We start from the raw sequence: 144,179 nt of genomic DNA on the forward strand, positions 1-144,179 counted from the left end.
TAACAAATAGAAACTATAGTGTAAGCAAGCCCAAAAAAAGTAACATAATATTCTCAAACCAAAAAAAATAAGAAACTTAATATTCTTTTATTCTTTAGTTGATTTACTCTTTTTACTATAATTGCTTTTTATATTTCTTATTATGATTAATTAGTTTAATTTTAAAAAAATAATGTGTAGACAAATATTTTTTTTTATCAAGATTTAGGGTTTAAAGAGTATGAAACACAGATATGAACACATACACAATACGTGACAAATAGACATTAATTTCAACTTTTTATTAGACATAATGGCACAATATATATTTATATATAGGGTAAAGTATATTTTTTGTCCTTGAAGTTCGACAAAAGTTTTAAAAATATCTCTAAGTTTTATTTTGTTTCAATTTTATCTCAAAAGTTTTCGATTTGCATCAAATATACTCTTGACGGCTAATTTTTCAAAGAATTTAAGATCGATTCAATAACAATTTCATAAGAACAACCCATTAACACAAGCAAATCAAGCATAATTTTCATGCATTATTGTTAGATTGGTCTTAAACTTTTTGAAAATTTAGCCATCAAAGATATATTTAATACAAATAAAAAACTTTTAGAACAAAATTAAAACAAAATAAAATTTAGGAATATTTTTTAAACTTTTGGCAAAATTCAGAAACTTTATTCTTATATAAAATATTTATAATTATATAAAATATTTTATATTTTTTATATCAATAATTAATAATATATGTTATTTTTAAATTTCTTTTAAGAATATAAACCTAGAATAAAATTAAATACATTAATATATAATTGTATTTGGGTGTAAAAATATCTTTATTTTTTATTAAAAAATAATTACATACATAAACTCATATATTAGATAACAAAAATATTATTTATATATTAAAATTAATTATTAAAATTATTTATTATGTATTTATATATAAATATATATTATTTAATTTATTTTTAATATATATTTTATATTTTAACATATATTTTATATTAATAATTAATTTTAATAATTAATTTTAATAATTAAATAAATATCAATTACGTATTGTGCCTAAAATATATTAGATACTTAAATTAAACAACTTAATAAAATATCCATACTTGATAGGTTGAGACAGTAAATAATGCAAAAGATGAAAATAATTCAATCTTGTATACCATTAAAGAAAACTCGTTCTAAAATTCACTGGGATATTATAATTAATAATTTTAAATTTATAAAATATCATGGAAAAAATATAAAGGACCAAAATTTAAAATATATTCTAAGTTTGACATATATACATATTATTACATAATTATATTAAACATACAGTAAAATTAACTGTTAGTATAAATATATTAAAATATAATATATATTAAAAATTAAAATATACATATTTATATATAATATATTATAATTAAAATATAAAATATATATTAAAATTACGTTAAATAACTAATATATTTATATATAAATATATAGTGCTAATTTTTAATATATAAATAATATTTTTTATTTAATTAACTTATGTCTAAAAACACATATTAAGAATAAAATAATAATTTTTTTATTTTTAATATATTCAATATGTTAAAAATATAAAAAAAAATCAATAATTTTTAGTTAAATTTTTTTATGATATTTTTGAAATATATCCTTAAAATATAGGTTAATAATTTCTCTTTTAATTTAGCTAATATATACTCTTAGAATATATGATAAAATTATTGTTAATAAAAAAATTTTATTTTTAATAAATATATTAAAAATTTAATTTTTTTGTATTTCAAATAATTTTTTTATAAATTTATGATACAAAATAGATCATTTTTATATATACGTATAGTTTAAACCACCTGTAATTAAATTTCTGGCCCCTCCGCTAAATATATCCCTCCCGTCAATCACCCATTCCCACCAGTCCACCACGGAATAAATTATTTTATGAGCACTGTATAAGGATTAAATGCACAAAAAATGATGACTTTCGGTATTAATTCGACCCAGTGAAATACATGTGTATCGTGAAAATATGGAAACCAGCTTATAAATTGAGCTGTCACTTAGAATGGTGTTCCAGAAATTGAGGTCACACGTGGACGTACGAAGATTACGTGGAATGATGTTGATGAATGAGAGTCACTTTCATGGATAATTGGATAGAGATGCGAGAAACCACTATAAGACAACCATTAACGCTCCATATAGTGTTGCCCAATAGTTTCGTGACACCTCCCAAACACTATAAAAAGCGGCATAAAAGGACATGTGACGCATTCATGACATACATATATACATGCATCCTAAGTAAATTCATAAATTATATTAAGTATATATTAAAAATTAATTATTTAATAACATGCATATTAAAATATAAAATATATATTAAAAATAAATTAAATAATATATTTATACATGTAATAACTGATTTAATAGTTATTTTGTACGTTAAGATAATTTTTTTTAGAGGAATGCTAGAGAGCAGGAACTTTTGTGATTTGTAGCCATTAAATAGTCATTAATGATAGTTTTAATGGTATGAGATTTCATTCAATAACTTACTTTTTTTGCTGATTATATGCTGGTCAGAATTTAACAAAGTTGCTGGCCCGTAGACTTTTTTTTTTTTTTAGTAAAGTATCATTTTTGTCCCCAACGTTTGGGACAAATTCTATTTGTGTTCCTAACGTTTAAATTATCCTATTTGTATCCCTAACATTTGTAAAAGTGATTTAATGTTATCCTGCCGTCAAGTACACATCATGGGTGCTTTAGTTTGAGTTTTAAAAATCTCTTCTTGAAGTTAGAATACAAATGTCTAGGATAAAATCAATGATCTACTCCAAAAAATAGTTCATCAAATGTTGAAACTAATTCCTATAACATTTACATAATTCATTTTTTTAGGGATATAATTGAATCTAAACACAAATAGTGGGTATAATATTAAATTCGAACACATCCAAGTGAGACCTAATTGAGAATGAACACATCTAAATTAAAATAATTGAAAAATATAATCTGCTTTATTAGTATAATTGATAATAGAATAACATTAAATCACTTTTATAAACATTAAGAATACAAATAGTACGATTTAAATATTAAGAACACAAATATAACTTACTCCAAACATTAAAGACAAAAAAGATACTTTTCTCAATTTTTTTTTTATTCACGCATACATAATACATTGACTTCATGTTTCCTATTTTTGGAGCGACCAACATCTAGACAACTCAATATTTTATTAGATTTGCTCCAATTATATCACCATTTCTGCTTTCCTTAAATTAAAATATCCTCCACAGAGCTACATATATGGGAAAGATCGAAAACTGACTAGTTGAAATTTTTCCAAAGATGGAAAAAAGTGAGCGATTTGTTATTCCTTCTGTTTCCACCGGAAGTAACAATAGGATCTCCGTGCCAAAGGCAAAGTTTCTTGGTAGTAAAAATTGTATAAAATATATATTAAAAATAAATTAATATATGTATATTTATAGATAAATATATAACAATTGATGGTGACGTATACATACATAATTTGTTTTTCATTAAATCAGGATGAGTTGGCGAAGAAGTGCACAAAATATACCGATGTTTTCCAGTATAAATGAACAAAAACAAAGCAGAGTTTAAAAGATCGCGTGAATTCAGTTTGACGTTATTCGGCATTCTGATTTTGGAAACACCGAAAGGAGAATTGATGATGGGATGGGACACTACTGCTTCAATTGCAGAGGTGCTGGCCATGTGGCTTCATTCTATAACAACTATCTGCATGCCATAGTTGGAGATTCCATTTCACTACTCACCAATTCTTCTTATGGGGGCAAGGGCAATGCATTGTATTCATGTATACATAGAAAGAGAAAGGTATCACGTTACTTAACGTTAACATGTCAATTCCATTCCCACCAGGATTATCACTTTGAACGCGTGGAAACCTTCAAATTAATTCCGCTATTTCCTATGTTATCTTGCTTTTTATTATTTTTTAAAAACTACTTTAATTTGACCTCTTTATACATGGGAATATATTTTACACTGCCATGAAATTTATTGAGCTCTGGACATATATAGTCGTGTAGCTGTATTAATGGAGTTTAGGGCGGTTTAGAATGGTTGGTAGAGTTTGTTGAGACACACTTGAAGGGTGGATTAGAAGGGTTATAGCTAAAGACACCAAATTGTGCGGGGCCCAAGGCTGCATAAAAGGTGAAAGAAAATCGCAGGAAATTAGGACACATCCAATTACTTACATTGGGAAGGTGGCATAATGAAAGCAATTTTTTCATAATACTTCAGCAAGTGTACATGAGATCATTACATTACAACAAGTGGTGTAGTGTTGAACTACAGGTTGTTCATGTAGAAACCACATTATATAACATCATCACTTAATCTTAGGAGATGAGGTTATTACTATAATTTATTAAAAGAACTCAATTAAATTTTGTTTGACGTTGATTATAAGGTTCATATCATTCAACTAAAGGACATGACCAAAATATGGTGTTTACTATGACTGCTAAATAATCATTAATCTTTAGTTATTAATCTTAATTAATATTATAAATTTTACAATATAATTTATATATTAAATTTTAAATATAATGAATTATATTAAAATATTTAATTACTTAAAGAACACTAACACTTTCATGATTAAAAAAAAAGACCAATTATATTACGTGTATATTAAAATCAGTCATTAGTACAAATATACCTTAAAAATAAATTAAATTACATATATATTTATATACAAATACATTAGTGATTAATTTTAATATACAAATAGTATTTTTGAAAAAACAAACTACTAAAGATGATCTACTTGAATAATATTTGAAGATAAGACTAAATAATTAATATTTAAAAAAATAATTGTTTTTATTTTTTTGGCATCATTATTTGAAGGTGCTCTTACCTTTTAAATTCAATTTTTTTATGAATATCTCTTTTAGTTTAAAACTATTTATATTTATTTATTTATCATAAATTTAATATAATTGAAAATGTGACAAAAAAATTTAACTAAAATTAGGATAAAAATAATCTTGTAATATGAAAGAATCAAGCAATTAAATATACTCAATAAAATATCAAGCAAAATATTAGTAATTAGTATAGACACAAAAAGTTCAGATCTTTAATATTAAAAAAATACTCCAACGTGGAGAGAATGAGTAACGATTGAAAGAGAAGAGAGCATAAAAGATACCACATTAAAGAAGAAGAAAAAAAAAATTACGTTATTAATAAAAAATTATATTATTATCTTTTTAAATATAATTTTTAGTCTTTTTCTTTGAATAGATTTATTTTTTTTATTTTGTTTTATTTAATAAAAATAAAGACAATTTACGCAAATAAAATAAATGAACAAAACCTTTATGTAAATACAACATTGGCAATTTCCAGACGCAAATGCAACAAACATAACTGTATATAATCCGCTACACCTTGTAGCGAAACTCAATTGCACGTAATCCGCTACAGGTTATCGCGGATTATGTTGAGGCTGTGTTACTCATAAATGGTACAAGACTCATAATTCGCTACACCCTCTAGCGAATTATGAAAAATGTGAAAAATCGGATTGGCTTATGTTTAAAAAAATTACACTTTCTAAAACTGGATTTGTTTTGCATAGAATAAAGGACATTTTAAGCCATTTTTTATAGAAAGAAACTTAGGAAGAGAAGTAGTTAAAAAAAAGGAGAAATAGTTCAAGGCAGTTTGGAGTTTAGACTAATAGATTATACACGAAAGTTTTTGACGAAGATGGTAAAGAACGAACATAGATAATTATAACACATTTAATTAGGGGTGGTAAGGTAGGTCGGCTCGAGTTTATCCTTTTTGTCTCGTTTAGGCTCGTATTATAAATGGGACGGACTATTTCATCCCACCAACTAAAATTAATTTAAAATACTAATCTGTTCTATTTTATGGTGGATTGGTAGGCTGATGAATTAGCCCACTTGAAAAAAATTTTAAATAAAATTTATTAAAATTAATAAAAAAATAATAATAAAAAATTAAATATAAATAAAAAATAGTCAAATTATAATATAATTTTTAAATATTTTTTTATTAATTTTTAACTTCAATAAAATTATTTAAAATAATATTTATCAATAGAACCATGTTTAATAACTAAAAAAAATATTTAAAAATTATATAATTATTAATTTTGTAATAATAATTACTCTTTTATTTATAAAAACATAAAATAAAATAAAAAATTTTAGTCCGACGGCCGATTCGTTCCCGCCAAAACCAGTAAATTTGACAGTCTTTTTTATTTGATGAGTTTTAAATCCTAACTCGACTCTCTCCTTTTTTTTAACGAGTTTAGCGAGTCAGTCCAACAAATTTAATCTGTTTTACCACCTCTGCATCTAATTACATACATTGAGAAGGTGACCTAATAATTTTTTTGGGAGGACTGGTATTAATGTGAAAGGACAATAAAAATATTAGTATTATTCAGTATGCTGATTTTTTTATTCATCATATGTCAAAATATACAGATAAGATACAAAAATTAAATAACAGTTTTAATTATGTGAAATTATTGCCACCAAATAAAGCACCATTTTTTATCAATTTCAGATTTATGCATCAGATATAATTTGTTGGTTTTGGATTGGATTAAAATTTTTCAATAAAATTCTGATGGTAATATTATTTTTTAACAGTAAAATAGAAATAAAATAAAAAATATTATTTTGCTGTAAAGAGTTCCATAATAACCAACTGCTCAACCAAAAAGATATAAAAGATAATAATCTCTAAATTTTGAATTCTCACTTTAGAGGGTAAAGTGTGATCTCTCACCATTTATTTTATAGGTGGGACCAAGAATAAATATGAGAGAGAAACTATTTAAGGGTAAAAGATCATACTTTACCTTCTAAAGTGAAATTCAAAATTTAGAGAATCCAAATCCAAAGAAAAAATATGGTTAAAACGACACAATAAAACTTATAAAACTAAATAAAGTGGGTTTCCCTATAATATCTTATTCCACAGGAGTAGAAAACTATCAATGAAATGCCTTCTGAGAATCACAATAATTTGCAAGTTTTCATCTTTAATAGCAAACACTCTTGCAGTGTTAATGAATTTCTAGGTGTTGTGGAGCATTACCTCGATGTTGAGGTTTCCTTTTATGATCCGCATCATAAGCCCATCAAAATAAATACTACAGGTTGGCAGGCTCATCGATGTAGCCAACAGACAAGCCGAGGTGGCCAAGTGATAGGGAGAAGAGGTTGAATACGGCACCTTATAGCCTCAATAATGGGGCGCAAGGAGAGGGTGGTGAGTTTGCAACTAAAAAATGTTTGGTACATTTGATATAAAATTTTATTTTTAATCAAACTTTAAGGAGTGATAACTTGGAGTTCGAATTCTCAATTTTAAATCAGTGTACATAAAATTAATATGAGCAAGCAGCGTCGTGTTTAATCCTATTCATGGTGAGAAATCATAACTATGGTAAATAACATCATCACCTAATATCAGAAGATGATATTTTTTAATTTTAATTATAATAGTTTTATATCCTTTAACTAACGATATGTCTGAAATTGCTAAGTAATAATTAATCTTAAATCATTAATCTTAACTAATATTACAAATTTCATAATATAATTCAAATATTATAGGTTAAATATAAAAATCATATTAAAGTTTTACATTATTTGAAGATAATTATTTATTGGCAGTTACTTAATTAAATATAATAAAAAATACTTTTTAGAATCACTAATTTTATTATTAGAAATGACTATTTAAATTAAAATAATTTTTATTTGAATAATATTTTAAAAAATATTCAAAAGCTAAGTTTTGACGAAACAATTTTCTTTTTTTTTTCATTGGTCAATTTTGTTTTATGCATCTTAAGTTTATTATTATTTGATTTGTATTTATTTATTTTTCACAAATTTGATATAATTTAGTACAAAAAAAATTAAATTATATATAAGTTAGCAATTGAAAATTTGACAGAAAATTTATGTTAGAATTAGGATAAAATGTGACCTTACAACGTGAAAGAACTACAGAATTAAATGTACTCATTGTATATATCAAAAAATTAATTAGTAATCAGTAGACAATTATATAGAAAGAATTGAAGAAAAGTACTTGCATATGGTATGGGAATGGGTATTGATTGAAAAAGAGAATAAAAAATAAAATTAAAAAGAACTAGATTGAGTGATGATCACCGCTGGGTACGAAGACTTAGAAGTAACAATTATGACGACAAAAGAAAGTAAGATCAACAAAGACAAAAATAGAGATCAAGAGATAAAAATCTACAAGAAGAGGATGAGAAGGTGACAATAAAAACCCTATCTGCATTCTTTGTTTTTGGTGGGAGATAGAATGTTTGTGGTGGTGATGTTAGTGACATATTGCAGAATAGTAGCAGTAACAATATGGTCATGAATAAAGGTGTAATTTAAATTGTGAAATAAAATTTGAAAATAGAAAAGAATTATCTTATGTTAAAAAAAATTACTGTTTAAAGTTTGAGAAATCGTAATTAAATCTATGAAAAAGACAGACAAAACATTCAAACACTTGCAGCTCGTATTTTTGTTTTTATAATGCTATTTCAGATCAAAACTTTAAAACCTGTTATATTCTGATATTGAAGATATACTGACAGATATATACACCAGAATGACAGATGACCTAAACATATAATACTCTGACATTGAATACACATTAGCAGATGCGAATGCATATATAGCATTGTTATTGAAGATATATTGACAGATGTATAGTATTAGCTATATTCTGAGCTCCCTGAGGATGTATTGGCAAATATGTAGACCAATAAAACAGGCGACCTTAAACATGTTATATTCTGACATTCAAGATAAATTGACAGATGTATAACGTTGCTAATTGGAGAATTCCAGATTTACTGACTGATATATGCACCAATAATAACAGTGCAGAATTAGTATTTGTCCGTTTCATAGATGTGATATGCAGATAGAATTGCACCCTTAAGGTAAGTTTACAAAAATAAATTAGAGATTTAAGTATTCTTTATATATATTTTATTTATGATTTATTTTTAATATATTAATTTATTCACGAGTTTTTATCATTTTTTATGTATTAAAGATTAAGATAACAGAAAAGAAATGAAATAAACCAATAGGTGATTGTTTTAGGTAATATTGACTTCTATCCAATAAAAATACAAGTTTTGAGAAGAAGAATGCTATGCATTTAGAGCATTACTACAGAATTATAAAACAGTGGATAATGTTAATTATTTAATGTTTATGTTTTGTTAGTACACAAAATTTTGGAACATCTAAAATATTTTCTTTATGTTTTGAGTACTCTTTGCTTTATAAATATATATATTTTTTTTACTTTTAATGTTTTTGTTTTATTTAATTTTATTCTTAACATTTTTTATTTATATCAAAAAACTATTTTAAAAAAAATTAATTGTCACTAACATTAACATTTACATAAAGTAAACGTCTAAATAATTTTGATATAAATTAAAAAATATTAAAAAAATATTAAGTAGAACTAAGTGTTAGAAGTATTTTTGATAAAATCGCAAACGTTATAAATAAAAAATACTATTTTCTATATATATATATATATATATATATATATATATATATGTTGAAATTTAGATCACATTTATAATTTTTATTATTCACTCTATATAATACATTAATTATATAATGTACATAAATTTTTCAAGAACAAAATTCAAAATTAGAGTATTAAATTAGGGTAATGAACTAATGATATTAGTCAAATTAGGAGTCTCTTTCAATAAATATTTTTTTATAGTTTAAACTTTAATGGACTCCCAAATATTATGCTTTATCCTCTCTTGGCTCTCAGCACCTCAACAAATAACCAGAAGTAACAAATGATAACAAATCATCACAAACAAATTCCAATTAAAAAAAAAAAAATAGACCCAACAATAGATGTATTAACAAAATTAATTGAAGCTTTTTTTTGTCATGAGGCTCAATAATTCTTTAAATCTTTATAATTTTTTAATATTTTAATTAAATTTTTAAAGTTTAAAATTTTTAATTTAAATTTTATATTGAATAAAAGTTTTGAATCAAGTCTCTGTTAAATAATTTTTTAAAAAAAATATTTTTAAAATATTTCATTTCTCTTTAACGAGAACTATTGATAGAGATAGGTCTAATTAATTTATCCAAGACAAATGCCAAATTGTAAACTTTTAAATTTGAGAAACTTATTTAAAAAATTAATAAAATTACATAAACCTATGAAATAATTAAACATATTCATCATTTTATGAAGAGGTTCAACTAAAATATAGTTAATTCTCAAAATGAAATGATCTGAATCATTAGATTATTATTTTACTAAATGACTTTTTGTCCAGTTATTATTCTAGCTAGGGGTGTGCATTAGTCGGGTGAAACCGGGTTTGATGTGACCAGATCCGGCCCAAAATATATATCGGGCCTATTTATTAGACTCGAACCCGACTCTAGACCCGATGAAAACCTATACACTTTCGGGCCACGATACATTATATTACCTTATACCTTCTTGTAAGTTAGCATGTAAAAATATCCAAATTTTCAACACTCCAACAATTATTTGACATGGTAAAATTAATAAGAACTAACTCTTCTCTAAAGTTAAAGTATAACCATAATCAATACTAATATTGCCTAATAACACCAAATATTTAAATCAATACAAATAACATAAGATTATGCATTAGTCTAAAGTCTTATGCATTTTAAACATAAAACATTAACTTATAGTCTTATATATAATGACTAATAACACAAAATATTAAGGTTTACAATACTTAAAGTTCACATAATAATAGCCATCATCCATCACTAATAACACAAAATATTAATTGTGTATGATGACCGGGCCAATTTCGGGTGACTCGAGCTATGACCCGGACCCGACCCGAAATAATGACCGGGTCTACTTTTGAGAGCTATACCCGACCCTAAACTCGATGAAATCACATCAAATTAACCCCTAAAGTGTTCGGGAGAAAACTTTTTTAAAAGTTACAAGTTTTTACCTTTTTTTTTCCCTTAAAACTATATAATGAATTAGTCTATTTTCCATGTCCCACCACTCATAAAAGTAATTTCGGTAGCTTTTTCTAACAATGCCGTTAAAGAACCGGTCCCAAGAGAAGACATCGTCCATACTACATTGGTCCTATACCTATAATTGGCATGAATTTTTTATTTTTTAATGTCAATACAAAGAATTATGAATTAATTGTGAAAACAGTACTACGTAAATGTCCTGAAATATATTATTGTGAGTCTAATTAATTCTTTTGTAGATATATCATATTAAATATTAAGTGTCACCGGAATATACATATTACTTTCACATACCACAAAGTAATTTAATAGTTAATTGCTTCTAGTAATAATTATTATTTATATTCACAATTAGATACATAAAGAATAATAAAATTGATAATATATTTTTTTATTTTTATGTGGACAAAGAATTGTGCTTGAGTAGAGTATGATAAATGAATTTAAAATTAGTATAACTAATTAAAAATTTTAAAAATTTAAGATTTATAAATAAAAATAAGATACAATTGTCTAACTAACTTGATTTATTTTTTAAAATTTTAAAGATAAAAATAGCTCACATAGTCACTTTTATGTTTTTAAGAATTAACGTACTCTATAAAAATTTATGACATATCAAATATTGACATGATATGTTAATTAGTCGTTGGAAAAGTATAGGTAGACAATAAGAATACTAAACAATGTGAACAATAGATATATCGGATGTTCAATTTAATAGGTATGCAGATGATTATATTCATTATTTTTAATTGGATGGTTATTTGTTTGGATTTGATTTACTCATGCACAGTTATCAATGGTTGAATGTTCAATTCACTAGATGTGCATGATTATTCTAATGTTAAGGTTTAGGAGGTAATTTAGGGGTGGAGTATTTTTTTATTTTATTAAGTCAATTTTAGATCTCATTGTTCATATTGTTTATAAAAATCATTGTCTACCTAACAAAACTGTTAATCATTTTATAACATGTCATTTATAACACGTGACATGTAAGATGACATTTCATATAATAGTTTAAAAATGAATAATTTGACTTACGGTGATATCTTATAAAGATTAATTCGAAGTATTTAATCTTTGGATGATTAATTTGATGTTCATGTAATATTTTTGAAATTATTTAACTATTAGTAGGAGAATTATTACATGTTAAGTGACATGTAAAATTATATTTATTTCAATATATACAAAATTATGGATCTTATCATTTACCTTTTATTTTTTTAAATAAATAATTTGTTTAATTAATTAATTATATATATATATATATATATATATATATTTTGTTAAAATAAAATAAAATAATTCTGTATAAAACTTAGGTATATCTATTATCATCTATATAATGAAAATTGAGACAAATTTGATGTACATTTTTTTCTAAAATATATATCTTTTATAAAGCTTTTTAATTTAACTTTAAGGTATTTATTATACTACCATCTAAATTAATCTTAATTATTTATTATTTTACAGATTTGATAAATAAAAATAAACTAATAAATACTGTTATACCCATCATGATTCAAGTTTGTGTCACTATTGTGCTTAAATATAGTAATTGACAAGGCATCATATACTAACATGTAATAGCCAAAGAAATAGTCGTACTAACTAAGATTTTATGTATTTACTTGAAAATGGTTATTTTTTAACATGTAATTATATTCTGATCCGTCACTTTATAGTTTGGTCATTATTGTGCATTATGAATTATAACTCAATTTTTTTTACTTTCATTTTAAGTTTGTAATGGACAATCTTAATAATTATTATTCTGACTTAATGACCAACGGTCATAACATCAATTCTATTCATCAATCCTATGCTTATAAAGACACCAATTTCTATATCTCAGAAAAAAAAACTACACAATAAATTTTATTTCATGTCTAACATTTTATATTTATAGAATTATTATATACTTCTTAAATACTTACTGAGAGTACTTTTTACAGGTACCCACTCTCGTTCTTCTTGCCAAAATATACATTCTTTAGAGATAAAAAAACAAGTTCAATTTTCTTTAAGGTGAGATATATCTCTAAAATTCATCTACACAGGAATATGATCATCTCCAATTACGGTTGAATTCAAAAAGTTGAAACACAAGACTATACTTAGGTATATATTGTTGTGTTGTTTTCATGAAGACATTTAAATCAAGCTTCATAATAATACTTTCGCTTTTATTAGTACTACATTTGATATCGGACTAGCTGTTAATTATAATATATTTGCATGAACAAAAAAAAATAGAAAACAGAAAAAAGAAAGGAATAAGTAATAACACAAGTACATTTATTAATTGCCGAAGAACTGACGTACAACATATTTATTCAAGTGCTAAAATAAAAAAAACACACTTTTATTCAAGTGATGGAGTGGGAACTCAATTATATACAGCACTTCTCAGAAATTCCAACTCTATGCACTCATTTTTATTCATTTTTATTCATCTCCCTGATTGCTCCTCTAACAACCTTTCTCAGAAACGAAAAGAGCTGTGTAATTTGTGTCCAACATCAGGGTGCGAGTGTGCCACCACGGAGAACAAAAAAACAAAGAAGAAGACAAAACAAACAACACAAGAGAAAGGGAGAGAGAGAGACTAATAACTTAGTAGGGCACTGACTCCCACTGGAAAGGCTCTGCGAGCTGGAAAGCCGAGTCGAGTTGGTCGGCTTCGTTCACAAGCCAACGCGTCGAGTAATCAAATTCACTTCCTCGACCACCGTGATCCAAGTCAATTATCAGGTCAGGGAGGTCCGTAAACATGTCATCCTCCTTGTCCATCGATGAATTCGGCGATTCTTCATTGTCCTTAGGGTGGGAGGAAGAGGACGAGGAGGACGACGAGGACGCCGCGGACACGATTGGGCTGGGATTGGCTACGGCTTCATGGCTTGGAAAGTAATCCAATGCGGCTGCCTTGGCAGCGGCGGCTTGTATGTCCTTAGGGGAATTGGTCGGCGGACGTGGAAGGTGCGGGCCGAGTTCGGGGAAGTTAAGGATAGCAGCGCGGCCTTTGATTGCTAGAGCCGCGGCGTCGTGGGCTCGAGCCGCCATTTCAGCAGTGGCGTAAGTTCCGAGCCAGATTCTGTTCCTCTTCTTGGGCTCTCTAATTTCAGAGACCCATTTGCCCCATTGGCGCATGCGTACTCCGCGGTATCCACTAGCAGCGACCCTCTTTTTGGCGGGTGGTTTGGGTGGTGGAGGTGAAGATTGATCGGGGGAAGATGAGGAAGCAGCAGAGTTGACAATGATGGGAGAGACAAGGGGTTTTTGCGGCTCCACGTCCATGGAAATGGAAGTGAAAAGCAAAGATGGAAGGGGAAGGAAACTTGGTGAGTAAAGAGGTTCAAACTTGAAAGACCTTTGGGATGAAGTTTTCAGCTATGCTATCAATTCTTTTTATAATATTAACAAAATGAAAAAGACAAATATTTCTCCTGTGTGTCTCAAAATTAGTAGCAGTAAATTTTATTCTCTCCTATATTATAACATATAGTAGTAATTCTAATTGTACATGCATGAACATAAACAATAATTTTTTTGTATATTTTTTATTTAAATATAGAGTGTCCTATTTAAATTTAACTCTAGATAATTGATTTATTGTATTATTTCTATTCTCATGCGACTTTAAAATTTGAGAAATGCATACTAGTTTTAGACTATATATAATACTTGTTCCAAAACAATTTTATCCAAATTTAGACTTTGTTTTAAAGGGAGATTGAAATTGAAAGATAAAAATTGAGAAATAAAAATAAAAAATTGAAACTAAATTAAATTTTTATATTATATTTAATGTAAAATATATAAAATTACATTATGTCTTAATATCTTATTTGGTTTAAGATAAATATAGAAATAAAATAAAAATATTTATTAAAATATCTTTAGTTTTTTAAAAAATATTATTAAAATTTAATTAGTCTCTGTTTTAAAAAAATCAGTCTCTTGTGTTTTTACTTTTTAGAAGTATTGAAGGAACTGAAATTTTGTGTCTTAAAATTAAAATTTTAGTCATTCTCTAATTACCAAATACAATACTAAATTTCAGTTTCTTAATTTCAATTGATATGTGTTTTGTCGATTTTTAGCAAATCGATAGTGGTTCGATATCTAATGGTCTGAGAGCGAAACCTACTCCTCTCTGTGAGTACCAGTTTTCTTAAAGTGCATCAAAGACCTCTCTATCAAACAGAAACTTAAGAAAATCTAAAAAACATAAATAAAAGATTTTGAAAATAAATTAACTAAATTTAAAATAAATTGTATTGAATTTAATTAAAAAAAAGTAAAATACCTTCGATTACATCAAAGGGCTTTTGACATGGAAATAAAAATACTGAAAAGTAAAATCGACGAAAAAAATAAATGTTACTTAAAAGATAAATCTACAAGAAGTCAAGTATTTTCTGAGTGTGCTTGGAGATTATGTCATTTGAGTTATTACTCATTGGCAAACTAAAATTATCTTATCTAAGTGTACATTTATAATTTTATTGTAATATTCTTAATCATATACTTATTATATATAATATTATCCAATTATGTCAGTGATAATTAATAAATATAAAATAAAATAATTTTAGATTAATTTACATAGATTTTTATTTTTTCCTAACTATTTTTGTTACTTTATTTTACGAATGGACAAAATAAATTTATTATATAAGTATGCATGAGAGAAAGAAAAAATTACTCTCTATAGTCTTTGAAAACTACTGAAACAATTCCGAAAAGAAAAAGAAAGGGTCCAGCTGGAAAAGAGAGAAAACAGTTGTAATCTAATAATTTATGAATATTTTGAAAAAAAAAAAGATTTAAGCACATTTATTGGTTTTATTATTCAAAAAGATAAAAAAAAATTTGAAGGTTTAATTAAAGTGATTATCCACATAAAATATTTTTATACAAAGACGACAACTAAGAATTAGTTTAATATATTTAACTAAATTATTTAATTAAATATACTTTTAAATACGAAAAATTAATTATTAAATTAGTTAGCTATTATATATTTTTATGAGTTATGTTACACATAAAAAAATTTTTAGCTTACAAATCTTATAAATTGAGCCAAGTATAATAAAAACTACATTCATCCACTGGAGCGTGATAACATGCGCCTCACTCAACCGTTTTCAAAGCGCGCTCTTACTCACCATTATGGAAGATATTTCTTTTTCTTCACGTTCCTCCTTCTCCTCCTCCTCTTGTAACAACCCAGACCACCCGCTAGCACGATATTGTCCGCTTTAGTACACAAGGTCTCACGGTTTTGCCTTTCTTCTTCTTCTTCTCCTTCTTTTTTGTGTTTCTCCTTCTTTTTCTTCGCGTGTTTCATTTTCGTCGTTGTTTCTTTATTTCTGTTGTTGCTGCATTTTTCCTCCTCTTCTTTCTATTAATTTTGTAACATTATGTATTTTTTTTCTTTGTTTGATTTTTTCTCCCAAGAAGAATTATAAGAAAACAAAATAAGAAGATGAGGAAGAAAAAGCAGTAGAAGATGAAGAGGAGGAAGATGAAGAGTTTTGAATTATGCAGAACTTATCAGAATAAAAATACACCTAAAAATTCTTAAAATACACCCAAATATCTTTGTGTTACACCCAAATTGTTACAAATACAGAAAAATATTTTCTCTAATGCTACGTTCTTTTCTTCTTCTTTTTTCCTTATTTCTTTCTTTCTTTTAGTTAAATGAATGTAAGTTCATCATCTTCCAAGTAATTCTGCAGTATTATGTGTTTCTTCTTCTTTTTTGATTATTTTTTTTTGTTTTTATTCTTGTTAAAAGAGTAAAATAAGAAAAAACTTGAGAAAGTAAAATAAAAAGGAAAAGATGAATAAAAAAAAAAGAAGAAGAAGAGGTGATGATGATAAAAAAAGAAGAAAAAACAGTAGAAGATGAAAAGGAGGAAGAAGAAGAGTTTTGAATTATGCAGAACTTATCAGAATAAAAATACACCCAAAAATTCTTAAAATACACACAAATTTACTACAAATACAGGAAAATATTTGCTCTAATGCTGCATTTTTTTCTTCTTCTTCTTTTTCCTTATTTCTTTCTTTTTTTTAGTTAAATGAATGTAAGTTCATCCTCTTCCAAGTAATTCTGTAGCATTATGTGTTTCTTCTTCTTTGTTTGATTTTTTTGTTTTTATTCTTGTTAAGAGAGTAAAACAAGAAGAAACTTGAGAAGGTAAAATAAAAAGAAAAAGATGAATAAGAAAAAAAAGAAGAAGAAGATGGTGATGATGATAAAAAAAAGAAGAAATAGTAAAAGATGAGAAGGAGAAAGAGAAAGAGTTTTGAATTATGCAGAACTTATTAGAATAAAAATACACCAAAAAATTCTTAAAATACATCCAAATATCTTCGTGCTACACCTAAATTTGCTGCAGAAAAATATTTTCTCTAATGCTATATTTTTTCTTCTAAATTGAACCACACCTTAGCCACTTGTTGGATTCAAAACAATAATTAATTTCGTTTTGGTTCAATTGACAATATGAACCTGAATTATTTATTATCTTCAACAACGAGATAACTGATGATGAAAGAGAAAAAGAAAAAGAAAATAGGAGAAGAAATTTCAATAAAAAAAAAAGAAGAAGAGGAGGAAGAGGTGGTGTTGATGACGACGATAACGAGAAAGAAAAATTACGAAGAAGAAGAAGAAGAAGAAGAGACACAGAAAAAAAAGAAGAAGAAAAAAAAGAGGCACGGAGAAAGAAGAGGAAGAGACACAGAAAAAAACGTGAAAGTGCGTAAATATAAATAACTTGTATGACTTGTATGAAAAAATGCTTGTACGTGGAGAATAACTCTATTTTTATATAAATGTATGCCTATTGTTTAACTCATTTTAAAATATATTTTATATTTTAATATGTATTTTATATAGATAATTAATTTAGTCACTAATTTTTTATGTACAGTATAATTCTTGTTTAACATAAAAAGTATCTATATCTTATCTATTATATTAAAATTTCTTTTCTCAGTTTCATGACGTCCATCCAACAGGATTAATATTAGTTCCTCATCATGAGTTAGAACATAAGTGGCATTTTTTAGGTATCACAATAATTGTAGTTTACTTGAAGGAGCAAGTGTATGTGATAGGCGCGTCACTCCGTCCCCATTGCCAATTGAAAGTACAAAAAGGGGAAAAAGATAAAATTAATTAAGGAAAATGAATATGGACCGCTAAGGTCATTTTATATTGAGTTTCAGAATGTGTTGTTTTTGTTACAAGTAGGGATATTTAATTAATTTCTAGTTAGAACAAACTTTGGTGGACCAATGTTGATTGTTGATATATTATATTTATATATACATCTTCAAATCATAGCTTTAATTAATGTCGTTTTTGTGGAGGCAAGATCTTCTTCCATTACAATAATAAGGAATTCATGAGTGTTTGATCAAAGCGTGCGTTTATTATTAGTTTACTCGTTTCTTTGATTTGGGGTAAAATATTATATTGAATGTAATAGACATTATTAGACAATGTGTGGCCCATGAAGATCAATGAAGTTTTGGTACTTCAACTGCCACTATGTTCAAAATCTGCTATGCGGACCCATGATCACTAATGCCTGATGCTTATAATTATCCACCGCAATTAATCATCATTCTTGGCATCTTATATTTGATTATCCTCGTGAATTTCAAGGAATCCGTGAAAGATGAGGACTCAACCAGTGACTACTGTTCGCATCTAGAAAGGTTGATGAGTCAGTGGAGTTGCTTGGTTACCGCTAGCTCTAACTTAATTAGGAAGGGCAATACCACCCGAATTCGCAGGTATCCATCCTGTTTCTACCCGCTTCGAGCGGGTAATTATCCGCCTATATTGGGACGGGTTTTTAGCAGAACAGGTTCTTGAGAGGAGCGGGGTGGGGTCGAGTTTAGGTAATACCTGCTCCTACCCGTTCCGCTATATATATAATATATATAATTTTAATATATAATATATATAATATATGTAAAATAATTAGTAAATGATTAATAATATTGTATCATATTTAAATTTTTACTTTAATTTATATTATGTATGTGATGATGGTTATATAAATTTTTAAATTTAATTTTATTTATTGAATTTTAATAATTATAGGGGCGGGTTAGGGTTCAACGTTTTACTACTCGCGGGTAGAAGTGGGTTAGGTTCTATGCGGGTTATTGTACGGCAGGGAGGGGTCGGGTAGAACAAAAACCCGCCCCATTGTCACCCCTAAACTTAACTTGGTGATAATTCAATAAGTTTATAAATATTATTTGAGTCTAAATTTAAATTTATGTATTAAATAAGGGAGCCACTTAGATAAAGATATCAAAAACGTCTTTTTTTAAAGATATTTTTTAAAAATTAAAATTTAACACATATAATTAATTAAATTGTATTATTTTTATTAAAATTAGACCACACAAATCACTTTAACAAAAAAATTAATGAATTAAATTTTAAACTGGTATAAATTAATATTTTTTATAAAAAATTATTACAATATCTCTATTATAAAACACAACTAATATATATATATATTTTTGAAAACTTTAAATTCTAACCCTATAACGATAGAGAAGAAAAGGGCTAGAATTTAGAATTCTCAAAATTAATATATAAGAGTATTTTAGTCATTTTATATAATAGGAGTATTGTAGTCATTTTTTATAAAAAAATAATATTAATGTAGACAGATTTAAAATTTGATTCATTATTTTTCGATCAAATTAATTTGTCTGACCTAATTTTGACAAAAATAATATCATTTAAGTAATTATATGTGTTAAATTTTAATTATTAAAAAATATCTTTAAAAAATATCTCCATGAGACAAGCTCTTAGTTGCATCCAATTTGATTTATCATTCTTTCTTCTTTAAGATTTTTCTTGTTTTTCGACCACGCATCGTTGAATGAATACTTTCAGTATAGTGTTTTTGAGAAATCCCACCTTTTATTATGCTGTCCTACTTTTAGATATCTTTGTATTTCGTTTTTCAATAATTAATGAAATATAACCTACTATCTTTAGAAAAAAAAAATTGACTTAACTCAGTTTAATTCGACTTACTTTCGCATTTAATAGGCTAATACAATGGAGATATGTTTTCTGTAATTATTTTTGAATAATGTTATATGATTAATAAATATTATTACTTTTTTTTAATATTTGGCTATTAATAATTTATATTTATATTTATAGATATTTTACACATAATAAATATATAATTTATACCTATATTTATTTAAATTTTACACATAAATTAATATAATTTATACTTAAATTTTTTAGTGTTTGTACACATAAATTAATAAAATTTATTTATTAAAAATAATTTAATATTTATACTAACAGAAATATTAAAAGTTACTGATTTCAAGAGTTTCTCTTATTTTATTTATACTTTGAATAAAACCATAATTGACTTTTATTCCCACCTTGCAAAGTTTTAAATGAAGTATCAGTCTCTTTATAATATTTTTTTCTTCAAAATTGAAATATCTAATAGATGATAAATGTGTCGAATATTATAAGATATAATAATAGATATGCAAAATAATTCTTATAAGAAATCAGTAGTTTACCCACGTATCATTACTCAAATATCATATTCTCTCCGATTATGCCAAGTTGCAACACATTAAAACAATCATTTATTTATTTATTTGTGTAGGTTATTGTCAATCTTAGAGAAAATTCCACTCTATTAAAATGACACTCTCTTTTTCTCTATTTTATAAATATACATTTTTCTCTTTTCTAAATTTTAAAAAATCTCCTCTTTAGTCTATTTTAAATTTTTTGTGTTAACTAATGTTAACTTTATCCATTTTAAAAAAAATTATTTTTTTAAAAAATACCATTAACAAAAATTTTATTTTTTATCATTAAATTTTACTTACCAAAATATCTTTTAATAAATTATTCTTTTATTGGTTAAATTATATTTCAAAAAAAATTTAATAATTATATTATTTTTTCTAAAATACCCTTCAATAATTTTCGTTAACAATTTTTTTATATTTTACTATTAATTTTTCGATATCTATATATATTATTTTAACATTAAATAAAAAATTTTAGTAAGATTATTTTTTAATATAAATATATATTAATTGCTATACATATTAACAGTGGTAAGATTTTTTTATTTAATGTTAAAATAATATATATTGGTATAAAAAATTAATAGTAAATATAAAAATAATTGTTAATAAAATTTTTAGTAAAATCACAATTTAATAATTAAAAAATTATTGAAGGGTAGATATTTTAGAAAAAAATAATTTTATTATTAATTTTTTTGAAAATATTTTAGTAAAAATACAATTTAATCAATAAAAGAATAATTTATTAAATGATATTTTGGTAAGTAAAATTTAATGATAAAAAATAAAATTTTTGTTTAATGGATATTTTTTCAAAAAATAATTTATTTTTTCTTAAAAAATGGAAAAAAGTTAACAATAGTTAACATAAAAAATTTAAAATGGATTAAAGAGGAGGTTTTTTAAAAGTTAGAAAAGAGGTAAATGTACATTTATAAAATAGAAGAAAAGAAAGTATCATTTTAACATCTCACATGAGAGGAGAATGTCATTTTCTCTCAATCTTATAACAAAATCCGTTGGGATTGTGTGGAGTAGGCAGAGACACAAAGACAAAGCGTTGTGATATGCAAATCTAGGTCGTTTTTTTTATCCTGAATTAGATGTGCACTAATAAGGTAGCAAAAATTTGGTACAAACTTTTCAAATAATATTGTAACTACATAATGTCAAAATCAAAGATAACGGTAGCAAAATGTTCTGGATAATTTCGAAAGTGGATCATCTCCAGTGAAAAAAAACTGAATGGTGTGTAATGTTTAATCTAACCATTCATTATTCTCTTTTTTATTTATTTATGGTTCCACTTATAGAATCAAAGGTAAGAGATAAATGTTAAAAAAACTGAAGAGGATCCATTCCCGATAATTTCTAATAGAACAGTAGTAGTAAGCAATTTTACTCCAACAATTAATGGCTCTATCTCTTTTGTTCAACTTTTTCCCAAAATGAAGACTCCAACATGTTAGTGAAAATTTATTTACATATAGTTGAATATTTAATTGAGAAATTGCTGCATAAATTAGTTGGCAAGCTATAGATAGGTGCATTTTAATTTGTTAGGGGTAGCCCTACATTTTTAATGAACCCCTTTCGTCATATCATATCGTCTCTACCCCTATATGGAACACGGTTCTTTTCAAATATCGCTCATCGCTCTCACAACTACAATAATACACGCTACAATTTAAATCATTTTAGCGACTGCACCCTTGTACTATTACAACACGAGGGAAAAATGTTATTACATATACTCCTTTTTTTTTATTTAAAAACAAAAAAAGAAATATGGAAACAATCATCACATTATTATAATTTATTAAAAAATTACACGAATAGGAAAAAATATATAGTAGTTATTCAAAATTCTGTAGAAATGACTATTATACACATTTCCCTGAATCCGTCCAAAGTGAGTTGACATGAGAGTCCAATTTCTAATAATTAACAGAATTATGGTCCTAATCAATAGTCATGCTATGTTATTCCAAAGGGAAATTATAAGGTACAGATATTAATGTACAGATATTCTATTTTAATCATAAATATAAGGACACGTAATTTTTCTTTAGTGCAATGAGAAGTAGTTTGACAAAGTATTAAATGGCTCAAAGTTTTACACGAGCCAATTATCATTGCTAGCTTGTAGACTTACACATAACATAATAATCATAGTACTTAAATAACATTAAATAGTACTTGAGAGCCAACAAATCATTGCCATGCTATTTGTTATATTAAAATTTTTTGCTTTGATATAACTTAAATAATTGTTTTAAAGATTATTTTTGAGGAAAAAAAATATTTGTTTTATCTCAGGATTTAACAAAAAATTTAGTTTTTTATCTTCATAAGATAAATAAATTCAAATATTCAATTTTAATTTAAATATTTTAAATAATTTTAATTTTCTTATTTAAATATGCATAGCATATTTTTGTCATACATTTAACAAATACTAAATTTATGTCATGGTAAAAAAAATTACAAAAAAGTATGAGTTTTTATGCCAATAGTGATAATAAAAAATTAATTAAAATTATAATCTATATCTAGAGATGAAAACACAAAAATCAATGTTATAATTTTTAAGTGATATTTGAATGTATAATTTTATTTGGCACAAAATTATTAATTAAATATTTATTATGAAAATAATAATTTTTTTGAAATAATATGGCTTCATTTTGTAATGATCAATTATGTTTATATTTTTTAATAGTTGAATTGCTCCTTTAGTATTAATCAATATTAAAGGAGATAAATATTTTTTGGTTGAAACTTATAGTTAACAGTGCATTGTAAATGATATTTTTTTATAAAATAGTGTTACAAAATGTTATTTTTTCAAGTATTCTCAAACTAAATAATTATTCAAATCACTAAAAGATTTAAGAATATTAGATATTATTATTGCGTCAAGTCTTCTCAAACTAAGCTTGATCACTAAAATTGGTTTGTTTACAAAGACAGGACATAGAAATAGGGACACAGAGACATAAAATTATATTTGACAGATAAGATATGGACAGAAGTAATGTGTCTAAAGATAATGAATTAGTGTATTTTGTGTTCATCCTAACAGAAAAAACACGAAGACACTTACAATGGACACAACTTATTTTTTATTTTTTTTATTATTTTTATTAATTTTTTATAATTATATTTTTTATTATTATATTTTTTGTCTCAAAATTTTTTTAATGAAAAAAATGAGAATAAATTAAATTTTATAATTTGTTATAGTTTATCATCAAATAGAATACAACACAAAAATTTGTGTTTCTGTCATTTATGTCTTATTCTCAATATCTTGTATTATCCTATTTTTAGAAACAAATGCAGCCTAATAGACCAAGTATAAAAGTTCAATAATTTTATCTATGAACTACACATACAAAATCCAAAATTTAACTTCAAGACATTATCAAATGTAACAATTTATAAAAATTGTGTTTAGTAATCAAAAGAATTCAAAAAAAAATCATAAAAGTGTGTTGTTCAAAAAATATTCTAATTAAATATTTATCATTTTAGTTCTAATATTTTATTCTTTATTTTATAAAATCTCTTCTAATTTCATAAGAGAATTTTCTTAGTTATTTTAAAAATATTTCAATTTGTGATTCTTTTGACTAAAATAATTGACATGGTATTTTAGTGTTTTAAAACTTCAATTCAAATTTCTAATTTATAATTCAATAAAAAATCATGATATTTTTGTCTTTTTAAATTAAAATTTAATACACTGATAGTGTAAAATATTTTATATAGTCGTTCAATTACATTCTTTCTTTTTAATGACCATTCATACTATTAATATGAAACGTAGTTATTTTATTTGGCATATCATTATATAATTGGATACATGTGTAAAATTATTTTATAATGACAGTATCAAAATAAAATTATTTAAATTTATGCTAAATGACGTTTTAATCTCCTAAAACAAACTCTATCTTTATTTTAGTATTCTTAAAAGTTGAATTTTATAATTTCTAATATAATTAAATAACCTTAATTTTAAAAGGTTAATTTTAATGTTTGTAAGATTAATCTTAAAATATTATTTTAATTATTTTAGAATTAAATAAAAAGTTATTTTAATATTTTTAAAGTTAAATTTAAATTCATAATTGCTAATATAATAAATCAACCTCAGTTAATTATATAAGGATTATTTAGTATTTTTTAAATTAATGCTTAAAAGGATATCTTAGTCCTTTAAAAATAAACTAAAAGGTATTTTAGTTTTTTAAAATCAATCTTCAAAAATTGTTTTGTTCTTTTAAAAATTAATTATAAAATTATTTTAATCTTTTTAAAAATTAAAATTTAAAATTTTTATAGATATATTTTTGAAATAATGTGTTTGATGTATGTGGTATTTTCATATTGCCTGTTTCTTGTATTAATTTTTCAACTAATTTTTTTCTATTTTCATTTAAATCTTATATAAGAGAAAACAAAATTTTTACAATTTTAACTTGTATTTGCAATTAAATATATTCTAAAAAGTGAAAAAAATTAATTATTTTTAACATATTCTTTTATCTTTTTTTTTTCCTAGTTTAATAAACTTGCTTTACATTATTATTGTTTTCTGCTTCTAATCCAACTTTATATTTTTTTTCCATTTTCTTAATCAAATCTAAAATTTATACCCCGAATCCAAGGGCCACTTGCTATATGTCTATATTGGAGCCAAATCAAATAGATGCTAACTCAAAGACCTAGATGAAGAATAGCCAAGCCAGCCAAAAAACATTCAATACATATGTAATAAAATAAGATTAAAAAATAGAATATCTGTAAATGTTGATCTGTACCGTAGTGCGACCCTATTCCAAATTGTTGTTATCGAATCATTTAGTTAAACATAATAATTATATACACGCACTTAGGAAACCAAAGCAAGTGAGATACACATAAACGATAACAATTATTGGTGATTGTTCGTACTTTGTAGCATTGCTGGATTAATGGATTATATTAGATTTAAGATCCCAAGATGATGTGACAGAGAGCCACCATAACATTGTTATTTAATTATTTTTGTGGTTGCATGATTGCCTTAGATTCGTTTATTAGCTTTAATTAACTATAGTCCGTTGGACTTTGCACACGTGATTGTTTTGGAAAATCAGTCATTAAGCAACTTTCATAATCCATGCGCCTATAAGGTTGCGTTTGTTTTCGAAGACACGACATAAAAACATGAATAACAAATGATTAAAATATATTTAGAGATAGAGATATAGACATAAAATATATTGTCTTTAAGACATTATTTTATATTTTTATGTCTACTTTTTTACGAAGAACAATAATGGATACGGTATTAAAAAAAGATGGACACAGACTTTTTTATTAAAATTTTTTCTTTTTCTATTCGTAGATATTTTTTATTATTTTACTATTATCTCTTCTTATTTTTTCTAATTTTAACTTATTCTCTACATCATAGTTCTTCTTTCTCTGCGTTCTTTTTTTCAGATACTTTCTTTTTTTTTTAGAATTTTTTACTTGACTGGATAATTAATTTATTCCTTTTTATCGTTTATTCTCTTCTCTATGACATGCTTTATTAATGGAGACTTAATTCACTTTTCTACTTTATGTTACTTTATTTATTTTTAATTTTGTTACTTTAATAACATTTTTATCTTATTAGTTTATAGACCAATTCTTGTAATTTTCTGTATTCCTACATACTCTTATTTTTTATTAAATTAATTTGTACTTGATGTAAAAAATTTGGAATCACATAGTTATTTTAGTCATTTCGCATAATATTTTAGTTTTGTCCATGTCTATCCAAATATAATACAGGACATTACATTAGTGTCTTGTCCATTGTATCTAAACACAATACACAAAAAATAATTTTTAGTGTCTCTATTCTATTGTCTCTATCTTAATGTCATGTCATGTCTTGTCTCCAGCCTAAGGCCCCAAAACTCTCATATGACCTTTTGCTTTTCATGGTCATTAAATAAATTCTCCAAATTTAATTTTTCCATTGATAACATCAAATATAATTTTTTTTTAAATTCAATTATCTTGTAATTTCCTGTAGTACATGTCTTGTGTAGAGACTCCATACTTGTTAGTAAGATATTTTTTTTATTATTATCAACTTTAACCTAAGATGAAAGAATGGATTTCCAAAATTTGACAAAGAATTCATCAAGGTAGTCCATAACCAAAAGCATTCTCCTTCTAATCAACAATTATGATTGTTATGTTCCTCACACCTCTCTTTATTTATCCTTCCGTGCAAGTTTATTAATTCACTCTTTAAAACACAATTAAAGTAGATAGAATTTACTAGGTGTAAATTAACAAAACAGGTATTAATAAATCATCTAAAGCCTAGCATTACGAAGCTGTTGCTTAAGCATTGGTTGAACATACTCATGGAAGCCATCAGGAACGATTGATTCATTCAAAGGATCCTTCCATGCCTCCTCATACAACTTCGGATACACATTTCCGTCGTATCGACCAAGAACCGAACCGAGGTAGTGATCAGTGTAGTTAAATGCATCAACAAGCGCAATCGCATTAGGCCGAACCTAATCATATGCATATAATCACACTATTAGTCTTCAGTCTTCACATTAATCACATATTATTATAAAATTATGATATCAGATGTTGAAATTGTTTTTGGACAAACCTGGGAATATAAGGACCTCAATTGGTCATTGGCAAGTGATCCTTGTTTTGGAGTGATGCAGCCAGCAGAGAGAAATTCACCCAAATGCTTGTGAAGAAGAAACAGAGCATAAACCCCACAAAGAAATTGTAATTGCTGTTTCACACCCTTTCCAGGTATATCTTGTTGCAACTTCTCAAGGAATCTGAATCAAAGAGTTTGATCAAGCTTTAGACTGATTCAAGCAGATCATAGTTTCAAGTACAGAAATCTAATATCTTGAATAAACAATTAAGATATTGATTAATAATAGACTATTATGTTTTGAGTTAGGATCAAATAGCAACGTTGTTGATTTTTGAAAAAATTACACAAACAAAAAGTTATTCAACAGTGCAACATTTATTTAAATTGACACCGATGTCATTTAATGCTAACACATTATGTTTTCCAATAGAATATCATGGAACTCACTGTTTACCGAGGCAATCTAATGTAGTATATATCTAGAGATGCAATAAAGAAGTCAAACAAGTCTAACAATTAGCAGCTATTAACAATTAATTAACAGAGAAAATCTGGAAGAAGCTCACTTGGAAACAACAATTAATTGGCAATGAGCCACTGCTGCCTCAGCGAGATCAGCTGAGAGTGCTTGGAAACCTGTTGTGAAAAAAGATTATTAGCACTAATCATAATAATATTTAAGCATGTTCCGCGAGTTGCAAACTATCCCAACGAATGCCCTTAAAAGAACTTTGGTATATCCTGGGGAGTTTTTTTGGTTATTGTTTAAATGATAATATCTTGAAGTGGTAATGGCTTTGGTTAATTCTTTAGGACTTAAAATTAATTGATATATATATATATATATATATATATATATATATGTGTGTGTGTGTGTGTGTGTGGGTCCAGATTGAACTTGTTATTTATTAAATCTGTCATCTTATCGATAGTTACTTTTCTTTTCTTTTGTGAAGCTACACAAGAAATGGAAAATTTAAGCAGAGCTCCATAGTCAAGCTTAGTTGAAGAATTTGAATCATTTACCGTCTTCAGGATTGGTGAACTTGCTAAGGTTTTGAGCACAAGCAACAGACAACCAAGCAGCCCTAGCTTCAAATGCTTTCAGCACAACATTAGGCTCCAACCAATCCTCGGCTACATCGAGTAAAAGTAAGTATACATAACAAAGTTACAACAGAACAATGACAGACAAATTTTATGTTAACTGAAACCATACATGAAGGTTACATGTTTAAAGTTTACAAATGTTCAAAATTAACTATGGTGGTAGAGTTCAGTACCTCTCTGAACATCAGAACGATACTGCAACAGTTTTTCGACTTGACCCAAATAAGCTGTAGTACCAGTGGGCTTATTACCAGAGTCCAGCTGAGAAACAGTCTTCATAAGATGCCTTGCCACCTACATGAGATTTTTCTTGAAGTTATCAGTACAACCCCGAGATCAATACTGGTAAACGTCCTAAACCAGACAAGACTTAAGCCACAGTTGTCATACAGAAATATGAATCCTTTTAACATATTGTAAAAGACTTGTATATAATGCATAAGATGACAATAAAAAACATAACGAAAAAAGATATTTAACAAACCTGTAAAAGCAGCACATAATTATCTCCTTCATATGTGCATGCAGGAGCATAGACTGCAAATAACTCAGGGAGACCACTGCTATTAAGGTAACCATGGCCGCCACATAGCTTGCGACATTCTTCAATTCCATCCTGCAAATTAAGCGAACTGGCCTTCATTACCACTTAAAAAAATTCAGCATTGCAAAATGAAATGCATATATTAGGAAACAATAGAAGCATATTATCTAAACACTAACATCAGAAACATTTGCATCATTTACATGCAGAAGACACGGCAAATCAAGTCAGTTATCCAACATACAAATTATATGCCTGAAGAACTGAGATAGTAACTCTACATACAATTCATATTAATATTTTGGCATTGATGCTCAATCATATCCCTCACATAAATGCCTTCACAGTATGAACATATCTTAAACAACAAAGAAAACAGATATGGATAGAGAGGAGAAAAGGGAGGAGACCTATAAGGATAATAGATCATCATTTTAGAAATTTATCAGCAACACTTAAGGAATCTGACTAAATGACAACACAGCATATGGAGAGGGGAAAAAATAATGAAGAAACTGGATGAAACAATAACAAAATCATATTTAATAAAGTAGTAGCCAATACAAAGAGTAACCAACAAAAAATGACATACAGCAGTAGCTGAAGTAGTCAAGGATTTCAACCCTGCTGTGCATGCATGAGCTTCAGCCAGTGTTGAAAAGTCGTTGACTTGCAATCTTTGCGTCACATCAGTATAAAGCCAATTCAACCACTCCCCAACAAATCTGAATGCATAAGCAGAAGCTAGCAAAGGGAATAGCCTAGCCTGCTGTGTCTTGTAATCAATCACCTAAATGTAAAGGACAAAAAAGGAAGACAAAATTAAGCATAAAGGATCCAACTAATCAAATTCTACTTTTGATAAAACATTAGACTGAAATACACATTTCTGTATCACATAACGCATGCACAATATGAGGATGAATACTCTCTAGATTCCCATCAAATTACATAGAACAGATATGTCAGTAATAAACAAGACTAGCTGAAAGGGAGAAACTACATTAGTCAAAAGCAACTTAACATTGAAGTAAATTAACTTATATAGTTTGTATAATTTAATTTGGATAGTCTCCATTTCCGCCTTGCATAATTTATATATGAAAAAGTATATTAATAAATATTTCATTAGCATTCCTTAAAAAGGAATTTGCCAACAAGCAAAAGCCATGCTTCAATGGAGTGTTTTAAATCTTACCTGTGTTTCAATACCTCCATTCTGTGACCCAAATTGTCTTCGTACTGCACTATATCTTGTAGCAATGCAAACTGCTCGTGACAAAGCAATGGATGCATCAGTTACAATAGTTTTCCTCACATAGACCATGGTACCATAAACTAATTGTCTTGGAACACTTGAGTGCACAAATTTTCCTTCTCTTGTAACCTGTGAAAACCTGAGATTGAAAAGAAAAAGTTAGGAGTCATCACATGAATTTATTGACAGAAACTGCAAGGCAACACTACCATTTAAAACAATTGAGAAAAGTCAGGTATTTTCTATCCCCAATGATCTCAACAAGGAATCATATTTTCAACTTTAAAACAGGATAAAGACAACCCTTTTTACTGTTTCTATTTTATGTTTCTCAAATGTTATTCTTATCTAGTAGCCATTTTAAATAATAATCTTGAAGGGAAAATGTTGATATAACATTGCCCATGAATTGATTGTTGAGGTATTTAATCTGGACCAGTTTCCTTCTCACTGGAACTAAAAGCTCTTTTTAAATCTGCTTCCTGGTTAGAGAAATGAAAGGGGCTAAAAGATGCTTTATATTCAAAGACAAAATATAAGTTCTTATATCGTTCAGTGAACACAATAGCCAAAAGTTTTTCCTAGGTTGATGTTACTGTTGTCCAAGTTACATTGAGTTCCCATCTTGTGGTTTGAACCAACTTCAATGAGCTTCCTTCGGGGGTTTAAAGTTCTATTAGTTTCATGCTACAGATCATTCATGTGCTATTAGTATAGTACATCACAGTTTGTAGCTTTGTACACCATGGATAAAATAAAAGTACCTCATTAACATTTGGTTCCTTGGAATTCGCACATTGTCAAATCTAAGAACCCCATTATCCATGCTGTTATAAGCTCCACTTCCAAATTTCATTCCAATATCACCAACAGTTATACCTGGAAGGGGTGAATGGTCATCCAAGCTCCGCAGCTGGACAATGAAACCTTCAAATTGAACAGAGTTAATTAATTGATGTTCGAATCACTGGAATTCTAGATGATTAAACAATCGAAATTACCATGCACTCCGTGCTCTTTTCCATTAGTTATCAGACGGGCATAAACAACAGCATGTGTGGATATTTTACCCAATCCACCAGGCCACCACTGTTTAAATCAGCATCAATGAAGTGATAATCATATCCAAATGCCTTTAACAAAAAGCACATACAATATGCATTGGAAAAAAGCTAAAAAACATTTTTTTCCTCATTGTATTTGTTGATGTAACATTGTAAGATTCTATAATTTGAATCACTAAAGACTCTCACAAGTAATGATTCATATAACTTACTTTGCTGGAAGTTAATGTGGGGCTATGAATAACAAATTCGTCGGTTTTGGGATCAAAAGTTGCAGTTGTCTCAAGCCCTTGAACATTGGATCCATGACCAAGTTCTGTTTGTGCATAGCAACCAATTATTTGCATCTTATAAGCCAAAGGCAACCATTTCTGCTGCTGCTCATCAGTGCCTGATCCTTTGATAGCAGGCACAAACATTCCCTGCAAAAAGAATTTCAATAACAAAACTTTAGTAGAAGCACAATATGCTTTGATCTTACAACACACACTGTATTCCTTTGAAATCCATAACTTCAGAACTGCACACTAGTACTACTCATGAGTAAATTTTCTAACAATGCAAGCACAAGAAGAAACTGAAGTATACCCAATGAAGATCCGTAAAGGCAGGTTGGTCCACAAAGAACCTCAGCTTATAAGCTTCCTCCTCTGGAGAAATACAAATTTTAATTCTTTTAGCAAATATAAGAAACCGAGAATGCAGAACAGAGCAATAACAGAGGTCTCACCAGTAAGACGAAGGTCGTTAATTCTTTTCCAAGCATGAGCTGCTTTCCTCAAAGTGTTCTTAAACAACTCCTTTCTACCAAGCATGGTTCTATCATCCTTTCTAAACACCTACAAATCACAATCAGAACCATCATCATTCAGTAAACTCCAACAATTTCTAACAAAAATTGAAGACATAGATAGGGTGAAATAATTACAGGATCGCTGGCAACGAGGCGAGAAATCCGGTCAGATAGGTCAAACGCGTGGCGGGAACCCGCCCAAACGATCTTCATCTGTTCGACATCGAAGTCTGCTTTGTTTCTCTCGTCAGCCAAGTGGTCAACGCCTTCCATTTTCTCACACCTGATCCCTTTGGTTTCAACTCTGAACTTTCAAGTATGAAGAAGGTGTTTTTCCAAACGTTGTTGATTAATGACTGTTTTTCCAAAGCTACAATGGTGAGGACCGGCCTCTATAGTGGATATCCTCTTTCTCTTATGCCACCATTATTCTATTCTTTAGTGCCATTTTTTGAATGTGAATAATACTAGTCTACTTTAGTCAATTAATTCCCACGTTTTATTAATGTTTGCCATTACTTTTCTGTCAACTATGAAGAATGTTCACTTGATTCGATCCCACCGTCCTAATAGTACCAAAAAATTGGTTTTTAAATATATTAAATTTATAAAAAGAAGTTTAAATAACAAAAAATGTTATGAACTTATCAGAATTTATTATTTTTTATTATTATTTAGTTATTAACTTAATTTTTTAGTCTAATTTTTTTAGTCTAATAATTTAAAAATATATTTTATCTTATATTTTTAAATATTGATAAATGATAACTAAGTGATGGTTTAAAATAATAAATTTTGAGATCTTCTAGCATTTCTCTTAAATAATTACCAAGCCATACATACGCTTTTAACTTTTTAAGAAATCTATAACAAATTATAAATCTATTTAAACCAAAAATCTAATACCAAGTTAGGTATCATTGTTAGCTTTTTGCCTTTTTGTATAAACTATTCAAGTTTGAAAGCAGCAACCCTTCAAGTGAGCATTAGTAACAGTTCATCCATCAAGTTCTGGACTTTGATATCATCCTTCAATTCTAGAGCTGTGGTCATAGTTGTTCAGTTAGCTTTTAGCCGATAATGCTCATATAATTTTGTCTGTATAGTTTGATTTGTTTAGCGTATAAAGTATATTGAAGTCACCCATCATTCCATATGCATGCTTAGCTCTCGCCGTCCACATTTTATAACAAATATATATTTGTGATTATTAGATGCTGTCAGATAAATACTTCTATGGTTCTATGGTGTAGTGGTTAGCACTCTGGACTTTGAATCCAGCGACCTGGGTTCGACTCCCGGTAGGACCTAGTTTTTTCATTATTTTGTCCCCAAATAAAAAAACTTCACTTCAAGAGGCCGGGTCTTAAACTCTTAATATACTCTCTATTATTTGTTGGCTATGCCTAAAACTATTTGTCTGACCTATTAAAAAGATTAAAAATTAATATTTATTTTTAAAATATAAAAATAAATAATTATTAAATACTTAAAATTTATTATCAAAAAATAAGTTTAGCAAAAATTATACACCAAATTGTAGACAATATAGAATTCATCTTATTTGTTTTTACTTGGCCTATGCATATAACATTTTTTCCTTTTTTCTGGTATCCTAAGACCTAACTAAAAGTATCATGCATGTAGAGACACGTGTTTAAAAACCATGCACGGCCGTGAATTCCCAGAGTTTAGTTTAGCAATGCAAACTCTTTATCTCACACGTATATAGGTCCATCATCAATAAAATGAACATCACCCATACTATCTAGAATAATTATCAGATAGCAGAGATAATAAACATCTCATATCATAAAATCACTCATTCTTGACCTTTCAGAATTAGAGTTCTGATACTATATCATGAAACCACTCATCCAAAAACTCAACCCAACATTAAAAGGTAACACTAATGATTATATCTTTAATACTAAATAAACTTCCGTTGTACACATTGTACAAAATTTTTATTAACTCCCTATATTTTCTGATACGGTATATTCCATTCTATACCGGCAAGATAATGAAAACTAAGAGACTACATTTGTCCCCTAACAATATTAGATTACACTCCCACTTGGTGACGGAACAGAGTTACAGTCAACCAAACATTACACCCTTGAATCCTAGGTAATGGTACATCTGTAGCTCTTCTTTGTCTTTCATAAAATACTTCATTCTCTTAATGTAATGAATAAGCATCGATTTATCCATTGAATTAATTGGTCCATATTTGTTCAAAGTGCAGTGCCTAATTATTGCCTAATTATTGCTTAATTATTCATACTCATGCAGTTGATTTTCTTTTTCGTCCCACTCAACTCAGGTAGAAGATAAACGAAGTGAGGCAAAGCATGGAAAACTTGCTACCTAGCAGTTACTTGTTTGCTAAATAAAAGGGGAAGCACAACCTAATAGATTGTTATTCTGCACAATCAACTTTACAATACATGAAATGACCCTGGTAAATGAAATGACTGAACAAACAAACAAAGTCTAGACCCAAGTAATAATTCCTAAATGCTACTGCTGCTGCCTACCAACATTGAAACAAACTAAATTAACCACTGTAAATAGGGCAAAAGAAAAAGGTAGAAAAATTATTAAGGATATTCCCACAAGATATGTGATGACCACATGGCCAGATTTATGATCCCTACATTCATAGATATGGCTACAGGACACACCCCTACTTGCCAGAAGGGGCCCTTATAATGCGTGGATTGCGCTGCCGTTCATGTTCGAACTATCGCACGCTGGAGTTGCATGAAAAGCTGATTGTCTAGAAGGTCCTTCGAGGAGTTTTAGGGACAGGGAGGATGGGGCAGAGTCCCCAATGGAGTCTCCTAAACTCAGTTTTGACATGCCAACCAGTTCATCAACATTAATTGGGCTTTTAGAATGCACTGCAGTTGGCTTCAACACTTCGTGAGCTTCCTTCTTCTTAGTAGGCTGTGGATCATATCCTGACCAACCGGGAATAGGTAATTGGAAGACAGGAGGATAAAAGGTAGGATACAGCACTGGGAATGGTGATTGCGGGTTATCTGACTTCAACAAGGCCAATTCCCTGTCATTTGAGTTAGCAGAATCCATGGATTCACACTCTTCATCGAGGGCTGGAGGCACAGGAGGCAAGGGGTTATTGCCTTCTGTTTCGGCCTGTAGCTGATCTTGCGGCACCATTGGTGTGTCGGCGGACTGCAAAATCACAATTCAACATTAAGAATCTAGAAATAAATGAGAAGGTTCCAAGCACATCGGATGAGGGAAGAAGATACATTTTTCAAATAGTAGACATCATTAAAAAGCATAAAACAAGAAAATGTCATGTTTGTCTCCTAACTTCACTAGGACCAATACTGCAAAAATAAGATCACAATTTAAAGTGATTTGGCTAAAATCCCATGATGCCAAACATGCTGCAGAAGAAGAAAATTAGAAAATGGATGTACTTTTAGATTTTTTTTTACCAAAATTAATTGACCATCAATGTATTGTGTGTACAATATTGAAGATTTTCACAACATGAAGCTAGAACAGGTCACACAATATCTTATAAGGAAGCAAAATCAAATAATCCTAACCACGGGCTTCAAACAGCATAAAACATTATGTGCCGTCACTCGTCAGTTCCAGCGAATGCATCTAGATGCAAAAGAAAAACAAATTTGATGCATGAAATTTGCAAGTTAGGGTACTAACTTCATCTGCGACAATATCAAATAGACTGGAACGTCTTTTGCGCCTAGACACATTGCTTTGCCTGATGAAATATTTTTGAGCATGACTGGCCACTTGAGTAGGTGTCCTTGATGTGACATAATTTCGTGCAATTCCACGCCAATCACCTTTTCCAAGCTTCTGTAATCCAAGTAAAAACATTCTGTGTTCCTCCTCAGTCCACGGGACACCTGCACATCAATGAAATGATTTTCCATACTTAGTAGATATTCCTCAAGTCATCATTTAAGGTTCTCCCAGCAAAGAACAGGATTAAAAAATCTTCCATATAGTCAATTATCAAATCATCAAATCAAAGAGTTAAAGAATGATCAAGTGCATGCTTAAGTTACCAGCAAGTCAACCAGAATAATATGTTTTCTACTATGTAAAAACCTAAGCATACTCCACAAACTCCTTAGTCCTAAGTTATTTATTTATACACTAATGATGATTGGAAGTTGGAAACTTGATCACACGACATCATTCAGATAGAAACTATTCAGCCAAGCCAAGCATCAAGCACAAAGCATTCAAATAAATTCACTCATGAAGTCATAAAGCTAGCTGCTTTAACTCGTTTTCCACACAACGAAACAAGCCAATACTAAAAAACAGACTACTGGGAAACAAAGATCACATAATTATAAAAATAATAACACTCGAGCAAAACAGAAATTTAAAAGAATTTAGCAAATTTAAAAATGAAAACATTTTTTTTTATTAGGTCGAAGAATCGAACCCCTTTTTCGTTCACGTGACGTAGAAGATGACCCAGGAACAAAGTCTTCGGAGGCATAACCCTCGGCGGCGGCGTGATCGGGGGTGTCACCACCGCCGGGAGAACCCGGATTGTTGGATGCATGGTGGTGGGACCCGGAACTAGAACCCGACGCAGCATAGTGGGTGAGATTTCCCATGCTAGCGCTCTTTCGGATCGACCCGTCCGTCAATCGGACCCCGAAGAGCTTAACCCCTCTGTTGGGGCACGTCCTCGAATTGTGGCCGTTGTTGCTGCAATGCGAGCACCGTCGCGTCATGCTTCCTTCCAACGCCGCAAAACGGATCCGACACGGTGGCGGTAAGCGGTGGATTCTGAAATCGGGTCAATTGGGATCCGAATGAGTTCACCCGATTCAAGAACGGGTTTTTGTTTTTTCTCCCTCTGCTTGCGCTGATGGGAGTGAAAGAGGAGGCGCAAAACTGAACTTTAGCGTATTTATCTTTGTCTCTCAGATAAAAAAGGGAAATGATACTGTGCTTCGTGCAAGTTTTCATTGCCATGGTCCTTTCAACTTTTGAACGCTTATCACGATGACTTATCAGATCTGAATCAGATCATCCTGGTTGACTTATCATTTTTTCAATTTATTGTTTTTTCACATTTTTCAACACGACAAAAATGCTGAAAGCGTGACGCTTTTTATCCCACTTCTCTCGCTTCTAGTTATATGTTTATTTTTAGGAATAGTATAAGTAGATAATAAAAATACTAAACAATATGAATAATGGATATATTAGATATTTATTTTATTAGATGTGCATGATTATTTTAATATTAAGATTTAGGTGAATAATTTGAATGTGCAATGTGTTTTGATTTGATTGGTGATTATTTATATTGTTCAAAAAATAAATATATTAAATTAACATTAGATATACGTTAAGGATAAATACTGTTTTAGTCCTAACGTTGAGAGTCGGAATCGAAACCGTCCCTGATATAATTTTTGACTTAAAATCGTTCTTAACGTTGAGGGTCAGAATCGAAACCGTTGCTGATGTAATTTCTGACCCTCAACGTTAGGGACCAAAACAATATTTATTCCTATACGCTTATGTCCTAAATATATTCCTATAAATAGAATGAAATAGATTTGATTTATATTATTTATGTATAAATTAAATTTGTTTAATTTAATTTACTATAGGTATCTTTTATAAGTAACAATAATTTGATTTATTATTTGTATAAATGTTAATAATTAATTATTTATTTTTTATTAATTTTAAATATAAATCTTAATAAAAAATATTTTTATTTAGATTTAAATAAAATATTAAAAAATTAAAATAAATAAAAATAAAAATTCAAATTTTGTGTTTTAATTTAAATTTTGGAAAATTTACGTTTTTACAAACATAGATTTAAAATGGAATAAAAAAAAATCTAAAAATTTATTAAAAATCATATTTTAATTGTTTAGCATACAAAGAATCATTACTAAAGTTTTTTATGTTAAAAAAATTATTATAAAATATATAAACTCAAACATTTATGTTAATAATATGTATATAGTAAATCGAATACATATAAATTACATAAATCAAGTCAATTTGATTTGATTTATACATAAGTGTTCAGAACATAATGTGTAACTAGTTCTGATTTAAGACATTTGTAAAATTTTAAACTCAATTTATTTTATCAATGTAAATTATCCTTTTCGATATGTATGTATATGGTTTCCGTACATTATCACCATTTTCTTTTTGTTAGAAAGTTATCCATTTATAGATAAATCATGATGATATTCTTCTCATAATTATCCGTGGGACAATTTGAGAACATTTTCTTGGTGGATGTCCACACCACTTACCTTCGATGTTGGGAGAAAGGAGTGGATAGGTTGTTTCTTCTTCACTTCTTTGAATATTTATTCAAGGGAATGAGTCAATGAGTGAGTTAAAAGTTATTTATGTCCATAAAATTCAATTAAAACCTCTCTTGTTAGAGATAATTTGAGTGGAAAAGCAAAGGGAACGCGTTTTCATTGAACTAAGTTGAATTGAGCCAATGACTTCTAGGTCAACCAAAATAAGATTAAATTTTAGGTGATTACTGATTTCTAATAGTAATGCGAATATTTAAAAGTTGACAAGTTATCTTCAAAAGAGAACTTTACCACTTCCTGATTATAATCTCTTCTTAGGGGGGCTTCTATAAAACCTTTAGCTAATAAAACCATGCAGTCCACAAGAAAAACTAAACTAAAATCAAATTTCCACCAATGACAAGACCAACGATTTAGCAGGGCTCGACAAAAGAAAATACTATTAGAAGAAGAGATAAAAATACACCTAAAAGTTTATATGCTGGACACGATTACACTTCAATCATTTAATAAGTCATGCGTGTACACTATTTATACACTCTAGCGGACACATTTACCCTTCCGGTCATCGGTGTGTGGCGTTATTAAATGATTGAAGTGTAATTATATTCGGCATGTGAACTTTTAGGTGTATTTTTGTTCCTTCTTCCTTAAAAAAATAAACACGAAAAATATTGTGTCCGTCGGAATGTATAAATGATGTGCACGCGTGACTCATTAAATGATTAAAGTGTAAACGTGTCCAGCATGTGAACTTTCGGGAGTGGATCCTCTCCAATGAAAAAAAAAACTGGATGGTGTCCGGTGTTTAATTTTAATCTCACCCTTCATTGCTCTCTCTCTTCTTTATTTTTGGTCCTACTTATAGAATTAAAGGTGAGAAATCACACTTTATTCTCTAAGTGTTAAAAAAATTGAAAAAAATCCATTTCCATAAACTTTCAAGTATATTTTTGTCCCTTCTTCCTATAAATAGTTAACTAATATCCCATTAGTAGTTGACTAATATAGTGGAATCGTCCGCGTGGGATGCTTCCAAGAAACACTACTAGGAATATTCTGGCATATAAAAGCAACTGAAATCTTTTCGTACAAAAGAGGATAATGGTAATTTATAGCTGTATCCACCTTTTATCCCATTCCAAAGGCTCATCTTTTTTATCACTACATCAATCATTCTCACTTCGTCTTCATTCCCACATCGTCTACTAAGAAAAAGGTTTCCACTGTTGATCCCTTTCTTAGAGGAAATATCACGCATAACATGACAATATAAAAGCATCTACATCCAATCTTAGAAGGCGATTACAGTATCTTCGCGTACATAATACAATATCTTCGGACGAGACTCTCTCAGCCACCACGACGGCCTTGAATTTGCTTAAAACATGATATGATTTTTTTTATGAATCATTCTTCGAAGTTCCAACCATGAAATATATAATTCGGATAAAGGCTGAACGGAAAAGGAAAAGGCCAACACAATGTACTTTTTAAGACTAACATTTCCTTCATCGAAATATTAGCTGCACAACTAAGACCAGCGTAAATGTCCAAGTAAAAACTCCTTTAAGATACAAATCTGAACTGAAAATAACTCTCTTTCGCTGGTCTTTCCCTGTTTCTATCCAGAAAAAAAATACAAGAAACCCCTTTTTTCTCAGAAATGTAGTCTCATCTCTTGGTAAACCTGCTTCGCCTATTTGTTCTAGTTGGAGTTGCATGGTAAACTATATCCATAGCTCTTTCCAGACCCTGCTCCTCTTCATCGCTGGTTTCGTCAGATCTCCACCTAGGTCCACCATTGATATTTTCTCTGGCATCTAATCTCGTCTCCATATGGCTGTAGAAATGTTCAGAAAGAAGGATTCAGCGCAAAGTGTAGATTGCAGAAGGGCATGTAAATGTGGAAATTGTAAGAAATAAGCCGTATCAATAAACAAACTGGCAGGGAGCAAAAGAAGAAACAGGTAACATGATCTCACCTCCAAGAAACGTCCATTGGATCATTAGCAGACGCTGCATTCCAACTTCTATCACCTTTATGTGATTGGACACTCTTACTAGATATATTAGGAAAGTTATCGGCAAATTCTTTGGAATGGCTGCGCATGGATCCAATAACGGGGCTGGCTGAAGCCTTCAAGGAGTACATAGGACTGGCTTTTTTGGTATGGCTAAAAAGCGCACTCCGTTCATCTGGTGACATTTTGTCCCGCATATTTTCTTGGGAATTGTTTGGTGATGTTTTGTTAGCACCCTTCAGAGCTGAATCATTCATGAAACGGATCCCATGATTCTTTGGAGTTAGAGTGTGATCGTACCTAAGGATTTTGCCACTTTTACCTTGATTATTTGAAAACCTCATATTACTAGTGATTAATCCTTCATGACGATCTGATGGGGTGCCAAAATTACCAAATTCGGGCCCAATAGTAGGAAAAGGCATGCCTAATTTGGTTGAAGTTCCTAAAGTCGATGAACTCAATAAACCAAATGTATGATCTCCATGCAGCATGTCGGAAGAATCTGTGGATGAGGGAATCAATAGACTCGTTGACCGGGATTCCCGAGTCCGAGGAACATCAATCTTAGCAGGAATTGTAACTTCTTCATGAGAAGTAATACCACCTTCAGTCAAGTTTCCACTTCTCACTTGTTGCTGCTCAACTTCTGGAAGCAACTCCAAGCACCTATTCTGTCTCATTCAAAGAAATGAATATTTACTGAACTCATGCTAATAATATGCTCAATACAGTAGAGTTTATAAAGTTTAAAACATCAACATGACAGTTTGCCACATCATGCATATCAGATATCACACAATTAATTTCTGAGGCATCTAAGCATGTTGGCATTAATAATAATAATAATAATAATATAAATATTATTATTATTATTATAATCGTGTTTCTATTAAAATTGAAAACGCCCTATAAGATCTGGGAGTTCCCATTTTGGTTCCCATACCATGTGGTAAATGGCTTTGATCTGTTAGAATGGGTAGCTCGCCTGCAGGTCCTAGTTGGGGAAAAACTCTGGTTACAAGTTCAGGTTTTCCAAGGGAGATAGAGATAGTACCAACAACTGTTAATTTATGTAGGTATTTTGTTGTTGTTGGGGGGGGGGGGGGGGGGGGGGGGGGATTTATTGAAAAAACAAAATGAAAATAGAAATGTTTTCTTAAACCAAACAGGCCATTAAATTCCTTTTCATGCATCTTCCAAAAAATTTCGGAAAATTAAATTAAGGGAAAAAATACCACTTAGTTGTCCTGTTTATCACCGAAGACACTTCATAATAGAATACCCTCCCCCCCCCCCCCCCCCCCCCAAAACACCCAAAAAAACGCACTAGAATGTGAGTGCAAGTAATATAGTGGCTGCTAGCCATAAATAATGAATGATAGTATTCCAAGGATAAAAATATAAATTCATGAAAAAAGAATATATATATATATATATATATATATGACACTTACAATCAATTTGGTCCTCCAGCGACTAACTGTTTCTAATCTTGGTAGAAATTCTTCTTGGATAGAACCTTTTGAAATGGCATCTTGCTCAAGCTTTTCAAGTTGAATATGAACTTGGTATGCTTCAGAGTATCTGTAACGCTGAACAGAGAGAAGTTTATAAGCTACAATTTCGTTATTATTTTACTCAAGCAAATTATCATCATAATTCAGAAAGGAGCTAATACAGTCTTGTCCACCCGAAACACAAAAAAAAAGGGGACAAAACCCACACCCACACACAGACACAGAGAGTAAAAGAAAACACAAGTTTAAGATACACAAAGTTCACTTCTATGCAATTGTAACCCAATTGAAAGCAAAGTATAAATAAGCATACACCATAACAGAGATTAAACTCACATATTATAAACTATTTATTAGGCTATTGAAGCCAGATATCACTTTCTATGCAAGAAAGATGTAAAACTCAGGTGTTATCATTCATATTCACTACGTTTTGCTATGCTAAAAATACAGATGAGATGGCCAAAAATACATGATTATGTATCAAGAAAATTTCACAAAGGATCCATTCAACAAGGGAATTGCATGCAAATTGGGAAGCAAAAAGTGGTTACTGTTCCTAACTAGTAAATATGTAAGAATAAGTAATCAGGAACTATATCATACACTTGAATAGGGTGAGATTGTTGGGAATGTAAAGTGAATAAGAGTTTCCAAACTACCACTGAGAATAACACAACAAGAAGTACCTGCATATAAAAAACAACAAGAAGACTTCCAGTAGTCCTCAGGGGTTCTTCAGTAGCACAATCCAAAAGACTCTTGTGTATATATTTCTCTTCTTCAGAATTCCATGGTAATTCTATCATTCGATCCACTAAGTTCCTCCTAATACAGAGGCAACAAATCTCGGTTACCAAGACCTCCACCCAATTACTAAATTGCCCTTTTGGTACATCAGCAGTCTCCAAAGGTGCTCCTTTATTGAAACTCTTTTCTTTCACTCTTGTGCAGAGAATCCTCTGATGAATAAATGCTTCAGTCAGAAGTCCACACTCGATCCTTACCCGCACTGCAGTGACAGCATCTCTAAGTGAAATATTACGAGGCCCACCATCATGACCAGCCCACCTTAAAACCATCAGGGCTGTATCAGGGCTATTCCTTTCTAACAGTACTTCAGCAATTTTAGGATGTGATGCTGCGCCAGAAATTTCAGGAAGAAGGCGACAAGCTTCCTAACAGAATAACAAAATATATTAATCTCAAAAGAAAAACAACAGATCAACCTTAACAGCAAATATTACAAAATGTAACATGGTCATTGCATAAGGACTACAAGACCCACAGCTCCTCATTCTTCTTTTCGGAAGGAGGGATTCTTAGTACACTTATGGCTTAACAAACAGCTGTATATTTACTTTGATAAATACTAGACCAAGACCCTCTAATTAAATGGGGAAAAAATAGCATATATAATATCTCTGACTCAAATCCCAATTACTCTTACCACTTTCATTTTATGCCCATAAATTGCCTAGCATTGTCTCCTCATACTAATATGATGCTTATCAATAGTCAGCAGCTAAAGGAAATTAGTGAACCAAACTTGATACAAATAGAATCAGCATTTATTTTTTTTCAAACTGGTTAAAATAAGCATTGAGACTCACTGAACACAAATATTATGTTATAGTCACCTGTAAAGCCTCCTCAGTATCATCATCCAGGAGATAAAAAGTAAAAGACTCAAGTAATGAATGCCTGCTAATATTAAATGTCACTGCAAAGTCCTCTATTAACTCCCTCCATTCTTCATCAGGAATTGTCCAGTGACGATCATACAAATAATACAGAAACTGTAGAAGTTAAGGAAAGGCATACGTATTGCTATAAATTACAACTACTACCACCAAAAAATCCAACATCCCACACCCACTATAAAGGAAAGGGTAGAAGGATACGATTGCTTGTTTGGCAAGCACAACATCAGAACTTCCACGTAAAAAGAGTAAGTCAGCAGCAGCATGAAGATTTTTGAATGGATAGCAACCCAACAGCCGATCAGTATCAGACTGGAAAACCAATGCTCCATCCTTCTGCAAGGATGCAACATCACCTCCCTGTATTAAGCCCTCCTCCAAATCAAGATTATTCAATGCATCTTCAATAAATAGAGATCCAACATGTCCTGTTGACTCCACAGGTTGACTTATTGCATCAGGCCAAGCACGTCTAATTGCTTCTGATTTCCGTTTGCGGACATCTGAAGCCCATGATGAACTATTGGTAAAACGAGATCTCACATTCTCCAAGAAAAAATGTCTTGTACACCAGACAATAATCTCCAGATGCTGGGTTGGACAATTGAAAGAACAAATCAGTGGCCAGTATTAAGATTGCAAAATGAGCTCCCGGACTTTATTCTTAAGGTTCCATATTTACAGGCAGAGAGGGTGAAGAGAGAGGAAGCTCAATAAGCTTGGCAAACAATATTAATGAAAGACCCAAGTATAAATGACCAAATGTCAGTCCCTTCTATAGAAGGCCCTCCTCATACACAAACACGGAAAACCAAGTGTGAATTTCTGCAGCCAAGGTTCACTGTAGTAAACCACATTTTGCAGATTGCAATATGAATCCCATCCAACATGAAATACGCAACATTACTATAACAAAATCGTAAAGACAATGGCTAAAAGTAACAGAAAAAGAAGATAATATCTGCATATATATAATGAAGATTCTCAGCTGATCAGCATGAGCCAAGCAAGCAACAAGCGAAAAACTAAAATATCAACAAAAAAAATGTAAAAACAGTAATACAATCACTCAATCAAAAACAAAATCTTGCAAGATTAAACCTGCTTTGTCTTTAACACGCTCTCTTGTAGATGATGCAAATCATGAAGTTGTGCTGAAAGAGTACCCTTAAAAGATGACTCCAAAATGTCTAGCACATTTGATATGCCTTTCAAGTGTAATGAAAATCTCAGAAGTGAATTCAATTTCTCTTTCATTTGAAAAACATCAAGATTATCTAAAACACATTGTTAGGGAGCACAAAACCTCGGAAGCATAAAATATACTCGCTATAACTAGCTTTAGATACCAACAGTTAAAAAAGGTTTGAGGATACAAATTCCCTGTAGTTCAGCTATGATATTTGTGAATGTCCTCTTGCACCAATCCTTCACTACCACTTCATCCAACAAAAATGCTATAACTGGATCACTGGAACCGGCAGTTTCATCCATACATACATCTGTGATGTCTGAAATTTTGGTTCAAGAAAATGCAAAGTAGATAAAGAGAAGGGGGCTTGTCAAAACAACAGAGAAAACACGAGAATAATAGAGAGGGGGGGGGGGTATGGGGAGGGGGTGATAAATGACAATGTATAAAAGGATACAGTGGCAAATTAAAGAAACCAAGTTATTCTCAAGTGCAACGTCAAACAAAGAATAAAGACGCTGTTTCTCCCCATCTTCTATTTCTTGAAATCTCTCATCACACCTTTTGGAAATAAGGCCAGCTTCTATGCACTCGTAATAAAGTCGGAGACGCAGTCTATCACCACCCTTTGGAATTGGGATTCTGCATATTGGGCAGATATCACACCGCTGACTACATTCTTCACATAAAGAGGCATGCCCACATGAATTCAACAAGTGAAGGACATAACGACCACAGCTTCTCAAGTCTCTAGTTGCTCGGCAGTGCTCAACTTTGGCTTCTTTCCACAACTCAATTAGATCAAGAGATGCCAAGCGTTCCAACGTAGCCTGAAAATAAATTTTCCCATCTCGTGTACTGTAATTATTTGACAAATATGAAATGAAACCTCTATTCTGCTCAATAACATGAAAAGTGGAACTAACGATTTTAAAGTTCTACATAAAATATAGTTTCCTTCTGCATCTAAACAGGTATGACTCATTTCCAATGCCACGTGCTCACAACAAATAATTCAGACATGCTAGGAACCAAGAAGTAAGAACTTCATAAGATTACAAGTAAGCCTAATGAAGGACAGGACAGGTCTCAATTGTTTAGTAGATTAGGCTCACTATGCAAGAATCACCAACAGTCATCTAAATTACTACAGTGGTCTCAGTTTGTAGTATAGAGCTGGAAACTACAAACTGGGCCGTGCAAGTCGGGTTGAGCAGAAAATATAATAGAATTCAAGGGATAAATTTGTGCTATGGACTTATAGATCACTAGATGTGCCAATATAAATCAATTTGAAACTACTAGAACCACCCTTAATAGAAGTGAACGACATTTTCAATGCATCTCATAGCATTGCAGCATTGCAACCAAAACAAAAAATAAATAACAGAACACTTGAACATTAAAACCACCCTTACATGAAGAACTAAACGATGGCTCATGCTCACAATTTGAAAGCGAGTCCAATTTGAAAGCTCAGCTCACAGATTGAAGTAAACCCAACGCAACATGATGCAAAAAATATTCCAATAGGGCAAATGAGGGGGGAACATACGGAAACAAACAGTGCCTTAGTGATTGGCAGCTAGGGTTTTACGAAGCAGCTCAAAAGAGCAACTAGTACAAGGGTGAGTACCTGAACAAATGGACTACTGTAGTTCGGTTGCAGCTTTCGGGACGAAGATCTTGCGGTGGCGGTGGCGCCGCCGGAGCTGGACGGAGTGGTGGCTGGTCCGTTGAGCCTCCTATCCATTTTCGCAAAGATAGTTGCGACGCTGAGCTGGAATAGGTAAACGGTGCCGTATTACAGTTCAGTGAAGGTCCCCTTTACATACTCCCAACTCACAAACCGCTGTGCTTCTCGGAGAGGGAAACTCTCACGGATTGGAATTGGAGGGTTTTTGAAACAAAACATACTTTTCTTTTCTTTTTTCTTGAACAATTTTTTTCTTTTTTTTTCCCTGATTCTCCCTTTTGGGTTGGGTTGGGCCGGGTTCCTATTTTGTTACACATGGGGCGAACAGGGTTGAAGCCCAATTTGAAATCTTCATGGTTCGCTCCTAAGTAAATCGCACCACATTACCGCATTGGCATTGGCAGCGCTGACAGCAAGTCAATATTTCTCGTTAGAACTTAGAAGGCGTACGTGTAGCTGGGAGATGGTTTGAAAAGTTTTGTTAGCCTAGTAATGTATGGACTAAAAAGATTGAAGTTTAATATATAACCAAGGAAAAATACCAATGAGCTTCACAATTTTATTTTATAGGCGATGAAAAAATGAAACCTTTTCCGTTTTATGTTTGATTGAAATGGATGCAATAGCAGTGATGGTTATTGGCATTGGTGATGCGTAACCATCAAATGCTCCCCGAAGCAAGACAGCAGCACATTCCGAAAATAAAGTTGAGGACCGAAACGACAATAAGAGTAAAAGGAAGGGGCGAAATATAAAAAAGAAAAAAAGAAAAGAAGGTCGCAAAATTTGTAGCGTAGAAGGAAGTGTTGTAAGCAGGTTGAGCAGCTGGTTTTTGCATTGCCATATTTACAGCCCCCTTCACCTTTCTTCTGCAGAATCTATCACACATTCTTCGCTCCCCCTCTCTAGGGTTTCACCTTCTTGCCTTTCTCTTTCTCTCTCTCTCTCTTCTTCTTCTTTTCGGTTTTGTTTGGCTTCGAACGGAAGGTTAGCAAAGGCCTAAGGTTCCCCGAATGGCGACGGCACCGGTGAAGTCTCAACCTCTTCACAACTTCTCCCTACCTTTCTTGAAATGGGCCTCCAAAAGCCACACCAAGCCTAACCACCGCCACCGCTCTCCCCTCTCCCGCGACTCCTCCTCCTCCCAGCTTCCTCCCCCCGCCGATCACGATTCCGAACCCGAAACCCGCAGGCTCGGATCCAGAACCGTCAGATACCGATTTGGATTCTCCTCCTCCCATATCGCAGAAAAATCTCACACTGAACAACAACAACAACAACAGCAGCAGCGGCAACAAACTTCCGACCGAGCAGGCAACAATGTAACCGACGATGATGACGGCGGCGGCGGAAAGAGGAAGCGTGAGGACGGCGAAGAAGAAGCCAAAGGCGAAGGTGAGGAGTTAAAGGTTGAAAAGCCTTGGAAGTTGAGGCCCAGGAAATCAGCGTTCCCAAGGGGTTCTGGGAATGGGGAAGCGGGTGCGGCGGTTACCGGTGGGCCGTCATCGGAGCCGAAGTCGGTGCGGCTGAGGGAGATGGCGGATATGCAGTGTCAAGGTGACAGGAAAGAGAAGAGGAAGTTATGGATTGCCCTTTCGAAAGAAGAAATCGAAGAGGACATATTCGCCATCACTGGGTCGAGGCCCGCCAGAAGGCCCGAGAAAAGGCCCAAGCATGTTCAGAAACAACTGGATGTACTGTGTATTTCTCCTCTTGTTGTTTCTATTTTCACCTTGATCATCATCTGAGTTTCTTGTGTTGAATTTTCAGTGTGTTTTCCCTGGCTTGTGGTTAGTAGGGGCAACGGCAGAAGCTTACAGAGTTGCTGATGCTCCAGCCAAGGTTTTCTTTCTTCTTTTTTGTTTTTATGATTGATTTATGCTACATGACTCTTGATTGTTTATTCTTTGGATATGGTGATTTCTTGCAGCGTTAGATGAGCATGGTACCAATTGAGGTGGATTTTGTAAAGAGTTGTTGCACAAGAATGAATATTTACTTAGAGTTAGTCTCGTAACCTCATAGTCCTTCTCTGTAGGTAAACAGATATATATAGTAGTATTAGTACAATATATGTACATATGATTAACTAAATGGATTTCAATGATATATCAGTTGCAGAGAGAGCTCTTATGTTTTGACTGCATTTGATAATCATATTGCATGTATTGTGAGTTTTAATGACTGAGTTGAATCCATGATGAATGCCAACAGTAAACCCTCGTGGTCTTTGAAAATAGCTGACTGCATCTCGTTCTTTTTTGTCATCATCTCACACCAAAGGATAATGCATATAAGGACTTTTCACTTATGCACACATTTGTACATCTCTTTGCAAGGTACATTAATGGCACCATGATTTTGGATGAATCATTTGTGTATCGTATTTATTCAAATTGCTTTCAGGGAATGGCGTTAGGTAGTACTTGATAAAATGAACCATACAATATCTACTCTCTAGTCTCTAGTCTCTAGTCTCTAGTATCTAGCAGCTATCTCTTCCTTCTTTTTCTTGCCGGGTGAATGGCGTTTGTCATCTTCCTCTTCTACTACTTTTCTGTAGCCATGAAAATACGTCACCTTATGGTAAGCATATTATTCTATCGTCGTTGTGTAATTGTGTTTGGCTTACATAATGTTGACCCCCCAAGATTTATAGGTGTTTCTCCCTGGAATGGAATCGCTGTTTATCTGAAATTAATGTTAATTCTCGTTTAACAGAATTTGAGAAACCTTTTTGGGTTACATTTTTGGTCTGATATGATGGTCCAATACTTGTAATACAGCGCAGCACCAACAGATTCATCAGAGCACCTTGCCGGCTTTGCTAGCATCCGCTACCGCTTGTATTTATCCCCATTTCGCAAAGCTACAAATTACAATTTACAAAGGGATCAAAGTCAATTGGTCAAACACGGTTTTTTTTAAGTCAAACAACCAATAACACAGGTTTTCACTCTCTAATAACAAGTTTTTTTGTTAATTAAAAAGTAATTCAAATATACAATACATAATCTAAAAGAATTTAATACTTTTATACGGAGAAATATTAGGAAGCTATTAGAATTTATTTTTTTGTCATTACTAAGTTATTAATTTAATTTTTTAATTTAATTTTTTTAATTTAGTAATTTAATAATATATTTTATTTCGTACTTTTAAATATTAATAGCTAAATGATAATTAAAAACAACAAATTTAGTTGACCTCTAGTATTCCACTTTTATACGCGTCAAGAGTGTTTGGTCATTAGTATATGAAGATTGTTATTGATTTTCTTTTCCCAAAAATAAGCCCACTAGTGAATCAACATTACATAGGCGCTAATCTTTTCCAAATTACTGTTTTATTCTTATGTTTGTAATCTTCCTTCTCACTTCATTATTCTTTCTCCTAAGTCCTAACACTATTTATAATACCACCACAATTTTATCTCTTACGGTCAGCGTCTCAGCGAGTGACTAGCAACGATCGACCTCAATTCTTAAATCATAAATTCTAAATATTTTCAAAGATGAGGCTAAAAAAATAATTTCAACAATAAAAAAATTTACTAATATTAGCTAATATCAAAGTTGATTCTTTATACATTTTCTTCCACAAATTATGATATCGGTTCACAACTCATTTTTTATAGCACAAATAATGAAAGAAATAAGTAAAAGAAGAAAAGTGCATAACGCGAATGTATATCGCACCTATGTTCACACAAGTGATAGCTTAGTGCCTTAATTAAATTAGGGTTGAGCCAATTTGGCTTAGAATTGACTACATATGACTTGTACATATACAACTTAATATGCATAGACACTGACACGGGACACGACACGACACGAGACACGCCGACACGCGAATTTTAAAATCTTATATGACATGGAGACACGTATACATATAAAATATAAAGTATTTTTTAGATAAATCGTAATGATATTTTGATATTTTATTGATATTAAAATATAAATTAAAATTTTTAATTATTTTTAATGTCTTATTTTAATTATATCAAGTATTTAAAATATTTTAAGGTAATGACCAAATCAGTACCCGAAAGATTCAAACGCTGACATTTTGGTACCTCACTATTGTTATTGACAAAATGGTCCTTAAAAGATTTTAAAATTTGACAAGCGTATCCACGAGTTCACCGGAGCACGTTTCCAGCAAGCACAATGCTGACATAGCCACTGCATTTTGATGACATGGCAAATACCCCCAACCCTAATTCTTCTCTTTCTCCTTCCCCCTCCCCAACGCACTCCCCCTTCCCCTTCCTGAATGCATTCCCCCCCCCCCCCCCCCAAACCCTAATCCTTCCCTCCCCCTCTCTAACCCTAATTCTTCTCCTTCTCCTTCCCCCTCCCCAACGCACTCCCCCCTTTCCCTTCCTGAATGCATTCTCCCCCCTCCCCAACCCTAATTCTTCCCTCCACCTCTCTAACCCTAATTCCCCATCTCCAACGCACTTCTCCCCTCCTCAGTCCAAAATCACCCTTTCTAAACCCTAATCCCATTCCCTTTCCTCTTTGAATTCTAATCTCCTTCCCAACACAATGTCTAACACTCTCAACTCACTCTCCCCAAAACAGCAGTAGAGCTCAACCTTCTCAGTCTTACAGGGCCAATGTCATCGACATCGCACTGTCGCCATCTCGTCGTCGGGTCTTCTGCGTCCGCCAGTGTCTCCTTCGTAGCATTGCGTTGTCTGCACGCTTTCACCGCTGTCGCCTTCACTACTTGTATCTGCTTGCTGCTAGCCCCCAGTCGTTGCCATGCCTCCTCTGTCTGGGTTCCATCTTGGCTCTATCGTATCCTGCCCCCTCTGTGTCTAGTGTTTTTCTTCTATTCTTACTTTGGTGGTGTCTGTATTAAGTTTTATTTTATTTTATTTTGATTATTGTATATGAATTTGTTTTTGAGTTTTATTGTGATTAATCTTTTTGAATGATAATTTAACCTAAAAATTTGGGACAATTCATGATTTTGGGCAACTCTGTTGATGTTGAGGTTGTTGTTGCTGTGAATGGTGGTGTTGAGGGAGGGAGAGGGAAGTGTGCGTTGGGAAAGGGGGAGTGGTGGAGAGAGAGAGAGTGGTGGAGGTTGTTGTTGCTGTTGATGTTAAAGTTATTGTTGCTGTGAATGGTGGTGTTGAGGGAGGAAGGAAAAGTGTACGTTGGGGAGGGGCTTGTGATGCGGCGGGGACTGCGATTAGGGAGAAGTGTGCGTTGGGGATGGGGCTGCGACAGGGAGGGAGAGGGAAGGGGAGGGAACTTTGGGGGTGGTTTGTCAAGTCACCAAAACACGGTGGCCACATCAGCACTGTGCTTGCCGGAAATGTGCTCCGGTGAACTCGTGGGTACGCTTGTCAAATTTTAAAACCTTTTAAGAACCATTTTGTCAATAACAATAGTGAGGTACCAAAATGTCAGCGTTTGAATCTTTCGGGTACTGATTTGGTCATTACCTCAAATATTTTTTGTTTTAATAAATAATAATATATACTATATCTAAATTTATTTTAAAAATATATGTTAAGAATAAAATAGAACACGTTGGCACGTGATGGTATTTAGGTGTGTCCAGGTGTGTCCGGAGAAGAATTTTTTATTTTTTATTAAGACACTGTCGGACACAGCAGACACGCGTGTCGAACGAGTGTCGGTGAGTGTCGTATCCAAAATGTGTCCAACACGTAGACACGACAACTCAACGAAGTGTCCGTGCTTCATAGCATACAACCAATGTTGTCGTTTTAAACTACTATCAAAGAATTTACCCAACTTGGACTTCATTTTTATTTTCAATATAGTGTGTTCGTGATTAATTGCTAGCTGATTACTATAATTTTTTTTCCGGTCAACAAAGGGGCTTTACGCCCAACAAAAAAGAAAACTAGCAACCAGAAACTAGCCTTGGCAACATCGTGCCCCTAATGTCTTCATCAAGAATCCTTTTCTTAACTGATTACTATAATTAAACAAGATATGATATAATGTGAATACCGAGTCCACTCATAAACTATACATTGGTCCGGCAGCAAATATCCAACTTATAAAGAGGGACCAAAATGATCTCCTATCTGAGTATTCATGGGCTTTGTTTTTGGATATCGAGTATTTATGGGCTTTAAACTAATATGTTATAATGGGCTATGCCTAAGTTGAGACCAAGGGGCCTTAGGCATCATCTTCCATAAAAAAAGAAAACACTTGAAACTATTGTATTTTATTTTAGTTGTGTTATTTTGTAAGTATAGGTTTTCAAATCAATTACAACCTGATTAATGATAGGGCTGAGATCATGCCTACCTAAATATTTTAATCTCAATGATATGATGATTGTTAAGCAATATCCGAATTATTAGGTAAGCAATTATTAGTGCAGATCAAAATTAGATGGTCCGAAACTTCGTGGTGCTTTGCAAGCAAGCAATCAACCCAATAAAGTTTAAAGAAACCCAACTGTCTCACTTTCAATCAAAAGTTATTGCAACGCAAATAAACAAAATGAGCCTAATGCATTATCTAAATAATATATCATATATGGTTATGCAAGTAGACCACGTTTTGCACCAACAAAAAGCTTCCTTAATTGCTCTCTAAATCTGGCCATAGGGGACACCCCTTCCAGCAGGCTACCTGTTTATACATTCTTTATAGCAACAGGATGCCCCTCTCATGCCCTCATGCATGCCACCTATCTTAACCTTTTCATTTCTTTTTTTTTTTTTAATTAAAAATTGAATTATCATTATTCAAATATTACTATAAAAATTTATTAATCTAATCCAATCTAAAATCTCATAACAATTTTTTTTTTCATTTTTAAAACTCGACCCAAAATATTTAGTTAAAAGATCAAGATACTTATCATTTGTATACTCATCTATCTTTGTTTACTAATTTCATGTGGGCCTTCCCCTAGGATTTGGGGTTTGTATATATATTATAGTAATACATAACACAGTTGAATTTGAATGAGACTTTATGGAAGAAATCTTACAAGGCAAAAGATATTCGAACAAAGTATATTTAATCATCAGTACTAGTTTGTTTAAAAAATAATCATTGTCTCATGCTTCATATAATTACTTGGAAACCTTTCATCATTTGAAGAATCATGGAACGAAATGATTGGGTTTGGTGTTGCCCCACACCCATGCTATGATTAAAGAAATCGTAATATACCTTCCTCCAGATCATGAAATTTATAAATAATCATTGCACCATCATGTGCCATGATACTACATATGCTCTGCCATTTATATTTTTATTTTAAAGAAATGATAGGTACTTGATTTTTTCTTTTTTTACTACAAAGTGTTGATTTATTAGTGAAACCTTTTACTTCCAAATCATGAAATCCAATCCAACGATCTTGTGTAATTCCAATTATACCCTCGGATGTTTTTCTTTACACTAATCAAGCATGGCCATTTATGTCCTTTTGTGGAAAATTGTCCTGTTCAAGTTTAATTTCACGACACGAGAAAGTAAGTACCCCCTACATCCACCGCACGTGCAATCCAACACGAACTGAATCATCGATTAACGATATTAACCAAAACCTATTAAACAATGGAATTAACGGTTAATCACATGATAACCAGCTCAGCGGGTCACATGGCCAGGTCTTTCAAAAGCTCTCAACTCTCACACAAATATCATATTATTTACTTAATTATTATAATTAGCCAAGTTGGGGTTGTAACTGTTCCTTATATAAAGGTTTTTGGTTGCACGTGCACGTGTGGAGAATCCAACAATCTAACCGCCCTTAGTGATTGAGCATGAAATCCAACGGCAGAAGATGTGGAATAGAAGGTGGGAGGAAAGTGGAAAGTGAATTAGAGGCTGAAAAGGGAAAGGGAGATATGCATGATTAGGAGTAAGAGAAAAAAGAAAAATAAAGATTTATAGGGAAAGTAATGAGGTTTGACCGTAGACCAGATGAAGGGAGAGAAAAAAAGGAAGTTTGACCAAAAGTGGTGCACGTGGGAGAGACATTCTACACGTGTGCTTCGCTGTCAATTAGACATGGAGAGTGGTGCGCCAAGTAGGATCCACGAGGCTTGCCCACAGCTCGAGGCTTCAAGTAGGAGACCATTGCCTTTTCTTTATGCCCTGCTACCTTAACTTTTACCTTCTTTTTAAATCTTATGGGGGAAAAAACAAGCAAAATAATGGTTATTGTAAAGGACAAACAACAAAGTAAACATAACTTTGAATCAATCTTTTAGAACTACCAAAGTTGGTTACTTAATGAAAAGAAATGTAGACTAGTGAGTTAATAGTTAATATAATCTCTAAGACTCTGTTTGTTTTTTAGAATTTAATAAAATAAGATATTGAGAATAAGATATAAAAGACACAGATACAAAATTTAATGTTTTTATATTATGTTTAATGATAAAATAGAATACATAATAAAAATTTAATTTATTTTTATTTTTTTCATTCAAAAAATATCATTATAAAAATTAATAAGAATAATAAAAGAAAAAATAAAAAATAAATCATGTTCTTTGTTAGTGTCTCTGTATTTTTCTTATTATGATAGACACAAAATATATTAATTCAGTGTCTTTAGACACAATGTCTTTGTTCATGTCTCATTTGTTAAATATAATTTTGTGTCTCAGTATTTCTGTTTCAGTGTCTTGTCCCTATAAATAAACGCAGCCTAAAAGATTAGGTGTATATTAATTTAATTTTTTGAAAGATTAGCCGTTTAAAATTGATTTTTAAAAGATACAATTAGAAAGTTAAATTTGTTTAATTTTTATTATTAATTCATTAATTATATTAAGTGTATGTTAAAAAACAGTTATTAAATTTATTATTGATATAAAATACATATTAAAAATGAGTTAAAAATAATTAAGTGATGACAAGTAGTATAAATCATTTTGTGACATGTTCTTATTTAATTAAGTATGATCAATTTGATTATTTTTGTTTTTTTTTATTACAAACTAATTTAAAACATTATAATTTTTTGAAAATCAAATGATGCAAACTGCACATGATTTTTTTTTCCTGATTATTAACTTAAACTATAGAACATGAAACTTTTTTACTTCTTATGTTTTGAGGATATTCTCTATTATTTTAACATTTTAGTATAATTATAACTCGATATATTTAAATTAAAATAAATTATATTAAGTTATGCATACCAAGCAAATGTAATATGTCATAGGTAATATCTTAACATTGTAACATGTAAGTATCCTCGAAGATTAGTCGGCAATAGGAGCGAAACGAATCTTTTAATTTAGAGTTGTTTGTGATGAGTTGGGTTTTAGCTAAAAGGAAAGATATGGAAAGGAAAAACTTAATAGAATAATAGTATAATTTTATAGAAAAATTGAAAATTAACATTTTTCAAAACCAATATCTATCTAAATTTGTCATTTCATTCAATTTGACTCTCTCTTTTGGCGCTCCCACCTTCCCCTCTTTTCTCTCTATATATTCTCTTTTGTTGAGAGAAAAATAATTATTATATTTGAAACTAAAAATATTATGCATGCACATTATAAATTAATTATTAAAATTAGTTATTATATTTTTGTATATAAAATATATATAATTTTATTTATTTTTTATTTAAATTTTATATTTTAATATATATTTTATATTAATAATAAATTTTAATGTACACCTAACATAATTAATTTGACACCAATAATAATCGCTACCACCGCAACGATACGTTAACTTTGTCAATAGTTAGTGGATGAAAACTCAAATGAAGTCGACTTCACGTGAAGCTGATACTGAGAGCCGTTAAATTATTTGACTTATTTGACTGAATTTTCATCTAACGGCTCTTAGGTATCAACTTTACATGAAGTCGACTGTACCTGAGTTTCCACCTAGTTAGTGATGGTAATTTTTTCATTTCCAGTTATATTTGTTGTAATATAATGTAACGGTCATATATACATACAAGGGACATGTATATGGGTTAAAATTAAATTAAAGGGCCCCGACAAGGCAATAGCAAGTAACGTGATATATATTTTGGAAATATTAGGGTTAATATCTTTAGTGAAAAAAAAAGGTAGAAAATTACTTAATATCATTTCAAATACAATACAAAATATAAAAAAGTATTGGTCACATAATATTTTTCATGTAATTTTTCTGAATTTGTCCTGCATTTGAACTAACACTAGTCAATTCTTTTATTTAAAATAACACCCTTTGTCCCTTTTTTCTAAAATTATTATTAAAATAGTATTAATGACTCTACAATACGCTTAATTAAATTGTAGTAATTAAAAAATAAATATTATTTACATACATTTGCTTATTTGATGATAATCTTATCTACACATACTTCTTCAATCATGGACGCCTATCCGTTTTTCCACAACAATATGCATCATGGTACCAAAATGGAGAAAAATCAATAGACATAAGATAATGTTTTCAAAGCACTGACATTTACCAAATTAGCACTAACATCTGTTCACAAAAAGGTGAAGAGGAAAAAAAAAACCTCCCATATAGTATTGTGAACGGTTAAATAATTTAATTAAATAGATTAAATTATTAATAATTTATAATATCTTTTTTATATAAAGATGTTACTATGAGAGTATTAAAAAAAAATCATCAGCATTTCTCAATCTTATTTACCAAAAGAGAATAATATTTGATGAATCATATGATGATTTTAAGGGAATGGAAAATAGGAGGGTGTGGTGGTTGGTGTAATCTATCATTGTTGAAGCGTGATCAACTTTGATAACGAATATAATTATTAACAAATCAAGTCATATTTATTAAATCTCATTTTAATTGGTGTTCATATATTAGTTGTTGAAGATGCTGACTAGATTGTGATACTTTTATTATGCCATGAAAGAACCACAAATCTTGGCCTTTGGAGATAAACAATGATGATAATGTAATCAGTTGACACTCACTATCGTGATTTGGTTGGCCTAAGACAATTATTTATATGTCTTTGACAAAATTATGCTATTATTGAAATGGTTTAGGAATTGAATTGGTGATTTATCAATTTTCCCCCCACCCATTCTCTCTCTTTGATCATAATAGGATCTTATAGTAAACAAAGCATGCACGAAAAGATTTTCATATCGTAAGATATTTGACAAATACCCACCGTTGGTTATTTTCCGCAAACTAATTGTGTCTTTGTGCCATAAATTGTATTAACGCTTATTTAATTATTAGTGTCCTAATTTAAGAGTGTACATATGAAAGAGATGAGGGAGACCAAATTTGGGGTTAGAATATGCCTTTGCACTAATCAAACATCTATTAAATAGTTTATATAAATAACCTATTAACAAATAAAAATATCATCATGTTAATAAGCTATAGTTTAAATAATAATATGATATAATCTTCTTATCTTTACTTAAAAATTTTAAATTTGAATTTCACTCCTAACTTTAAAAAAAAATATCATCATACTATTTACATATAATATTCTATATATGTAATAACAATTTCCAACCATGCATACTCCAAAAGATAATTGGTAAAATAATAAAAAAATATTTAAAAAATAATAAAAATCAACTTATAAAAACTTAATTTATTTTTTTTATTTATTAGTCATTGTTCAAATAAATAGATAATTTTAAATATAATAAATATATAATCATAGATGTTACGTATAATAAAATTATAAATATTAAATTAAATAAAGTAATTTTATGTTATTGTCTCTTTAGTAGTATTATTCTCAAGTTATATGCTCATGCCTATTAGGTACTTATGTCTTTGCTTTTATATATATATATATATATATATATATATATATATTCTAAAACTACTGTATATATATATAAAAGATCAACTATTAAATTAGTTATTATGTTTTTTTTTTTTTGTCTGTCGTTAATTACTGATGAATTTAGCAGTAGATATTAATTTTTAATTGACAAAATTCTAAAGTTTGTTATCATCAGATTTATTTTTTTTTTATTTATTTAAAAATTTAATATAAAATTTTAAATATTTAAACTCAAAATTTTAAATTAACCAAATTCAAAATTTTACAATTTTCATAATAATTTGTCTATAATTTTTTATTAAAAGTTCACAAATAAATTCGTATAAAAAATGCTAAAACTCTCTGGACAATAAAATGTTAAAAGAAAAAATTAATTATACAAACGGAATAAATTAAGATTATAAGTAATTCATGTTTATCTGCAAATGGGACAAATTAATTATACAAAGGGAGTGCAATTTATAAATAAATGAGACAAATTTACAAAGAATAAATCAACATATCATGACAAATTAAAATTTTAAGTAATTCACTAACATGCATATGTATATCTCTAAAATGATATATTTATTTAAACTTATACAATTTTAGTAACTTACAAACTTAGTTGGAGGTTTTGCATCATAAACCATTAATCTATAAACAAAGAATTACTAGCGCTGGAGACCTATCGCTTACAGGCGCATTTTCTGGAATAGCAAGCTATATACCTTCAATTGCAAACTATAAATATAATCAACACACAAATTATATTTAAACAAACAAATCAAAGTTCATATATTCAAATAAGTAAATTGCAACAAATTCAGTAAAATTGACAATAATTCACTCAGCAAAATTAATTTAGAAAATAATTCACTCAGACAACAATAAATTCTAAAAATTAACAACAATCAACAATAAGTCAATAATTAACTTAGAAAATTAACAAGCGAAGATTAACTCAAAGAATTAACAATAATCAACACTAATTAACTCAAAAAATAATTAACTCACACAACAATAAACTCATAAAATTAAAAACAATCAACAATAAGTCAGTAATTAACTTAAAAAATTAACAAGCTAAGATTAACTCAGAGAATTAACAAAATCAATACTAATTAACTCAGAAAATAATTAACTCAAACAACAATAAACTTAAAAAATTAACAATCATCCAAAACATCATCAACTCAAAACAAACCCTAAATTATACCCAATATAACCTAACATTATTTAGTTTTTCTAATTACACTAAATTAGTATAACAAACCCTAATTGCAAACTTCATTAAAAAATTTAATCAATAATTTAATAAAATATCTAACAAAATCCTAAACAAACAAACAAAAATCTGAACAAATACAAAAACTATAAGAAAAAATATCTCTGATGATAGATGCAAAATGGTGGATGCATGGTGGAGACAGGAGGCGGTAGTAAAATCTATGGTGGTAAAATTAGGGTTTGGTAATATAACAAACAACCAAAAGGACAAATGGACAACAACCTTAAATTTGGCGAGGTGGATCTCAGCCACGGTGACGGCGACAAGGTGACAACTTCCGATGGCAAGGGACACTAATAGTGGTGGCGCGGCGGAGACTTTCCATAAAAAATCTAGCAGTAGTGACAACGACGTGCTAATCTACGACAATAATGTGGCTTACTGACGGCAATGGCAGCTCCAGGTGGTGGCGGCTCAACCTTTTTCAATAGAGCAGAGGGAGAGAGACGAGAGAGAGAAGAAGAGAAGAGACAGAAGTTTTGCAGAAATGAGGGGGAAGGATTTCGCGATTGAATTTTATTCCAAATTTACCATCGGGTTTACCAGTGGAAAAATCCAACGTAAGGTGTTTGCCACTGCCTAAATGCTGCATTTCACTAACTTTTGTTACCGCCGGAATTCTCTGATGGAAAATGCGACAGTAAATTCGGTACTAATAAAATTAATTTTTGCGTCTCTATTTACCGTCGAATTTAGTTAAGTAATTTTAAATCAGTCGGTAACTTATTCGAGGGACGAATTTTCATTGGTAACCATCGGAAAATCTGGTGCTAAATTTGTCGGTAACATCTGACGATATTCAACGTGTTTTTTGTCATGTATATTTATACATAAATACATGATGATTAATTTTGGTGTGTAAATAATATTTTTGTTAATATATTTATTTAAAAATTTTATCATTTTATTATTATATACTAGTATAGTTTTACTTTTAGTAAAATTTACACCTTACTTTTATAACAATAAGACGATAAGTTTACTTATAAATATATAAAGAAACGAAAAAAAAATTATCAACTTGTGAATCTTTCTTTAGCAGCGGATTCGTAGGTACACAGCTATTTGAGGTTGAAGTTGAAGCCGGGTCATTTAGCAAATTCAATACAGTTGGCAATGGCATCAACATGAAGATTCCATAATAATTTGAAAGGTACTACATACGACCTTGGATGCAGTAGAAGAAGGTCTAGTTTACCCAAGGGAATGGAAGGATAGAATTGGAAAGTTGCAGAATTCAATAATTTAACTGGTCTGTGACAGAAGTAACTGACAGGTGTAGTTTGAATAGTAGAGACATGTAAGATCCAAAATGAGATTCTTTACCATGAAGACATGACTAAGTGTGGTGTGAAGTCTAATCAACCCTAGGTTCCTGTAGTTGTGGGCCCCACCGAGAGACAAGGTTAAAGAACTGAAATTGTAGCACCAATTGTCCACGACCAATGATTGAAAAAGAGGAACCATACAAAAACAGGGGCAACATGGTCATTTCGTTACATCAATATGGAAACAGCAATGCCAATGAAACGAACAAAAGGGTCCGGGGTTCACGTGCAACTCACATGCTGTACGGACCAATCAAAGACAAGCTGGTCCCTTATTTGCTTTGTCGTTTAACCATCACTTCCAATTATTGGGGTGCCTGATGACACGACATGCATGGTATTTCACCCCCCCAAATATCTTTCTTTCGTTCTTTCCTTTTCTTTTTTAATTTCTAAGAACAACCAAAATGAAATAGTCCCAAAAAAAAAAAAATGAGAAAAAAATTCTACATAACTATCATAATATTACCCTAATATTGTCTTGCCTTTCTCGCCTCTAGCTGTAATATAATATTATATGATTAATAAAATTTATAAAAATACTGTGAGTATATAAAAAAAATCAATCACAATATATTTATATATTTTTTATTTAATTTATTTTTAATATTTATTTTATATTTTAACATATATTTTATATATATAAGTGATTAATTTAATAGTTAATTTTTTTGTATACACATAACATATTAAAAAATTTGTCATTTTTGTCAACATCAAATAACAAAAGTATTTTTTATATTAAATTTTAAATTCTAAATTTTAATAATATAAAAACAATGTGTTAAACCCTAACATTTTTTATAAAAATAATTACATTATTGAGTATATTATTACACAATTAGTGTAAAACAAATATCCCTTTTTTAAAAAAAAATAAACAATGTATATAAATTTAGTAAAAATATATATAAAATTGTATTCATATAAAATTAATATTTAAAAATTATTATATAATTTAATATATTTAATTAAATTATTATCTAATAATTTTAGCTATCACCTTTGTATAAAATCAACTATACATTAATTTTTATCATATGAATTCAGATTTTAATGAGTTAAGAAAAATGAAGAGTTAATTAGTGTAAAAAATGAGGGAGTATTTGGGTAATAGATGATGAATAGATAGATGGTGGTAATAAGAGTAGGAAATAGAGGGAATAATGAGAGGAGAGAGAAGAGGAGGGGGAGGGGACCTAGTTCACGTGAAAATCACATGGGGAGAATGAGAGTGAGGGCTCGCCTCGTACGGGGAAGAGAGGGATGAATAATGATGATGGGTGGTTTTGTCGGGTAGTGGCGTTAGGTAAGTGCACAACGCCAGGGGACACGTGGGACAGCTAGCACGCACTCGTGGGGGCACTTTTAATCATCACCCGACATCTTGTCTCTCTTTAATCACCCCCTAATCCCTTTCTTCCTTTCCAATCAATCATTTTTTAATCTTTTTCATTTTAAAATTTAATTTTAATCTGTCAGACTAAAATAATTAAATAAATATATTTAACTATATAATATAATATTTAGTAAAAATAATTATATAAAATATTTTATATTATTAATATAATATAAAATTAAATTTACATCAAAATATTTTAATAATAATAAATGACATTTGATGCGTATTATGTAAATAATTTAGTCATATATATGAATTACCTATAATTTTCTTTTCTTATTCTATCTCATGTTTAACTGTTCGGCTTTTAAATTTGATTTTTTTAAAGTTAATTTTCTTTAAATAAAAGATTAAGAGCAATTAGTGTAGAGTTGATACTAATTAAAAGGATTTTTTTTTCTTAAATAAGATAAAAATAACTAAATATTTTTCTAAATCCGAAATTCCAACTTTATTTTTTAGGATATGGTTTTTTTTTTATAGTAAGGGCAAGTTTGCCGTATCCCGTCGAACTCTATAATTTATATAGAGTCTGCCGCACCCCCGACGAATTCTATGTTGAGTTCGGCGCAGTATAAAAATTCAGTGGGACCATTTGTGTTTGTCCTTTTCTTTTCCTTCACTCTCTTCCAAATTCACTCTCTTTCTCTTTTATCTTGTGTTTTCGACGCACGTGAAGTTCATTGCAGACGACTTTCTCGGTTCCATGTTAGTGAATAATAGCTTAGTTCGAGTTAATTTTTTAGCTTACTTAGAGTTAGTTTTCTTTAGCTTAGTTAGAGTAACTGTTGACATGTTAGTTAAAATAATTAGTTATAGATTATATGTTAGTTAGAGTGACAAACTTATTGATGGTATGTTAGTTAGATTTACTATTAAATATTTTTTATGTCAGTTAAATTTTTTTATGTTATTGTTTTTAAGTATAGCTGTTGTTTATGGACTATATCATGTTAGTTAGTATGACGAACTAAATGTTTAGTTAGTTTAGTATGAGCCGTTAGTTTAAGTTGTGACTCTGAAAGTGGAATAATTAATTAGGTTTAGTTGGAATCGAAAGAAATTTTTTGCGAAAAATTTAGAATTCAGGTAGTTATTTACTAATTAATGAGGTAGTTGATCGCATCAGTTAGGGTTTAGAGTAGAATTAGAATTATTAAGTTTATAAGCCGAGTTAGACAATTAAATATATATCTTTAATAATTTGGTTAACGTAAAAGGAGTTGAGTTCAGTGTGTGTGTTTTCATTTTACTAGATTGTATTTAGATGGAGCAGCAACTGTTGCGTTACGAGGGTGACATGTATAGACTAGATTACGCTGAGCACATTGCTGGTAGGCTTGATAGAGTGGTACGCTTTTTTAAGTATTTTTTAATTTAGTATAATTAATTAGCAGTGAAAATTTTTATTTTATGTGTTTACCGTCCTTTTTTGTGTGTTTTTTGTTTCTGTTTGATAGGCGCCTCGAATTTTGAGCACCAGGCGGAATTTGACGGCACGGCCGCCAGAGCATATTAGGCGATATCTCAGACGAGCTGGGTTTGAGTATGTGACCTATATGATCGAGTTCGAGCACGATTGGCCTCTTGCCTCGATTTTGATAGAGAGGTAGCGGCCTGAGTCCCACATGTTTCATCTACCGTGTGGGGAGATGACTATCACGCTGCAGGACGTAGCCTATCAGCTGGGGCTCGGGATAGACGGTGATCCTGTGAGTGGGTGCATTGGTGGGTGGGAGCAGCACCATCAGGGACGCACCATTGAGGAGTTCTATGAGCAGCTACTTGGTGTTGTTCCTGCCCCAGATGACTGACAGTCATAGACGAAGTGGACGGTGAAGCTCACGTGGTTCCAGAACACAGTTTGTGGAGAGTTAGAGAAGGACGCCACAGAGGAGCGCCTGATGAGGTACACGAGAGGGTACATCATGCAGCTGATAGGGGGTATGTTGTTCCCAGATACCTCTGACTCTCGGGTGTACATTTGGTGGCTCCCACTACTGGAGGACCATGCGACGTGTGGTCGATTATCGCGGGGGTCCGCGGTGCTGGCTTGGCTGTATCGCCAGATGTGCTGGGCCACGGAGCATGGCCAGTGCAATTTGGGTGGGTGCGTCAGCTTGTTGCTGTCCTGGGCTTATCACCACCTTCCGCTAATACGGCCCGACGGCTTTGATACTCGTCAATTTTCTTTGGTGGAGAGGTATTATATTTACTTATAATAATCATTTATGTTATTATTACAAAGTCAATTAAATTGAGCGGTAGGTAAAACAATATTGTCGTTGGCATTGTAAATGGGTTCAGTACCGTCTGAACAATGACAGGGGCGAGAGCAGGCTTAAGCATTACAGGCGTACCCTGAACGGGATTGGGATGCTGAATGTAAGTGCAGAATATTCAGTTTTAACATATTTAAGTTTAATTTACTTTAATAAGTCTTTCATTTGAAATTTGAATCTCGTCTGTTGTATTGATTTGTGAACAGGTTGAGTGGACGACATATGCTGACCCACAGCTGATTGGTCTAGTTCCACCAGCGATAGCCGAGGTGGAGGCCTCATCGGCAGTTGTATGTCCGCTACTTTGCTTTACTATCGTCGAGTGGCATCAGGTGGACCGAGTCGTACGTCAGTTCGGTGGTCTGCAGCACATTTCGACCAGGCCACTGAACATTGACAACATGCACTAGTTGGATGGTTGGTTTGACCGCGGCGAGTGGTTCCCGCATCTTCTCAGTGGCTGGCATGAGTTGTGGGATGCCCGGGTCCACCATCCTCTGCCCATACACCATCATATAGACCTGCGTCCATCGCACCCATATATGACTTGGTACCTTTAGTGGGTGCACACAGAGTTAGTCGGCCTCGGTGACCAGCACCTAGTGGCGGCTGGGGTTGTGCCACATGATCTGCCCATCCAGCATCCACTTGCTCCAGATCTGCATCAGCCAGATGACGGTCACCTTCCGGAGATGAGGCCAGCAGCCGGAGGGGGGAGAGGTAGGAGGCGGGGGAGGGCTCGGGGGAGAGGTAGGCGCGGTGCGGGACGTGGCAGACAGGGTGGTGAGGAGGCTGCCCGCAATAGAGATTCTGTCAGCCCGCCAGTCCACCACTCCGATGATCCAGGGCAGACAGTTGGGACTGTTTCAGGACCCGTACTGGGAGACTACTTGTCACTGAGACCACCTGGCTCACACCACTCGGAGGCAGGGACCAGTCAGCAGGGATAGAGACCCGCAGCCAGTGTTCATGTTGATATCGGGACGCAGTTTCATTTGCCGTTTAGCCCGTCGGATCTTGGTCCCCAGTCTGACTACCAGCCCATACTGGACACCCATGACATGATTGATGTCACGATGATGGTGCCGAACTAGATGGCTCCTGTGATACAGGCTGGTGATTTCGGTTTGGGAGATGTGTTCACGACGCCACAGCAGACCCAACCATTCTCGCAGATGCATACTACGCCACCTCAGTCTGCACACCTGGCACGCCTTCCAGATGATCACTCTAGTAGGTCGTCATCCGCTGCAGATTATGCGACTATGAGGGATCAGATGAGCACTCCTGCACCTAGTCCGGTTCCTACACTTGGTCGCGGACAGCGGGATGTCAAACCACCTGCGTGTGGCACAGGTGGGTGTCTCGACCCGCGGCTGCATGGACGACATGCTGGTCGACGGGGTGGCGGGCCAGGGTGTGGGTAGTTATTTCTAAGTCGCTATGCTTGTCATATGGATTCGTAATGTACAAAAGGATATTTTGCTGTAAACAAATTAAAATACATCATGTTTACGTTTACAAACAGTTTCCTTATATATTGCTTTGTCCTCATTTCATGAACTTTCTAGTGCAAACAAATCTGTTGTAAACAACATGCCTAGCGAAACAATAAAAGTAAATAGAAAGTTTTCAAACATATAAATAAATGTAAACTAAACCTTACGACTAACGTCGACTAGATGACTCCCCGCCACCATCAAGGGTAGTACAAGTTCTCCGTGTGTGTCCGCTTTGGCGACATAATCCGCATAACTTCTCGCCAGTATTCTCAACGTCATCCATGTTGTTGCGAATTCTGGAGCTGACGGGCCGACCTCTCTTCACCCTCATCATCCTCGTGTTGGGCCGAATACAGGGTCCTTCATACCATGGCCAGTGGTCCTCATGCCCTATCGATCGAAACTCTTATCTATAAACATTGAAGACCGACTCCATGCGGTAAACAGGATGAACAAACCTCTTCCAATCTAGTCTTGCATGAGAGTAAGATGCAAGAATGTGACGACAGGGAAGGTGAAGAGCCTGAAAATACCCACAATCACACGTGCCCTCATTAAGTAGCACCTGATAATTCTGTTGCCTGGACCCAGGAACTGCCGCTAACTCTTCAACCGTGAAGTTTGCTCTCGATCGATCAAACTGGTAAACATTCATAGTGTTCACGTGTTTCGAGTTGAATTTTATGGCCTTCATCAGTGTCTAAGAGAATTCAGCACCGACTTGAAGTTGGGCCAGTGCCTCAGAACCCTTCCTTGCAAAGAGTTCACTCAGGCAGAAATAACTTGACTTGACAAGAGCAGTGATCGGCAAATTGTGGGACCCCTTCATAACAACATTAATACACTCGGATATATTCGTCGTCATGTGACCAAATCGACGACCCTCATCAGCATACTGTTCCCACTGTGACCGTGGCATTTCCTCAAGCCAGTTAATGATGGCTACATTTTCGCCCCTGAGTCGACCGTAACAATGAGCAAACTCACGCTGTGACTTTGAATACGCTGCGTTAATTAGGACCTTCTTCAAGTCTTTGTTCCTGAAGTGAGTCATGAAGTTGGCTACAACGTGTCTTGTACAAAACCCTTGGAAGGCGTGAGGTGGTTTCCATAGACTCCCGTCGGCGTTCAATGCACCATCAATAGATTTGTGCCTATCTGAAATCACTAAGAGCCCGGGTTGTGGTGTGACATGCTCCCGCAGATACGACAGAAAGAATGACCACGCCTCCTTTGTCTCACCCTCGACAATGGCAAATGCAATAGGCAGAATGTTTGCGTTTCCATCTTGAGCTATCGCCATCAATAAGGTCCCACCGTATTTACCATATAAGTGAGTGACATTAATGAAAATAAGTGGCTTGCAATGCTTGAAAGCCTCAAAACACGGTGAAAATGTCCAAAAGACCCGCTGAAACATGACAATATCCGTCAAGCCAGGCCAAAGTTGAGTCACCAGTTGCACCCAAGTACCTAAAGAGACAAATCTAGATGTGTTATTGTACACCTATGAATTTTAAAACGGTAAATAACAAAGCTTGAAATAAATCTTACCAGGCAAGTACATCTGCATTGCGAATAACCAACGAGGCAGCTCGTTGTATGACTCCTCCCAATCGCCATATATTCTGGCGATCACTCTCTGTTTTGCAAGCCAAACCTTTTGGTAGGATGCCTTGTAACCAAAGTGCCTATCCACACCTCCTTGAAGAACCCTGATGCTGATTGTTGGATCGGCTTTGACCATTGTGAAGATGTGTTGTGCAATCACCTTCGAATCTAACCTACCATGGTCTTGTCCCATCAAAGTTTGCATGCAGGAATGAGACCCATTGTATCTTCTAACCTCCCACTTTTCTTGCTTTCGACGATATGATATCAGTATGCTCCAATTATAACCGGGCCCGAACTGGATATGTTGTGCATTATACATCTACTGGTCACTTTCTACTATTTTGTAATCCGCAGCCTTCCTAATGCTGTACTGCTTAACTGCCAGCATCACTTCTTCCTTGTCCTTAAATTGTTGTCCAACCTCAAACTCATTGCTTGGATCCTCTTCAGAGCCTCCCTGGGTAAACGACCAATCCGAAGTTATTGCATCGAGATTCAACCTCGTGAAATGATCTGGTCGGTCATATGGTTGAGAGATGGCAGGCAGTGTAAGAGCGATCTGAGTGTCACCGTAGTAGTTCATCCCTTCTTCCTCGTCACTATCATCGGGAATTTCAGCTGGTTCTTCCTCGGCGTCGTCTACCTCATCGGGGTTAACTTCATATTGATCCATCATTAGATCTCTAATCGCTGAACCATCATGACTTTCAATCCCATCGTCCATCAAGTCAACATTACAAGCTTCAATATTTGACCCCTCCTGACTCCCCTTGGGTGGCATATTAAGATCCACCATAGTCCTTCTAATAGTTCATCTAACAGCTCCACTCAACAGATTATTATCGACCGTATCTGCAGATGATCCTCGGCCACCCACCTCAATGAGATACAAGAATAATTTCAGCAGATGGATATTTGTCCATCGGTTGTGCCATGACCGTATGAGCCGTACGACCTCGTCGTCGCGCAAATGGTACCTAATTCACGACAACAAAGGTATTTCTCACTACCGTAATCTCATAAACATAATAGTAACAAAGACAATACGAGTGTAATATACCTTTTATAAAACAAACTGCCATCTACTTCTGTCGAACATCTGTAGTAAATTTTTTTAACCATTTTTTTCTCTTGCTGTCCGACGAAATGCAATATCAAATTCTTCAAAGCTGTTAAACTGTTAACCTCCGGTGTCATGTAGGTGAATATCAGTTGCCCCGATCTAAAAACTATAGAACCCTCTTCGTCATACACTATTTCACCATCGTATTGAACGGATAACAGTGAATTCCTTGACATCGTAGAGAAAATGTCAACCTTAAAAATGAAAACCAATACTGTGCTTTGCATCTACTCTCCAATAACCATACTTTTATCATTGAAACCCTTCATATAATTCGTCGGGGGTTCGACGAACTTGTCCTTATTACCAAAAAAAAAATTGTATCCTAAAAAATAAAGCTGGAATTTCGGATTTAGGGAAATATTTATTTATTTTTATTTTATTTAAGAAAAAAATCCTTAATTAAAAACATAGGATGTCAAAATATATTTAAATTTTAGTCCATGCTCAACAAATGAGGTTTATTATTTTCTTAAACCTTATTTATAACTTCTGAACATAGGTCGTCTTATACTAAACTCTCATACTACTACTCCTCCAATATATGAGGTGTTTAAGATTTAAACCAAACTTAGAATATATTTTGTTAGTTTTTAATTCATCGTTATCTAGTACAATTTCTAGGTCAAGTTTGGAGTAGATATTCAATCTAAAATCATATTTTATTGTTAAAATATATAATTTTTGTGAAATAAGTAATAAAATAATATATTTTTACATTTTAATTAATGATTTTATATTATTTAGTGTTATTTTAATTTTAAAATAATTTATTTTGATATAAATATTTATATAATATTTATTACATTTAATCTTTAAAGATAAAAAATTATTAATCTATTATATAAATTAAATTTACAAAAATGTGACGCTAATTATATATTGCGTCCATTTTGATTATGTTTATTTCAAATTAATTTAGACTCGAATTCAATTTTTAAATTATATGTAATAAAATATTAAGGTTCGTGTTAGCTAATATATATGTAGGGATAATAATAGGTTTTTATCGGCGGGGACATGTCCCGTCATTCATAATCCATTCTTATTCTTGTTCCGCAACAGGTAATGGAGAGTTTTTATATATTAGAGATCGAAATCTCTACGAATATTTGTAGATTTAAAAAGACTAAAAAAATTAAAAGTAAAAAGAAAAATTGAAAAATAATCATAATTTTCAATTATCATTACAATCATAATCTTCATCACCAATAACATTCACTCATAAATTTATAAACTATACACAAATCAAATCAATTAAACACTAAAAAAATCCAAATCATAAAAACTTTTAGATATATTCATTCAACTTGAAATCCACTTCAGCCAAACACAACAACATACCAAAATAATCAACCGGCCACATCAAACACCAATCTATATCCAATAATCACTAATTCTAAAATAAAATTTAAATCAAACCTAAAATTATTTACCATTGTCTTATACAAATCATCCATCAATAACCAACAAATCTTTTATAAATCTATCCCAACCATCATAAAAAATAGAAGCATATTTAAAAAAAATAAAAAAAGTATTTTTTTTAGCAATAAATAAATTAATATCTAAAAAGAAGATAAATAAAATACTAAAAAATATGTTTTGAAAAAAAAATAAAAAATACTTTTTTTTTCGTCGACTGTAACATTGTTGATGGCAGAATTTCCATCAGTAGCGTTGCGTCTCTTTCTTTTCTGATCTTTCTTTACCAAACGCTTTTTCGGCATGCAGTAGTACCACAACTTTTTTTATCTCTTCTCAGGAGCGTGACGATTCTATCTCCGGTGACGATGATTTTTCTCGAATTGAGTGTCAGGTGCGCAACGACAATTCTGCCATTTGCAGTGACCTTGAGAGTGAGAGGTGAAAGTAGTGAGAGAGGAGGAGGGTGAAAAAAAAAAAAGAGAAAAAGGATAATGACGAACACATAAAAAAAGAGTTAGGAGTGAGAATATATATATAATAGAAATATTTTTGATATTTTTATATGCAGGTATATATATATAACAGAGTTATTTCTATATTTTCGCAGATCCCGTTTTCGTCCTCCCCTCCACAAATAAAAAAAAAAGTCTTCCATATCCCAACAGATAAATTCTCCAGGTACTTACTCCGTTGGAAAAAATTATCATGCCTACATATATGCCACCAAAAATATGTACATATAATCTTAACAAAATTAAAATATTCTAAAAATATTTATTAGATATATAATTTATTTTAAAAAAAGTGAAAATATAAAAGAATTTATAAAAATATTTTATTATTTAATATCACGTAAATAAAAATTATCATTTTTCAATTTTATTATTTGAATGGTTATAAAATTATCGTATATTTTTTTTTGCCAATAAAGGTGAGTAAAATTGGAACTATCAGTTATATATTAATAAAAAATTTGTTAATTACCCTGACTCCTTCACAATATATATATTTTTTAATATTTTTGTAATATATTTATTTAAAAAATGGTAGTTTTTACACGTGTCTCTAAAATGTTGACTGTCAAAATTATTTTCAGTTTAACATACAAGTAAGTGTCATCAAAAGTAGTTGATGAGAAACACGAAAATAAAATCGCCCATGAAGTGAACAATTATTTCTGGCAAAAGACAATTTGAAATCCTACGGTTCGTGATGATGTACTTGGGTTTGTGAAACATCATATCACCTCCTTCGCCTTCTTTATTAGTTCAGACTCCAATCTAGGAACCAGGAACGTAGCAGTTGATGAAATAAAGTTCGAGACCGCGAGATTTTTTTGAAAGAAACATATATTGAAAAAAGACTAAACATACTCCCGCAAATAATTAAAATTACATCTACCATGTGTCATTATCATTATCATGATCATGACGATATCATAATGAATTATTCACGATTTCACGCAATCCAATTAATTTGGTCGAACAGTTTAATTTTATTCAAGTTATTTTCTGTGTTTTTTTTTTTTTTCTTTCAAATCTATTCTGTTGACGGACATATTCCTTACGCGCATATATTTTTGTGTAATCCACAATTTTTAGTTGTTAACAAAATGGTTTATTAATGAATCTATGATAAAGTTGAGAGGAAACAAAGTAAGAGCATGATATGATTGGGGTGAGAACCTTTTTTTTGTCATTTTTGAAAGAAATATATTTTTCTAAAATTACTTCGGTCAAATGAATAGTGGTCAAAGAGAATTAGAATTTATTTTTTTTTCTTTTTTATATATTTGTTTTTCTATTTATATTTTATAATTATTGTTGAAATAAGTTACTAATTATAAATCTAATACATATGTTATTATAAATATTACATATAAAATTATGAATATTAAGATAAATAATCCTAATATTATTTTATAAAAAGTTGAGTAATATATAGATTAAACATTCATGTATGAAAATAGGATCGGAGAGAGCCAATATTTATAATAAAAGATCATTACTAGTAACCTAAATATAAGATAAGTTCAAAAGAAAAATATTGACTTTTAAATGTTTATGCTTACCATTTAATTTTATAGGTATTTTACATTTGTTTTTAAATTTTTACCTTTAGAATGTGATAAATTTTAACCGGACTCCATCCTAGCTTTCTAATAAGATCCATAGCTGTATATTATGTGTTCATGTATTCAAGGAGAGTATTAGGCATATTATTATCTATTTATAAATTTTAACCATAAACCATTTTAAAATGGAGAGAATAATTCTAACTAATACATTTTTATATATCTCAAAAAGTTATCAAATAAAAAGATTTTGCTAAATTAAAATGCTTACTTTTTTAAAATAAAAACATTATTTTTTAATTATATAAAATATCATCAATATTATATTTATATTAAAAAATTTAAAATACAACTTATAAAAACAACATAAAAATGATATTTTCATCAAAACTTTTATTTATAATAATTTTAATAAATATCTGCGAGACACTTAAAAGTTAAAATATAAAAGTGTCTTTGAATAAAAATCGAGAAAATTGACTACTTACATAGAAATTATTAAAATATTAGTATATATTATATTAAATAATTTATTATTATTTAATAATTTTTAACTACCAGTTAATTGCATCTGAGTAATTATTTTTTATCTAGAAATTACCCTTAATATAAAGAGTAGTGTAAGTATTTTGATAGAAATAATGAAGTTCAAATGATTGTGATGTGGAAGATGTCGGTGCGTGAAGGGACAGGATGACACCCAGGAATTTGTAAGGGAAGGAGAGGAGGGGGCCCCACGTAGTGAACAGAATTAGTGAGATGGAAGCGGGTGTTGAAGCACGTGTCCTGAAGCCAAGCATGTTGGTCCACGTGACTTGGGGGGGCAGTTTTCCCATTCCACGCTTCCTTCATTTCCGCATCTCTCATCCCCCACGTGAACTCCACTCGCACTTGTCCCCAACGCCTCTCCCCCTCTCCGTTTCTTCTTCTTCTCATTATAAATCCAAATCTATCATCACATTTACTTTATGTAAATAGTCAAATATTAACTTCTTCTTTGTATTAATTTTTTATCAAAAAATAACTTTTTTTTTTAATAATCAAAAGAGATGTTAGTACTTAGTAGTTTATTAATTAGTACTAGTAAGTGACTTATCACACTCGCAAAAAGTTATTATTGTGGACTTATGATCATGCACTTTGAGAAAAATAAGGACTATGATGTTTTTTAAAAGTTAACTTGTTATTAAAAATTAAAAATAAAATATTTTAAATTTAAATTATTTATATAAAATAATAAATAAAAGTTAAAAAATTATTTAATTAACAAAAAATTCATCGCTCTTAGTAAAAATATTTAGGATAGATAAACCGTAATTATGAGCTTATAAGGAATGGAAGGAGGAAGTAATGATTTTTTTTTTTGCAAACTAGCCATCCATGAAGTAGGAATACTTTGCTGATTTATTATGTTTTTGTGTCAAATATATTTTAGATACTATATTTATTGATATTTATTCGATACGTGTGTCTTTTATGTCTAATCGTATCTTAAAATAAAATAAAAAATGATTATTCAGACACTCTTAAATATACTTAAATATTATCACGTATTAGCGTATTTTGTCTTATTCTTAACATGTATTATTGAAATGAATTTAAAAATAGTATATATTATTAATTATTAAAATAAAAAATATTAAAAAATTAAAAAATTAATTTATATTTTATATCAATAAAATATCAAAATATAATTATAACTTATCTAAAAGGTTTATAAGAATTTCAAATTAGTGTGTCGATGTGTCTCGTGTTGTGTTGTGTTTGTACATCATAACTAAGTAGCTAACAGCTAATTACACATTTTTAGGGTGCGTTTAATTAGTTTGTATTTTTATTTTCTATTTTCATTTTCAATTTTTTAGATTTTGTGAAGGAAAAAATAAAAACAAAAAGTAAAAAGAAAAAACATAATTTTATTGTTTTTATTATTTTTACTTTTTACTTTATAAAATCTAAAAAACAAAAAAACACTAAAAATAAAAATACAAACCAAACGCAGCTTTAAAATTTTGGATTTTTTATGAATTGAATTTTTATAGATAGGCAGACTAAAAGAATTTTATACAAATAATCACTAATATATTATCATATTATTAAAAGTAACTAATATTTAAATTATTATTTCAGTTATATATAACAATATTTAATTAATTAATTTTGAAAAATTATTTATATTAGTAGAATATTAAAAATAAAATATATTTATTTTTGTCTGTTTCTAGAAAATAGGAAGATTATTAGGCACAATATTAAAAGATAAAAAGATAGATGATTCCTAAAGTAAATGTGTAAATATAAAGTTTATGTTTCAGGTGTGGAAAACTCAGAAGAGATGGTTGTTGGAAGGGGAAAAAAGGTTTGAGAAAATGGTGTTGATGGCTGGGGAGGGCCCTCGCATGGTAACCGCACGATATGTGTATATGAGTGTCACATAGGGTAAGGGATACAATATTATAAAATAATACAATAATTAATAACATGATGGTATAATAGGGACCCAGCATGGGACAAGAAAAATAAAATGAAAAGGTTATCTGTTTGGTTCATCCAACCCAATCCAATCCAATCCAATCATGACCATTACCTAGCTTCGTTGAATTGGACAATGAGTGCTGTAAATTGTAAAAAACAAGTCAATGGATACATGATGATGATGTTTCTTACAGTGACACTTCACCTAAGCCGTTGATGCTTGGAGCCACCTTATCGAGAAAATATTTCATTCATTTTTCTGTTTTTATTCTCAATTAGTTATTAATATTTAAAAATATAGAATAAAATATATTATTAAATTATTAGATTAAAAAAATTGAATTGATAATTAAGTATGATTAAAAATAATAAATTTTAATAATTTTTAATATTTTTCTTAAAATATTTAATAAAAAATATAATTTCCATCAATGGTCATTTTATCCAGGACCCTTTTTATCCATTTTTAATAATTTAATTTTAATATATTGTTAATATAAAATAATTTTATATATACAATTAATTATATAATCTTAAGTTAATAAAAATAGTTTTTTTATATTAAATATGTACATAATTATTAAAAATTAATATAATTAAATTATTGTATAAAATATTTTATGGGTAATGCTAAGTAGACAAAAAAAAAACAACCAGAATTTGCCTTATTTAGTATTAATTAATTGTCGCAACAATTAATAAATGTTAAATAAGGCAAGTTATAGCTGTTTTTGGCTGATTTTTTTTTTTGTTACCAAACATTTCTGATATTTTATATTATCAATATATCGAAATTAATTTTTTTTAAAGGCTTAATTAATAATGTTGTTTATTGCACTTCAGTACTGCGGACAGTATGGAATGGAAACCATGTGGGTTTATTACGGGCTTGTTGGATTTGCCTAATAAAGGAATTTAAGTGCACCATCCCTCCTTCCTATTTTAATCCCAATAAACGGTTCAATTATTTTCTCATTGTAAAAGATGGAGATCTTTGGCAATATTCAAACTACAATTATTGATGCCTTGCATTTGTACATGCATCTTGCAGTCATCATGAAACGAAAACAAAGAGATTCCGTGTCAATATCAATTGATGACCTTATTTGTGATATATAGCTTTTAGAATTTTAGTGTCAAAAGAATAATAATTTTTAATTTGAATAAGGAAAACAAAACCACTTGGTTTTAAAATGTACTGGCCTGGTGCCACCAGGAGCATGTGTTAATTGAATAAGTAGTTTTGTAATAATCATTTAATGATATATATTATGTGCACCTAGATTTGAATGACCTCTTGTCACTATATTCTCTTAGTGGGAAAACAACATTTTATCTTTTTTATTATAAATGAAGATTTGTACTAAGAGCATAAGCGATGTATGTAAGAAAAATTAAATTAGTACTTTTTTAAAAGAGCATTTTTATATTAATTTTGAGTATTATATTTAAATATACATTTTCAAAGTTTATCAAAGGAAGTTGAAATTACTAAATTATTATTCATATATATTTAAGTTTTAATATCTAATTATTTTAATAATGAAATAAATATATAGTTATATAATATATTACCATTATTCCAAATTACCAATTTCTTCTAAAAAAAGTGATAAATTAATAAATAAATAAAAATAAAAATTTAATTTTAAAAGTTATGGAATAATTAGAAATACTTTTAAAATAACTTTAATATTTAATTTGTGTAATTTCTTCTTAATAATTGAGATATGTTCATTTTTCTTATGCATAACTCCATTTAATTTGAATTATAAATTTTTTAAAATTTTTAATAGAAATAGGTATAACAAATAGCAAAAAGATGAATAAAATACTTTTAAACTTTATATACTTTGCACTGATAATTAGCATCATGGGGCATATGATAGGAAATAAATTTTCTCAAATTTTTTGAATTAATGTCATCAAATATGATTTTTATATATCAATATTAAAATTAATATTATATGATCATATTAATAAAAATATTTAATTTTAAATTTACCATTAAAAAAAAAGCAATCTAAATACAATTTTTATATTGTGAATATATTAAAATTAAGTAGAATAAAAAAAACGAGCATTTGTAAATTGGTTCGGTTGTGAGGGAGAAAAGAGGCGATGTATTTACCAAATGGTCAAAGGGGGTGTGAGATGAAGAAAGTGGGTGGAGAGAGTTAATGAAAATGAGTAATAAAAGGAGAGAGAGAAGAATCAAAAGAAAAGGGTGAGTATTATTATTATTTGGGGGGCAACACCCATGATTCTGATTATTCATAATTGCCCCCTCCCCTGTCCCTGACATCACTCAACTCACCACCACTTCCCCACTACTTTCTATATAATCCCCCCTCTCCCCTCTATCTTCTCTCCAACCAAACAAACCACCCCAAACCTCTCTCTCACTCTCATGACGCTGGAAAACCAAGATTTGGGGCTCACCCTAAGTTTGAGCTTCCCTCAACAACAACAACTCAATCTCATCCCTTCTCCCTACAAAACCCCTTCTTGGAACAACCAACCCTTCAATTCTTCAGGTGGGTATTTTTTTCGATTATTCTTTTTTTTTTTTACCTTTTTCTCCCTTACATGCATGCTTCTAGTTTATTCGGATCTGGTCCCTTTTTTATTTGCCTCAATTAAAAGTAGCATGCGTGGCCTTCTTACGTTCCTAAAAAACAACCTCTTTCTTCACCCTCCTGCTTTTTACTCAAATCCCTCCCTCTTTCACTCTATTTTTTCTTAATTAAGATTTGTTGTTTGACATGCAGATAATCGAGATTCGGAGACATGCAGGGGTAGTGCTGAAGGTGGATCGTTCCTCCTCCGGGGGATCGACGTGAACAGCTTGCCGTCCGGCGTGGACTGCGAAGACGACGCCGGAGTGTCGTCGCCGAACAGCACAGTTTCGAGTGTGAGCGGCAAGAGGAGCAGCGAGAGAGAACAAAATAATGGCGAAGATCACGACACGGAGAGAGCTTCTTCCAGAGGCATCTCCGACGAAGAAGACGGTGAAACCTCCCGCAAGAAGCTCAGGCTCTCTAAGGACCAATCCGCTGTCCTGGAAGAGAGTTTCAAAGAACACAACACTCTCAACCCCGTAAGCAACCACCGCCATACTCAAACAACCTTCATCACTCCTATGTTTTTGTCTCTTACCTATGCCTTCTTCTGCAGAAGCAAAAGTTAGCACTGGCAAAGCAGCTTGGCCTTCGCGCAAGACAAGTTGAAGTCTGGTTCCAAAACAGAAGGGCAAGGTTGGTATTTCACACTTTCCTCCTGCTCTTTTATTTATTTATCACTTTATTTACGGTTTATTTCATTTTTCAGGACGAAGCTGAAGCAAACAGAGGTTGACTGTGAGTTTCTAAAGAGATGCTGTGAGAATCTAACGGAGGAAAATAGGAGACTACAGAAGGAGGTTCAAGAACTGAGAGCACTCAAGCTTTCCCCTCAGTTCTACATGCAGATGAGTCCGCCAACTACCCTCACCATGTGCCCTTCATGTGAGCGCGTCGCTGTTCCTCCCTCAGCCGTTGATCCCGCCACGCGTCACCATCAGATACCACAGCCCCATCACCACACTCGGCCCATTCCAATTGGGCCCTGGGCCGCTGCTCCTTCTGTCTTCCGTCCCAGGTCGTGACGTGCACGCCTAAGACGAAACAAACGACATCGTTTGGGACAAAAGAAACGCACCCCCAAATTGAAAATACTAATAGGGTGTAATAGCGTACCCATGAATTCTGCGATCAAAGTATGGTCTAAGATATGGTGGTTAGGGAAATGATTTGGTGGGTCTACAATGTTTTGTATTAATTTGACCCATCATCTTTCTTTTCGTTTAGGGGGCATGACCTATTCTAGCTAGTACTAGTTAGGGTGTTTTTGTTTCCACTCTTCAAAAGAAAAAATATATACTTACTTTTCGCCCCCCCTTCAAGCTCTCATCATTAATATGAGACTTTGTGTAAAGTGAAATCGTCTAATTAATTAGTTATATTTTGTAATCTTTTTCTTTTAATTTCTCCCCCTTAACCTAACAGCAAGTTGAATTTGGTTGATGAGATAAAGGAAATGTTTCAAACTTTGATTTTTGTATACGTGGAGATCCGTAGGGACTAACTGCGGTTTAGCGTGTCAATTTGTCTGAGCTAAAGATAAAAAAAAATAAAAAATAAAAAATAAAAAAAGAATAGTAAATCATTTGAATAATTTGTTGTCAACTTGTCATAAAAAGCGGCAAACATGAGCTTAACATTTTTGGGATATTAATATTATTGACTCCGGAAGATGATGCTTTCTAATTATAAAAGGTGAAGAACCTGAATTGGTGAATCACTATTAGAAGGGATTAAGGAGCATTTTACTATTGTCTGGTTAAATTGGCTAAATACACATTAAGCGTGTGGGGGCAATTAATTAATCTTCTTTGGAGCCTAGTGCGTTTATTCTCTCATCATACTCTACATTATTGACTTTGCCTTCTTTGTAATTTTCTTCTTAGGTTCTTTCTTCCTATTCTTTTCGTCTCCTCTTACAAACTCATCAGGAAACACGTGGATTTAACGCTAAGATAATTAGTTAATAATAATGAGATATGTTATATGTAACCCAAGAAAAAAGATTAAAATCTTTTTATGTACGTGCTTATGTATTATCATCAGTTATCAAAAAATACTGGTGCAGCTGTGCAGGGAATCAACTTAAAAGAAAAAAGGAACATACAAAATTCTAAGCAAATTATTATTCTGACGATCGTTTGACATAGTTGTTATGTTTACCCCTAACTTTTTCTTTCATTTAATTCTGAGTTATTAAAAAAATAATATAAGAGTCTTGCCGAAAGACACATTTTAAGAGTATCGCAAAAGAAATTATTTTGTTAAAGTTATTGATAAAATAATTTTTTATATTTTTAATACATTAAATACATAAAAATTTAAAAATATTATTACATCATTAAAATATATTTTTAAAATATAAAACAATTAAAAATTTAACTAATATGTGTCTAAAGATATATAATCAAATTATTATTTTTTAATAAATACAAAATAAATATATTAAAAACTTCAAAATCATATACTACGTTGAAATTGGCTGTTTTGATTTCATATTATACCACGGTTTTCTCCCATCAGCATTCTCCAAGGATATTGTTCAAAATGTTGAAATTCAAATCATATTCCACGTTCCATGGTAGACTTCATAAGATTCTTGAAGGAATGGATTTGGAAACACATTCAAACTTGAAAGTACATGCATGCTAGGAAATAGGAACTCTTGTTTTATAGATCGCCGGTCAATAACACTTTCAAATTAAACCTTCTACGTGACTACTTGCTATCATGATTTCATCATTGGGCGAATATTGACTAGTCAAGAACTATGTGTTGTTGAACCAAAATTCTCAGATTGAGCAATCTCTTTTAAACAAGTGCTTGTGTTTGCATTTGAATGAATGTGGATAACCCATAATATGACTATGCTAACTGACTTTAATTTTCTGGTTTTCAAAACTTATTTTGTCTATATTTAGGGACACATGCAGTTTGCGTATGTTCTTCTTTTCAAAGGTTGACTGGGTCCATTAGTAAAGTTACTTTATTTCACTATAGCTAAGAAATATATAAATGATTGACTAATTCTTTTCTTCCCATAAGAGTTAGGATCATCTCCAATTCAATGGATTGCTGCTAGGTACAATTGTATCAAAGCTAGCTTTAAATTGAGACTGTCCTCAAACTCATTATTTACTAAGGATCTGATTTTTGTTTTTTAAAGGCTACTTTATTGTATAGGGAGTTGCTTTTTACTTAGCTCAAAGTTATTATCACTACGTTTATCTTTTTCTTTATTCTTTTACATGAAAATGGAACTTTTTCCACTTTACCTCTATCCAATATTGGCAGAAATAATTTATATATAGTAAAGCATAAAATCTAAATAAATAAATAAAATAAATGTATCATGATCAACAATCATTGTATTTGTATTTGAAGCCCAAGTGTTTCACCAATAATTCAATAAACACCGTTGAAACGGAAAAGGCTGGAAAAAAAAAGGGAAAAAGGAAAAAAGCTTCGCCTGTGGGTGGCATGATATTAGGGAAGGGGCCCATTGTTTATCTGCACATCCGAATGGCCCAGAAATTTCAGAGAAAAAGAAAAAAGTATTCACCATGAAACATATGTTGCAAGCAAGCTTTTCAGTTTTACTAACCTCCTGTATGACTTATTCCATGCATGATGATAAATAGAACAATGTTTCTTTTCTAATACAATAAATGTTAAATAAGGTAAACTGTTTTTGGCTAATTATTTTTTATTACAAACATTTTCGTACTACTAAATAGTCCTAGGTTTAAACTTAACCTGATCATACGTGGTTCATTTATTATTGACGACAGTTAGAGTTTCTACTACTTGATGAGGGCTCACTTTTCAAGGCATAGATGCAATGCACTCAAATTTCATTAATTTTGTAGCGCCCTATTGGTCTTGGTGGTGTAGACTGGAGTCCAATGAAATTTAAGCCTTGAATGCTGTAGGCCATGAATACGACAAGGACCCATTTAGTAATAAATTAAGGATTTAGAGGGGCCGAGAAAATTAACTTGCACAGGACATTTTATGGGTAAAATAAAAATGACTCATAATAAGTAAGAAAATATATCACCAATGTGAGTAAATTAGCTACATGGTAGGTGGTGCTGTCCTTCAACCAACCCTTGTGATTATGAATGTCAAAAAGCTAACTTTTAATAATAAGGTCTACTATTGCGTTATTGAAATCGTGAAAAAGTTTGCTTTCTAAATCTAAACTACAGTAGATGATAAATTGATAATGGACTTTTTTGCTATGAATTAATCATGGAAATACTTGGCCACCAATCCCAATAGTGTAATTTGGTGCAAATATCAGTTCAAACACATTTTCCTACAATTTTTCAAATGTTGTACAACAATCATCAAGTATAATAGGATGACTTCCCTTTTGGTTAGACGCTGATCTTCGTTGTTGCCAATCAATCAATTAACAATGAAACCTTGTATGATGTACAATGTAAGGCCACCAGTATGGCAATGATCTATTTACTTATGCTTAAGCTGATGGTTATACCTCCATCGTTCGAGACAAGGCGGCTTCATTAGTGCTCTGATATAATTTTTCGCATTCTCGAGAAACCAGCCTTGCTGGTGGAATCTTCCTTCGATGAGTGATCCTTCAAGTACGGCACTACATGTTTCTTCATATCTTCCACGGAGATTCCAAGGTGTTTTCCCGGAACACTAATGAAGTGGACTCTGCCAGCTTTATCCAGTGTTCTTAAACCAATCCAGTCTTCAATGTAAAGTTTTGTCTGAAAAGCAGATAAAGTAAGAAAAGAGGAAATATGTCAATGAAACAAAAATTTTGTGACAGAGCTCACATTACATGGTTTGGAGAACCTTTCATCATAGTTTTTCAAATCTCAGGTTGCATTGCTATGCTTTGGTTTATGACTTTCAAGACATATGATATTTGATATTAAAGCATTAATTTTTACGATATGCCATGAACTACAATTTCAACTATGAATTGATTCATATCTTAGAAGGCATTGATCCTAAGATCCTTCAATAGAAACAATGTGTTGGTGCTGACAGACTGAAACTTTTAGCTACAAAAGTCCCCTGCCAAACCATATATTGTGCAACAGTATGCAGCAAACAATTAACATCAAATAATGCTGGGAAATGGGAAGCAAGTGTTTCAGTCTTTGGTGTTACGTTAGCTACTCAAAGGAAACTTATAGAATCTACTTTTAAGAAGTTGGGATAATAAAACACTTACGAACTCAAATAGATGACAGAATCTGAAGGCATGACAGCTAAATATCTAGAGCAGTCAAATTACAAGACATACCTCTTGAGGTGGTAAAACTGGGTTGAATTCGCCATCTGGGTAATATCCAAACCAGGAAGTTTCCTTTGGTATCAAAACAGTGTCTTGCTCAAACTGTTAATGTAGAAAGAAAGATGACAAATAAATCAATGTGGCTTTCAGGAATTCAGCTAGAAAAATTCATAAATCATCAAAGATACCTGTAGAGGACTCACCATGATAAGTACCAAATTCTTCAAGCTACTAAATCTTTCCTTGTAAGTGAAATTTCTCTTACTTGGTATCTCGTTGTTAAGCACTGGGAGAAACCTACATTTCTCCAAATAATCGGGTATAGCCTGAATTTAGAATTGATCTTAATGTCAAGGTTTGGATCAAATTTAAGCAAAGCAACCAGACAAGTAAGAATGGACGACAGTTGACTCCATTACGGTAATCGGTAAAGATAGATATAACAAAGAAGTGAATTTTCATTCCTCAAATTGCTCTAGTTAGAGAAATAAGTCATCAGTCACAACTTATTATCTTTTGAAGTATTAAACAGAGGAATACTCACATTTGGTAATTTAAGATATCCACTTGGAGCTAAGTGTTCCTGCAATTTTAAAAATTTGAGATAAGTTCAGTAACATGAGTAGCATGATGCTAAGTGCTAAGACAGTGAAAGAAAAAAAAAACGAAAAGATAGAGATGAATACTTGAATATAGTCACTGTAAACTTGTCCCTTAATGAGGCTGTCTGCAAGGATGCAGAAGATACCAGACTGTAGAAAGCCAAAATGAAATACAATTTAATATATCAGAACCAGGCAAAAGAAAATTGGTATTTTGTCAAAATGTAGAGATAAAATCAGACAGAAGAGTTTTTATAAGTTTATCTAATATAATACTCTATAGAAGATAATAAAACTCCTTAAATAGCTTTGCTGTATTTCATGGAATCAAACATTGAGAGGAAAGAATGTATACTTGATTTTTCAGTAATCTATCATATCTAAGTTATGAAATGAAAAACAGAGAAAAAATAAGTCCTCACTAGGTTTTAAAGAGGACCATATGTTCGTTCCCAATTGCTCCTAGTTCTCTATCTTCAGAAGGGGACAAAAGAGCTATGGTGAAGAAAGGTAGCTGAATCTCTTTTACATTATCCATCTTTGCTATTCTATCAAGGTAAAAGACATTGTTTAATTTTTGCTCCTCGTCTTCTCTTACACATTTTACATATTTAATTGCAATATGTCAAGGATGCCATCAATCCAAATTGTTGAAAAGAATTTTCAAAATAAGATGCAAATGATGAGAGTTTCACATATTAATATAGTTATATTGTTTGCACCTTCTTATAAAATAGCGGAAGTGGAGATTGATTAAAAGAAAATGTACGGGAAGGTGGTAATATAGCATGCAGTATTTCCAAAATCAATAGCAGAAGACACAGGGATTACAAATACATCATACTGGAAAGATACTCACACCACACAGAGGAACTGAAGCAGTACCAGCATGAGGGCCTGCTAAGGATATAAAGTTTTTAACCTGTTCCAACAATAATATGAAACAAACCTCATGAATAAATTGACAATGGTAGGGGTAAAGTCATATTTATTATCTTTAACTTTTTCAGCTGTGGTACTGATAACTACTTAATGTACTCAATTTTCATTGTATTTTCCAACAGGAAAATCAATAGTTCTTTATTGAAGAAATGCAGTCAAATTTCCCAATAATTTCGGAGACTGAGAAAACTTTCTTCATATTTCAGGGAAATTATTTTTAACTATATTTCCTGTTACTTGGATATTTCTTTATAATACCAACAAGGAAATAGGTAGAGACATACATAAATCAACAGGGTAAAATTTGGAAAAAAGTACTACACTTGGAATATTATAGATTCTTACAGGAGGTCCTCCTTCACAAAATTCCACAATGCCCCGGCCAATTAAATTTCCCTACAGAGCAAGAGAAATTCAAGAATAAAACAGAAGGTTTTAAGTTATGGAAGAAGCTAACAGGAATGAGCTATGAAACTAAGTAGTTGTTTAATATTACATGATGAATAGCTGAAAAAGGAAAAGTAATATCAGAGTTAGGTCATCTTCCCACATAGTATACCCATCTCTCTTCCCAAACAAAATAAGTAACTAAATAATAAAAAATGTAAAATAAATATCACAAATTGTTACAAAACATGCTCAAAAAATGCATAACAAAAAACGGAAAAGCAATGAAATATGTAACTAAGTGTTACGAAAAATATAATAAACTAAGATGAATTGCAAGAAAACACACATAAACGACAAGGGAAATCAACAGCATTGTCACCAAATGTTTGTCAAGGGGGACTTGGCTGATGCAAACCTTTACTAATGTCATCTATTTATAAAGCTTGGGTCTGAAATAACAGATAAATCATAACTTCATTGGATTACTTTGAATTTAAAAAGATTAGTCACAAGTATTCTGTCAGCATAACTTCCCTATTTTGTTGGAGGCACCTTAAATTCATTTAAAGCATTTGCAAAAACTTTCTAATATAGCACTCGTCAGCACTCATTGGCATTCCAAAGATTGAAAGAGAATTCACATGAACAGAGAAACAAAAGGGAAAAATGTAGAAGATTCCAATTCTATTGTCATACTTGTGAGAGCCCAACAATGTTGTATCCTCCCTTCAATTCTTTCATTTGCTTCACCTGCACGTGGTGGCAGGGGTCACATTTTCAAAAGGCAAAATTGGTTTTAAAAGCATAGCAAGAAATGTTACCATAATACTGCAGGAATCCTAATCACCTTTTCACAAACAATATTAGTCTGCAATCAAGTAAAAGAACACAAATGTTAAAATAATAAATACTACTAATTCCTTCCACTCAACATAGCAAATCCTCTTTTTTCTTAACTATACCTGCTCTGTCAAAGGCAGAAACCATGAATCCCATGACCCATTGCCCACCTCACTGGAAAAATTGGGAAACTTTATCAGTGAAGAAAGTTAAATTACAGCTTCAGCATGCTGAGTTCAAAACAGAACCGGGGAAAATACTAGAAATAATGCACCATAAAATTACTGTACTCTACATATAGTGAAGAAATTAATATAAAGAACAAGAGTAATGCAAGCATACATGCAGTATCCTTTCACACCCGAGAAGCTGTTCAATTCCTCAGTGAAAGTTTTCACTCCACGATTGGAGCACTGGTCTCCAATTCCTGCCACGAGAAATCATTGTAATACTAGTATAATGCTACCTAAAGATGGTGAAACCATAACAAAATAAAGAACAACAATATAGCATCTTTAAAAAAAAAACCTAAACATCCTCCTAAATACTGAAGTAAAAGTTAGATAATTTCAAAGTCTTGAAATCTTATAAAAGAATCGCTCATTCCTTGATTTAGCTACACTTAAATCAGCAAAAACTCAACTAGTAAACTTGTAAACTCAATCTAGGGCCGAAACTTGTCAATCATAAGAGTAATGAGTTTTAACCGGATAGTTTGATAACCTTGTCTAGGAGGATGTATTTAGAAAGATAATCAATAATTTAACTAGAAATAGAATAAATTCCCAAAAAAATGCAAGAAACAAGTAGCGCAGGCTGCAACCTATGAGTAATAGTATATGATGTGATATGAAACATGAAGGCTTTTCAGAAACCGAATCCGTGTAAAATCGGAAACTTATGTGGCAGAAATTGAAAAGGAGTAACCGAAATTAAATACTAGAACTATTACAGTTATAGTCAAATGGAAAAACAGAATGAATAATAATTAAAAAGACAGTGTAACTAAACTCATTTGTACCAAAGTTCACTACATTAAGCAAGTAAGTAAAAGTGAGATACCATGGAGGACGATGAAGGGAATGGAGTAGGCGAGGGGGAAGATTATGAAGAGAATCGCCATTGCCATGGCCATCGCGAATTCGCAAGGGGTTGAGGAAGGTGCGTTTGGTGTATTGTAGTGTAGTCAAGGCTTCAACTTGATTCTAACCAACTACTTCTCCCAACAAACTTTGGGTTAAGCCAACGCTTATTATTGTGTTTGTGTTCCCATTCCTGTTAGGCTGTTAGTTACTAATAACGACAAACACAACATTCAATTAAAATTGCTACCCTCAACTATTTTCAGTTAATACTTAAAACAATTAGGTGGAAACTCGATTTCAAGTAAAGTTGATACTGAGAATGTTAAATGATTTGACTAATTTGACTAAATTTTCATCCAACGGCTCTCAGGTATCAACTTTACATGAAGTCAACTTTACCTGAGTTTTCACCAAACAATTATTAGATAATTTAATAAATTTAATTAAATTATTATTTAATAATTTTTAATTATTAATTTTATATAAAAATAATTGTATGTAAATTTTTACTATTTTTGTCTCTCAATTATATATACTCTATTGTTTTAAAATCAACCATATCTTTAATATTAATATTTGATGTTTATGAAAAATTTAATTATTTATCCGTGTATAAGGTTTGATTGTTATTATGATGATGAATTATTCTGTAAAAAAGTGCAAAATAATATGTATAAATACATAAAAATGATTAAGTTTTAGGAGTTTTAGTGTTCCTAGAGTTTTTTTAGTTTTCGATGTAAAAAATTAACTAATTAATCAACAAAATATAATAAAATTGTGAATTTAATTTTAACAAACAAATAATTTTATTTTTTAAATAATGAGTGTTATATATATATATATATATATATATTAAAAATTAGTCATTCATCAAATTAATTATCTATAAAAATATATATTAAAAATAAATTAAATAATATATATATTTATACACAAATATAATAATTGATTTAATAGTTGATATTATAACTAGTTATTAGTGTATATATAACGTTTTTGTTTTAAAAATAACAATGCATACAAATTAAATACATGAAATACTATTCTTTGAACTGAGAATTCGTTCTTATGAGAAGAAATTATTATGGTGGATGAGGTAGATAAGTTTGTTTTCTTTCCAATAAATTCAAAGACGATGCAAGGCTAAAATTTACAGGGAAGATTGGTTTCCAGATGACTTAGCCAGCGTGTGCCTAATGCTTTTACTTGTAAGCTTCCATCACTTCATGGACAACCAAGCCAACAGTTAAAACGTGCACGACTCATATATGTTGCTAATTGGCCCTTAATCATTAAGTTAATTTTTATTTTGGTGTCAAAGCCCATAGTCTTTTAGCCCATCTTTAAAGTTGGATCCCTCATCGCTGAAACTCGTTCCCATTACATGGGCTGTGTCACTGGCCCGTTTTGATAAGAAGAAAAAGAAAAACTTTTAGCCTTATTTACAGGTTGATTTCTCAATAGGTTAAACTACTGAAAATGCATTCGAATTATTTTGTTGTTGACAAAAATATTTCTAAATTTTGTTATGAACAAAAATATTTTTAAATTATTTAAAAATATGACAAAAATGCGCATCTATGATATGTGAACTAAAATGTTTTAAATTAACACAAAAAAATGATGTGATAAACAGTATTTTTTATATGAAAAGTACTAACATTTACAAATGAATCTCGTCATACTTTTCTATTAACGAAGCAGGTCTTTGATAAGACTGGATATTTTTGGCATATTTTAAAATTATTTACAAATAATTTTTTTGATAATAAAATTCAGAAATATTTTTGTTAGCGCCAAGTCAAATACATTTTTTGTGGTTTATGAGTTTATCCTTTATCAATACTATCCGTTGACCAAAATGGCAAAAATTATGATATTGACTTGAAGGTAGACTGTCTTTGTGTTTGAGGTGCAGGCAAGAAAAATTTCTTTACAGAAAACTTCTATTGAAAATTTTCTAAATCTGTAGCACAACCGAGTTTTAAATTTTTAAGAAAATACTAATTAGGCATGGCATCTACAAGTAATCAACACCCCATTGAATCTTAACATATTCCTACTAGAATTCTGGTTATATACTCGTAATCAATTTTTTTTCCTATGAATATTTTCCAACCATTAAAGCAAGTTAGCAATCTAACCATAACAGCTTAAAGGATATATGAATACATATGAATATGAGCCATTAGTAACACCTCTGTTTAGAGTCCTTTTTACACTGAGCAGTAATATTAAGGTTAACTCCAATCACTTCACCTTCTCAATTACCGAATGAAAGAAGCCTTATTGATACAGGAATGATTAAGGTTAACTCCAAGATATCTTTCTAAGTCCAAAATAAAACGTATTGAAGAAACACTAGTAAAAATATCTCTTCTACGAGTAGTCACATTTTTAGAACAAAAAGTTTTAAACTTTTCAAGATTCACTTTCATGCCAGATGCCTTGCAAAAAATGTTAAGAGAATGCATGACCATTTGGACCTGACTCTTTGTAGCCTGACAGAAAAGTAAGAGATTATCTGCAAACATCAAATGAAAAAATTTTGGGCCACCCCTAGTGACAGAAACTGGTTTCCACACACTCTCGACCACCTTATGAGATATATAGCAAGCAAGTCTTTCCATACAAAGTACAAATAAGTAAGGAGACATTGGATCGCCCTGTCTAAGCCCCTTCTAGGAGCAAAACTATCCAATCTATTCTCATTCCACATAATAGAAAGAGATGATGCACGGACACAATTCATAATCAAATTAACAGTAATGATAGGAAAACCAAAAGCAATGAGAGTACTCTCAAAAAACCTCCAATCCACCCTATCATAAGCTTTTTCAAGATCAATTTTAAAAGTAAGAGTACCTTTCTTGGATTTTGTGTGTTTCATGAAATTCAGAATTTCTTGGGCCACAATAATATTATCAGGAGCACCACGACCCGGAATAAAACCTCCTTGTAAAGGACTAACAATATCTGGAAGAAAAGGCCGAAGTCGATTAGTCAATACTTTGGTGATAATTTTATAAACAACATTACACAAGCTAATAGGCCTGAAATCCTTCATAAAAGTAAGGTTATCAATTTTAGGAATAAGCACAATCAGAGTTTTCATGATGCTAGGATTTAAGTACTCTCCCAAAAAAGCGCTCCGGACAATATTCCAAATCTCAGTGCCTACTATCTCCCAATATTCTTTAAAAAAATAAGCTTGAAAGTCATTTGGACCAGGAGCCTTAAAAGGGCTCATACTGAATACTGCTGACTTGACTTCCGCAAAAGAGATAGGGTCAATTAACCTAGCACAAGCCTCGGTGCTTAGAGTGGGCATCGGAACATCCCCTAAACAATCAACCTCAACCTCTTCCGTTGTACCAAAGAGATTCTTGTAAAAAGAGAGGGTTTCTTCCTGGAGAATATCTGGATCAGTAGACCAAGACCCATCTCTAACATATAATCTATGTACTCTATTATGGTTTCTACGCACCAAAGTCTGAAGATGAAAGAATTTAGTGTTTCTATCCCCATACTTGACCCACTGCTCTCTAGATTTTTGGTACCAAAAAAGTTTCTCTTACAATAAAAGTCTATTGTAATCTTTCCTCAATTTAGCTTCTCTAATTCTCAGAGATAACACATCGATAACCTCCAAACGCCGTTAAATCTGATCAATCTGATATTCTAGCTTACTTTTTCGCATAAAAATATTTCCAAACATCTTTGAGTTAAAGTTCAAAGAAGCCTGTTGAACCATCTTAAACCTTTCAGTAATGCCTCCAAACTCTTGATTCCAAGCCTTACTAATAACATGTTTATAAGAAGGATGTGTTGCCCACGCAACTTAAAATCTAAAAAAACGAGAACCTTTCACTCTAGGGCCACCATGACAACGAACTAAAATAGGACAATGATCAAAATGAAGCCTGCTAAGAATTTTAGAATAACCCTCAGGAAACATTGTCATCCACGCCTCATTAACTAGAGCTCTATCCAACTTTTTAGCCAAGTCCCTGCCAGCCTGAACTGCTCTATACCAAGTATATCTCCTACCAATCACTTTAAGATCAAAGAGCTCATAGTCATCTAGAGTAGTAGCTAATAGACTAGCTCTGTGAGAAGAAAAATAAGCACCTGTACTCTCGTCTAGTGTCACAATCTCATTAAAATCACCAACGGCCATCCACGGTCTGGCTTGAATGAATAGAATGCAAATGATCCCAAAGCATACCTCTTTTTTCGAATTGAGGACTCTCATACACTGCACTACAAAGCCAAACTAAGTTACCCACACTCACTTTCACTGTGATACATTGGTCAATTTGGTCAATAACCACACAAGAAGCATTAGCAATAGATGATAGAAACCAAATGCCACCCCTGTGTCCTACTGCTTCCTCAATACCAACACAATGAAAACCCAACTTATCCCAAAAATTCTTCAAATTATTAAACATGGTACGAGTCTCGAAGAGAAAGAAAAAATATGGTTTATATATTCTTACCAAATTTTTGCAATGCACATGGGCCATCTTGTTAGACGCACCCCTTACATTCCAGGCTATGATATTGAAACTATCCATAAAAAACAGCAAAAAAGGAGCTCCAATAACAAACCCGAGACTCAACATGATGTCCCTGTCTTCAACGATCCTGCCTTTAATAGACTCTCAAGTTGCAGCACAATTTTCTCCGTCGAAACTTGCGCCACACCCGCCGTCGATGCTCCATCCTTATCTATTGGTGAATTCTGCAAAGAGTTTGGGCGAGGACACTTTCGCACAGTACTATTTGTTGTCTCACCTTGCTGCTGATGATGAACATTGTGCCGTGTCCCCGAAGAAGCCACACTAACCGGTTTTTCAATATTGATGCCCCTACTTAATTTTACTTTGGATCCAGTAGCATGTGTTGTACGTTGGTGATTAGGCCTTGTCCAAGTATTGGTAGCCTTGTTAGGAGTCTTCTTTGCTTTTGGTTGGACCTGATGGGTGCTAGGAAAAGACTTTTAACCCATTTTATACTTTCTTTTTCTAATCACTTGAGTTCAGCCTTCCAAATCCTCATGTTGTGCATGGTTTACATGAACAACATGCAAATCACTTTCCACCAAATTTGGGACAGCAACATTTACAGTCCCATCTCCAAGATTTTTGCCAAAATTAAAACTTTCCTTTTTCACATGCACTGGATTTTTTGAATTCGAACTTTCTGGCTGCTTTGCTACATCGCCGACCACTTTGGCATTAGTTCCTCCTGCTGTATTGCTGTCAGTCTTGCACACCTTCATATCATGACCAAACTTGAGACACGAGCCACAAATAAGGTGAAGACTTTCATATTCAACCTCATATTCAACACCTTCAATAAGAATCTTCTTAGTCATTGGCAATCCTAAATCTATCTGAACACAAGCTCGAGCATATCGTCCTCTTTCAGCTAATTTTGTTGCCAAATCAACCTTGACGGGAATGCCAATTGCAGCCACAACACGGAGCATTGCATCTTCTTGGTAGCACCAAATTGGTAATCCGAAAATTCTAATCCACAAGTTGCTCCAAAACAATTTTCACTTGATCTAAACTCTTGATCCCAAGACTTCACAGCCACATAATTTCCCTCGATCATCCATGGACCTCCTAAGAGAACCTTTTCTCGCTCCTCAGCCACATCAAACTTCACAAGAAAGTAGTCAAACCCCACGTCCAATAAATCAAAACCTCCCTTAATCCGCCATACCGTTCGGAGTTTATGAGACAATGCAGTGTAGCTATAATGTTTACCTAGCACCTTAATCACTATAGCGTCTTTATAAAGTTCTGCCAAACAATTCTTAGCTTCTTGGGTAAACGTGACACTCGGTGGCAAGAGATCTCCTTGCTTCCCAGAAACTACCGTAATGTTATCTCCCGACAAAGTTTCAACGAGTGAAAAAGTTTTAGCAATCTTAGAACCCACAACTTTGTCCCTGAAAGAAACCTCCAAAGGCTTAGAAACCCCTCCCGAAATATGATCCTCCTTTTCCCCTGATGCAAGCCCTCCCCCGCTCTCCTCCTTATCTCTTCTGCCGACATTATCGGCTGCCTCGCCGTGTTTCACCCTCAAAGTCTTTTCCCACTCATTCCACCGCACATCTTCGATTTTTAAAATTATCACCTTTGAATACGATATATTATTAAGTTTTAGAAGTTTTAGTGTTCCTAGAGTTTTTTTAGTTTTCGATGTAAAAAATTAACTAATTAATCAACAAAATATAATAAAATTGTGAATTTAATTTTAACAAACAAATAATTTTATTTCTTAAATAATGAGTGTTATATATATATATATATATATATATATATATTAAAAATTAGTCATTTATCAAATTAATTATCTATAAAAAATATATATTAAAAATAAATTAAACAACGTGTATATATATATATATATATATATATATATATAATAATTGATTTTTTTTTTGGTGACTATAATAATTGATTTAATAGTTGATATTATAACTAGTTTTTAGTGTATATATAATGTTTTTGTTTTAAAAATAACAATGCATACAAATTAAATACATGAAATACTATTCTTTGAACTGAGAATTCGTTCTTATGAGAAGAAATTATTATGGTGCATGAGGTAGATAAGTTTGTTTTCTTTCCAATAAATTCAAAGACGATGCAAGGCTAAAATTTACAGGGAAGATTGATTTCCAGATGACTTAACCAGCGTGTGCCTAATGCTTTTACTTGTAAGCTTCCATTACTTCATGGACAACCAAGCCGACAGTTAAAACGTGCACGACTCATATATGTGGCCAATTGGCCCTTAAGCATTAAGTTAATTTTTATTTTGGTGTCAAAGCCCATAGTCTTTTAGCCCATCTTTAAAGTTGGATCCCTCATCGCTGAAACTCATTCCCATTACATGGGCTGTGTCATTGGCCCGTTTTGATAAGAAGAAAAAAATAACTTTTAGCCTTATTTGCACTTACTGAAAATGCATTTGAATTATTTTGTTGTTGGCAAAAATATTTCTAAATTTTGTTATGAACAAAAATATTTTTAAATTATTTAAAAACATGACAAAAATGCGCATCTGTGCAGGGGCGGAGCCAGTCATAGATAAAAGGGGCAGGATGTGTAAATTTTGGTTTAGCCCCTTTTAAAATTTTAATTTTAATCTCTTTATACTAAAAAATTAAACTTTGGTCCCTCCCTAAATTTTATCCTAGCTCCCTCCCCGCATCTGTGAACTGAAATGTTCTAGATTAACACAAAAAAATGATGTGACAAGTGATATTTTTTATATGGAAAATGAGACTCTAACATTTACAAATGAGTCTCGTCGTACTTGTCGTACTTTTCTATTAACAGAACATGTCTTTGATCAGATTGGATATTTTTAGCATATTTTAAAATTATTTGCAAACAATTTTATCTCAGAAATATTTTTATTAGCGCCAAGTCAGATACATTTTTTGTGGTTTATGAGTTTATCCTTTATCAATACCATCCGTTGACCAAAATGGCAAAAATTATGATATTGACTTGAAGGTAGACTGTCTTTGTGTTTGAGGTGCAGGCAAGAAAAATTTCTTTACAGAAAACTTCTATTGAAAATTTTCTAAATCTGCGGCACAACCGAGTTTTAAATTTTTAAGAAAATACTAATTAGGCATGGCATCTACAAGTAATCAACACCCCATTGAATCTTAACATATTCCTACTAGAATTCTGGTTATATACTCGTAATCAATTTTTTTTTCCTATGAATATTTTTCAACCATTAAAGCAAGTTAGCAATCTAACAGTAACAGCTTAAAGGATATATGAATATATATGAATATGAGCCATTAGTAACACCTCTGTTTAGAGTCCTTTTTACACTGAGCAGTAATATTTTGCTCTTCGCAAAGCATATAACAGCTTTTTCTTTTTCCAATTTAGTACAAAACATATAACTATCACAAAACTTTAGAATATACTGGACTAGACATTTGGCAAGCTCTGCAATAATGGGTCCTCTTTCTCACTGCAATTCCATGTGGACCCAGTAACCTTTATTATGCTTATCATCATAAGTGCAATTGCCACCGCCAAAGAACAGATACTCAATCCTAAAACTGGACACAAGGTTCAAACATAAAGTTAAAAATTATAGAATCTTCATACAATACAATAATTACTGATATACTAAAAGGAATTTCTTAATGTCTCATAAATTATAGATGCTGACATTAAAATTTCTACCCGCGTGATTATGAATTAACAAAGTACAAACTAATATAAAAGAAAATTGATTAATTTTTACCTGTGTAACGTGTTGTGTGGGAATCTGTGGTCTTGCTTATTGCTTTGTCTTTTCTTTCTTCAGAATGCGGCAAGTTCCATGTCAATGCAAGACCAAGACTATTGTCTGAGATATAAGGGCTATACTCAAAGGGAATTGCCACGGTTTTGAAACCGTTGCAAGAACCAGGCACATGCAGTTCAGGGTCGACTGTGTAAACATGAGAACCTGCGGCACTCAAGCATGGAACCTCAGTGAAAGAAGGGGTAGATAGCTTTGTAGAGCAATTGAGGTATGTGTAGTTCTTCAGAACATGGTAGTATTGGAAAGGTGTAGATGAGAGATTGAGGTTGAGAAAGACACCATGAACACAGTTCTTGGGATCAAGAAGCTGAATCTTTTTGGTATCATAGCTAATGGATTTGACAACCAAATCACCATAAGATGGAAAATGGATAGTGGTGAGGTTTTCCTTGCAGAGGAGTTCAAAGCCAGGGAGGGATCCTTTTATGTGGAATGGATAGTGGATGGAAGGGCCACCATGGCTGCACTTGGTTGAATCATGGTAGCTTGAATATGTGGCTTTGGTGGTTGAGGTTTGGAAGGTTAAAACCAAGAGGAGAATGAAGAAGAAGAAGAAGGAGAAGTAGGTGAATGAAGCCATCGGTTATTGACTTGAAAATGCAGAACAAGTCCTGAAGGACAATTAGAATAATAGGATGTGTGAGGCACTCTTTGCAAGTTCTTAACTAGTTATATTGGTTGGTGGGGTCAGGGGTGGAATAAAATTCCAACACCAGCAATCCTAATCTACCATTTAAAGATCCTTCACCATTCTAGTAGCACATTTTGCTTTCTCTTTTTCCAAGTTTACTATTTGGATTTTTTTTTTTTTTCATTCTTAAGGGCTTGTTATTCAATAAAAAATATTATACTATTTATTAATTAGACAAATTTTAACTTTCTATTTTGTTAAGTTTTATATGAATAATTGAGATTTAAAAGAGTCATCTACTAATTAATTGAGTTAGCCATATATTTTTCTTTTTAACTTTCAGATGGACTACATATTTTTTTTTTTACAAATTGTAAAACACACAATTTATTTCTTTATTTATTTCCTCTAATAGCAGGTATTTTTCAAAGAGCGTTGTACTCCCTATTTATTCAAAATGCATTATCATTGGCTGAGTTTTTTCAATAATAATAAAAATAAAAGCAAAATTGAATGGACAAACGCCACAAAACTAAAAGTACATAATTTCTTGCAAGTTTCTACAAGGTATGGTGTTGATGTGGGTCATAAAGGTTAAAGGTGAGGACTTTGGGTGGGGACAAATAAATAAACCTGTAAACCCCTTGCTAAGGAACGAGCAGGAGCAGAATCTCTCAAAAAGTCACACATGGGCCTAAATTGAATGTTGACCTGAAACAGAAATGTGAAATGTTCCTTGTGACCTGCTCGCCTATCACCATCATAATTTTCTGTCTCATTTGCTTGACTTGGAGCTGTACTAGTCTATGTGGAAAATACAAGTCATTTTTATTAGAAAAAGATAAGAAAGCTCTCTTAATAAATAAGAATCCAACCAGGGTGTTATGTAGAGTAAACTTGTTAGCATGGTTAAAAGGCAATCAAGTGATTCTATATTTATATATAATGTGTATGCCAGTATGTGTGTAACAATATTAATGACAGTAGCCTGTTTAAGATACCATATGATCATATTCCGTTCCTTGTTACTATCAAAGACTGTTTCTTTACAAAATTTGCCGGTACAAAGCACAGCTAGAACCTAGAGCATCATCCCTTTGCGTGACACACTCAAAATCTCATCTGATATTCGACCATGTCACAGTTATACCTTTTTCCCCTTCTTCTGTAGTCTCTGAGCTGAGACTATAACTATCCACATACATTTATCATGTTAAAACCGTCTACACTGCACTTTTTGTGCATTGAATCCCTCCCTTTAGTCTATGAGACTATGACACTGAAACTATTTAATGGCGGAAAGCACAAATATAATTTAGAGTAACTGGTAATTTCGAATGTAACTTTAACTACAAGAGAGGGGGAGGCTGGGGGATAAAGTTAAACTGGCATAGTCCCACATCTTGGTGTATATTGCACTTGGTAATAGGTAGTAACATCTACAACAGTATCATCTGGTCCATATTGACACTTGCATGATAAAATATACAACACACTATTGTCTTCAATCTACAAGCTTAACCCTTTGACTTTCAGTCTAAGATATTTCACTTATGAGAAAATTGTTGTACTATAAAGGCTCATTATACATACGGTACAAGACAGTAGAACAACCGGACAATAATAACCCAGAAGATGAAGGAATAACAATCATATGACCTCTCTTGCTACCCTAACTGGTTTCTCCTTTAGAAAGGCGATATCACCGTTTGGTGCAGTTAGGAGATGGTGATTTGAATCCTCGTCTTCACTCTCGACTGACAGGGAAAGGCCATCGGATTTTGATCCATCGTCATCTGCAATGACAGTTATTTAGATCCATTTTCTCTCATGATTCCACATTATTACAGACGGGCAAGAATCCTTTCTTCTACAGTCCACTAAGAGCCCCCAAATCATCACAAGGAGCATATATTTTAGAAAATATTATCACAAAAAAACAGGATATCCATCCTAGATTGTGTAATAATACACAAGCAAAATATTCAATAGTTTACAGAAGTCTTTATAATTCAAATATATGCTATAATGCTTCATATTTCTCAAGGGAAGAAAGAAAGTTCAAAAGCACACTCGAACTCTGCCTCCTTCTGGACTCACCTGAAGTGCAACTTTCCCTCAATAAGTCTTTGACAGCACTTACACACAGAGACCAACAGATTTTAACATATTCAATGTGCCCGTCTATAACAAATATAGTCATTCTTGCACAACCATTAACCAATAAAATCTAAACAAGAAATCATTAAGAACAACCAATTGTCTGTCTTACCAGAATATGTGAGGCATTCCGGGAGATGTCTAACTGCAGCGACCTGAAGGCTTTGTGGAAGCAGACAACTGCAGAAAGAACCTGAAAGGCAAAAACACATCAAATGCAAGCCTGGGTTTGGATATGCATTTGCACTCTTAAAATCCCAGATGCAAACTTGATTTTGTTCCAAGTATGTTAGGATCCTCCTTCCCAAAATCAATTATAGCTCTAAACCAATGTTTTGGAAAAAGCATCGCTTTCTTCTTTCTCGTCGGAACTTTTTCACAGTGAGTTATTTTAATTGTAAACTTCCCAAATTATCCTCTAAAGTGTAATCACATGTTATTTGAGTATAGGCAAATAATAATAATAAAGACACTATAAAACTCATAGCTATTGATAACTATGATTTTATCAATATCCAAACAACAATTTATTATATCAAATAACCAACATAAATCACTATAAGTTAAAATCAATTCTAACCAAAATAACTATAACAGAATCAGTTCTACGAAATAAAATCAAATACACCCTAAACTCACACCATATTGTGGAACAAAGTCCAATTGTAAGCATGCTTGCAGCATCTTATTTAAAAATACAAACAACAACAAAGCCTTGTCCCACTAAGTGGGAGCATCTTATTTAAAAATAAAATAAAATAAAGCTATAGAACGCAAATTGCATATGCATGCTAAACATTCAAATTACAAAATATACAACATCAGCAAGAAGAAATACTTACCGACATGAGCCAGCCGATTTACCCATGCAGGAATAGGCTTCCCAGTTAGTTGTTGGGAAACTTCATCTGTAAAATGGTTGCAATTCTTGGCAATAAGATGGTAAGTGTCTCCATGATATTTTTCAGCGAGGCGCTCAATGAAAGACCGGAACTCTGACTTAGACATATCGGTGCTGCCCAACAACACTGATCGTCTAAAGATGAAACCTGGGCAACTTCTTGGTTCTACCTCAAACACACCGCTCGATGCGTACTCATGTGCTCCAAAGCCATATTCCATACCATGCACTGTTCATGAAAACAATAAGTTAGTACAAGATGGTCTTAATAAAGTACATATACGTTCCTTCACTGGCATGAAATGGTCCTGCAAATTTGACACCCATTGTTCAAGAGCTGGATGAATTTATTGTCTAATGTTATTATATACATTAAGTTGTCGTATACCGTAGCTCAGTTATTGTAGATTCCGTCTTCCAGCTGTACTTCAACACAAAATCAATAGTCTCACCACCCAAATAAATCAAATTTTGAGGCTAATCATACAAATTAGAAAGCGATAAATTCATCCAACACTTATCAACCGTATTTAACAACAAATGAAGCTATCACATCACAGTTAAGATTGGGAAAATAAGAAGAGATCCAGCCTCTTCTACCAGTTTTATTGTCTAAAGTATAAACTAATGCATCAACAGCTCATTTCACATGTGACATACTTATGGAGACAATTCAAAGATCCCCAAATGTTAATGCACATACTGTTAGGAGAAAAGAGAGAGACTTGTTTTTATTAGTATCATAAATTCATCAATGAAGAACATAAATAACAGAATCTTAAGCCATTAAAATCAACAAAACACGACATTTTGAATCACAATGTTTCAATAGTGTTTAAAATTGTATCCTCAATCTAGCACCTAATGCTAAAAAGTGCTCCATAACAAGCAGAGCAGACAACAAAACATCACATGAAGGAGTTAAAAAATAAAAAATTAGCATAAAAGGAAGAGAATTAGACAAACCTTCAATACCAGAATGAAAGACCCCAAGGCCAAAGAAATAAAGATAATTGTTTATGGGAGTAAGATCATAAACATTGAGGTACACCGTAACACGGCTCTTCTGGTCACTGTTCTGCTCCCTTTGCGACCTTATGCTCAGTGGAAACAACCGCATTGTGCTCAGCAGAAACAATTCCTTGAACTTTATTTGAAGAATTGAAACCACATCTTCCAATAGTTTGAGAGTAAGAAGCCCTAGAAAATCTCCCCCAAAAAGAGTGAATCGAAGCCCTTGAAAGAATTGAGGAGAGATGAGAAGGACTTACGATTGGAGGAGTAAGGAATATAAAAAGAATAGGAATTGAAATTGAAGAAGAATTAGGAAGTGAATTGGTTGTGGCCCCTTCCCCCTTAAGCTGGAATTAGAGTAGTGAGAGTGATGGTTATGGTGGCTTGGGGGTTTTGGCCATTTTGCCGCCGTAATATTTGTTAATATGCCAACTGTTACGGGTGTAATAGTAACGGCCATTGTCAATACTGTTACTACACCACATTCTCACATTTTCCTTTCTTTTCAACCTCTACTCATACTCAACTAACGGTTTTTTGACCTCACTCACACTTTTGTTTTAACGGAGTGTGTCTGTGTTGTATATAAGTTAGAAAATGCAGCACTTTTTAAAAGAATAATGCTATATTTTTTTTGGTGACTAAAGAATAATGCTATATAAACAATAAATATTATTATTTTTAAACAATATTTTATTAATAATAATTTATATTTATATTTATCAATATTTTATATACAAAAAATATATATTACTTTATATTTATTAAAATTTTATACATATAAATCAATTAATTTATATCCACATTTTTTAGAATTTATATATATGAATTAAAATAATTTATTTATTAAAATAATTTAATATTTATATTAGCCAAAAAATAGTTAAAAATACTAAAAATTACTGATTTTTAAGAGTTTTTTTTTTATTTAAAATATGACTTGCTATTAGAGCTAGAAATAATAATCTGTATGCGGATACTCAACTTATTCGGACGGATAATCACTTCATTTCGATATAGGATGGATTTTGATTTGGGTATGTATTTCGACTTTGTTTGAGTGAAAAATAGAAAGAATAAGAAAAATAAGAATAAAATTTAAAAGAAAATTTATACATAATTTTAAAGTAGAGTCTACTTAAAATTTTTTCTCTTTAACCAGAAAACTAGTTGAAATTTAAAAGTGATAAGAAGAAAATCAAACTTCTCATGTTACCTTTTTTTTTAAAAAAAACTTTTTCTTTTAAATATTTTTTTATGTAATTAAAAAAAGGGTAATGCTAGGTAGGCAAAAAAAAACAGGCAGAACTTATCTTATTTAGCATTAATTAAATGGTTGTATTTCTGATTTTCTTTGGTTACCAAACATTTTCGATTAAGAAAATATGATATCCTTAATGGTTGTATTTAGATGAAAACAAATGTTACTAGAGCGGGGGTGGTTTTTCATGGACTAGCTAGCAATCATTTGCAGCACTCAACAATGAATATGAAGCACGCAAGGCGTGGTACAAGGGTGAATAACATTAAACAAGTGTGATGCTCACGCAAGTTCCGCTTCAATCCATTCAGTAGCACTAGCATTATTAACGTTGTTCGCAAGTCTTTCCAACATTTCTGTTACATCTATTGTAGGCTTAGCTTATAGCCTAGCATCCATGTTTCAACTTGTAGGCGTAGTAGCTACTGTAAATATGTTATACCTAAGAAGAATTTTCTTACAAGAATGCTCTACAGCAATGGAATTATGTAACATGTTTCGTTAATCAACGATAATCGCATTGAATTGGTAATTAACTAGTTGATTATAATACATTTCTTTTTTATTTCAGTTTAGATCACATCATATAACCCAATGATTTACAGACATGGCATCAGTAACTTATAATTATTATTTCATATATATAACCTTTCTTATCAATTGCTATAGTTGAATATAAATGATGTTGTTTTCAATAATAAATTCGGTAACAATGTGCAAGCAAGACCGGGCAACAAGGAAGGAGCGGCAAATTGCTCCAGCCCAATGAGACTTTACTTTTAAGCAATACTAATGGATAGATTTCCCATTATTTATATATGGGTATTTATTTATTTTGGTGTCTAACAAATTTTGGATTAGACATTTTAGTTCTCAAGTAAATTAATTATTCGATTGGTCTTTAATAATTAAATCAGTCAGTCACTTAGGTCCTTTGTTCCATCAACTCTAACGGAAGATAAAATAGTCCCTGACAATTATAACGGATTGTCCCTGCATCCTTTGTTCGGAAACGACGCCATTCTCCCCCAATTTCCATCGTATCTTTCATAATCATAATATTCATACTCTCCTTCTTCACATTCACAATCTTCTTTTCCATCTTCTTCTTCCTCCTCTTCAGCTTTAAGATCAAGCCATAGTGTAATTGTCACGCGTGTCGCACCTACCTCAATATGTCATGGATCACACACTTTCTAAATTTCTATAACTGGTACACCCATCTCCTCTGCACTTCACCCACCAGAAGCATCCACCTCCACGTCATCGATAACAAAATCACCTCCAACTAACCCTGATAATGTCCACCACATTCTTAAGACCAAGTTCCACAACTACCCCAAAGACATGTATTTCTCCACTCTCCGGCAGGCAATATAGATTGTTGGACATTAGGCATTATGAGAAGATTCTCCTTCGACATCATATGCAAATTCTCATTTGGAATGGACTCCGAGTGCTTCATTCCTTCTCTCCCGAAGTCCAAGCTGGCAGGTAACTTCGACTTTGCATCCAAGCTACCAGTACAACGAGTAATGTCATCGTCGTCGCTCATATGAAAACTGAAGCGATTACTGAACATTGGTTCGGAGAAGAAACTGAAGGAAGCGATCGAAATGGTGGACAATGTGGCCATGGAGATGATAAGGTAGAGAAAGAGGGAGATGGCGATGATGACCACGGATTTTAACAAATCGGACTTACTGTCTAGATTCATATCTATCGAAGACGACAAATACTTGAAAGACATAGTCATTAGTTTTTTGAATATGAATTGGTTGAGAAAAAGTTAAGGATTTTTTTTCTTGTGAATATTAAAATTGCAAAATGTGCATTGTGTAACTTGAAATTGCAGTGTTAGACTGTTAAAATTATGCAAAATATGATAGAAATTAGAAGAGAATAGTGTCGTTCTAAATAGAGGGGTCAGGGACTATTTTATTTCCCCTTGAGTTGTCATAGACTATTTTGTCTTCCATTAAAGTTGATGGAGCAAATGACCTAAGTAACTAATAGATTTAATTATTAGAAACCAATCGAATAATTAATTTTAATTAAAGATTAAAGTATCTCTTTAATGACCAAAATGAATAAATACTCTTTATATATCTTTCTCTTATTTATTTAAATTTTTAAGATATATAATAATTTTATGAAAATAATAAATAAAAGATAGAAATAAGTTCACCGTCAATTCCACTATCAAATACGTATACCACAGAAAATTGCTACAATAATATGTAAAAAGTTACACATACAACATTATGTGCTTTAAAAACGCAGCTACCAGAAACACGATAGTTTGCCACGGGAAAATACTCACGAACAAGAAGCAGTGGCAAATCTTCATGATCGTGGTAATCACTTGCAACATTTTATTTTTCCGTGGTTAAATTGTGCGAAAATTTCTCACGTTCTTATTTGTGTGTGACCAACTTGAGCTGGACTCTCTCAATTGCCACAGACCCAATGCTCACCGTGGCGAAATCAAACGATGTCTACTCTTAAATTACGCGCTTCTATCAACGAGTGTTTCTTTCCGTACTTTTCAAAAATTTTATATAGAATTTCTACTTTTTCCAAATTTAAACCTTAATAATAAATCTCAATTTTGAAGGGTGCAGGTTTATCCAGTTTATCGATAGTTGGTTTTTTCTCTTTTTTCCCAGTCATTTTCAATTGATAAGATATGCATTAGTTGAAATAGTATAAAAAGAGTACATACTTATTACTTTAATTAATTGAGAATGAATGTTAAAAGTATATATAAAATTCATGATAAAAAAGAGTATATTTTTTTTGTCCCTAATTCACAATATGCATTAGTTTTTCTAAATTTTATTTTTCTATTTTTTTATTATCTTTTTATTAATTTAGTAAAAAAAAATCCAACATAAATTAACGTAGGAACAGTTACAAAATTTTAATATTTTCTTTCTTCGGCAATTTTTTTATTTTTTTTAAATCCAACGGGCCAAAATTCATAATCTTAATTACTGTTAATTTAAATTAAAAATCTCAATTACTTGACTGAAATAAATTCAAATAAACGTTTACATTAATACAAGTAAATTTTGGGCAAAAAATTTAAAAGTAACTTTCACTTAGCACCAAAGTAAAGTCCACTCACTAAAAAATCGAAAAAACTCTCTCACAGGTTCAGACTATTGTTTCTGTATCCTTAATAAATCCAGCATTGAGTCGCCAAAGAAGGTACCAAAATAGCGGAAATAGCGGAAATCAAGATTTTACAGACAATCCTAAATCACAAAGAAGATTGGAAAGAACCCTAAGCAGTTCTTTTTTATGTTTATCTGATATTCTCTCTTTGCTGGATCTTTACATTTTTTGTATTTAAAAGACTATTTTTTTGACCATTCACTAACTCTTTTCCAATATTCCTTATGTAGGAACTAGATCTGCGTGTATCAATATTGTAACTTTGGCTTTTGTCGATGTTGGGATCCCCATACAAGTTTGTGTTTTCTTTTAAACTATTCAACTTTTGATTTAGTTTTGTGGCTTTGTAATTATTGAAACTTGTATGAATATGGATAAATTTGAACTAAGTAAAAGACAGTGTTGTAGGTCCTGATGTTACTGTTAGAAGTCTGCCAAAATTGAATAAAGTGGCACTTCTTCATGTTAATTTTTTTGGCATCATTTTATTTTTTGTATTTCTTTTAGTCAACAATGTAAATTAATTTTAGACTTTTTTTTTGTTATCCCAATATGTATTTTTTCTTTTGTTACGGGCTGTAGATAGATTCTAAACTACCAATTGACATTTTAGAAAATATTATGCAACTAGCAATTCTAAACTACCAATTGACATTTTAGAAAATATTATGCAACTAGTAATTACAAATTACATCCTCGAAGTAAGTGTTGTACCTTAATTTTTCTGATCATTCTCGAAGGAGTCAAATCATGACCTATTAATTTCTTAGCTTGATTCCTGATCTTTGTCTTGCTTAGCAAATTTTATTGGAGCACACAAAGCATCTGAAATTACATGTCCTTTTTGCTATTTATCTGGAAATCTTTTTGCATGTGGGTTATGTGTAACAAGAGATGGAGAGATTGATAAATTCATTTTGTCTCTCGGTACTTTTAGGCTTTCAATTTTTTGTATCATTTTAGCAAAGTCTAATATTTATTTTGTAACAATTATATTTGAATATTTTTTTAACATTAAACCCATGTAATCTAGGATATATTTGCTTTTCAATATTAAGTATTAGTTAATTTCATATCTTTATATTATGGATAATACGTATAGGAATGTTATTATTATTTTTTTAATCTTATCTGATGAAATTTTATATTAAGGAGCATTTTTATTATGATATTTTTTTAAATTTAACTTTATTGTTAGCCACAGAAAAAAGTGTGACAAAAAAGTCCGGCCTGATCAATTTTGTCACAGATAAAGTGTGGCAGAAACAATTATTTCGTTATGCATAATTTCATTTTGTTACGGAAAAGAGCATGTCTAAACATGCTAAAGTTCATTTTGTTACAGAAAAGAGCATGTTTAAACATGCTAAAGTTGTGGCTAACAAAATGTCTCCACAGATGTTAAGACTGTGGTTAATGGAGTAAAAAGCGTGGCTAATTAAAAACGCATCGTCCTCTTTAGCTACGGATGTTCATTTGTTGCCAAAGTGTAATTGCCACAATTTTTTTAAAGTTTAACTACAAATTTTTCCGTGACTAAATCCCTTATTTTTAGTAGTACATGTATTTGATTGTCTTTGTGAATACTAAAATATCAACAGCATTTTAAGGAGATATCAATTCTAATATGATTTCTTCATTTTTCCTTTGTAAATAAGATTAATTATGATATTATTTTCTTTTTAGTTTAAACTAGTGTATGTTCCCGTACCTTGTACGGAATAATACATAAAATTATATTAAAAATTTTATTAAAAAATTAAATAATATATATAATAATTATTATTATAAATATTTTATAAAGTTATAATTAAAATCAAACTCTTAAAATTTTTAATATTAAAATATTAAAAATAATTAGTATTTATCTTAATCAATTTGAGTTTGTTAAGTGATTATCTCACTCGTCCGCTTAAACAACTATTAGGAGTTAGAATCTCGCCTTGTGTATATAGCAATCTATTGGCTAGCGATAAACCCTTAATAAAAGGAGTATTAATACGTGGTTAGACTTGGGAGGAGTTTTCGAATACGCAGGTACCCGACCCGTCTATACCCGGATGAAAAGGGTAATAACTTGACTCGAGTCGAGACAGATTTTGCTTAAGACAGGTATCGTCGGGTTTAGGGTGTACCCGCCCTGAATATATACATATAAACACTTTTTAGTAATTAGGATTTGCCTCACATCACATATGATTCATAGCTTCACTCTATACTCTATAGCCATGCAAGATAAACTCAATCATCCTCACATAAAATCTTCTTCTTCTCGACTTCTTCACAAAAATACCGTATAACTCCTATCATATTGTTGTTGAGTCCATCGCCGCTTACCTATTCACAACTCCCATCTTCCTTCACAGCCAGAGACGAACTCACGTTTAATATAGAGGGGGCATTTGCTCCCACAAATTTTTTTTTAAAAAAATTAATACTTATATATATATATATATATATACCACTTATTATATTATATTTGTCTCAAAATAAAATATAAATAGTTCTTTTGTATTTTATGTTAAAATATTTTGTTAAACTTAACACATAATAATAATTATATTGTTAAATTTGATTTAGTATGAAAAATAAATAAATACACTCAAAAATTAGTGATAATTAATTATATTATATTAGTTAATTAATTAATAATTAAATTAAAACTTAGTTTTCTAATTAAATACAACTTAAATTATTAGTGATTTTTTAAAAATTGTTTAAGATGAAAAAATATATTATTTATGTATTAATATACTGTAATTATTTTGGTTAAAAATTTATTTATACTATAAATATTATAATAAGTAGATTTGATAATTATAATATACTGTAATTATTTTGGTTAAAAATTAGTTATACTATGTGTATGAAATTATATTTTTATTATTTTAAATATTATAATAATGATTGTGTGATATTTCTAGTTCTTATCAATATGTATTAGATAGTTCTAATTTTAAATTTTGAATATATCTAAATCAATTTAGATTGATCAAGTGATCAACTTAGTCGTCCGCTTAAATAAGTATTGAGGGTTCGAATTCTGTCTCGTATGTATAGCAACTCGTTGCTGGCCAATTGTAGATTCTCAAATGGAATTCAAATTCATGACGGATTAGTCCTTAACTTGTTGAATATCGTGGGAAGCAAAAAAAATATCTATACCTAAATTTTATTATATTTTTGTTCCCATTATTAAATTTTTCGGGGTCCGTCACTATTCACAGCTTATGTTATCATCGCTGCTCATCCCGCTACCGTCGTTGTTGAGCCTGTCGCCACCATTCTCATGTCGAGTTTCTTATCTCTAGGTAAATTTTTCTCTCTCTCTCATTGTGAGTCTGTTAAGTTCTTCTATTCAAACATTGATATTTAAATTATAAAAAAATTGATTTTCATATTTTATAAAATATCATACTGGCGGTAATTGTAAATATGACGCTACTTAAAATTAAATAAAGTAACATAAATAAAACAAATAAAAAAATAAAAAATTACTTAATCTTGTATAAAATTTACCTATAAAATTCTGTACCAAAAAATAAAATAGTATATTAATAATATAAAATATTTTATATAATCATTCAATTCAATTAGATTTATCTATTTAGGTCATTATTGAAAATACATTTAAGATACTAATATACAATTACTTTAAATTAAGCAACAATTATCAATACTATATAAAGGACACACTATTCTACTAAGAATGATTGCCATAAGGAATAATTTTCCAATTTTCTATACTAATATTAGAAAGTTTATATAATACTATATAATAATATTATCATTATTAATACTATATGATATCAAAACAAAAAAAATCACCGTGCTAATATAATATTATTAATATTATATAAATTATCTTTGTATTTATTTTTCTGTCCGTATATAATATTTAATTAACACATTAAGACATATATAATATTTTGTTAATACATATATAATATAAATTGTTTTACAAATTATTATTAATTCGTATATAATGTAGAATTAAATTTAATGAATTCAATTAAAATAAACAATAAATTATTTATTTTATTTCAGACTTTATAAATGAATAAATTAATTAACTAATATAACAAATTATAATTAATGTAGTAAAATTAATTAAGTAATATATATTATAATAAATTATATTAATATTTAAATATCTAATCAAATCAATTAGCTGATATAATTAAGTCATGGTAATAAATTGTATTGAATTAGTTAAAATAATTAAATCGGGAAACACTCTCCAGAGCAAGCCACGTCAGCTCCATCATTAAGTGCAGACATCCGATTTTTATATAATAGAATAGATTATTTTTTAAAAGTTTTACGATAAAAACATCTTTCTTTTGTTTTAAGTTAGTATTTTTTATCTTCTTTATTTCTACAATCCTTTCAAAAAAAATAATTTTATGTATATTTAAACATACATAATATTTAAACACTTCAAGTTATTACAAGAATAATATATCTATCATGTGGTTATGATTTACACTCATAAGTGACAGTTTTTTAGGCACTAATATTTTTTTTTGTTGATAAGTCAGGCACTAATTATGAATAGAAATACACCATTTCCACTTCATCAAATTCAAAATTTATGTTATAAATAGTTGTTGGTGTGACTTTCATTCAATTCAAATTATCTCATTTTGATTTAATGGGTAGAACTATTTTAAGTAGTTTCTATCGATCCAGATATACATCTATAAAAAAGAAAAAATTGAATACCACAATAATAACTTAATAAGCAAAGTCAACGTGACACATAATATAATGTGTGGGATATTAAAAATTCTAATGTGATGATATGGTTAGTAAACTCAATAAAAATATATATCACCGGTAACTCTATATACTATGCTACCATTAAAAAAATTGGAAAACATTTTAAGTGCACTGAGAGTATCGGTGCTCCAGTTATTTTAACTGTTGAATTATAAAAAATATATATAATATATATTAATTAAAATCAATTGTTAAAATAATTAGTGCACCGATACTCCTCGGTACACTTGAAATGTTTCCAAAAAATTGTAGAACAATGTTAAAGAGATGAGCTTTTGATTTTTGAAATTAATTCTGCTAGATGAACAATAAAAAATATAAACAATATGAATAATAGATTGTATTTTAGTTCTATTAATCATTTAAAATAAAAATTATATCTAATTAATTTAAAATTTAATTTTTAAAATTAAAATTAATTTTTTCAACTTATTATTTAGATTATTCAAAAAAAATATTTTCCTATAATTTTTCTTTCAAAATACATTCTAAAATCTATGAACTCACTCTCTCTAAGTTAAAAAAAATTGGACAAAGAATAATAATTTGAGCAAATATTTCGCCACAACGAAGAAGTGCGGGAGGACCTTGAATACTTCAATGCCTATAAGCGAAATTCAGCTACTAGCATTGACCTGTGATAATGGAAGGGAGAATATTTCAATTTCATTCGGGCATTAATGAAGAACTAGATAAATTAAAGTTCGTGACAAATTTATTGAAAGAGTAATTCTACTCCTAATTGGTAAAGTATTTAGAGAAAAACTCTACATCTATATAAAAATTATATGGAAGGTATCTAAATACTTTTCACTCCACGTGTTTTTCTCCACTCACACACTTGTTTGTTTTACATGCGCCTCATATAATATATATAACATAATTCTTCTTTCGCGTGATCAACATTTCTCAACGTAAACCTTTCTCAACGTAAACTTTTTCATATGACGTAATCTAAGTACCTTCTTCTTCTTCTTCTTCTTCTCTGTTCGCGTTCTTCTTGTTCTTGTTCTTCTTCTTCTTCCTGTTCTCCTTCTTCTTCTTCAACCTAATTAAATTCGTTGTTCTCCTCTATTTGCGTTTTTCTTCTCTGCATTATGGATCTGGATTGACTACAACGTAATTAGCTTCGTCGTTCATCTTCTTCTTCGTTTTCTTCTTCGATCTGCACTTCTGAATTGAAACAATGAATGAATCAACTCCAAATCAGTTGAATGAGTGCGATTTGGATAATTCTTCTGAAACGTATCAATTTGATGAAGTTTGGATTATTGAATTTTGAATCTAATTCAATGGAATGAAATTGCTAATTTTATTTGAAGTGAATTGAATGGACTGAGGTGATCTATATCTGAATTGAAATGATAATATGTAACTGTGAATAACTGTGAGTGTGAGTAACTATGAGTAACTTTTCGGTTCGGTAAGTACTAAAGAGTTGATTCACCATGTGCATGTGTTAGGTTCGGTATGCAGAAGGGAGTGAAAAAAATTAGACGAATATATTATGTTTTGTTCCCTAAGCACTATATAATTTTTTCACCGTAATTAAGATTCCGGTTCACCGTGCAGGCCAGCTGTGTTGTGGATGAAAAATTTGTCCCAAAGATGGGAATGATTTTCAAGACATTAGAAGAAGCTGGAAAGTTCTACAAACATTATTCCAAATTTGCTGGTTTTTCTACAAAAATAAGGAACACGACTCGGGACGGAGACAAGATTAAGAATCAACTAATTGTATGCACCAGAGAGGGGAGGTGGAAATCCAAGATATCTCCAACTTTGAAGACAAACCCTTCAGCTGGGTTAAATTTTCCAGCCAGAATTTACGTACACATAATGAAGGATGTTGGTCTTTGGACAATTTCCAAAGTTGTTTTGAATCACTCACATCCTTGTTGTCCAGACTAGGCTGAGATGCTCAAACAACACAGGGAGCTTAGCATGTTTGTGCGTCACACCATCGAAACCCACGAGGAAGTCAGAATCAGACCGAGCAAAACTTACCAATCATTTGTGGCAGCAGCTGGCAGCCACCGTTAACTAGGTTTCATTGACTAGGATGTGAGGAATTACATCACAAGGGAAGTACGGAATATTTCCAAAGAAGACGATGCCAAAGAATTTGGGAAGTACCTAGTAAGAATGAAAGAGAAGAACCAAAAGGGAAGTACAGAATATCATTGCATTAAACATGCATTATGGGCTGATGCAAGAAGCAGGGCTGCATTTGATTATTTTGGAGACGTGGTTTTATTTGACACCACCTATAACACAAACAGGTATTCGGTTCATTCATAAATATTTTTTATGTTCAGTGCGTGTATATATTTCGGCTCACCACCGTCCGCTTGTTTTTTATGTAGGTACAATTTGGTTTTAGGTTCTTTTGTGGGCGTGAATCACCACGGCCAGTCGACACTTCTTGGATGTGCGCTGATGAAAAATGAGGACATCCAATCATTCAAATGGCTATTTGAGTGTTGGCTACGTTGCATGGGATGGAAGGCACCAAAAGGTATTCTTACCGATCAATGCGCATCGATTCAAAGGGCAATTGAGCTGTGCATGCCAACAACAATTCACCGATGGTGCATCTGGCACATTATGAAGAAGATCCCAAGCAAATTAAATGGCTACAAGGGATACAATAAAATTGAACAAGAGATGAGCCATGTTGTTTGGAACTCGTACACAAAAGAAGCATTTGACAGAAACTGGATCGATTTCCTCAGAAAGTACGGCCTCGGAGGCAACAAGTGGCTTTCAGGTAATTAAGATTTCAATTCGAATTATTTTCATACTCATATCTTTTTTTCCCAAAGCATGCATTGTTTTCGGTTCACCACACCTTATGGCTTCAGTTTGGTTTGCAGAGCTGTACGAGGATCGGCATATATGGATTCCAGTTTACTTGGATCACCACTTTTGGACCGGAATGAGAAGCACACAAAGGAGCGAGAGCATGCATTCATTTTTCAACAAGTTCATCACACGGAATAGCTCCTTGAGACAATTCGTGAAGCAATACAACAATTGCCTAGCAAGCAGAGAGAGAATTCGATGCTGTAGATTTTCACACTGTGATATCTTGCGCAACAAAATCAGCAATAGAGGCATAGTTTCAGCATGTATATACCCATGAGAAGTTCAGGGAAGTTCAAGCTCAATTCAGAGGTAAAGTGAACTATATCACAAGATCAATGCATTCCACCCTAGGTTTCACAACATATGAAGCCATAGAGCAAGTTTTCTACTCCACATTCGACAAGTTTGTCGTCACCTACGACACAGTATCACGAGATGTAAAGTACCATTGCTTGCTGTTTGAGTCTAGGGGCATATTGTGCCGCCATTCCCTAAGCGTCCTAAGCTTTGAGCGAGTGGATAACGTGGCACCAAAATACTTATTGGAACGCTGGAGCAAGAACATACAGAGGAGGCATACACACATTAAGAGCAGCCAAGATGAACCTCTACTGGAGCCAAGAAGTAAGAGATTTGACAAATTAATGTTTCTGTCGCACAATATATGTGAATTTGCATCCGAGTCTGAAGAGTTGACTGGAATTTTGCACCGAGCATTTGACAAGGTCATGGCAGAGATGGAAGAATATCAAGAGAGAAGCAAAGGAAAAAGTTTGTTAACCCACGAAGAAGCGATATTAAGCAATGTGAATGACCTTCAAAGCCCACCACGTGTCAAAACAAGAGGTCGGTCCAAGAACAGACTTGGATCAAACCTGGAAAAAAAGATATCAAATGCAATGAAGAAAAAAAAAAAGACAGCTCCAAGCGAGGTAAAATTGACTTGCTTTTGATTAGTTAAAAATTCAATTGTTCATTTTGCTAATATACAATTAATTATGTCTTTTGTAGTTGAACCTTTTAGACTCCGGATCATCGATTCAGTCAAGCTCCACTCTTTACAATGCACCAAATATGAATTATCCAAGAGAGAATTGTACAAGTTTTAGTTTTTATTAATGTATATTTTTGTTCACCCATGAGCAAATTTTGGTTCACCATGGTTATAGCGGGGTTAATTTCTTAATGTTGTTAGTCTTTAATGAATAGTCACTTTTTTTGTAAAATTCTATATTGATATATGCAGTTTTTCGATTCGTCTAGCGTATTAATTTCGGTTCATTGTGTTTAGGGTTTAGGGGTTCAGGGTTAAGGGTTTAAGATTTAGGGTTTAGGGTTAGGGGTTTAGGGTTTAAGGGTTCAGGGTTCAGGGTTTAAGGTTTTAGGGGTTAGTGTTTAAGGGTTTAGGGTTCAGGGTTTAAGGTTTAGAGTGTTAGGGGTTGGGGTTTATGGTTTTGGGTTTAGGGTTTTAGGGTTTAGGGTTCAGGGTTTAGGGTTCAGGGGTTTAGGGTTTATGGGTTCATGGTTCAGTATTTAGGGTTTATGGTTCAAGGTTTAGGGTTTAGCTCTTCGAATTTCTGTACAGTGTGTTTGCAACTTTCGGTTCTCCCAGTGTATTAATTTCGGTTCACTGTGTGCTTTTGGCGTTCGTAATGTATTGGTAAATACACTGATTGCAATCACTGAGAACCTGGAATAAAACAGCAGCCAAATAGTTCCAATAGATATATAAATTAACATCTCAGATGAGTAATCCATCTTGAATCAAATATAAATATTAACATTTGATACATACATTGTTATTAAGAATAGATATATACATTAACATTGACATATATACATTTGAAAGAAGCATTGTTTGCTTTTTTAACAAGTTAAACAAAATATTGTTAATTACAACTAGTATATGCTATTTGCTATCTAAATTCCCAGATGTGAATTTACAATAAGGGCTGGAGAGGACAGCAGATGGCTTCGAGAGTCTTATTGTTTCAGATTCCCAAATCACTTGGTCTCTGATTTTGTTCATTTCATGCAACAGAAGATTTGGACCATATTGGTATCTGAAGTCATCAATATCATTCTACATTTCAATTGAAATGAATTAGTTACGTAAGAAATGAACCCAAATGAAATAAGAACAATATCATTCAAAACCCTAATCATACTGTAAAAATGCAATCACAATAACCCTAAACCCTGAACACATTAAATATCAAGTAAATCAAAATCACATTAAATAATAACAAATTTCATTCAAAACCCTAGTTATACTGTAAAAAATGCAATCACAGTAACCCTAAACCCTGAACAAATTAAAAGGAGGCCACCAAACCGAAAAATATTCACTTGGTGAATCAAAATTATAAGAGCCACCGAACCGAACATTGTTTATGTGGTGAATAAATGGTGATCAAATTTTAATCAATAAGAATAGTATTTCTGCATGGAAAATAACTATTGAATAGAGTAACAACCAACTTCAAAGCCCTAGTTACACTATCAACTAAACTAAATGAAATAAGAAAAGAAAGAAGTTTATTAATTTAGAAAGTACTTACTTGTGTCCAAGCTTTATATTTATATCTCTTCCCGCTTTTGATTCTTCGTGGATCTATTATTTCCAGCCATTTCATCATGTATATTCCATAATCATAGCTAAGCAAGAATTGAGTATAATACGATCAATAGTATACAAAATAAAACACATTAAAAATAGCACTATAGAAGAGAAAGATTCTTACTCTGTACGTTGACCATTCAATTGGATATACTCTGCTTCCTTTCCCAGTCCATCCTCCATTAAGGGTTTCGCCCCAGCGTACACCCTCATCTGGGAAATTATTAAACCCTGAAGATGACAAAAAAAGTAAATAAAGAAAACCAACAACAGTGAACCAAACTCCTCTCATGTATAGAATAATTTGAATAATTTACAAGAAAATAACTTACAACAAATTTGTTCAGTTTCTTCCTCGAATTAGGTATATGTTCTGGCAGCTTATTGATAGGGTCAAGGACATAAAATTTCTTTTTGTTGACATCAGCAATCCACAACTACCAATGCCCTCCATTGCAAATTGGGACAAATAGCTGAAGTTTTGGAAAAGTATAGAATATTTCAGTCGAAACAATAGCAAACAAGAGAATTATCAAAGAATTTTTAGAAATTACAACTTACAAATGGATGCGATGCAAGTTTCCTTTTGTCAAGAAACTGGCGGTGGTGGGCATACTGCTCAATATCAAACCTGTAGGCCTTGTTTGTTCTCTTATCAGTGTACTCCATGCCATGTGTTCCCAACATAAAATTCTGCAAAATAAACATCAGTTAAATCACATTTCCACCGAATCGAACACAATTCATATGCTGAATAAAACGTGAAAAATATTCAATCATCAAGAGAAAAGTTTTCTTCATGCAAAAGAACTCAACAGAACACATAAGATCAGGTGAACCAATATTAACATTATGACTGAACCGAACAGGAATCAGCAGTGAATAAGAAATTTAGCTTACCACAATATCCAGCGGCATAATGTATATTTGTTCCTGATATCGCCGAACTTTGATTTGGTTGAGAATCATGCTATGTATACTGACAACCTACACGAAGAAAAGTTATGAGACATACTGTATAAGAGTGTTTAGAAAAATTATTATTGTTAACGCAATTGGGAAAGAATTTACTGAGGCATGCACTTGTTCTTTGGGCATTAGAGACATGAAATATTCTCTTAACCCCTCATAAAGCACCTCATGTTTCAAGACGAATATTGCTTCATATTCGTTGCTACTGTCATTTGTCTTTTTCACATGTGTCATTCAATGATAACATTTTTCGATCAAGTCCTTCGAGATTTTTATCTTTTTCTCCGGGGTTTTGAAAACTTCAGCAGCTGGTAAGGTTGGTTCTGAAGTTGTTGCTTTAGCAAACTTTAATGCTGCTGTCACTCCAGCATCTACCACCGCCTTTGCTAGGATTTCAAGCAGTGAAACACTCTCTTGAGATGGCTGAGTTAGTTGAGATGCTGGTGGACTTATCCCAAGGCTAAAGGAAGGCCTTTCATTTTCCCTTTGCCTAGGTTGAGCATCACTGCAAGATGATAGATATTTAACAATGATATTAAACAAAAATGATATTAATCATTATAGTGAACCAAAATCCAAACACATAGTGAACCTAAATTCAAACATACAGTGAACTGAAATGATATTAAACAAAAATGATATTAAAGAAAAGCAAGTGACATACCTATCAAATGATGACAAGATTAGAGTTTCTTGTTCTGATTGCCGTGCCACTAGAGGTTCTTGGTATTGTTCTTAATCAGAAACTTCATAGACATTGTCATCTTTGAAAAACTCTTCAATAACTGAATTTGTAAGAGACCCCGTAAAATCCTGTTTTTTGGGTTCCGGAGGGTAGCTATAAGAAACAGAAGAGAGTCCAAAGACAATAACACATTGAATTCATTTCTGGTTTCAACTAACCATAATTAAACTATGTATAAGCAGTAAAAATTATCGGTATTTATATAAGCAGTAAAACTTACACATCAACAGGTGCTTCTTGCTCGGATTGCTGCGCTGTTGGTTCTTCGCAGGGCTGTTGTTGCTGTTCCAGAGGTCTGCTACATTAAACAATAAACATTTCTATCATTATCCCAAACTATTATCATATTTAACAATGATATTTAACAGAAATGACATTAATCATTATAGTGAACCAAAATTCAAACTAATAGTGAACCTAAATCCAAACTTATGGTGAACTGAAATTATATTAAACAAAAGTGATATTAAAGAATTTTATGCTTACACATTAACAGGTGCTTCTTGTTCTGATTGCTGTGCCACCAGAGATTCTTTGGATTGTTGCTGTTGTTCTTTGGCAGGGCTGTTGCATTAAACAGAAAACAGTTCAATAACAACCCAGAATTATTATCCTATACCATTAAAATTAATAAAAAGAATTTTTATGTGAAACTTACTCTTCATCAGAAACTTGATAGACATAGTCATCTTTCATTAAGTCTTCAATTACAGAACTCATAAGAGACACTGTAACACCCTGCTTTTTGGGTTCTGGAGGGTAGCTGTAATAAACAGAAGAGAGTTCAAAGACAAGAACACATTGAATTCATTTCTGGTTTCAACTGAACCATAATTAAACCATGTATAAGCAGTAAACATTGAACAAGATTCATGTGGTGAATAAATATTTATTAACTTACTCATTATTAGAAGTTTGTTGTGTTTCATTTTGTGGAGGGACATAGATGAAGTCATCTCTGATCAACTCTTCCTGAACAGAACTTGGAAGAGACAATGCAAGAGGAGGTCTAAGGATTGTAAACAAGGATAAAGTTAATGTTGAATAATTAGAATTTGTTTTGAAAAATAGGAATTTGCACATTGAAAAACTCACACTTCCAAAGGTTGAGAACGAGTTTCTTGTCGAAACTCAACGATTTGTAGCTCAGAATCAGGTGTAGCTCTAGTGACATTTAAACACATTTTTCTTGTAATTAATTAAACAAAAATTATTACCTAAATCTAAAAGAGTAACATAAATATTTTTAACTTACACTGGTGGAGTTTTAGAAGTCTTTTTTGGGAAGATTTTCTTTTTTCTAAAATATTTTACCGGGCTTTCCGGCGTATTTTTCCTAAAAAAAAGATAACAAATTAAAATTAGAAACCAAGATTAAAAGTAGAGGTCTAGGAACACATTAAATTCATTTTTGGACAACCACTGAACCGAAAGTACAATATGCAGTGAACCAATTTACCTGGTATTGCTCGCGGCATTTACAGAAGGTGTAGAGCTTCCTTGAGTCTGTAAGAGTTGCTCGCTATCCAGATTTACAGTCGGCATGTAACACCCTCACTACCAGAATGTCACGCTTCCGGCTGCGCTACTCTGATAGCAAGAAGTATTACGACTAACTTCATATACTTAATATTAAAATAGGAGCCTGTGACTCGACACCGTATCGTTGATTTCTTTGAAAACCGGAAATAAATACTTTATCTAAAATAAAGAAAACAACCAGGCATAGATTCATATACAAGACTCCATACATAATATCTTATAATATAATATACATACAAAACATACAACTCATATCCCTCTTACAAACTTGTAATAACAAAGACAAGGGAAGAAAATAGTCTAATTAATACAACAACATATAAACCAAACGCAGTATAACTCTTCCTAATGCTTCTTCATCCGGTTCCTAAAAAGGTAAAGCTGTAGGGGGTGAGAACCTAACTACACGGTCTCACTACGGAGTTTCAAAGTTGTCATAAGAATATATTCAATAAGAAAATTGTTTTCAAGCTCAGTGATTATCATTGCCTTGTGAATCTTTTAAAAACCAATAGGAAATCGTCCAAAACCTTTTCAAAGAAATAATGTTTAATCTTTCAGAAATCCAAAACCTTTCCTTTCTTATAAGAAAATCTCAATCAGAAACCAACCACGCAATCAAACAACACAGTCATTAATTTAGCACCAAAGTTCATTCTCAAATATAGCACGCCAGGACAAACATAGGCAAGACAGACAAGGAAAACACAAGTAGGTAGTAGTTACAACAAATAGTTCAAGTAGCAGTTAAGAACAGTTTAGCAATTAGGCAAACCAAAACAAGTTCAAACCCAAGCAAAGCATACAAATGCATATGATGCATGCCTGTCCTATGGCTGATGAGGCTCATCTGTCGGTTATCCAGCCAACCTGACAAGTCTGAATTGTCCTTAGACTGTCCCCCGACGTGCATCCCCAAGAGTCTATGCATAGTTTTTTTCTTAAATAATCAATATTGCTCAATGGGGGTAACATTCCCGGGAATTTATATAGTGCCCGGTCATACTTACGTCGTAGGGTCAACAGAGTATCGAGTTTTCAACGTGGTACACATGGTGGCAAGCCATGGTACTTTATCCAGGGAACCTCGTATCTCAGATAGTTCAAATTCATAAGCCAAATGAATAATTCAAAGTTCATATCTCAACATTCTCAACTTTCTCAACATCATAATCATTCATCAATCCAAACCTCATTCCCAAATTCATTCAAAAACTATATTTCAAAGAAAATTCTCATCATCCTTCTTTCCATTCCTTCCATCAACAATCTCAATTCAAAACATAATTCTTTCTCTGATAAATAAGTCAATCTTAAAACATATAATGTTTAAGAACAAATCTTTTTAATTAATTACTTCAAATAAAACTTCCAATTTTATAAAATTTCGGCAGCATCTCCTCTAAAACTCGAACACTGCCACCCTTTTCGGGTCCCATCCAAACATTTCTCAAACCTTTTTCTCAACCATTTCCAAATCTCATTCATTTTTCAAAATTCAACTAGTTCCAATATCAAATTGTTTTCAAAGCGAATCAGTGCCGATAATAAATCTCTTTTTAAAATCAAACCAGCTCAAATACTAAATCATTTATAAAGTCAGACTAACTCAAAATTAAACTGTTTCCAAAATTAATTCAGTTTCATATTCCAAATCATTTCCAAAGCCGATTCATTTACATTATCAAAAATTGCTTCAAAACCAAGAAAGCCATTTTTCATAATAATCAACTAAATAACCTTTCAAATTAATTTCTTTTCAGCAATCACAACCTACTTAGGCAATCAAGCAATCAGTCACTCAGTCCAGTAAACAACCACATTTATAAGACAATCATAATCACACACATATGTTTCTCACATTAATATCTATTTATAACAACTCTGTAATGTAAAATAGATTTTAAGAAAAACCCCTACCTTAATTAGCTGAATTTACATAGATTAAACGTGGTAACTCCCTTCTCTTTTAATTTTATGGCAGTAGCAAGCACGCAACTGAAACAGCAGCATTGTCAATCTCTTATGGCAGTGACGATGGTTGTAGCGAGACAAGGATTCGAATTGGATAAGAATAAAAAGCAAACATAGCTCTGGAAGATTCAAAACAATTCAAAGACCAGAATTGAATTAAAACAAGAACATGGCAATTAAAAGTGACAAAATAGAATGTGCCAAATAGGTCAAAACCAAGGAGAAGAGCAAACCAGAATCAATGTAATAGGATTCAGAACCAACAGCAGCAACGGTAACATCAGTTCTCTCGGAGCAAGAACAATAACGATCTCAGCATCAATTATGCCTTTTTCAAACAGTAAACCAGCAACGACTAAAACAGTAATCCATAATTCTATAATTAAGCCAGGAAGGAACAAAGGAACAAGATAAAAACAGAGCAAGGTTTAAAGCGTTACAGTTTCAAGAATAGGAGAATTGAAATCAGAACAAGGTTGGGGATGTTTTCGACTCTGGTGGCGGTGCACGACTCACTGGCGACTGAGGCAGCAACGTAGACAAGGCTTCCCCTCGGCGGTGAGAAGCGGCAATGGCACGCGGCGGTGGCAACTTCGGCGACGACAAGGCGTGGTGGTGGCTGAATAGCAACGAACGGTGGCGCAACACCTTCCTCTCTCACATGCGAACTCTTTTTCTCTCACTTGTGAGCTCGACGGCAACGGCCATGGAAACTTCTGCTCGGCGGGCTCGACGGCGACTGGTACAGTGGCGGCATCTCCCCTTTCTCCACCGCGGGCTCTCTCGTTCCTCTCTGACTCTCCCTCAGCTGGCCCAATTGACAGTGACGGCGATGCGGGTTCAAAATGGCGACGCCTCTCCTTCGACACAGCAGGATGGCGACGCGACACGGCACGGCAAGTGGCGGCGAGGTAGCAGTGCGATCTTCTCTCTCTTCCTCTTCCTCAGCTCTCTCTCTCTCTTCTCTGTGCGACCTGATGGCGCGGTGGCAGTGACGCCCGCCGGTGCCGCCCTCACTCTCCCCTCCCCTTCTCCCGCAGATCCCTCTCCTCTCTTCCCTTTCTGTTTGGCTGAAGTTCATGTGTTAAGTGTGGGTGTTGTTTCTTTTCCTTTCGTTTACTGGAGGGGGGGGGAAGCGGCTTAGGGTTTCATTAGGGATTTAGAATTAGGGTTCCCAATTTGGGAATTAGGGTTAGGGTATTTCAGTCATTTCACTAAAATTAGAAGTAATTGAAAATCAAAAACCAACTTTTAATCCATTAATAATATTTGTAAAAATACTATTTAATTATTTATCAATTTATAAATTATTTTTAAATAAAGACTCTAATTCAATAATTTGAGATAATATAATTAATTTTCTTTATTCATAAAAATTAAAATATATTAAATTCCAAAATCTCAATTCTCTAAATCAATTTATACAAAGTTATTATTATTTTGCAATTACTAAGTTTTATAGTTCAAATATAGAAAATTATCCAATAATTATAAAATTAGAGAAAAATTCTAATTTAATTATCAAAACTTGATTTAATTAGCTTTAATTAAATAATTTCTAAAATTAAAGTCTTTAATAAATAATTAAATTGAAATCAATTTAGAATAAGGCTTTTCAAAAGTTTTGGGTCTTACACGGCACTCTAAGCAAGATAAATAAATATTAGTAATTCAATTTAGAGGAATTAGAAAAGGTTGTAGCAAAAGTAAGCAAAGAAAGAAAAAGAACTCGGAAATAATAAACTGAATCTTACGTCTGAGAGAATTCATTTTGTGCCTCTGGTGAGTCAAAGTGATTCGGAGTAATGTTTGCTGACTGAGCTCCATCATTTCTTTTCTTTGATCTTTTTTCTCTTATCATCTCCAATGCTCATTTTCTTCTTTCCGCAGCATTGTCTTTTGCTTGTTCAGTTCTAAAAGTTCATAAAATAAGTATCAAGGAACCTAAAACGTAAGTATCAATAAAAGAAAATATGATTCGAGAAACTTACTCCTTGTCAGATTGGGCTTGTGTTTTTGCCACCTTTTGCGGTTGTTTTCTTTTTATTACGGGTGTTTTCTCGATTTCATTTTCTCTGGAATACAGATAAACACATCGAATTTATACCGGAGACAAGACACTAACAATGAAGTCAATCAAACTGACAGACACCACTGAACCGAACTAAATTAAAGTGCTAAAACAAAAATTAGAAGATTACCGAACCGAAATTAATTCATTTGCTTAACAAAAAGTGATACATATGCAATCAACAAAACGTCTCAAAGAAATTACACAATACTTACTGGCTTTCAGATTCGCTTGTGCTCTCTGAATCTATTGGCACAGGATTTGTTTTTTTTTTTTTTAACCACCTTTAGTGGTTGTTTTATTTTCTTTTGTTCCGGTTTTTTTTATTTCTTCTTCTCTACAATACATAAGAACTAGCGCATAAGAACAAATTTAAGCAAATACAAGTTAAATGAAATCAATATGAAAATTAAACTTACTGGCTTTCAGATTTAGATTTGTAAAATCTTTCTTCTTCCGAAGAAGAATCCATTTCAATAATTTTTTTTATTTTCTTTCCTTTTTCTTTCTTGTCCAAGTTACTTGTTTTTGTTTTTTCTTTCTTTTTTTTCTTTCTGTACAGAAGTCCCTAAAACAGAAACAAGGACTCAATTATTTAATCATCAAGAAAATACATTAACAATCCGGTGAACCAAATGAAGCAATCCCACCGAACCGAAAAATATTCATATGGTGAATAGTACATGACAACTATTTAATCATCAAGAAAAATATTTCTTAATGCAGAAACATTCAAATGAACAAACTAACAATTGCAAGTAGGACAAATAAATTAATTATAACCTAAAATAGAAGTTTATTTAGTTAGTAGAGTATTTTAAAAGCATTTGAAACCAAATTTTTGGCAGAATTTTTGTAGAGTATTTACCAATGGTTCTGTTGCTTCGGATGAAATCCGTTCAAGCATCATTTGCCTTGTCCAATGGAACACCCACGGTGCAGGGGGGCATCAGGTGCAAACGGGAGGGGAAATTTGGTTTCGTGGAAGTATATCAATATTAACACAAAAACACAGCAATCAACAGACTGTTTCCTCCCCTTTCTCTTGTTTTCAACTCCTTTCATCAAGAAGTTGAGCATATGTTTTGCCCAATCCCATTTCCGAATGTTGTCCACATGAAAGATCGATGGCTTATGGATTGGAGAGGCCACACTTACCGTTGTGGGGAGCAAGAAGCACTTTTGTATGAAGACAACAAAAGTACTCTTGAATTTTTTCCAGTTCTCCTCCCCTTCTACACTCATATCCAGCACATTCCTTGTCTGCTGGATTCAGGTTGTTGTAATCAACCTTATCAGGAAAACGATTCCCTACAATATTTTAATAGCAAAAATAAGTCAAAAACGGTCAATTTAATTTTCTGGACACCAATGAACTGAAAATAAGCAGTAAGTGAAAAGTGTATTACCTCCATTGGTTATGCCCAGGACAGCTGCTACTTTCCGAGGAGTTATGTACATTTTTCCCTAGAGAGTTTTTAGGCATCCTTTCTCTTCATCAAAGCGATCAAGCAATTCTTTCAACAGGGTATTAGAGACATTCATTTCTGGGACATTTGCCAGGGCACCAAATCCTATTTCTTACACTATATCTTTCTTTTCTTGACTCATTTTCCTGTACACTGTTGCTATTGCCTTTGTTTGGCATCTGTAATAATGAGTTTTCTGCAAGTTTTGAAACAGAATGTGATGATATATTTATAATACAAAATAGATATTATTTAAATGAAAGCGGATAAATATATTTAATCTGCTTACGTTATAGTGCGGCTTCTCCTTCATTGTTGCCATTGTCTTGTTCTATTTTGCTGTAATGAAAAATTTTGGTCAATACTTTATTGAATACATCAATAAGCACAAGCATGAATATCTTAATCAAGTCAATTAAAATGCCACAAGCCACCGAACCGAAACTCATTCATGCACAGAACCAAAATCACGAAGGCCACCGAACCGAAAAATGTTCATGTGGTTAATAAATTATGATCAACTTTCAATCAACAAGAATAGTATTCCTCCATACAAAAGAAGTACTGAAGATAGTAACAGTCAATTTCAAAGCTCTAGTTATGTAATACCTTACTACATAGAGTTTTACGCTTAAGTCGTAGAATAAAGGTAGTGTGGTGTTACGGACCTCTAATCAGAAAATATTTACGTATAATAGTGGAAAGAGATAATATACTAGGAGCCTTGAAAAACGGGTAAAATAAAATCGCAAAATAAAAAGCACAACGCTCAAGAAATAGAATTACTTGCGTGCTAAGAAACCTAAGAGTTAAGGATAGGAATAAGCGAAAGAGTCACAAGAGTGCCAATAATACAGAGGAACTAGCTCCTGACTCAGCCTGCGAAGCCAAGGCTGGCCGGAGAATATTTACATATATAGATATATACAAAAGTATCCCAAATACCCAAAATATAGAAACAAGTCCCTAACTCTCCTATAACCTCTATGAGGTACAAAATAATCGAGTTTCTTGGAGAGCAACCTAGTACATATATACATACATATACAAACTGAAAACTCAAAATAACCCGGGGACTACTCCGCTTCAAAGATCCAGACGCCTAGCGAGGAGCCTCTCGACCTGCATCTGAAAACAACAACACAGTATGGGGTGAGAACCGGAGGTTCTCAGCATGGTAAAGGTGCCACGCATATAATAAATAAGGTCCTGGGAATGCCAGAGGCAATCCTAGAACTCTGTCATACAATTGTAAAACTTAATTTCTTTGCAGAAGCCATAAAAAGGGGTAAGTGATCTAAGTACCCTAAACTTACTCACTTTTAAACCTATCATAAACACCAAACTGTTCCACCCTTCCCCCGATTCTCCATCATCCATGATTCAGCAGAGACAAACAACCACATAAATTCACGCACAAGTAGGAAACAGATAGTGCAAATAACAATTATGACAATTAGCAGGATATATGTTCAATTAGGCAATCCCAAGTAATGCACAGCAGACAAACAAACAAGATGCATATGACGCATGCCTGTCCTATGGCTGATGAGGCTCATCTGTCGGCTATCTAGCCAACCTGACAAGTCCGAAAACCTTAGACTGTCCCTCGTTGCGCATCCCCATGAGTCTATGCATAGATTTCACATTTATTCATTATTTAATCATTCATTCATATATCACTCAATGGGAGATATCCATACCCGGGAATTTATACGTGCCCGGTCACCCTTACAACGTAGGGTCAATAGAGTATCGAGATTCAACCTGGAACACGTGGTGGCAAGCCACTGTTCTGTTACCCAGGAAAACTCGTATCTCAGATAACATCATTCATAAGCCATTTCGTATTCATAATCATTATTTAATCATTTATCAAAGCCATGGCATTATAACTTCATTTAACATTTCATCTCCTTCGTATAACTCATCATTTTGCCTCTTACTTCACCCCTAAGTTACCTTAAATTCATAACTTCCGTTAATTACTAAGCTTACCAATAAAACCTAAGGTTAACAGGGCAAAAATAGGGGTTTAGGAGTTCAAAACCAAGTCTAAATCATAAAAACTCAGGTGCTGGAAACAGAACGTGTGCGTGCGCACGGATGTGTGCGTGCGGACACCAGCCAGGGGATTACTTGGTGTGCGTGTGCATCACTCCCTACGAGTGCCGCCAACAGAAATCCTATCCTGGTGTGTGCATGCGCACAAGGGCGTGCGTGCGCACACTTTATGAAAAACACCAGGTGTGCGTTCGCACAAAGGTGTGCGTACGCACAGGTAAATTTCTGCTTCTGTTGGGTGCGTGCGCATAACAATGTGTGTGGGCACACACCAGAAAACCTGGTTCTGCTGCAACTTCGAAAAATTCATTTTTTCGCACCGAATTTCTGGCGTCCATAACTACCTCTACAGAATTTGTTTTTCCGCAAACCTTATATCATTTTCAAGCTTTTAAAACCTTCTTTAATCTGAAACAAACCTCATCTTCATCCAAAATTTGTAGAGCAAGTTATGGACTACCAAAGTTCATCAAAATTCACTTTTTACCAAAATACACCAAACCCCACTTTTTACCAAATTCACATTCCTTACCCACAAAACCTGCACATTTACAACATATCAAGCTCCCTTTCATTAATACTATCTACTAACACATTAATACTCACACCAATTCATAAAACTCATACATTATTAAAAAAATCCACCCTTCCAACCACAAGCTACCATTTTAAAATTCATTAACTTATTTCCTTAATTCATTGATAACTATCCATAAATCATCATTAACCAATCAACAAACCATAACCACAAAATCTCATTAACATATACCAACAACATCATCAACTCACCATTATTAATTCTAATAACACATATTCATTAACACCAATAACTCATTCTCATTATTGCCAATCATCTCACATCCATTAATTCCAACACAAGCCTAATAATCAATTTACCATCAACATCACAAAACTAATCATTTAATGCATAAAATCATTTCAACTTATCCTACAGTTCTCTAGCCTAAGTTTTCACAAAACCTTATATATTAAACATGCGAAACCTAAACCATACCTTAGCCGATCGCTATATTTTGTCCAAGGCAGCCACACTAGTCACAACCACAGCCCCTTAAGCTTGAGAAACCACTCACAATCTTAGCTCCAATCACCACCAAGCTTCCAAATGCCCACAATTCAACTCCAATGCATATATATCTACTTAATTCACACCTAATACACATGTACACTTCAATTTCAGATTTCACATAATAAATTCAAGATTTGGCTAGGGTTTAGGTTGTCTTTACCGTACCCACACGCATAGCAACTCAAGCTTAATAAGCTCCGCAAGCTAAATCGAACCTAAAATACCAAATTGGACAAGATTTCATCACAAGAATTCAATTTCACCATTAGAAAGAGAGTAGAGATTCTGAAATGAAATTGGGGCTTACCGGTGAAATTGATCTGACAGAAATGTAGAGCTCAACGCGCTGGACGCGTGGCCGTGAACGGTGCGGCGATCAGAGCTCAAACGGGGAAGTTATGGTGGAAGGAAGAATTGATGAGGGTTAGGGAAGCTCTCTTCCTCCCCAACGCTGTTCACCATTTTTGATGTTGAATGGGGAAGAAGGTGATTCTGTTCCTTTAAATTATAGGTCCGGTTGGACCCACGGCCCAGTTTTAGGTTCGGTTTAACCAGTTCGGCCCATCCGGTTCAATTTTGTGCCAAATTTTTTGAAATTGGTGTCAAAATTCTCGTTTTGAAGATCTCTACCCTATTTTGATATTAGATTTGTATTTTTAATTTTTCTAATTAAAATTTAATTTATTGACTAATTATTTACCGATTTAAGCGGAGTTTACAAGTTAAACTATCCACACAAATAAGAACAAGCACGTAAATCTTAATCAAATCAACATCTTCCAAAAGAAAAGTTTTTCAAATTTCATAAATTAGGTGTTCTTTCAAAATGACATTTGCAAATTGGCTTCTTTAAACACTCTTACTGAAACTTGATATCTTTCTTTAAGTATCAAGGTTAACTACCATTCGTGCTGAAATCTATCCAATATAATGAGACAATTTTACAGTAATGAAAAATTTTGGTCAATAGTTCATTCAATACATCAACAAGCACAAGGATGTATATCTTAATCAAGTCAATTAAAATGTCACAAGCCACCGAACCGAAACTCATTCATGCACAGAACCAAAATTACAAAGGCCACCGTACCGAAAAATGTTCATGTGGTTAATAAATGATGATCAACTTTCAATCAACAAGAATAGTATTCTTCCATGCAAAAGTACTCAAGATAGTAACAACTAATTTCAAAGCTCTAGTTAAACTATCCACACCAGTAAGAACAAGCACGTATATCTTAAAGCCCTAGTTACACTATCCACTGAATTCCAAGGCCTAGTTATACTGTAAAAATCATTCACAATAGTTCGATGTACTAAACGAAACAAATCAATCCAGTAAAACTAAAATGCAACTAGGAGAAACGCGACATTGCAAGATTTCAAATGAACAGTAGTTTTCTCATACCTTTGGTAGTCTTTGTTGCTGTTTTTGTTCGTTTCTGGTTGTTGCTTGCGAAATCTTTTTCTGATTCCTTTCCAGTAGTGGTTTCCGCAGAGAATGTGATTGAAGTTTGAGTGATGTTGAGAGAGATTCGAAGAGAATGAATCGTTTCATGTATTGGTTCCGTGTTGAAAAATATGTAACGTTTTTTTTATAATGAAACGCGAATGAAAAAGGAGGGGTTTCTTTTGTCTGGCGCATGTTTTCACTCGCCATTTAATGTGCCTGATTCTATTTAGGTTTGGGCCAACTTGGTTATATAGTTATATGAATGTGTAGCAGCTCTGAAGTATTTATAAAAGTTAGAAGAGAAAAAACTTATAAAACTCTGATGATAAAAAAAAAAAATCACAACCAGAAAATTTGTTGGAAGATTCATAGAAGCCGTCACACCATAAAAAAAAGAGTAAAAATGACTCCAAAATACATTCTACTTCATCTGTAAGGTCACAAAAATTAACTTTAAGTAAGGAATAAATTGGATAACTCATAAAATTGTTAAAATACAATTTTATATCTAATCCTTATAGTGGTTTTTTAATTAGCTCAAATAAAATTTTTATTATTTTTATTTTTCTTAAGTGCACTTTAAATTTAAATGCAGTATAATGGATTGTAAATTTAGGTGCATTTACCTATATGACCAACCTTCTCTTTATTTAAAACTTATTCTATTTGTTCTAGAAATGAGAAGATTAGATTTATCGATGGTAATTTTAAATCTATTATTGACGAAGATACAACCAACTTATCTAAAACCATTAACCTAACGAATGCTCTACATGTGCCAAAACTTTCTTATAGTTTTTTATATATTAGTAAAATATGCAAGTATTTTCATGTTAGTGACTTTTTTGACAGTACCGTCATTGCTGTTTTTTTTTAAGATAGGACCTCAAAAAAGATGATTGGCAATGATAGATGGATTCTATCATTTTGAGGGCATTTTAGAAGATAAAATAATTCTATGCCTATAAAGTAGTTTAACTTATATTTAAAAAGTTTTATGATAAAACTATTTGTTTTATTTTATATTAGTATTTTCTAATTTTTTAATTATTCTATTTCTATAATCGCTCTATATAAAAATTATTTTTTAATGCATTCGAATATGCACAATATTCAAAATTCATACACTCCAAGTATAAATTTCTAGTATCACATTTTTACATCTTTGTAACATACTAAAAATTTAAAAAATGCTCAAACTATTGAATAAATAGATTTTTCTCCCTGTATGCATGTTTTTTTTTTTCAACTCCGTCACCCATAATTTTAAGAATTGAATCGAATTGAATGCTTCATCAGATTAACCGAAAATCGATTAATTACCACATCGATTCGAACTAATTAAAGAATTGGTTAATCAATTTAAAATAATAAAACATAAAAAATTACTTTTTTCTTAAAAAATATATTTTATATATAAATATATTAATTTATTATATTCAATTTAACCGGTTGATTAAATTTTAAAATCTGTAAACTTCTAATTTTATTATTTCAATAAACAATTCAATTTTTAGAACTTTACTATCATCACCTAAAAAATATATCTTTTTGTAAAGATTATAAAATTCTTACTCCAGTTTCTTCATTTAATTTGTTCACTTCTCTTACGGTTTCTCTGTCCGGACTAACAGTTATGTAAAATTGTGGTTACTTAAAGACCATCCCATTTTAATTCTTCTACACAGCATTTAGCAGCAAAGTCAAATACCTGAAGAACAATTCTTGATATGGTGCCTTCCATCCAACAAAGACCATGGATTTCAGGACAAGAATGTTTCTCTTGAACTACAAGCTAAGTACGTACCTTTACAAAATTTATAACATGCAATATTATTTAAATTAGCACTTGTCTAAATATATAATATATTAGACATATTTTAATTTGTGAAATGTTGTCAAATAAAATCCATTTTTTCTAATTAGCATCACCTTGCCTTTCATGGGTACAATTTAATTTTATTTTTCTATAGTCAGTTTTGTCCGCATCCAAATCTTTCATGGTTGGAACTAGATATTTACTCATATATAATCAAGTTGGGTAGTTGGTTCAGTGGTTAGTTTATTAGTTCATTTAAGTAAATGTCAAATATTCGAGTTTCGTCATGTACATATAGTAATCTATTGGTCAATGACAAATTCTTAAATAGAAGTCCGAGCTGTGATGGGTTAGTGTTCTAGATCGAGGGATACTTTATATAAGTGTGTTCAATAATGAGCTATTTTCTTAACTTGCAACTAGAAAATTAAATGAATAGTAATAATGATAGAATCTCTCTTATTATATTGCGTGATGTGTTTGCATTGCTCAAGAATTAGTTTGTAATCTTGCATTGTATCATTAATTGATATCATATGTGTCCAAAAGAAAAAGAGCCCTATATGTCACGCCTACGCCAGTATATTCACCTGGAACCTGGAGAGCAAGTAAAACAATCAAAGCGGCTTAATTAAATAATGACCTGAAGATATAAATAAGATTTATTTTTATTTATATAAATAGAAAGGCAGCAAAAATAATTAAAATAATGCTAGTACATAGTTGAAGTCAATGAACCTAAAACTACAAGACGACATTAAATTATATATTTTGAAAAAGTCGCTATTCACTCCAATGTAGAGAGTATTGAAAACTAATTAACATTGATGCAGAGAATGGTGAGGACTGAGGACCCATCGGTGATTTTTCAATTTGGCACGACTTTAATTAGCACCGGAAGGAAGTAATGACTTTGTATATAAAGAAAAATAAAAGGGAGTTATGACTTTTTATTCTACACCTTAGTTCACAGACCCTACGAGACAATAATATTTCATATGAATAATTGAGTGTCGTGTCCATCAACAACTGAACATTTTGAAAAGTACGCAAAATTATTTTGCAATAATTTTTCTACATTAGAATGTTTCTTGTTTCTTGAAAAGTAGTAAGATTTTTTACTTAATTAGTTCACATATTACATATACATTTCGAGACAAACAAAATTCGAACTCGGATACCGTATTTTTCTTGTTTCTTAAATTGATCTTCTTTTTTTCTTTTATCTGGTAAGTTAATCATTTGTTAATGAGCTAACCGCTAAACAGACATAACAAATTAATTTAGACATACCAAAAAATTAAAGGTGAAAACTCAGGTGAAGTCGACTTCACGTGAAGTTGATATCTGAGAGCCGTTAGATGATTTGACTGTTTTGATTAAATTTTTATCCAACGGCTCTCAGGTATCAACTTCACGTGAAGTCGACTTCACCTGAGTTTCCACCAAAATTAAATTCAAAGCAGTTGTTAAATAATAATTTGATTATTTTGACAAAAAGAAATCCTATATATTCGAAAATACTTTTGTTATTTTCTTCTTTAAAAATAATATTTGTACGTTATTTGTTAACAGTGAAATCTTTAATAACCTATTTTAGTGGTTAACCATTTGCTAATTCAAGGAGTATATAGATCATATACGCACCTTCTTATATCATATGTTGTTAATTTTGACCGGTCTTTATGATTCATAGACGGATGATTGAAAGTTTGAAACATGAAATGCTGACCAAGTTCCAGAAAACTATTACATATTTAGTTATTTACATGTGATGAAATGAAATTCAAACCACGCTCGTGGTTTTAAAATTTGAATTAATTTGACAATATCGGCATATCACTAACAATATTATTGGAATTGACAAAAGCCGTATACCGTACGTAGTAATAACCATTATTACTACACATTATTTAATTTATTATTACACCAAAAATAAAACAAATGATAAACTGCAATCTGCTAATAAAGCTATATCAAACTAAGGCATCATAAAAATTATTACCTTCGTATAGGTTATATGAAATTGATTCACAAGATAACGAGTTAATGCAATTTCTTGGATTTACGAGATAATGGAATGATGTTAGTTATTATTATATATTCAATAAGAGACTTTTGATAAAGGATTAATCTCTACATACAAGTGTTTTGTGCTTACAAATTTTACAAGTCTGAAGAGAATAAAACCCACTAAACGTGCTGTTTTACGTACCTCTTTAACAAACTTTTAAATCAATTCAAATCAATTAATGCGCAAATATATAACTTCTATTTTTCAAAAGATTTCGTTTCTTTTTTCGATTTTCATGGTTTCTGAAATCAAGCTTTGAAATTGTTTTGAAAATAATGGAACTTCAGAAATACACCCAAATGATTCAAACGGTTACAGAAATACACCCAAAGAATTATAGAAATACACCCAAAAGATTTAAGAAATACACCCAAAATATGGAGGAGACAGCTTTTAATGTTTTGCTGGTTAAGGATGAGACACATGGCAAAAACAGTCTAAAAAAAACTTAGAAGAGCAGTAAAACAGTACCTTGAATAATGTTTCTTCGTTTTTTCTGGTGATTTTTTATGGAGATTTGTATATTTTCTTCTTGATTTCTTCTATTCTTTGCGACGAGTTGGAACGTTTCTGCAGAATCGTAATTTGTTTCGATATCTTGACGGTTTGCGTTTTGATTGAGGAAGAAGAGGAAGAGTGCGACATAACGAACGTGTTGTGGAAGGGTGATTAAAGATCGCGTTGGACGCTCGATTTTGAAGGAATGGTGCGCGTGTTTTTTCTTAGACTTGGACTAATTTGTATAGCTTATAAGCCAAAAAAGCTTGTATGTATAGCAGACCAAAAGGGATGTGCAGCCGTGCAGGAAATTATAAATGATTTTATGACAATCACCAAAAAGAAAAAATTTATGAGTAGATTTGGGTAAGGTTTAGTTTAAGAAATATATTGAGGTATTTCTCTTCTTTTACGTAGCATTGTAGGTTAGGGGATTTAATTAGCCCCTCGTGCTTATGAGCCAAAATACTCTTGGTTCATAAAGAGTTAAAGACTAATCAAGTGTACATATATATTTCAAATAAAGATTAATCAAATGAATATACATTACCTCCTCCAAAAGGCCAAAGCAGTGGCGGAGCTTGGGAAAATTTTGTTGGGAGGCCAAAATTTTTTTTAATACAAAATATATAATAATAAAATTAAATTGAAGTTTTGTTAAGAATATTTTAATTTTTTTTATCTAATAAATGAGGGATACTTTAAATTACTTTTTGAGAAATATTTAGTCAAATGTGTTAGTTCTCAACAAATTTTATTAACTAAATCGGTTTCTAATTAAATTTTTATTTCGTTATACAAATTAATTCACATATTAAATTATTGTCTATATAAAATGACTAATTTAAAAATTTTAAAAATTCTTAACGTTATTTTGGCTTTATAAAATAATAACATATTGATATGTCAAACTTTTCTTTACCAAATTTTGATGTTAGAACTGATATGTCTAACAAAAATAAAAAATGAGAAAGTCTAAGGGGTCAATAATTTTATTAAAATTTGGTTAACATTTAATCAGTAAAAGAAAAGTGAATAATTCTACACTATTAGATATAATCTTACACCATTAAAAATACTATTGATAACTAATTAATAGTTATAAATCACAAAAACTGCTGGACTTCTAATATTCTTCATAAAAAATTACAGAATGATTAAGTGATTAAAATTTGTTAAAGATCAAATTATTTAACTAAATTTTTTTTTAAGACTGATTTGACATATTACTCTTTAATAAATACATTAAAAACTTAATTTTTAGTTATTTAATAAAAAATTATTCTTTCGAAATCTTTTTAAATATAGCACTTATTATTTTATTAGTTAAATCATCAAGTTATTTATATATTTCGAGATATAATTTAAAAAAATTATAAAAATGGTGGAGAATAGAATTTAAACCTACAAAATTATAAACGAAAAATCTAATTTTAATATGTTAACCAAAATAATTATAAAGATTTTTGTTCTACCAAATATATAACTAATCATTTTTAAAATTTTGGGAGGCCATAAGTCCATAACCACCCATTACCATAACTAAGATCCGCCCCTGCTGCAAAGTTATAAGGTTTTCATCAGATTCTACTCAATTTTTATCCAAAAGTGTGTAGAAAGAGTAAATCTATATCAACTGTCATTTTCAAAAGAGAAGTTATAATTTGTGGTGTGTGGCTATTGATTAGTTATTATCAATATTTTTAATGGTGTGAGATGATATTTAATAATATAAAATTATTTTTTTTAATAATTAAATATTAGCTAAATTTTAATAAAAGTGCTGGTGTAGACTTTCTCTTTTCAAAATTTATCCCCAACAAATAAAACATACATCAATTAAACATTTTTCTGTTTCATGTTTTTGGATTTCAATAATCTCTTTTTATGGTGTGTTTGTCTTTTTTTTTTTTTTTTATATATCTTTATTCCCTATGATCTTTATGAATTATTGACATCATGATGCAAACACAAAAGAAAAGATATATTGAAAAAAGTTTTTCGTGCATGAAAATATTTTTAAAAAATAATTCAAATTTAGTTTGAAAAAAAGATAGCTTATAATATAATATTATAATATTTTTTATGTAAATTTAGAAACTAGAATGACTTTAATTTATTCATATTTTTATTTGTTAATATTTTTTTAACAAAAATTTATACTTTTTTAGATTTGATATAAAAAATATTTATTTTTTCTTTAGTTTTAGATTTAATATTTTTTCATTAGTACGTTGATTATTTACATGATTAAAAATAACTAATTAAATTATTTTATACACTATTTATCTACATCTTAATTATTATTTTTAGATGATATCTTTAGTCTAATACCCTTACGAGTTAACAACTTATCGTTATCGAATAGACAAGGGATATATGCTCAAGAATTTAATAAATAAATAATGTCCATTATCAGCATATAATGTACTTAACAGTTAACATCGCTTAAATAGGATGCAATTAACTTAAAAAAAAAAAAAAAAAAAGAACACATAAGAAAAACTAAAAAATTCACACAACCATAAGCTGTGGAAATCCCAACGCCGGGAGGGGAGATAACGGCGATAACGGTGGCACACTGAAAATACCAGTTACGTCAGCGTCCCAAAAGCCAGTCCAACTAGACGGCGTTAACGGAATATCTCTTACACCACTAACGTCAGATGATTCCTCCGTCTTCTCCTTCTTGACGACCGGCTTCTCCTCCACCTCCTCCTCTTGACGGGGGCGCTTCCTGTCATCGGCGCCGGCTTCGAGAGGGAAGTTGAGGATGGCTTTTGAGCCGCGGAGCTTAAAGGCGGCGCGGTCGTAAGCCTTGGCGGCATCGATGGCGGTGTCGAATGTTCCAAGCCAGACTCTGGAGCCTCGCTTGTTAGGATCTCGAATCTCGGCGGCGTACTTTCCCCACGGTCTCTGTCTTACCCCTCTGTAGTGCTTCTTCTTCTGTTGTTCGCTGCTCTTGGAAATCTCCTTCTCCTCCCCGAATTGGATCCATTCGGTTTTCTTAGGGAGAGAGATTTGCAGAGACGGTTTTCGGTTCGACGAAGACGCCGATGAGTGCGGTTTGGATCTTGGCGTTTCTAGGTTGTTGACCACTTCATTGCAGTTAAAGTATTGGTTGACCGAAGCAGAGGAAGAGGAGGAGGAGGAGGAAGAAGAAGAAGTAGCAGGGTTAGTTTGGTAAAATTGGAAGGAGAAGGAAGAGTTATGAGGAAGTGGTGAGAGTTCTCCAAGAAGATGAATTTTGATTTGATTGAGGGCAGAAAGTTCAGCTGGGTTCGCCATATGACTCTTTTTGAGTTTTAGTTTTTGAGTTTGAGTGGAAAAATGAGAGTATGTATGTATATATAGAGGCAAGGTGATGGATGGATATGTCATATGTGAATGTGATGATTATTAATGTAAGTTTTAAAATTTCAAAGGATTGGTTGCTTTGTCAATGACGGAAACTCGAAGGAACCATCCTCTATCTCTATCGTCTATCCTTCTCTCAATTATTATGGAATTTTTATCCTACGCTAGTCTCCATGTTACCTTGCTCTGCACCCTATCTATTCTTCTTTGACTTTCTTTAATTTGGCCTCGTCCATGCGCTCAGTACCCCATTCTTAATGCATTGTTGCCATTGCTTTAACCTGCCAACTCTCATTGCTAAATCCTAACCAATATAAGAAAATAATATTATCATTATATATTATTAATCAAAATATATCACTTATACTTCTTTAATTATAATTAAAACAAATTTTTTATTATATATTATACAACAATTATACTAAGTATATATTAAAATACAAAATATAATTTAAAAATAAGTTAAATAATACATATATTTGTACATTGTTTTGGCCCAGTCCATCAAGAACTGGGAATTTACTTGGCAGATCTGACGGAATCTCCGACACGCTTGAACGGCAAAGTGTCTCTCGCATGACACAATCTCCTAGCAGAGGTCTAAACAACTAGCAGAAGCTTCTAGACAATTGAGCCCAAACAGAAAGACCCAATTCGATGAAAATGAATAAAAAGGAGGGGTCTACCCCTCTCCTGAGGTATGTCCTTACAATCTTAATTAGCTGCCTCATCGTACGGACTCTTACTTTGGCATCGGAGTGTCTTTGTAGGTGACTCTACGCGCCGACCAACCGACGATTCGTAGGCGCAGCATCTCATCTCAGCCTCACATTCAGGTCCCAATCTTTCATCCCCAACGCTTTCTCGCTAATCGATTCAACGAACTCGCAAACATACATAAATATATAATGGCTAATTTTAGTGGCTGATTTTAGTATATAAATAACATTTTTGATTATACAAATACAAATATATTTAATATACACTAAAATCAGCTAACAAAATCAAATATCAATATAGAATACATATTAAAATACAAAATATACATTAAAAATAAGTTAAATTATACATTACTTACACATAAATATAATACAAAAATATTATTTATATATTAATACCAGTCATCAAATATTTATCTATATATATATTGTTTAATTTATTTTTAATATGTATTTTATATTATCACATGCTGTTATAATAATTATATATTTTTTACATATAACTATAAATACTATATGTATAAAATTATAAATATTGAGTTAAATATACTAACTTTGATTATTGTCTCTCCGGGATTAATGATACTTTGTATCACTTGAAAATAGAGCTTACTAAACGCTTTTCTGCCTTTGAAGTTGAAGTAGGACATTCAGTTCTAGTAATAAATTGGGTGATTAAACATTTGTTTATAAATAATGTATACATAACAAGTCATACGGAATCATTTATATATACTATATAGCATGCGGCAATGGGTATGTAATTAATCCAAGCATTGAATATAATTGAAATTGCTAAGTAGTGATAATTACGCAATGTATCTCGTGGGTTTACGTTAGTTGTGTAGAAGATATAGGGGCAGGGACATTTTGTTGTTGTGTTTAAGAATTGGTGGAACTTTTACTCAAATTTTGCAACTTGCAAGCAAAGAATTGGGTTGTTAGTGACAGTTTTATTTTATTCATTTATTTATAGTGTCACGATTTGTATGTCGTAAAATGTTTATCACCCTAATCTTTCTAAACTTCAACACCAGTACTTGGTTATCCTTATCTTGAGACATTAATAAACGGATTGAATGGTTGGAAAGTCAAATAACTTTTACCAGCGGGTCAGATAAATTCACTCTGGACACACATGCAGAGGCAGATAATATATAGTTTGAAGGTTCCATAAACCGTGTATGTCAACACATTGATGATATTCATCAAATTCTATATGAATTTATTTTGGGGTTACGTCATTTGAATATACATTTGTAGACTCTGGAAATTGAATGGATATGTACAAGTAAATGCTCTAGAACCTGCCATCTAACTTGCTATAAAAGCGCTTTAATTCTAATCTGTCATGTAGTGATAAAGAACAAGAACAATACATACATAAAGAAAAAAATTATATATATGCAAATACAATTGTATGCTAACTAATAAGTATCAACTGAAGATAATTAGAGCTAGAAGATGATTAATTCTGTTGTAAGGAGTTAGAAGATTTATTCCTACTTTGTAATCAGATTCTGTCACACCTTCATTTCACTAAACTCTTATCTCTAATAAATTGAGTCCTCGGCTTCTCATAAGATAGGGTCTAACGTTTTTATTTATCTTTTAAATGATCGAAGGGTTCTGAATTAGTCAATGATTGACTGGTTATATGATCTCATGAACCGTCCTTGTCTTTTATATATGTCAAGCCTCTTGGATGTTTCAACCACTCAATTCTTAATTAATATATATTTAGGAAATGGCCAAAAGCAAATAAAATTATATAGTTAATTAATATGCGATAATGTTAGAAAAATAATAAAAAATCAGTCAAAACAGTTTAAATTTATTTTATTTAATATTTATTAATTTTAATAATTGATCTTGCCTGGGAAATAGGTCGGCTCCAACTCCTCAAGGTTAGCCGAGCTATACGCTGCAAGATCGGACGTCCACTCCTCAGAGTTCGAATTCTCCTTTTTTCTTGTAGATGTGAGGGTGTGAGTAATACAAAAAGGGGTGGAGTGTACCTGCAAAGACACTCCAATGCTTAAGTCAGTTATCGTGTTAATTCAGAGTAGTCGAGAAAAGATACTTTACCTTGCTTTTATAGATATTTAATCGTCCGTTATATCCTGGATGATTATTTGACCGTTCTTGATAATTGGTTTTGTAACCGACTTTATTCATACCGTTTGAGACGTCAGTTATAATGTCATTAATTTTGCCGAGTTATAATTCATAAGGGTCGAATAATAACGGTAAAGACGAGTTATGATGATGGTCGGTTATGATTTGTATTAATGGTGACCATATCACAGCCCCCAAGCTTAGCCTGAGGAGGATTTTAATGAAGCAGGTTGAGCTTTACTTTTTGATGAGTTATAACTCGGCTTGTGTGGGTTAGTGGATGAGCCCCCAGATCAACTTACTTCATTAAAAGATGGTTTTAGTGGTTTGAAATGTGGGTACGTGGGGAGTCGTGTCCGTTACTTCCTGATGAAAGAGAAGGAATAATGGTTGCATTTAATTTTTGCGGTTTCCCAATGTTTGGCTCACTGTTTGATGTGGCTTTGGGAGTGGGGGGGGGTGGTTATTTGGAAACGTTTTGTTCCTTTAATTCTTCGAATCTCCTCAGATTTTCTTGGGTGTTTTGTTGGCTGCTTGTTATATGTTTGCTTTCTTTTGAAGAATGAGTAAGAGAGGTATGAGTCTCTTTTTCTATTTCTGATCCATTTCTGTGCTTTCTCCTGTATTTTCGTTTCTTCTTCTACTGCTTTTTGATCTAATGGGGTTTGGGAAAGAGAAGAAGGATAAGGTGGATTGGTCGTATGATTGGGTAGGGGAAGATGTTAAATCACGGGTTTCACTTTTTTCTGATGAAGCGGCGGTGAGGGAGGTGGATGTGAATAAAATAGTGAGGGTAGGTTCTGGAGTCAAGGTGGAGTTGTTACCATGTAGTGTGGATGATAGGGTTTATCACCGAGAGTGGGGGTTTGGGTTCTTCTACATGTATAGCTGTGTACTTGAAGAGTTGCGGGTTAGGCTTCCTTTTACGGAGTTTGAGTGTCAAGTTCTTAAGCAGCTCAACTGTGCTCCCTCACAGCTTCATCCAAATGGATGGGCTTTCCTTCGATCTTTTGAGGTTTTGATGGAGTTTCTGGAGGAAGTGCCGTCTGTGGATTTGTTCTTTTCCTTATTTCAAGCTAAAGGTGTTTGGAAAGGAGGTTGGGTAAATTTCAATAGCACTCCGGGATTTGGGATTTTTAAACTGTACAAATCTTCTTTTAAAGACTTCAAGGAGATGTATTTTAAAGTTAAGAGTTCAGAAGAGGATTTTCCGTTTTATATTGATGAGAACCTTGCTGAGAAATTTCCCCTCTTTTGGTGCTCGGAGCCGCAAAATATACTCGGTCCGGAGGTTATATCGCCGAGGAATGAGTGTCTGATAGAATTTTTGGTGGAGAATGTTGATCGAAAAAATTTGATATCGATGTATGAGTTGTTGAAGTGGGAAGAGGATAGGGTTGCTGTTGTAGAGTATCTAGGTGAGTTTCTAGGGTTTGTGTTAATGTTTGAGTTTCTTGTTGAAAAATTCTAATATGGTATGTTTTCTTCAGGTGGGAAGTATCCTGGCGTTTCTGCTGCATCACTAAGGACGCGGTTTAAGAATAAAAATTTGGAGAAAGAGGTGTCGTCATCAAATGCTGAGAAGGTTGTTGGTACTGGCGAGGTTTCGCAGCCTCGACAAGGGCGGAGGAAAGTTATCGCGAAGAAAAGGAAGAAGTCCGAGCTTGTGGAATTATCGGATGATTCTGATGAGAAAGAGTTTGGGGTTCCTCTTGAAGAGTTACAGGCTTTTATGGGGAATCAAAAAAGGCTGCACGAGATTTCTGAGGAAAGTGAGGCGTTTTCGGTGTGGGGAAAGGAATATCCTTATATGGCTGTTGTGGATGAGTATTGCCAATCGTCGGCCGATGTTACTCTTGCCAAAGAGGTCGGGGATGTGGCTGTTGGGCAATATATGCAGGTAACAAGTTATTGATGTTTTCCTTATTTTTGCTTTTGTTTTCTTATGAGTTTGTTTTGCCCTCCAGGTTGTTGGGTTGCGCCTTGCAAGTCTGGGTCGAAGTCAAGAATTGAAACATAAAGGAGTGGCTGCTGAGAAAGGTGAGGTATCTGTTTTGAAGGAAGAGTTGATTAAGTGTAAGAATCTTGCTGCTGGGCTTCAAGCTCGTTTGACTGAGACCGAGAAGTTGTTGAAGGAGACTAAGGAAAGTTATGCTAAGGATGTTGAGGATTTGAAGAAGAAGGAAAGCGATCTGGTGAACGTGCAAAGTCGGTTGATTGAGGTGACTGCTCAGTTTAAGGATATGGAGAAGAAAAAGGTGGATGAGATTTTGGACTCGTTTGTTGAAGGCTTTGAGAGGGCAAGGTTGCAGGTGAAGTTTTTGGTTCCGGATGCCGATCTTTCTGGCATGGACCCTGGGAAGATAGTTCGAGATGGTCAGTTGATTGAGGATGATGGGGATGCGGAAGATGGGGCCGATAATGTTTAGGTTGTTATGAAAAGACCTTTGTGAATTTGTTTTTTGTTCTTGTAATCTGACTGTTTTTTTGTAAGCGGATAATAGTATGGCTCCTGTTTTTGAGCCTTTTAAAATTGATTTGTTTGAAAATTTGGTGCTTTTTGTAAAAAGCTGTTTGCTTTGTTCGGATATATTTCCGAGTTTATTGGCGTTTAATTTGATAATTGCCATTTTGGAACTTGGACGAGTATTGGTATTTGTCCGAGCTGGATTGATAGTTTGATAAGATCGATTTGATAGAAAGGATAGGACATTTGTTCGTCCCTTGTATATTCGGAATTGTTTCGTACAAAGGTGCAGGTAGGCTAGCCTCGTTAAAACCTCTCCAAGCAAAACCCTTTGGGATAAAATCTTGGTAGTAGGAAAAAGAGTACAAGCCTGTCCCTGTCTTTTTAACTATAAAATTTCTTTAAGGAGGATACATTCCATGTACTAGGTAAGAGGTTACCATCTAGTGTTTCTAATTTGTATGCTCCTTGGCCGAGTGCTTGGGATACTCGGTATGGACCATCCCAATTGGCTGCGAGCTTTCCATGTGTTGGTGGTTTCCGAGCAGTTTCGGTTTTGCGGAGAACTAGATCTCCTGTGACGAAGTTTCTGTTTCTCACCGCTTTGTTGTATTGTCGAGCTATGGCTTGCTGTGCTGCGCGTTGCCTCAATGTGGCTATGTCTCTTATTTCTTCGATCACGTCGAGCTCGGATTTCCGAGTCTCGTCCTGATTTTTTATGTAAGTTCGGATAGAGTTCTGGGAGATCTCCAGGGGTATCATGGCTTCTGAGCCATATACCAATCTGAATGGTGTCTCCTTTGTTGATGTTTGTGGGGTGGTGTTGTATCCCCAAAGTACTTCAGGTATTAATTCGGCCCAGAGTCCTTTGGCCTCGTCTAGTTTCTTCTTTAGTGCATGTAGGATGACTTTGTTTGCGGCTTCAGCTTGGCCGTTCGTTTGGGGATGTTCCACAGAGGCGAAGTGTTGTTTTATTTTTAGATTCTGCAAAAAAGCTTGAAATTTTTGATCGGCAAACTGGCGACCATTGTCAGTTGTAATATGCTGGGGTATGCCGAAACGGCAAATAATGTGCTTCCAAACAAATGTGATTGTTTGTTGTGATGTTATTCTTGCTAAAGGTTGGGCCTCCACCCATTTGGAGAAATAATCAATTCCGACAATAAGATATTTTACCTGGCCCGGTGCCGTAGGGAACGGCCCGAGTATATCTAGACCCCATTGGTTGAATGGCCAACTGATGTCTGCGTGATGTAACTGTTCGGCAGGTATGTGTATCAGGGGTACATGTCTTTGGCAATTGTTGCATGTCCTGATTTTCTGTTTGCTGTCGTGTGTTAAAGTCGGCCAAAAAAACCCAGCCCGGAGGACCTTTGATGCTAGGCTCCGAGCTCCTGTGTGTGTCCCGCAGATTCCCTCGTGTGCCTCGGCTAGAGCTGTTTCTGCTTCGGACTTGTTGAGACATTTGAGTAGTGGCCGGGTATAACCTCGTCGATACAGTTCTCCATTTAGGATTGTGAAGAAGGATGCTTGCCGCCGAAATTTTTTACTGTTTTCGACCCCTTCTGGCACAACACCTGTTTCTAAATAGTGTATAAAGTCCGTCCTCCAATCTGTTTCCTGTGAAACACTTAATACGTTTATTAGAGTAACAGTTGGTGATGTTATTGTGAACTGGTGTAGTGTGGTAAGCATAGACTGAGTACTGCCGAGCTTAGATAAGAGATCTGCTCTCTGGTTTTGTTCTCGAGGAATATGTTCTATTTCAAATTTGATAAATTTCTTTGAAAGTTTCTTTACTAGTAGCAGGTATTTAGAAAGTAGAGGGTCTTTTACCTGGAAGATGTCATTTACCTGCTGTACGACTAACAAAGAGTCACAATATACCTTGATCGTCGATATTTGAAGATCTGAGCAAAGTCTGAGTCCGGCGAGTAGTGCTTCATACTCGGATTGGTTGTTGCTTGCTTTGAAGGCTAAGTGTATTGAGTGTTCCAATATGAATCCGTCGTCGGCTTCAAGACGAATTCCTGCACCACAGCCTTCTTGATTTGAGGAGCCGTCGACAAATAAAATCCATTGTTTTGCATGATCTTCTTCAGATGGTATGGTAAGTTCGGCAATAAAATCTGCCAGGAATTGTGACTTGATTGATCCTCTGGATTGGTATCTGATGTCGAATTCAGACAGTTCGACTGCCCATTTAATTAGTCGTCCTGCAACTTCTGGTTTGTACAGCACTTGTCTTAGTGGGTGATCTGTTCTGACATGGATAACGTGGCTCTGGAAATAAGGTCGTAAACGTCGCGCCGAGAATATGAGTGCCAGCGCGAGCTTTTCAATCCTTGGATAATTAAGTTCGGCATGCTGTAGAGTTTTGCTAACAAAGTACACTGGATGCTGAACTTTGCTTCTTTCTGTAACAAGGGCTGAGCTTATCGCCCAATCAGTTACCGATAAATATAGAAATAAATCCTCCCCTTGTAGGGGTTTTTGTAGGATCGGCGGTTGTGAGAGTGTTGTTTTTAATTTTGAAAAGGCCCTCTCACAATCGTCGTTCCACTCGAATTTACTTTTCTTTTTTATTGTTTGGAAAAAGGGAACAGAAGTTGAAGCTAAACAGGGAACAAATCTGGAAAGTGCGGCAAGGCGTCCTGTGAGGCGCTGAACTTCTTTTACTGTTTTGGGGTTGGCCATTTCTAGCACTGCTCGGCATTTGTCTGGGTTTGCCTCTATTCCCCTGCACGTCAGCATGAAGCCTAAGAACTTACCCCCTTGGACGGCGAAGGCACATTTCTCGGGGTTGAGGCGCATGTTGTATCTGCGGATTTGGCCGAATATTTCTGTTAGGTCTGTGATGTGGTTATCTCCGGTTTTCGTCTTGGCGACCATGTCGTCGACATAAACTTCGATATTCCTGCCGATTTGTTTGGCGAACACTTTATCCATAAGACGTTGGTAAGTTGCACCTGCGTTCTTTAATCCAAATGGCATAACTTTATAACAATAATTGCCGAAATCAGTGATGAAAGCCGTTTTATCTTGGTCGGAGGGGTGCATGAGTATTTGATTATACCCTGAATACGCGTCCATAAAACTTAAAGTAGCGTAGCCCGATGCGTTGTCTACTAAAGAGTCTATGGACGGTAGAGGGTAAGAATCCTTTGGACATGCTTTGTTTAAATCAGTGAAATCGACGCACATGCGCCACTTACC

At 32.1% G+C, this 144,179-nt stretch overlaps 13 protein-coding genes, 1 non-coding gene and 1 pseudogene across 18 annotated transcripts in view; 5 read left to right on the forward strand and 10 right to left on the reverse strand.

Moving 5' to 3' along the window:
• Window positions 1-13,421: 13,421 nt before the first annotated feature.
• Window positions 13,422-14,537, reverse strand: LOC107642577 (ethylene-responsive transcription factor ERF039 pseudogene; annotated as a pseudogene). Its single transcript, XR_015883808.1, has one exon. The product of XR_015883808.1 is annotated as an ethylene-responsive transcription factor ERF039 pseudogene (transcript).
• Window positions 14,538-26,975: 12,438 nt separating this feature from the next.
• Window positions 26,976-32,711, reverse strand: LOC107642578 (peroxisomal acyl-coenzyme A oxidase 1). Its single transcript, XM_016345974.3, has 14 exons — window positions 32,373-32,711; window positions 32,175-32,283; window positions 32,033-32,094; window positions 31,657-31,866; window positions 31,382-31,469; window positions 31,145-31,307; window positions 30,321-30,519; window positions 29,715-29,912; window positions 29,063-29,194; window positions 28,752-28,872; window positions 28,495-28,605; window positions 28,035-28,104; window positions 27,463-27,646; window positions 26,976-27,358 (listed from the first exon to the last, which is right to left on the reverse strand). The coding sequence occupies exons 1-14, from the start codon at window positions 32,508-32,510 to the stop codon at window positions 27,149-27,151; spliced, it is 1,995 nt and encodes a 664-aa protein (XP_016201460.1). The 5' UTR covers window positions 32,511-32,711; the 3' UTR covers window positions 26,976-27,148.
• Window positions 32,712-33,475: 764 nt separating this feature from the next.
• Window positions 33,476-33,547, forward strand: TRNAQ-UUG (transfer RNA glutamine (anticodon UUG)). The gene has a single exon. It is a non-coding gene; the product is annotated as a tRNA-Gln (tRNA).
• A 1,045-nt stretch (window positions 33,548-34,592) lies between these two features.
• Window positions 34,593-37,355, reverse strand: LOC107642580 (transcription factor KUA1). Its single transcript, XM_016345975.2, has 3 exons — window positions 36,703-37,355; window positions 35,943-36,151; window positions 34,593-35,438 (listed from the first exon to the last, which is right to left on the reverse strand). The coding sequence occupies exons 1-3, from the start codon at window positions 36,998-37,000 to the stop codon at window positions 34,947-34,949; spliced, it is 999 nt and encodes a 332-aa protein (XP_016201461.1). The 5' UTR covers window positions 37,001-37,355; the 3' UTR covers window positions 34,593-34,946.
• Window positions 37,356-39,951: 2,596 nt separating this feature from the next.
• On the reverse strand, window positions 39,952-46,986 carry HOS1 (ubiquitin-protein ligase). 2 transcript variants are annotated; one of them, XM_088489148.1, is made up of 10 exons: window positions 46,651-46,986; window positions 45,472-45,844; window positions 45,199-45,333; window positions 44,924-45,099; window positions 44,024-44,413; window positions 43,760-43,918; window positions 42,809-43,297; window positions 42,057-42,194; window positions 40,561-41,273; window positions 39,952-40,418 (listed from the first exon to the last, which is right to left on the reverse strand). In XM_088489148.1, the coding sequence occupies exons 1-10, from the start codon at window positions 46,765-46,767 to the stop codon at window positions 40,250-40,252; spliced, it is 2,859 nt and encodes a 952-aa protein (XP_088345274.1). In that variant the 5' UTR covers window positions 46,768-46,986; the 3' UTR covers window positions 39,952-40,249. The 2 variants fall into 2 exon arrangements, with proteins under 2 accessions (XP_088345274.1, XP_088345275.1); XM_088489149.1 differs by lacking the exon at window positions 46,651-46,986 and adding an exon at window positions 46,433-46,578.
• Window positions 46,987-47,339: 353 nt separating this feature from the next.
• Window positions 47,340-48,727, forward strand: LOC107642582 (uncharacterized). Of its 2 annotated transcripts, XM_016345977.3 has the most exons (3): window positions 47,340-48,404; window positions 48,481-48,552; window positions 48,641-48,727. In XM_016345977.3, exons 1-3 carry the CDS (start codon window positions 47,724-47,726, stop codon window positions 48,644-48,646), a joined length of 759 nt encoding a protein of 252 aa, XP_016201463.1. In that variant the 5' UTR covers window positions 47,340-47,723; the 3' UTR covers window positions 48,647-48,727. The 2 variants fall into 2 exon arrangements, with proteins under 2 accessions (XP_016201463.1, XP_020978533.1); XM_021122874.2 differs by lacking the exon at window positions 48,641-48,727 and having other exon boundaries at window positions 47,499-48,404; window positions 48,481-48,585.
• Window positions 48,728-66,972: 18,245 nt separating this feature from the next.
• LOC107639997 (uncharacterized) lies at window positions 66,973-68,205 on the reverse strand. The gene is made up of 2 exons (XM_016343546.1): window positions 67,827-68,205; window positions 66,973-67,745 (listed from the first exon to the last, which is right to left on the reverse strand). Exons 1-2 carry the CDS (start codon window positions 68,203-68,205, stop codon window positions 66,973-66,975), a joined length of 1,152 nt encoding a protein of 383 aa, XP_016199032.1.
• Window positions 68,206-77,150: 8,945 nt separating this feature from the next.
• Window positions 77,151-78,996, forward strand: LOC107642584 (homeobox-leucine zipper protein HAT4). Its single transcript, XM_016345981.3, has 4 exons — window positions 77,151-77,523; window positions 77,758-78,086; window positions 78,164-78,243; window positions 78,317-78,996. Exons 1-4 carry the CDS (start codon window positions 77,397-77,399, stop codon window positions 78,630-78,632), a joined length of 852 nt encoding a protein of 283 aa, XP_016201467.1. The 5' UTR covers window positions 77,151-77,396; the 3' UTR covers window positions 78,633-78,996.
• Window positions 78,997-80,962: 1,966 nt separating this feature from the next.
• LOC107642583 (uncharacterized) lies at window positions 80,963-86,933 on the reverse strand. 2 transcript variants are annotated; one of them, XM_088487629.1, is made up of 13 exons: window positions 86,725-86,933; window positions 86,005-86,089; window positions 85,785-85,836; window positions 85,670-85,690; window positions 85,519-85,572; window positions 84,778-84,828; window positions 84,350-84,412; window positions 83,575-83,640; window positions 83,433-83,471; window positions 83,092-83,214; window positions 82,898-82,990; window positions 82,112-82,352; window positions 80,963-81,117 (listed from the first exon to the last, which is right to left on the reverse strand). In XM_088487629.1, exons 1-12 carry the CDS (start codon window positions 86,795-86,797, stop codon window positions 82,140-82,142), a joined length of 933 nt encoding a protein of 310 aa, XP_088343755.1. In that variant the 5' UTR covers window positions 86,798-86,933; the 3' UTR covers window positions 80,963-81,117; window positions 82,112-82,139. The 2 variants fall into 2 exon arrangements, with proteins under 2 accessions (XP_088343755.1, XP_088343754.1); XM_088487628.1 differs by lacking the exon at window positions 80,963-81,117 and adding an exon at window positions 81,183-81,533.
• A 7,651-nt stretch (window positions 86,934-94,584) lies between these two features.
• LOC107641641 (RING-H2 finger protein ATL22) lies at window positions 94,585-95,780 on the reverse strand. Its single transcript, XM_016345124.3, has 2 exons — window positions 95,052-95,780; window positions 94,585-94,863 (listed from the first exon to the last, which is right to left on the reverse strand). Exons 1-2 carry the CDS (start codon window positions 95,692-95,694, stop codon window positions 94,730-94,732), a joined length of 777 nt encoding a protein of 258 aa, XP_016200610.1. The 5' UTR covers window positions 95,695-95,780; the 3' UTR covers window positions 94,585-94,729.
• A 1,340-nt stretch (window positions 95,781-97,120) lies between these two features.
• Window positions 97,121-100,337, reverse strand: LOC107642585 (deSI-like protein At4g17486). Its single transcript, XM_016345982.3, has 4 exons — window positions 99,773-100,337; window positions 98,748-99,035; window positions 98,018-98,098; window positions 97,121-97,541 (listed from the first exon to the last, which is right to left on the reverse strand). The coding sequence occupies exons 1-4, from the start codon at window positions 99,924-99,926 to the stop codon at window positions 97,396-97,398; spliced, it is 669 nt and encodes a 222-aa protein (XP_016201468.1). The 5' UTR covers window positions 99,927-100,337; the 3' UTR covers window positions 97,121-97,395.
• Window positions 100,338-111,188: 10,851 nt separating this feature from the next.
• Window positions 111,189-113,174, forward strand: LOC110271885 (protein FAR-RED IMPAIRED RESPONSE 1-like). The gene is made up of 4 exons (XM_088486684.1): window positions 111,189-111,325; window positions 111,410-111,813; window positions 112,263-112,757; window positions 113,158-113,174. The coding sequence occupies exons 1-4, from the start codon at window positions 111,189-111,191 to the stop codon at window positions 113,172-113,174; spliced, it is 1,053 nt and encodes a 350-aa protein (XP_088342810.1).
• Window positions 113,175-134,692: 21,518 nt separating this feature from the next.
• LOC107642586 (ethylene-responsive transcription factor 5) lies at window positions 134,693-135,676 on the reverse strand. Its single transcript, XM_016345983.3, has one exon. The coding sequence runs from the start codon at window positions 135,588-135,590 to the stop codon at window positions 134,817-134,819; it is 774 nt and encodes a 257-aa protein (XP_016201469.3). The 5' UTR covers window positions 135,591-135,676; the 3' UTR covers window positions 134,693-134,816.
• Window positions 135,677-139,154: 3,478 nt separating this feature from the next.
• Window positions 139,155-140,925, forward strand: LOC148563251 (uncharacterized). The gene is made up of 3 exons (XM_088486489.1): window positions 139,155-139,914; window positions 139,987-140,396; window positions 140,464-140,925. The coding sequence occupies exons 1-3, from the start codon at window positions 139,155-139,157 to the stop codon at window positions 140,923-140,925; spliced, it is 1,632 nt and encodes a 543-aa protein (XP_088342615.1).
• Window positions 140,926-141,347: 422 nt separating this feature from the next.
• The window catches only part of LOC107611212 (uncharacterized), a 5,127-nt gene continuing 2,295 nt past the window's right edge, over window positions 141,348-144,179 (reverse strand). Inside the window, exon 2 of the mRNA XM_088486685.1 lies at window positions 141,348-143,939. Within this exon, the coding sequence (XP_088342811.1) occupies window positions 141,348-143,939 (2,592 nt within the window). The remainder of the gene's footprint in view (window positions 143,940-144,179) is intronic.

This window comes from Arachis ipaensis, chromosome B5 (assembly GCF_059453495.1).
Source record: "Arachis ipaensis isolate K30076 ecotype BB chromosome B5, ASM5945349v1, whole genome shotgun sequence".
Classification (NCBI taxonomy): Eukaryota; Viridiplantae; Streptophyta; class Magnoliopsida; order Fabales; family Fabaceae; genus Arachis; species Arachis ipaensis.

Bases quoted from the DNA above. Each gene is read 5' to 3' on its own strand.
- LOC107642578 (XM_016345974.3), bottom strand. From the start codon at position 32,510: ATGGAAGGCGTTGACCACTTGGCTGACGAGAGAAACAAAGCAGACTTC. The intron at 28,873-29,062 runs GTTTGTTAAATA...AATCTCATGTAG, and splicing joins ATTATGTGCTGCTTTTACAG to GTGGCAAGGCATCTTATGAA. The intron at 27,647-28,034 runs GTGAGCTTCTTC...TCTTTGATTCAG, and splicing joins CAATTAATTGTTGTTTCCAA to ATTCCTTGAGAAGTTGCAAC.
- LOC107642580 (XM_016345975.2), bottom strand. From the start codon at position 37,000: ATGACGCGACGGTGCTCGCATTGCAGCAACAACGGCCACAATTCGAGG. The intron at 36,152-36,702 runs GTTCGATTCTTC...ATTGATGTGCAG, and splicing joins GTCACGTGAACGAAAAAGGG to GTGTCCCGTGGACTGAGGAG. The intron at 35,439-35,942 runs GTTAGTACCCTA...GTGATTTTGCAG, and splicing joins TTGATATTGTCGCAGATGAA to TCCGCCGACACACCAATGGT.
- HOS1 (XM_088489148.1), bottom strand. From the start codon at position 46,767: ATGGATAGGAGGCTCAACGGACCAGCCACCACTCCGTCCAGCTCCGGC. The intron at 45,100-45,198 runs GTATCCTCAAAC...AATGTGTTTTAG, and splicing joins AGCTGAACTACAGGGAATTT to ATAATCTTGATGTTTTTCAA. The intron at 40,419-40,560 runs GTGAGATCATGT...ACATTTCTACAG, and splicing joins CCAATGGACGTTTCTTGGAG to CCATATGGAGACGAGATTAG.
- LOC107642582 (XM_021122874.2), top strand. From the start codon at position 47,724: ATGGCGACGGCACCGGTGAAGTCTCAACCTCTTCACAACTTCTCCCTA. The intron at 48,405-48,480 runs GTACTGTGTATT...TTGAATTTTCAG, and splicing joins ATGTTCAGAAACAACTGGAT to TGTGTTTTCCCTGGCTTGTG.
- LOC107639997 (XM_016343546.1), bottom strand. From the start codon at position 68,205: ATGTATAATGCACAACATATCCAGTTCGGGCCCGGTTATAATTGGAGC. The intron at 67,746-67,826 runs GTAAGATTTATT...TTGTCTCTTTAG, and splicing joins AATGCAGATGTACTTGCCTG to GTACTTGGGTGCAACTGGTG.
- LOC107642584 (XM_016345981.3), top strand. From the start codon at position 77,397: ATGACGCTGGAAAACCAAGATTTGGGGCTCACCCTAAGTTTGAGCTTC. The intron at 77,524-77,757 runs GTGGGTATTTTT...TTTGACATGCAG, and splicing joins CCAACCCTTCAATTCTTCAG to ATAATCGAGATTCGGAGACA. The intron at 78,244-78,316 runs GTTGGTATTTCA...TTCATTTTTCAG, and splicing joins TTCCAAAACAGAAGGGCAAG to GACGAAGCTGAAGCAAACAG.
- LOC107642583 (XM_088487629.1), bottom strand. From the start codon at position 86,797: ATGGCCATGGCAATGGCGATTCTCTTCATAATCTTCCCCCTCGCCTAC. The intron at 84,829-85,518 runs GTATGACAATAG...CTTGCTCTGTAG, and splicing joins ACATTGTTGGGCTCTCACAA to GGAAATTTAATTGGCCGGGG. The intron at 82,353-82,897 runs GTATGTCTTGTA...TCTGCTTTTCAG, and splicing joins CAGTTTTACCACCTCAAGAG to ACAAAACTTTACATTGAAGA.
- LOC107641641 (XM_016345124.3), bottom strand. From the start codon at position 95,694: ATGGCTTCATTCACCTACTTCTCCTTCTTCTTCTTCTTCATTCTCCTC. The intron at 94,864-95,051 runs GTAAAAATTAAT...CCTTGTGTCCAG, and splicing joins CCACACAACACGTTACACAG to TTTTAGGATTGAGTATCTGT.
- LOC107642585 (XM_016345982.3), bottom strand. From the start codon at position 99,926: ATGCGGTTGTTTCCACTGAGCATAAGGTCGCAAAGGGAGCAGAACAGT. The intron at 99,036-99,772 runs GTTTGTCTAATT...TTTCATGAACAG, and splicing joins CTTTCATTCTGGTATTGAAG to TGCATGGTATGGAATATGGC. The intron at 98,099-98,747 runs GTAAGTATTTCT...TTTGCCTTTCAG, and splicing joins AAATCGGCTGGCTCATGTCG to GTTCTTTCTGCAGTTGTCTG.
- LOC110271885 (XM_088486684.1), top strand. From the start codon at position 111,189: ATGAAAGAGAAGAACCAAAAGGGAAGTACAGAATATCATTGCATTAAA. The intron at 111,326-111,409 runs GTATTCGGTTCA...TTTTTTATGTAG, and splicing joins ACCACCTATAACACAAACAG to GTACAATTTGGTTTTAGGTT. The intron at 111,814-112,262 runs GTAATTAAGATT...ATTCCACCCTAG, and splicing joins AGGCAACAAGTGGCTTTCAG to GTTTCACAACATATGAAGCC.
- LOC107642586 (XM_016345983.3), bottom strand. From the start codon at position 135,590: ATGGCGAACCCAGCTGAACTTTCTGCCCTCAATCAAATCAAAATTCAT.
- LOC148563251 (XM_088486489.1), top strand. From the start codon at position 139,155: ATGGGGTTTGGGAAAGAGAAGAAGGATAAGGTGGATTGGTCGTATGAT. The intron at 139,915-139,986 runs GTGAGTTTCTAG...TGTTTTCTTCAG, and splicing joins TGCTGTTGTAGAGTATCTAG to GTGGGAAGTATCCTGGCGTT. The intron at 140,397-140,463 runs GTAACAAGTTAT...TTTGCCCTCCAG, and splicing joins CTGTTGGGCAATATATGCAG to GTTGTTGGGTTGCGCCTTGC.